This window comes from Maylandia zebra, linkage group LG19 (assembly GCF_041146795.1).
Source record: "Maylandia zebra isolate NMK-2024a linkage group LG19, Mzebra_GT3a, whole genome shotgun sequence".
Classification (NCBI taxonomy): domain Eukaryota; kingdom Metazoa; phylum Chordata; class Actinopteri; order Cichliformes; family Cichlidae; genus Maylandia; species Maylandia zebra.
Genome location: NC_135185.1, coordinates 2,544,036 through 2,688,214, shown reverse-complemented (window position 1 = coordinate 2,688,214; position 144,179 = coordinate 2,544,036). Strand labels below are relative to the sequence as shown.

General features: G+C 43.5%; 1 protein-coding gene, 1 long non-coding RNA gene and 1 pseudogene across 3 annotated transcripts; 2 read left to right on the top strand and 1 right to left on the bottom strand.

Moving 5' to 3' along the window:
* Positions 1-62,560: 62,560 nt before the first annotated feature.
* galcb (galactosylceramidase b) lies at positions 62,561-108,703 on the bottom strand. Of its 2 annotated transcripts, none has more exons than XM_024806289.2 (17): positions 108,513-108,703; positions 108,292-108,360; positions 108,153-108,216; positions 107,714-107,827; positions 107,075-107,214; positions 106,145-106,183; positions 105,831-105,958; positions 76,306-76,461; positions 75,976-76,100; positions 75,464-75,591; positions 75,286-75,375; positions 75,111-75,200; positions 74,878-75,022; positions 74,591-74,771; positions 74,254-74,417; positions 64,099-64,175; positions 62,561-63,464 (listed from the first exon to the last, which is right to left on the bottom strand). In XM_024806289.2, exons 1-17 carry the CDS (start codon positions 108,651-108,653, stop codon positions 63,321-63,323), a joined length of 1,995 nt encoding a protein of 664 aa, XP_024662057.1. In that variant the 5' UTR covers positions 108,654-108,703; the 3' UTR covers positions 62,561-63,320. The 2 variants fall into 2 exon arrangements, with proteins under 2 accessions (XP_024662057.1, XP_024662056.1); XM_024806288.2 differs by lacking the exon at positions 105,831-105,958 and adding an exon at positions 96,988-97,118.
* A 6,236-nt stretch (positions 108,704-114,939) lies between these two features.
* Positions 114,940-122,190, top strand: LOC106674850 (GTPase IMAP family member 8-like; annotated as a pseudogene).
* Positions 122,191-129,905: 7,715 nt separating this feature from the next.
* On the top strand, positions 129,906-130,958 carry LOC101476570 (uncharacterized). The gene is made up of 3 exons (XR_013094454.1): positions 129,906-130,012; positions 130,181-130,244; positions 130,641-130,958. It is a non-coding gene; the product is annotated as an uncharacterized LOC101476570 (long non-coding RNA).
* Positions 130,959-144,179: the final 13,221 nt, after the last annotated feature.

Genomic DNA, 144,179 nt, shown 5'->3' with positions numbered 1-144,179 from the left:
CACTGCCAGTGCTTCCTGTGATGCCATCATCACCACATCAGGGCGTGTGCTACTCGTTTATACCATCCACATTTCACCAGGGCCTGTGTTGCTGACCAATACCATCCATATTTCACCAGGGCCACTGTTGTTGGCTGAGGCCATACACATTAAACCAGGGACAGGGCTTCCTGTGAGGCCATCTTCACCACACCAGGGAGTGTACTGTTGGATGAGGCCATGGACATTACACCAGGGACATTGCTCCCTGTGAGGCCATATTCATCCTGTGCTGCTGGCTGATACCATCCTCATTTCAGCAGGCCCTGCGTTGCTGGCCCATGCCATCCACATTACCCCCGGGCCTGTGGTGATGTCCGAAACCATCCACATTTCCCCAGGGCTTGGGTTGCTGGCTGATGACATCCAGAAAACACAAGGGCCTGTGATACTGGCTGATGCCATCCACATTTAACCAGGGCCACTGTTGTTGGCTTAGGCCATACACTTTACACCAGAGACAGTGCTTCCTGTGAGGCCATCTTCACCCGACCAGGGCCTCTGCTACTCGTTGATGCCATCCACATTACACCTGGGCGTGTGGTGCTGACCTATATCATGCACATTTCACTGGCCCTGGTGGTGTTGGCTAAGGCCATTCACATTACACCAGGGCCTTTGCTACTGGCTTAGGACCTTTACATTACACCAGGGTCTGTGCTCTTTGCTGAGGCCAAGTACATTTCATCAGGGCCTGTATTGTTGGCTGATCCCATCCACAATATACAAAGGCCTGTGCTACTGGCTGATGTCATCCACATCACGCCAGGGCCAGTGTTGTCGGATGAGACCATCCACATTACACCACTGCCAGTGCTTCCTGTGAGGCCATCCTCACCACGCCAGGGCCTGCGTTGCTGGCTGAGACCATCCACATTGCACCAGGGCTAATGCTCCCTGTGAGGCCATCTTCACCACACCAGGGCCTGCGTTGCTTGCTCATGCCATCCACATTACACCGGGGCCCGTGCTATTCGTTGATGCCATCCACATTACGCCAGGGCATGTGGTGCTGTCGGAAACCATCCACAATACACAAGGGCCTGTGGTACTGGCTGATACCATCCACATTTCACCAGATCCTACTTTGCTTGCTGATTCCATCAACATTACACCACGGCCAGTGTTGGTGTTTGATCCCATCCACAATATACAAAGGACTGTGATACTGGCTGATGCCATCCACATTACACCAGGGCAAATGATGTTGGCTAAGGCCATTCACATTACACCAGGGCCAGTGGTGCTGACCAATACCATCCATATTTCACAAGGGACAGTGTTGTTAGATGAGGCCATCCACATTACAACATGACCTGTGCTACTGGCTGAGGACATTTACATTTCACCAGGGCTTATGTTTTGATGGCTGCTGCGATCCACAATACACAATGGCCTGTGCTACTGGCTAAGGCCATTCACATTACACCAGGGCCTGTGGTGCTGTCCGAAACCATCTACATTTCACCAGGGCCAGTGATGTTGGCTGAGGCCATTCACATTACACCAGGGTGTGTGGTGCTGACCAATACCATCGATATTTCAACAGGGACAGTGTTGTTAGATCAGGCCATCCACATTACCCCCGGGCCTGTGGTGATGTCCGAAACCATCCACATTTCCCCAGGGCTTGGGTTGCTGGCTGATGACATCCAGAAAACACAAGGGCCTGTGATACTGGCTGATGCCATCCACATTTAACCAGGGCCACTGTTGTTGGCTTAGGCCATACACTTTACACCAGAGACAGTGCTTCCTGTGAGGCCATCTTCACCCGACCAGGGCCTCTGCTACTCGTTGATGCCATCCACATTACACCTGGGCGTGTGGTGCTGACCTATATCATGCACATTTCACTGGCCCTGGTGGTGTTGGCTAAGGCCATTCACATTACACCAGGGCCTTTGCTACTGGCTTAGGACCTTTACATTACACCAGGGTCTGTGCTCTTTGCTGAGGCCAAGTACATTTCATCAGGGCCTGTATTGTTGGCTGATCCCATCCACAATATACAAAGGCCTGTGCTACTGGCTGATGTCATCCACATCACGCCAGGGCCAGTGTTGTCGGATGAGACCATCCACATTACACCACTGCCAGTGCTTCCTGTGAGGCCATCCTCACCACGCCAGGGCCTGCGTTGCTGGCTGAGACCATCCACATTGCACCAGGGCTAATGCTCCCTGTGAGGCCATCTTCACCACACCAGGGCCTGCGTTGCTTGCTCATGCCATCCACATTACACCGGGGCCCGTGCTATTCGTTGATGCCATCCACATTACGCCAGGGCATGTGGTGCTGTCGGAAACCATCCACAATACACAAGGGCCTGTGGTACTGGCTGATACCATCCACATTTCACCAGATCCTACTTTGCTTGCTGATTCCATCAACATTACACCACGGCCAGTGTTGGTGTTTGATCCCATCCACAATATACAAAGGACTGTGCTACTGGCTGATGCCATCCACATTGCACCAGGGAGAGTGCTTCCTGTAAGGCGATCTTCACCACACAAGGGCCTTTGATGTTGGCTTAGGCCATCCACATCACACCAGGGCCAGTGGTGTTGGCTGAGGACATTCACAAAACACAAAGGCCTGTGCTACTGGCTGATGCCATCCACATTGCACCAGGGCCAGTGCTCCCTGTGAGGCCATCTTCACCACACCAGGGCCTGTGCTTCTGGCTGATGCCATCCACATTACATCAGCGCCACTGCTTCCTGCGAGGCCATCTTCACCACACCAGGGCCTGTACTGCTTTCTGAGGCCATGTAATTTTGACCAGAACCTGCGTTACTAGCTGATGTCATCTACATTGCACCTGGGCCTGTGGTGCTGACCGATATCATGAACATTTCACCAGGGCCAGTGATGTTGGCTAAATCCATTCACATTACACCTGGGTGTGTGGTGCTGGCTGAGGCCATCCTCATTTCACCAGGGCCTGCGTTGCTGGCTAATCACATCCAGAAGTGTATAATCATTTGTAGGTTGAAAGAATGTCTCATCCTAGGAGGTCTGTAACGGCTCTGAGTAGCATGAAGGGGGAGTGCGTTCACTCCCTCTACAGAGTGTTCTGGCATAGATCACACACCTCCTAGGAGAGGTCGTATCTTCTCTTGCTGATATATGGTATAGCAAACACACGTATATCTGTTTAAGTATAAGAGCCTTTTGTTCAGATGGACCCGCTCCTGGCACCAGCGTTTGGGGAGTCTTCACAGGGTCACACCTTGACCTCACACACACACACACACACACACACACACACACACACACACACAGTATTCTTTGTTCACATGTATACCTATGTAAGATGTCATATGTTAATGACCCTATGCATATTCATGTAACCACAATAAAAGGAGTGCTATGGGGAGCCTGGCTGAGAGTCTGACGGAGGCTAGGTGGTGAGACGACACTTGGCCCCAGCCAGATTTCCCTCATGCATGAGTAAACCAGCCTGCTTGTGTCTTGCTTTGCAGTGTAATTATATTGTCTTCAACGTTCCAGCGGATAGGTACAAGCTACAAACCTATCACCAACTACATATCAGCAGGGCCTGTATTGGTGGCTGATCCCATCCACAATATACAAAGGCCTGTGCTACTGGCTGATGCCACCCACATTACATCAGGGCCACTGCTTCCTGTGAGGCCATCTTCACAACACCAGGGCCTTTGTTGCTGGCTGAGGCCATCCTCATTTCACCAGGGCCTGCGGTGCTTCCTCATGCCATCCACATTACACCAGGGCCTGAGCTACTGGCTGAGGCCAACTACATTTCACAAGGGCATGTGATACTGGCTGATGCCATCCACATTACACCAGGGCAAATGATGTTGGCTAAGGCCATTCACATTACACCAGGGCCAGTGGTGCTGACCAATACCATCCATATTTCACAAGGGACAGTGTTGTTAGATGAGGCCATCCACATTACAACATGACCTGTGCTACTGGCTGAGGACATTTACATTTCACCAGGGCCTTAGCTACATGTTGATACCATCCACATTTCACCAGGGCTTATGTTTTGATGGCTGCTGCGATCCACAATACACAATGGCCTGTGCTACTGGCTAAGGCCATTCACATTACACCAGGGCCTGTGGTGCTGTCCGAAACCATCTACATTTCACCAGGGCCAGTGATGTTGGCTGAGGCCATTCACATTACACCAGGGTGTGTGGTGCTGACCAATACCATCGATATTTCAACAGGGACAGTGTTGTTAGATCAGGCCATCCACATTTCACCAGGGCCAGTGCTCCCTGCGAGGCCATCTTCACCACACCAGGGCCTCTGCTGCTCGTTGATGCCATCCACATTACACCTGGGCCTGTGGTGCTGACCGATCTCATGCGCATTTCACCAGGGCCAGTGGTGCTGGCTAAGGCCATTCACATTACACCAGGGTGTGTGGTGCTGACCAAAACCATTCGATATTTCAACAGGGACAGTGTTGTTAGATCAGGCCATCCACATTACACTAGGGCCAGTGCTCCCTGCGAGGCCATCTTCACCACACCAGGGCCTGCATTGCTGGGTCATACCATCCACATTACACCAGGGCCTGTGCTACTGGCTTAGGCCAACTACATTTCACCAGGGCCTGTGGTGTTGGCTTAGGCCATTCACATTACACCAGGGTGTGTGGTGCTGACCAATACCATCGATATTTCAACAGGGACAGTTTTGTTAGATCAGGCCGTTGTTACTGATTCAAATATTGGGGATGGATACAAGAGGAAAAACCACAATAACAACACTGGTCCGGCCGGGTTGAGTCAAACGATGATTTTAATGATCACACGCGTGGGAGATGGACACCGTATGCAGACAGCATCAGATCTCAAAATGGTGGAGCATTGATCAAACTCTTATAACATCTAGTGACCCCCACCTAATCATAAAAGCCTAAACATTCACATGCTTTCTCTCACACAGTGCCTAAGCTACGACCTTGGCTCCCGGTCTATCTGCTCCTGCTGAGATGGGGCAGAAAACTCCAGTATGTTCTGTTCTCTTCTAATCAGACAAATAAGGCGATGACTTTCTGCGAACAGTATTTCTTATAACTCAGCAGTATAATGCATCATAAAACAATATCATTCATTCACAATAAATCAGCAGTCTAATGTAATGCAAATCAGTTTAACAAATGCAATAGTTACCACCTTCTTCTAATTCAGGAGAATAATGCAAACTAAAACTACATAATAATTCACAATCTTTAATTAGGGGTATAACATGGCATAAAATAATCTTATAATCTCACACCATCCACATTACACCAGGGCTAGTGCTCCCTGTGAGGCCATCTTCACTACACCAAGGCCTGCGTTGCTGGCTGAGGCCATCCACGTTGCACCAGGGCCAATGCTCCCTGTGAGACCACCTTCACCACACCAGGGCCTGCGTTGCTGGGTCATACCATCCACATTACACAAGGGCCTGTGCTACTGGCTTAGGCCAACTACATTTCACCAGGGCCTGTGCTACTCGTTGATGCCATCCACATTATACAAGAGCATGTGGTGCTGTCCGAAGCCATCCACAATACACAAGGGCCTGTGATACTTGCTGATGCCACCACATTATACCAGGGCCCGTGGTGTTGGCCGAGAACATTCACATTATTCAATCCACATTGCTGCAGGGCCAGTGCTCACTGTGAGGCCATCTTCACCACACCAGGGCCTGTGCTGCTGGCCAATGCCATCCACATTTCACCAGGGCCAGTGTTGTTGGCTGAGGCCATCCACATTACACCAGGGCCTGTGCTACTCGTTGATACCATCCAAATTTCACCTGGGCCTGTGGTGTTGGCTAAGGCTATTCACATTACACCAGGGTGTGTGGTGCTGACCGATACCGTCCATATTTCACCAGGGACAGTGTTGTTAGATGAGGCCATCCACATTACAACAGCTTCATGCTAAACTTCCTCAGCCTCCTCAGGAAGTAAAGCCGCTGGCGAGCCTGATAGCAGTGTCTGTGTGAAGGGTCCAGGAGAAGTCCTCAGTGATGTTGACTCCAAGGAACTTGAAGCTGCTGACCCTTTCGACCTTGACACCGTTGATGTGGTCGGGCTGGTGTTCTCTGACTGGTCGTTTCCGGTAGTCCACTATCATCTCTCTAGTTTTGCTGATGTTGAGATTCAGGTTATTTTCCAGGCACCACTCGTTCAGCGCCATCACCTCCTCTCTATAGGCCGTCTCATCGTTGTCTGTGATGAGGCCTACGATGGTTGTGTCATCCGCAAACTTGATGATGATGTTGGACTCTTGTTTAGCAACACAGTCGTGTGTGAACAGGGAATATAGGAGGGGGCTAAGCACACAACCCTGTGGCGTACCTGTGTTTAGGATGAGTGATGAGGAGGTGTGCTTACCAACTCTCACCACCTGGGGCCTGTTTGTGAGGAAGTTTAGAATCCATCTGCAGATGGGTGTTCCCAGCCCAAGGTCGACGAGCTTCGTGGCAAGTTTTGAGGGGATGATGGTGTTAAATGCCGAGCAGTAGTCGATGAAGAGCAAATCAAATCAAATCAAATCACTTTTATTGTCACATCACATGTGCAGGTACATTGGTACAGTACATGTGAGTGAAATTCTTGTGTGCGAGCTTCACAAGCAACAGAGTTGTGCAAAATACAATAATGTAAACAAGCAAAATACAAGAATGGCTACATCTGAAACTAATAAATATATGTACAATATATAACAGTATATGCATTCCTGGATGTGTATACTAAATATTTTTCTACGTGTGTGTGTGTGTGTGTGTGTGTGTGTGTGTGTGTGTGTGTGTACACATATTTTACAAATTAAATAGAGTAAACAATAAATAAAATATATAAAAATATACAGAGTTGAGACATGTGCAAAACAGTGGCATTACTGTACAGTATGGATTGCATAATGTTAAAGTTCCAGTAGTGAAGGTGAGGTGTCTATGACGTGGTCAGCAGTCTGATGGCCTGGTGGAAGAAGCTGTCTCTCAGTCTGCTGGTACGGGACCGGATGCTGCAGAACCTCCTTCCTGATGGGAGTAGTCTGAACAGTTTATGGCTGGGGTGACTGGAGTCCTTGATGATCCTCCCCGCTTTCCTCAGGCACTGCTTCCTGTAGATGTCTTGGAGAGAGGGAAGCTCACCTCCAATTATCCGTTCAGAGCACCGCACTACTCGCTGGAGAGCTTTGCAGTTGTAGGCGGTGCTGTTGCCATACCAGGTGGTGATGCATCCAGTGAGGATGCTCTCAATGGCACAGTGATAGAAGGTCCTGAGGATGCGAGGGCTCATGCCAAATCTTTTCAGTCTCCTGAGAAAGAAGAGGTGCTGCTGCGCCTTCTTCACTGTTTTGTTTGTGTGTACTGACCACGTAAGATCCTCAGCCAGATGTACACCAAGGAACCGGAAGCTGCTCACTCTCTCCACAGCAGCGCTATTCTGTCCCCTGCGTGCGTGGTTCTGGTACACGAAGTGACAGATAGCTAAACATATGCCGTAAGCACTGAAAGCGTTGAATGATGAGTCAGGCGTGAAAGTAAAGTTGAGGGCTGTTTACTTGTTTGTCTTCATCAACGTACAACTTACAGTGATTTCCCAGAACTTGTGAAACTACAAAAAATACAAAAAAGAAATATGCTCAATAAAGAATTATGCATTTGCTTCACATGGCGAACAGATCTAGGCATTTATATATACATCTCTCCAAATATGCATAAAATCAATAAAATATACAACACTCACTACTTATAAAGATGAAACACAATTCAAACTTACAAACAATGCTTCTCCATGGCATAACACAGGTGGATGCTTAAGGATTAAACAGGGAGACTTCTGGTACGCCTCATTGTGCAAATCCCAATACTAAAATGGCTTCCTGCATTACCCCACTCATGTGACTCTAAACATCCAATAGGAAACTCTTCCTGTATCACCCCACTCATGTGACTCTAAACATCCAATAGGAATACAAGCCAAACCACATAAAAATTCACTTGACCGCAGTCTCCAAGCTAACCACTAGGAGATGCTAAAATTCTCAATGTGCACATAACATCACACTCCCCGCTTGGTATTGAACACAATACCACTATCAATTTCTTAGCAGTTCAATCAGCTAAAGAAAATAACACATTGACTGTCCATGGTAGATAATCAGATAGACAAAAGTACCACTACTTCGGTTACTGGTCTAAAGAAGGTCTTAATGGTACCTCCTTTCGTGACCTTCAGTTCGAGTTTCCTGACCTTTCCATCGCTGTCTGGGTAAGCCTTGGTGACAAGAGCCATTGGCCACTGATTTCTTTTTACCTGAGGGTCTTTGAGCAACACCAAGTCCCCTTCCTTGACATTGGGCTGACTATTTTGCCACTTGCTTCGATTTTGAAGAGTAGAGAGATATTCTCGCCTCCATCTCTCCCAAAATGTATTCGCCAAGTGCTGAACACATTTCCACTGCTGACGATACATATCTGTAGCTTCAAATGATCCTGGAGGAGCAAGAGGGGTGCAGACCTTCTGTGTCAAGATCATTGCTGGAGTCAGAAGAAACGGTGAATCTGGATCACTTGAGATGGGAGCAAGAGGCCTTGCATTTATTATCGCTCCTACTTCAGCCATAAGGGTCGAAAGCACTTCATGAGTGAGATGCGAGGGACTGATCTGAGAAAGCATAGAGTCAAGAATCCGTCTCGAAACCCCAATCATTCTTTCCCATACTCCTCCCATATGGGAAGAATGAGGTGGGTTGAACAGCCATGTGCATCCTTCCTCACTGAGGTACCTTGAGATATCGGTTTCATCCCGTAGGAGAATTTGAAGTTCTCTGCAAGCCCCCTTAAAGTTTGTGCCACAGTCAGAGCAGATCATCTTCACAGGACCACGCATAGCAAAGAACCGCCGTAGAGCATTAATGAAGCTCGATGTGTCCATTGACTCTATGAGCTCGATATGCACAGCACGAACACTTAAACACGTGAAGAGTACTGCCCACCTTTTAGAGTTTGCGGCACCACCTCGGGTGCGACGGGTGGAGACATTCCAGGGGCCGAAAACATCCAGGCCCACATTTGTAAATGGAGGTTCAGTGCTAAGACGATCAGGTGGAAGATTTGCCATCTTTTGCTCTGCGGGTCTACCACGAAGTCTGTTGCATGTAACACACTTGTGCAGGTTTCTGGAGATACATTTCTTTGCCCCTACAATCCAGATGCCAGCCGTGCGGATAGCTCCCTCAGTAAAAACTCTGCCTTGATGGTGAACCCGCTCATGGTAGTAGTTTACAAGTAGAGTAGCTATGTGGCTGCGGCCAGGAATGATGAGAGGATGCTTTTCATGGGTCTCGATTGAAGCATGCTGGAGCCGCCCACCAACTCTTAAAAGTTTGCTATCATCAAGAATTGGGCTGAGCTTCCTCAGAGGACTGCTTTTGGGAATTACTTCGCCTTTCTCCAAACAAGACACTTCCACTTAGTATGTCTCCTTTTGTACACATCCAATAATGGTATGCCTTGCTTGCGACAGTGTATCCATTTTGTGTGGCTTCAAACAGTGATGCCAACCTTTGCAGTCTTGCCCATTTCTATCCTTCTCAGACCTGAAGGATTGGACGATGTGGATTAGGGAGGCCACAGCTCTGACAAGGGGTTGCCACATGGAAAATCTTTCAAATCGATGCGACCCCATACTCCTATGGGGGTTTGCAACAGTAGTAATGTGGCTTCTGACCTCTGTATCAGAGTCTGGATCAATGAGGTCATAGGGTGTTTCTTTACCTGAGTCTATGTCCCCAGAACGTCTCAGAAAACGTGGACCTGTAAGCCAGTTGGTGATTAAGAGACGAGCTGGATGCACTGACCTGGTGGCAACATCTGCAGGGTTTTCATCAGTGTGGACATATTGCCATTGTTCAGGGCATGAGAACTTCCTTATCCGTTCCACTCTGTTGCTGACATACACATAAAATCTCCTGCTTTCATTGTAAATATACCCCAGCACCACCTTGCTGTCAGTATAGAACTTCAGACTATCAAGACTAATGTCCAGCTCTTTCACAAGCAGCTCAGCAATTTCCACTGCCAGAACAACAGCACCTAATTCCAGCCTGGGAATAGTGTGAAATGGCACGGGGGCCAACTTGGCTTTCCCCATTATGAAACCTACATGACATTTACCTTCCACATCTTCCACTTTGAGATATGCCACAGCCGCTGTGCAGTGGACAGGGACGTAGCAATGTAGGCTCGGGAGATTGCAAACTGTTCCAAATCCTGCAGTGAATCCCTCCAGGTAATCCACTCTGTTGCCTTTTCAGACGGGAGGGGAGCATCCCAGTCACTACCGTCACGAGTGAGCTGCCGCAACAAGAGCTTTCCTTGAATAGTAACGGGAGCTACGAGACCAAGTGGATCAAACAAACTATTGATAGTTGCAAGAACTCCTCTTCGGGTGAATGGCTTCTCGCTCCTGGCAACACGGAATGTAAAAGTGTCATTCACAAGGTCCCAGCTTAATCCAAGACTTCGCTGCAAAGGAGGTGAATCTTTGTCCAGGTCGAGATTTTTCAAGTCTTTTGCATGATCTGTTGATGGGAAAGCCTGCATGACAGTTAGGCAATTGGATGCTATTTTATGAAGTCTCAAGTTGGAGATGGCAAGCATGCCTTGGGCTGCCTTGAGAAGACTGATAGCTGCTGTTGCAGATGGCAGTGACTTGAGTGCATCATCAACGTAGAAGTTCCTGTGTATGAACTCCTTTGCCTCCTCCCCAAACTCGCCCTCTCCATGTAAAGCTGCTCTCCGAAGCCCATAAGTAGCCACAGCTGGAGAGGGGCGGTTGCCAAACACATGGACTCTCATACGATATTCCACAACTTCCTTCGTGATGTCATTGTCTCTAAACCACAGAAATCTGAGGAAGTTCCTGTGGTCTTCCCTGACAACAAAGCTGTGAAACATCTGCTCAATATCTGCTGTGATGGCTACCTGTTCATGCCTAAACCGCATTAGGACTCCCAGTAGAGTGTTATTTAAGTCTGGCCCTGTCAACAGCACATCGTTCAAGGAGATGCCAAGATAAGGAGCGCTTGAATCAAACACAACTCGGATCTGGCCAGGCTTGCGTGGATGATAGACGCCAAAACTGGGAAGGTACCAGCATTCATCTCCATCGTTGAGTGCTGGAGCTGGTTCAGCATGATCTCGATCAAAGATATTCTGCATGAAAGCCAGAAAATGTCTCCTCATCTCAGGTTTCCTTTCTAGAGTTTCGCAGAGACTGGTGAAACGAGTCAGAGCTTGTCCTCTGTTGTTAGGCAGCCGTGGTCTTGGCATGCGAAAGGGAAGGGGAGCTACCCAACTGTTAGCATCATCTATGAACATCTCATTATTCATCAACTGAATGAACCGTTTGTCCTCAATAGATGGGGCAACTTCATTGTCATTCTCTGTTCTTTCGAAGATTTTGTTGCCAAGTAAATGATCATCAGAGTTCTGAAACAGACTGTCCAGAGGATGAAAGTGTGACAGGGTTTGAGAGTTGAGCGGTCTTATGCCTGTCCTTGTTGTAAGCTTCTCTTTCACAACTAGGTGGTTGGGACATGGACTGAAATGAGAGTGACGCCCATTCTCCAGAACGTTAGTCCGGTAGACATTAACTGCTTTCGGCTTGTGAGCTGCACCCAAACAGACGTCTCCAACTACGACCCAGCCAAGGTCCAGTCTTTGGGCATAGGGTGCATTATTGGGCCCGTTGCGTTGGTCTCTCACTTTATGGACTTGTAACACATCCCGACCCAGCAGAAGGAGAATTTGCGCATTTGGATCAAGTTCAGGGATGAGATGAGTGATAGACTTTAGGTGTGGGTGGTGTTTGACTACATCAGGAGTAGGTATCTCCGATCTATCATCTGGGATATGGCTACACTCAATAAGTGTGGGAAGAGGAATGCTGAGATGTCTATCCAATGGCTGAGCAACAAATCCAACTCTTCTTCGGCCAGATAACTCAGTGACTCCCGCACATGTGCGCAGCGTGTAGGGAGAACCGGTACCCTTGAGGCCAAACAGGTCGAAGAATTTGGACCGAGCAAGAGACCTATTGCTCTGGTCATCAAGTACGGCATAGACTTTTATAGATCTTTCTGGTTGTCCTCTAGGATGCACTTTTATGAGACAGATTTTAGAGCAAGAGCGGGAGTTATTGGCAATTCCACACACTTCCGTGCATTTGGAGATTATGTCAGGAGAAGCCGCTTCATCTTCCTCCCCGCCATGCTCATCCTCAGGGTCTTTGACAGCCCATGGAGCTGGTCCTGGATGAAGCGCTGTGAAGTGCTTGTCACTGTTACACTCTTTAGAGCGAATAATTGTTTTGCAGTCTTTAGCAACGTGTTCAGTTGAGGAGCAGCATCTGAAACAAACTCCACTATCTCGCAGGAACGTTTTGCGTTCATCCAGTGTCTTAGCTCGGAAGCCCCTACACCGCTTGAGAGGGTGGGGTTTTTTGTGAATCGGACACTGTCTGTCCACATCCAACTTACTGCTAGCTGACTCTGTGGGCTTGATGGCAGATGTTGATGTAATCTCTGTTTTGCTGGATGAGACGTGGTTCCTGGAATGCGTGTACCTTTTAGGTGAGTTTTCTGGTTTCACTGTCGTCATCCCAAATGAGCTAAATGCAAAACTTGGATCATTACGAGTGCGGGCTTCTTTGCAGACAAAGTCAGTGAAGAATGAGAATGGTGGAAACTGGCCTTGGTTTTGCAGCTTGTACGCACTGCCTTGTGTCATCCATTTTTCTTGAAGGCCATACGGCAGTTTCTCCACTATTGGGTTAATGCCGCGAGAGGTATCCAGATAGGCGAGCCCAGGCAAACAACCTTCTAACTTTGCTGACCCCAACTCCCTTAACAAGTCACCAAGCTCTCTCAGGTTGAGAGGGTCCCTGTTGCTGATCTTAGGAAATCTCTCCAGTTTGTCCAGCAGAGCTTTCTCAATTATTTCAGGAGACCCGTAGTTCTCTCCAAGTCGCATCCACGCCATCCTGAGCCCTGCAGCGGGGTCATTGACATGAACAGCTCTGATTCTCCTGACTTGCTCAGATGATTGAGGACCTAACCATCTAGTGAGAAGGCCGAGCTCTTCATTGCAGGTGAGTTTTAGCCCTTCAATGATGTTCATGAAGGTAGACTTCCAGCCCCAATAATTCTCTGGACGATCATCAAACTTTGTCATCCTGGATGTCACAAGTTCCCGGCGAGCCATGTATACAGCAAAGTCATTAATGCCGGTATGGTTCAGAGCAGAGGGCTGCGCTGCTTGCATTCTAAGAGGATGTGTGTGTGGTTGAGGTTCCTGCAGGGGGGTGACACTACATGGATAAATCCCAGGGTAATTCTGAGCAGATGGATGCTTCATACCATTTTCTTCAAAGGTAGTATGGCTCTTGACACGAGCTGGAGTGGAGCTCAGTCCATCAATGGCTGTACGAATGGGATTCAGTTCGTTGTCCTGGAGTGGTGGAGCATGAGAGAAATCGCGTGGCCGACTGGAGGTGATATGGGACTCAAGGCCGGGCAACGACAGCTGACTAGAGTGCATTCTTGAGTGACACTCAACATAATCATTTGTTCTTTTTTCTGTGGAGTCAGGGGGAATTCCTATGATGTCCGCTGCCCTGAGATCTTGTTTAGAGCCGAGTTCTGCTATGGCTGATTCCAAAACCTCCGCCTCAGCTAAAGCCACTGCAACTTCTTTCTCTTGCTTCAGTGTGGCCAGAGCAGCCTCCATGCGTGCCTCTTCTACTCTCAACTGGGCTTTTTCCACCATGAGTTCAGTTTCTTTTTTGACAAAGGTGGAGCGAGCACGCACTGCTTCAGCTCTTGCACGTGCTTTAGCAGCTGCTAGGCTTGCAGAAGACTTGCAGGAGCTGTTAGAAGAACTAGCAACAGATCTGGTCACATATGACTTCACAGATGTTCCTGGAGAGCTAGTCTTCTGTTGATCTTCTGTATCTGGCTTATTGTCCATGATGACTATTCGGCATGCAAGGTACAACTAAACAGGAAGACTAATGAGCGTTAGCGGTCTCTGCTATCCAGACTTGCTGTATTATCCCTGGTGTGATGCTGTTTTTTCACTGTTCTGTCCCCTGCGTGCGTGGTTCTGGTACACGAAGTGACAGATAGATAAACATATGCCGTAAGCACTGAAAGCGTTGAATGATGAGTCAGGCGTGAAAGTAAAGTTGAGGGCTGTTTACTTGTTTGTCTTCATCAACGTACAACTTACAGTGATTTCCCAGAACTTGTGAAACTACAAAAAATACAAAAAAGAAATATGCTCAATAAAGAATTATGCATTTGCTTCACATGGCGAACAGATCTAGGCATTTATATATACATCTCTCCAAATATGCATAAAATCAATAAAATATACAACACTCACTACTTATAAAGATGAAACACAATTCAAACTTACAAACAATGCTTCTCCATGGCATAACACAGGTGGATGCTTAAGGATTAAACAGGGAGACTTCTGGTACGCCTCATTGTGCAAATCCCAATACTAAAATGGCTTCCTACATTACCCCACTCATGTGACTCTAAACATCCAATAGGAAACTCTTCCTGTATCACCCCACTCATGTGACTCTAAACATCCAATAGGAATACAAGCCAAACCACATAAAAATTCACTTGACCGCAGTCTCCAAGCTAACCACTAGGAGATGCTAAAATTCTCAATGTGCACATAACATCACAAGCGCCGTTGATGGTGATGCAATCATCCTTGCATATGTATTCCCTTTCTCCAGGTGAGTGAGGGTGGTGTGCGTTGCCAGGGCGATGGCATCCTCTGTGGCTCTGTTTGTCCGATAGGCAAACTGAAGAGGGTCCAGTGTGTCAGGGAGGGAGGAGCAGATATGACCTTTGACCAGCCACTCCAGGCACTTCATGATGACGGATGTCAGTGCAACAGGAAGGTAGTCATTCAGACAGGAGACCACTGATTTTTTGGGAACGGGAATAATGGTGGATGCTTTGAGGGACGTGGGGACCACTGACTGCCTCAGGGAGAGGTTGAAGATGTTGGTGAACACCTCTGCCAGCTCGTCTGCACACACTCTGAGTAGCCGGCTTGGGATGCAGTCTGGTCCTGGAGCTTTGTGAGGATTTACCTTTTTAAAGGTCCATCTCACAGCTTCTGTTTTCAGAGTTAGAGTTGCAGCCTCACTGTCCTCCTGAGGGTAGAGGATCTGCTCTCTGTTGTCTGCGTCAAAACGAGCATAGAAGTTGTTAAGCTCGTCTGCAAGAGATGCAGTGGGCTGAACACTGACTGTGTTGACCTTCTTGTAGTCAGTGATGCAGTGCAGTCCATTCCACAGTCGCCTGGTGTCAAAGCTGTGGTAGCTGGACTCCATTTTGTCCCTGTAGTCCTTTCTGGCCTTTTTTATGGACATTCGGAGGTCGCACCTGGCTGCTTTATATGCATCAGCATCCCCGGAGTTAAAGGCAGAGGTCCGCACTTTTAGCTTGGCGCGAACGTCTTTATTTACCCAGGGTTTCTGATTTGGATATATGCGGACAGTGGTTTTTGTGATGGTATCATCCATGCACTTTCCAATATATCCAATGACAGAGTCTGTGAGTTCATTGATGTTGCCATCAGCTGCATCCACAAATATCTGCCAGTCAGTTGTGTCAAAGCAGTCCTGCAGGACCTCCTCAGCCTCACTGTCCCATTGGAAATAACCCTGGAAGCTGGTTTTTCCTGTTTCAGTCTTTGTCTGTATTCCGGCAGCAGCAGTATGGAACAATGGTCTGCCTTACCAAAAGCTGGGCGGGGGAGGGGTTTGTAGCACTCTTTGAATGGAGTGTAACAGTGGTCCAATGTTTGATCACATCTTGTGGGAAAGGAGATGTGCTGATAGTATTTGGGGAGAACCTTCTTCATGTTGGCTCTGTTGATGCAACCACATTTCACCAGGTCCAGTGTTCTTGGATGAGGCCATCCACATTACACCACTGCTAGTGCTTCCTGTGAGGCCATAATCACCACACCAGGGTGTGTGTTGCTGGCTTAGGCCATTCACATTACACCAGGGTGTGTGGTGCTTACCAATACCATCCACATTTCACCAGGGCCACTGTTGTTGGCTGAGGCCATACACATTACACCAGGGACAGTGCTTCCTGTGAGGCCATCTTTCCCCCACCAGGGCCTCTGCTGCTCGTTGATGCCATCCACATTACACCTGGGCCTGTGGTGCTGACGGATATCATGCACATTTCATCAGGGCTTGTGTTGATGGCTGATGCGATCCACAATACACAAGGGCCTGTGCTACTGGCTGAGGACCTTGACATTACACCAGGGCCTTTGGTGCTGGCCAATACCATCCACATTTCATCAGGGCGACTGTTGTCGGATGAGGCCATCCGCATTACAACAGGGACAGTGCTTCCTGTGAAGCCATCATCACCACACCAGGGCCTGTGGTGCTGTATGAGGCCATCAACATTACACCAGGGACTTGTGTTGCTGGCTGATGCGATCTACAATACACCAGGGCCTGTGCTACTGGCTGAGGACATTCACATTACATCACGGCCTGTGATGCCAGCTTCTACCATCAACATTACATCAGGGACAGTGCTTCATGTGAGGCCATCTTCACCCCACCAGGGCCTCTTTTGCTCGTTGATGCCATCCACATTACACCTCGGCCTGTGGTGCTAACCGATATCATGCACATTTCACCAGGGCCAGTGGTGTTGGCTAAGACCATCCACATTACCTGTTCTACTGGCTGAGGACATTTACATTTCACCAGGTACTGTGTTGGTTGCTGATCCCATCCACAATATACAAAGGCCTGTGCTACTGGCTGATGCATTCCACATTACACCAGGGTCAGTGCTCCCTATGAGGCCATATTCACCACACCAGGGCCTGTGCTTCTGGCTGATACCATCCTCATTTCGCCAGGGCCTGCGTTGCTGTCTCATACCATCCACATTACACCAGGGTCAGTGCTCACTTTGAGGCCATATTCACCACACCAGGGCCTGTGCTTCTGGCTGATACCATCCTCATTTCACCAGGGCCCGTGTTGCTGGCTCAAGCCATTCATATTACACCAGTGCATGTGGTGCTGTCCGATACCATCCACATTTCACAAGGTCTTGTGTTGCTGGCTGATGCCATCCACATTTCACCATGGTCTTCGTTGTTGGCTGAGGCCATCCACATTACACCACTGCCAGTGCTTCCTGTTAGGCCATCATCACCACACCAGGGCTTGTGGTGCCGGCTGAGGCCATCCACATTACACCAGGGCCTTGTGATGCTTGCCGATACCAAACACATTTCACAAGGGCCAGTGCTCCCTGTGAGGCCGTCTTCACCACACCAGGGCCTGTACTGCTTTCTGAGGCCATCTACTATTTAACCAGAACGTGCTTTTCTGGCTAATGCCATCCAATTTACACAAGGGCATGTGTTGCTGGCTTAGACCAACTAAATTTCACCACGGCCTGTGCTACTCGTTGATGCCATGCACATTAAACCAGGGCCTTTGGATATGGCCCTTACCATCCACATTTTTACCAGATTCTGTGCTACTTGCTGATTCAATCCACATTGCTGCAGGGCCAGTGCTCACTGTGAGGCCATCTTCACCACACCAGGGCCTGTGCTGCTGGCCATTGCCATCCACATTTCACCAGGGCCAGTGTTGTTGGCTGAGGCCATCCACATTACACCAGGGCCTGTGCTACTCGTTGATACCATCCAAATTTCACCAGGGCTTGTATAGCTGGCTTATGCGATCCACAATACACAAGGGCCTGTGCTACTGGCTGATGCCATCCCCATTTCATCAGAGCCAGTGCTCTCTGTGAGGCCATCTTCACAGCACCATGCCCTGTGCTTCTGGCTGAGGCCATCCACATTTCACCAGGCCCTGTGTTTTATGGTTTAGACCAAGTACATTTCACCAGGGCCATTGTTGCTGGCTGATCCATCCACGTATACATACTGTTACGCCCGAAACAAAGTATATTCCCCAGCACAGGGATATTGAATTCTATAAGATAAAGCCATGAATACGTATATCTGAGTCTTCTATCAAAAGTTACAGCTATTTATATGAAGTGGTACAAAAACGCTTTATTTCGTCAAGACAGTGCATTTCTGACTATTACATGCATTTGAATGGGGAACTCGCCCGAATCAAAGTATAGGTGTTCATTATGTAAATAACTTGAAAATCTTAGCTCAAACAGCTGCAAAACCTGTTTGCCCAGCACGGGGATATTGAATTTTATAAGATAAAGCCATGAATATGTGTGTCTGATTCATCTATCAAAAGTTAGACCTGTCTTCATGAAGTTGTAAACGCATTATTTCGCCAAGACATTGCGTTTCTGACTATTACATGCATTTGAATGGAGTTCTTGCCCGACACAAAGTATAGGTTTTCATTATGGGAATAACTTGAAAATCTTAGCTCAAACAGCTGCAAAACCAGTTTGCCCAGCACAGGGATATTCGAGTGCGCATGCGCCAACCAGCGTGCAGCCTGTTACAGTCGCTCCTGCTTTTCTCTTAGTTTAGCTCTTTTTTCTTACGTATTCTTTTTTTTTCTGACTTGTATTTTCCTCCGTTTTCTATCTCTTACTCAATCATGTGGATTGAGAGAGTTTTTGTTCTTCTGGTGGCCGTGGAACTGTTACTTTTATCAAGGAACGGGACCGCGGCACATCTCCTACACGCACGGACTGTTTACTCCAGAGATCAGCTGATCGCCCTGATGCCGGCCGGCTCGCTGGCCAGGCCCGCAGAAGTACCAGCTGAAATTTGGAGGAAAACACATCGGGGATGCAGAGGTCAAGGACAGAAGAGAAGAAAAAAGGTGACGGTGAGACAGCGGAGGCTCGAAGCGAGGAGGAGGTTTAAACCGTGTCTGCCGTCTATTGTGATGGGAAATGTGCGATCGTTGGCAATTAAAATCGACAAGCTCTCAACACTGGTACGGAGTCAGAGGGAATACCGAGAGTGTAGCCTGATGTGTTTCACCGAATCATGGCTGCACCAGGACATTCCCGATGAGAATGCTTCCGTGGAAGGCTTCCACACTGTTCGGGCGGACAGGGACAGCATCGCTAGCGGTAAGCGTAAAGGAGGTGGGCTTGCTGTTTTAGTTAACAACCGGTGGTGTAACCCTGCCAACATAACAATCAAAGAAAGGATTTGTTGCCCGGACACTGAACTGTGTGCTGTTGGACTCAGGCCGTATTATTTACCCAGGGAATTCTCTCACGTCATCTTGGTGGCTGTCTATGTTCCCCCCTCTGCTAACCCCACAGCTGCATGTGACACTATCCCCTCTGCCATAGCTCGGCTACAGACTCAGCACCCGAGTGCCTTTATTGTGATCTCGGGTGACTTCAACCATGTATCACTGGACAATACACTACCAACATTCAAACAATATGTGGACTGTCCCACCAGGGGAGAGAAAACTTTAGACTTACTGTATGCTAACGTCAAGGATGCATACAGCTCCTCCTCCCTCCCCCCACTTGGTAGGTCAGATCATAACCTGATTCACCTCACCCCCCGCTATGTGCCAATTGTGAGGAGGGAACCTGTGACCACCAGGACTGTTAGGAGGTGGTCAGAGGAGGCAATAGCGGAACTACAGGGCTGTTTCGAGGTGACCGACTGGGAAACACTCTGTGAGCCTCACGCCGAGGACATCAATGGGCTTACTGAGTGTATCACAGACTACATAACTTTCTGCACCGACTCCATTGTTCCAGCTCAGACTGTTCATTGTTACCCAAATAACAAGCCGTGGGTGACTAAGGACATCAAAGCCCTCCTCAACAACAAGAAGAGGGCCTTCAGAGGGGGCAACAAAGAGGAGGTGAGGAAGATCCAGGTGTTACTAAAGGACAAGATCAGAGAGGCTAAGGACAATTACAGGAGGAAGCTGGAGTGGAAACTCCAGCAGAACAGCATGAGAGAGGTGTGGAGGGGCATGAAGACCATCACTGGATTCAGGCCAACCAACAGCATGGGAGCTGAGGGAGGTGAGAATAGAGCCGACGAGTTGAATCTGTTTTTCAATAGATTCGACACCACAGTGTCTGCTCCCACCCCCACAACCTCACCTGCAGTCAGCCTGGAATCCAGAGCCACACCACTGTGCCAGCCTCTCTCTTCACATGTTGCCTCCTGTGAGATTCCTGACACCCCTCCCCCACCCATCACCTTCACTCAATACCAGGTTGAGATGCAAATGAGGAGACTTCACTCAGGCAAGTCTGCTGGACCAGACGGAGTGAGTCCCCTTGTCCTCAAGACCTGTGCCCCCCAGCTGTGTGGAGTCTTTCATAAACTGTTTATGCTGAGTCTGCAGAGGGTCCCGGTGATGTGGAAGACATCATGCCTCGTCCCTGTACCAAAGACGCCTCGTCCCAGTGGCCCCCAGGATTACAGGCCCGTGGCACTGACCTCCCACATCATGAAGACCCTGGAAAGGCTCATCCTGGACCAGCTGCGACCCATAGTAAGACCACATCTGGATCCCCTTCAGTTCGCTTATCAGCCTCGTCTCGGAACAGAGGACGCCATCATCTACCTGCTCAATCGTGTCTACACCCATCTGGACCAGCCGGCGAGCACTGTGAGGGTCATGTTTTTTGACTTTTCCAGTGCTTTCAACACCATCAGGCCGACCCTCCTGGGTGATAAGTTAGCAGCGATGCAGGTGGATGCTTCTCTGGTGTCCTGGATTGTTGATTACCTGACAGGAAGACCACAATATGTACGTCTCCCACAGTGTGTGTCTGACAAGGTGATTAGCAACACAGGGGCACCACAGGGGACTGTCCTCTCCCCCTTCCTCTTCACCCTCTACACCACAGACTTCAGCCACTGCACAGAGACCTGCCATCTTCAGAAGTTTTCTGATGACTCTGCGGTGGTTGGATGCATCAGCAGGGATGATGAGACAGAGTACCGGGCTGTGGTCGACTCCTTTGTCACGTGGTGTGAGCAGAATCATCTGCAGCTCAACGTGGCAAAGACCAAGGAACTGATCGTGGACTTCAGGAAGACCAGGAAACACTTGACCCCTGTTTCAATCCAGGGGGTCAGTGTTGACATTGTGGAGGACTATAAATACCTTGGAGTACACATTGACAATAAACTGGACTGGGCTAAAAACACCACAGCACTTTACAGGAAGGGCCAGAGTCGTCTCTATTTTTTGAGGCGACTGAGGTCCTTCAACATCTGCCAGAAAATGCTGAGGATTTTCTATGAGTCTGTTGTGGCCAGTGCGATCCTCTATGCTGTTGCATGCTGGGGGAGCAGGCTGAGGGTCGCAGATGCCAACAGACTTAATAAACTGATCCGTAAGGCCAGCAATGTTGTGGGGATGGAGCTGGACTCCCTCAAGGTGGTGACGGAGAGGCGGATGCTGTCCAAGATAAAGACAATGTTGGATAACACCTCCCACCCACTTCATGACATGTTGGTCAGTCACAGGAGCTCGTTCAGTGAGAGACTGAGATTACCGAAAAGCACCACTGAACGACACAGGAAATCTTTCCTGCCTGTGGCCATCTCCCTGTACAACGCATCCACTTAACACACTGTTTGCTGCTACAGCTACACATGTTTCTTTTCCAACTATTTATTTATAAGTGACTTATGTATGTATGTATGTATATATATGTATATATTGTACTATTCTTAGTTAGCGTATTGTCTGTCTTGTCTTAATGTTGGTTTAAAATGGAGCACTGTAACAAAAAAAAAAAAAATTTCCCCCAGGGATCAATAAAGTATTCTGATTCTGATTCTGATTCTGATATTATAAGATAAAGCCACGAATATGTATAATTGAGTCTTCTATCAAAAGTTACACCTATTTATATGAAGTTGTACAAAAACGCTTTATTTCGCCAAGACAGTTCGTTTCTGACTATTACATGCATTTGAATGGGGAACTCGCCCGAAAAAAAGGCCTGTGCTACTGGCTGATACCATCTTCATTTCACCAGGGCCTGCGTTGCTGGCTCATGCCATCCACATTTCAAGAGGGCTTGTGTTGCTGGCTGATGACATCCACAAAACACAAGGGCCTGTGATACTGGCTGATGCCATACACATTTCACCAGGGCCACTGTTGTTGGCTTAGGCCATACACTTTACACTAGGGACAGTGCTTCCTTTGAGGCCATCTTCACCACACCAGGGAGTGTGCTTTTGGCTGAGGCCATCCACATTACATCAGGGCCTGTGATGCCGACTTCTACCATCCACATTACACCATGGACAGTGCTTCCTGTGAGGCCATCTTCACCCCACCAGGGCCTCTGCTGCTTGTTGATGCCATCCACATTACGCCTGGGCCTGTGGTGCTGACCGATATCATGCACATTTCACCAGGGCCAGTGGTGTTGGCTAAGGTCATTCACATTACACCAGGGCCTTTGCTACTGGCTTAGGAAATTTACATTACACCAGGGTGTGTGGTCATGGCTGAGGCCAACTACATATCAGCAGGGCCTGTATTGGTGGCTGATCCCATCCACAATATGCAAAGGCCTGTGCTACTGGCTGATGTCACCCACATTACATCATGGCCACTTCTTCCTGTAAGGCCATCTTCACAACACCAGGGCCTTTGTTGCTGGCTCATGCCATCCACATTACACCAGGACCAGTGGTGTTGGCTAAGGCCATTCACATTACACCAGTGCCAGTGGTGTTGACCAATACCATCCATATTTCACAAGGGACAGTGTTGTTAGATGAGGCCATCCACATTACAACATGACCTGTGCAACTGGCTGATGACATTTACATTTCACCAGGGCCTGTGTTGCTGGCTGATGACATCCACAATACACCAGGGCCAGTGATGTTGGCTGAGGACATTCACATTACACCAGGGTGTGTGGTGCTTACCAATACCATCCACGTATGGCTCGCAAGATGGCGCCGGTGTACATGGCTGCTCGTCTGTCGCTGTCAGTTTTGTTTGTTTTTATATTGCTCCTGTCGTGTGTCACTCAAGAAATCGGGTCATTACTGGTGTACGACCGCCAATCGCTTCTGAACGTCCAAAGTTCTGGACAAAATACAGCTCCATTTTCTAACGGAGGTCAGAATTCATGGTGTCCGTTGCTGTCACATATCCCAACTTGCCCATGCCGTGCAGTCATGCTACCTCCCCGGCGAAGACGTCGGGGTAGGCGCAGTGGTCGGCTGGTTAAATTCAAGATCTCTTTAGCACACCATCGCACTACCGTCAAAGGAATACAGAGATTATTTCCTGGAGTTTTTGTGCACCGACGTTTCCTGGACCCCGTGGGTTCCTGCCTCATCCCCGTGGTCTGCCAGGGTGATGCGCCGCTCCTCCGTGACCCCTGTCCCCCTCGGCTCAACGTGCGCCGGGCGAACCTCCGCAATCTGAGGCCGCTGTGTCGGACTCCTTGTGCCGCTGGGGTTTTTACCTCATCCCCGGCTCCTGTCAGGATTGGGCTGGTAAATGCCAGATCGCTGGTGAACAAATCTTTTATTCTGAATGAGTTATTCACCTCCTGGAAACTAGACTTCATGTGTGTCATGGAGACTTGGCTTAATACTGGTGAGTCCAGTACTTTATCTGAACTCTTACCAGCGGGTTGTTGTTATTTTAACACACCAAGGACCTCAGGGAGAGGAGGAGGTACGGCGGTTGTTTTTAAAAAGGATTTTAAATGTAAACAGTGTGTTTTACAGCCCTCGTTTTCCAGCTTTGAGCTCACGTGTTTTGAAGTTAATCGCTCTAACTCTGTGCTCTTTGCTGTTATTTATCGTCCCCCTAAATACAATAAGAATTTCATAAATGACTTTTCAGAATTTCTAGCTGGGATTATGCCCAACTATGATCATTTTCTTATTGTGGGAGATTTTAATATCCATGTCTGTTGCCCTGATAAACCTCTGGTGAAGGAGTTTTTAAGCCTCATTGACTCTTTTAATCTGGTTCAGTCCGTACCTGGTCCCACACATGAACACGGACACACACTAGACCTGGTCTTGTCACACAGTCTACCTGTGTCTAATGTGGAAGTGACTGACACTGCTTTCTCTGACCATATGGCTGTATTATTTGATGTTGTGTTTTCACGCACTACAGCTCAAACCGGTGCTCCTGTTCGCCGCTGTCGGATTATTAACCCTTTCACTGCTGCCCAGTTCTCAACTGCTTTTAACCAGCTGTCTATCCCCGCCGATCGTACTCCCTTGGACACAGAGAACCTCAGCTCCTGGTTTCAATCTTCTTGCCTAACCATTCTGGACTCTGTGGCACCATTAAAAACCAGGAAGCTCAAGGCTAAAACCGATCCTTGGTTTAATGACGCCACTCGGACTGCGAGGAGGGAGTGTCGTAGAGCTGAACGCAGATGGAAGAGGGACAAACTGCAGGTGTCTCTTCAAATCCTAAAGGACTGCTGGCGCCTCTATCAGGATGCAGTCAAAGAGGCTAAAAGAAAATACTTCTCTAAGATCATTTCCTCCAACGGTCACAATCCACGTGTGTTATTTAAATCTATTGACTTAGTCTTAAATGCTCCACAAAGTGACTGTTTGGAGGCCTCTCATAAACTGTCTAATGATTTTATGTGTTTTTTCATTGAGAAGGTTGCAACCACGCGGGCTCTCATTTCTTCTCCTGACTCTGACCCCTCTGTCTTGATCCCTTGCCCTCCCTGCTGTTTTTAACCAGTTTGAGCCTGTGTCTCTTTCTTATTTAGAGGATGTGGTTGGCCACCTGAGGCCCTCTGGTTCCCCAAATGATCCTGTCCCACCAAAATTTTTTAAGGAGATTTTTCCTAGCATAGGCCAGGCTGTTCTTAGTGTTATAAACAGCAGTTTAATATCTGGTGTAGTCCCTGCTAATTTTAAGCATGCGGTAGTACAACCCTTGCTTAAGAAACCTGCCCTGGACCACACTGTATTGGCTAACTACAGACCTATCTCCAAGTTGTCTTTTATGTCTAAAATCTTAGAGAAAATTGTACATTGCCAATTGATGGATTTTTTAAATGAGAATGGTATCCTGGAGGTCTTTCAATCAGGTTTTAAAAACTTGCATAGCGCGGAGTCAGCACTCTTAAAGATTTTTAATGATATCCTCCTTTCCTGTGACTCTGGCAGTCGTGTTGTTCTTGTCCTCCTTGACCTAACAGCTGCCTTTGACACTGTAGACCACAACATTTTACTGTCTCGCTTGCACCATCTTGCAGGCATTTGTGGTACTGCTTTGAAATGGTTTAGGTCTTATCTTTGTGACAGAACTTTTAGTGTTAACTTTTTAGGATATGAGTCTTCCTCTGCCACTTTTCAGTCTGGGGTCCCGCAGGGCTCAATTTTAGGGCCTCTGCTTTTTTCATTATATTTACAGCCCCTGGGAACCATCCTCAGAAGGCATGGAATATCCTTCCACTGCTATGCTGACGACTGTCAGATCTATCTGCCTCTGAAGCAGAACGATGCCTTCTCTATTAAGCCACTTTTAGCATGTCTAGAAGACATTAAATCTTGGATGTCCCTAAACTTTCTAAGATGCAATTCCAGCAAAACTGAGGTCATTCTGTTTGGTCCTAGTGGACCTTGTGAACCCTCAGCTATTGATTTGGGACCCCTGGCAGAGTATTTTAAATCTGTTGTTACAAACCTGGGTTTTAAGATGGACAGTGATTTTAAATTAGATAGTCAAATTAGGGGTACTGTCAAGTCCAGTTTTTATCATCTAAGGCACTTGGCAAAGATAAGACCTATTTTATCCAGGCCGCATCTTGAAACAGTAATCCATGCTTTTATTTCATGTCGTTTAGATTACTGTAATGCACTATATTGTGGAGTTAGTCAGCATCTTCTCTCTCGTCTGCAGCTGGTCCAAAATTCTGCTGCACGACTTTTAACCAGAACTCGTAAAAGAGAGCACATAACTCCCGTCCTGGCTTCACTCCATTGGCTGCCTGTATATCTTAGAGTTCATTTTAAAATTCTCATGTTTTGTGTTTAAATGTTTAAATGGTCTTGCCCCAACTTAGCTCTCTGAGCTTCTGCATCCTTACTCACCCCCCAGGCCTCTCAGGTCAGCTGACAAGCTGCTCCTGGAGGTACCCAGGTCCAAGAGAAAGCTCAGAGGGGACAGGGCCTTCTCTATTGCTGCTCCTAATCTGTGGAACAATCCTCCCCAGCACATTAGAGAGGCCCCTTCACTGTCCACTTTTAAAACACGTCTTAAAAATCATTTTTACTCTTTGGCTTATGACACAGTCTGACCCTGATTTTATTGTTTTAATCTAATGTGCTGATTTTATTGTTTTAAATGTGTGTGTGTGTGTGTGTTTTTTATATATATATATATGTTTTACTTATCTTATATTATTATTACTATTTTTCTCATTTTTTTTTACATGCTCAATGTATCATGTTTGGCATGTCAAGTGTACAGCACTTTGTGTTCAGCTGGTGGCTGATCTGAAAGCGCTTTATAAATAAATTGCTTGCTTGCTTGCACATTTCGCCAGGGCCAATGTTGTTGGCTGAGGCCATCCACATTACACCAGGGCCAGTGCTTCCTGTGAGGCCATCTTCCCCCCACCAGGGCCTCTGCTGCTCGTTGATGCCATCCACATTACACCTGGGCCTGTGGTGCTGACCGATCTCATGCGCATTTCACCAGGGCCAGTGGTGTTGGCTAAGGCCATTAACATTACACCAGGGTGTGTGGTGCTGACCAATACCATCGATATTTCAACAGGGACAGTGTTGTTAGATCAGGCTGCTACTGGCTGATGCATTCCACATTACACCAGGGCCAGTGATCCCTGTGAGGCCATCTTCACCACACCAGGGCCTGCGTTGCTGGCTGAGGCCATCCACATTGCACCAGGGCCAATGCTTCCTGTTAGGCCACATTCACCACACCAGGGCCTGCGTTGCTGGGTCATACCATCCACATTACACCAGGGCCTGTGCTACTGGCTCAGGCCAACTACATTTCACCAGGGCCTGTTCTACTCGTTGATGCCATCCACATTATACAAGGGCATGTGGTGCTGTCCAAAACCATCCACAATACACAAGGGCTTGTGATACTGGCTGATGCCACCACATTTCACCAGGGCCAGTGGTGTTGGCTTAGGCCATTCACATTACACCAGGGCGTGTGGTGCTGACCAATACCATCGATATTTCAACAGGGACAGTTTTGTTAGATCACGCCATTGTTACTGATTCAAATATTAGGGATGGATACAAGAGGAACAACCACAATAACAACACTGGTCCGGCCGGGTTGAGTCAAACGATGATTTTAATGATCACATGCGTGGAAGATGGACACCGTACGCAGACAGCATCAGATCTCAAAATGGTGGAGCATTGATCAAACTCTTATAGCATCTAGTGGCCCCCACCTAATCATAAAAGCCTAAACATTCACATGCTTTCTCTCACACAGTGCCTAAGCTACGACCATGGCTCCCTGTCTATCTGCTCCTGCTGAGATGGGGCAGAAAACTCCAGTATGTTCTGTTCTCTTCTAATCAGACAAATAAGGCGATGACTTTCTGCGAACAGTATTTCTTATACAGTTTTTCTCAGTCGCTTTCGTGCGTTTCTCAGAACACCATTAACATTTGCACAGCAGTTAGTGCATTTCCCAAAACATTTAGTGCAAACTGCAAAACCTAGTGGATAGCCTGCAAAAGCACGTCACATGCACAGAATTGATTATCCATACCTCAAAAGCAAGTATCCATGTCAATGAAACTGTCAGTGCCATCAAAATGAAAAGTCTTGACACCATCTTTATGAACAAGATAGTCAAATGGCATTGTCATGTTTCCACTATGACAGTTTATAATTTCAGTGTTTCCCATTGCAAAAACAATTGGTGACACCTGAAAATGCTGACGACAGCACTATGGCCTACCTGTTGGCCATTCTTGTATTTTGCTCGTTTGTGTTGTTGTGTTTGCACATCTCTGTTGCTTGTGGGGCTCGCACACAAGAATTTCACTCGCATGTGCTGTGCCAGTGTGCCTGCACATGTGATGTGACAATAAAAAGTGATTTGATTTGATTTGATTTGATTTGTACAGCCATCTGAAATGTGCAGTAAAGTCACTGTAGATGTTATGGGAGTCTTGGGAGTAACTGAGACACTGAATACGTACGTTTCACATTTCCATTGTGTAGAAGTGTTTGTAATCCTACAGAATTGTGCAAAAGAAAAATATGCTACAGTCACTTGTGCACTGTAGAATACATGTAAACATAAAATCACCCATTTGGTAGAGCTGTGCACTAATGTGAACAATAAACAGCACATGTAACAGTACAGTAAATCATTCTGGCACATCCAGACGTTCCTGTCTGTCTGGCCACATATTTTCATCTACATCACAACAGATGTTATCCCTCGCAATGCAGCGAGGAAAATATCTCCTGGAGTGGCGAATCCATCCTCTGCAGGACCCTGCTGTGATGTCGTCACATGCTGCATCCATGGCTGCTAGCAGGGCCATTTGCTCATGTGGATTTCATTTTTCTTGAGTACTCTGTCAATTGTTGAAATTGAAACAGATTCAATATTGCCAAATACCGTGTAATTCTCTATGACAGCGCTTTGTATTTCTCTCAGCTTTATTGCATTGTTTGCAATGACCATTGCACAAATGGCTTCTTCTTGCTGTGGGGTAAAAAGGGGCCCTCTTCCGCCTCCGCGAGGTTGTCTTACAATCCTCTGTGGTGCAGAGTAAACTTTTTGTGAAATTGCAAATACAGTACAGTAACATGTGATGTGTCTGAGATGGCACAGTACAGTACAGTGTATTACTGTTTGCATACCTGTTTTCCCTACGGAATGTTTGAATGATTGAACTGACAGTAGTTCTTCCAATATTGGGTTGCACCCTTCGACCAGCCTCCTCCATGGTGAGGCCGTGATTGACAACATGGTCCACAATTGTAGCCCTTATTTCATTAGGAATCCACCTATATCTGCCTCTTCTCCCTCTTCCCCTTCCCCTTCCTCCCCGCATCCTCACCCCTCTTCCACGGTGCTGACCTTCCATTTTGTGTCACAGAAGTGTAGAAATGGTACACACTAGCTCCTGCGCAGTTTATATATGCTTGCCAATTGGGGATTCACAGGATTCATCCATAATTGACAGTGAACAAGTTGTTTGTCATTGGTTACAACTAAACTTTCACACGCCTCCTCATGAGTGACAGCTGTAATTCACCCGAGATCAATTGTTCAATTTCGGAGACATTTCCAGGAACAATGATACAGAAAGGTATAGGATTTGCTTGACAGATGGCCAATATTTGGCATGTGATAACTAGTTCAACAATTTTGTGTGTGATGACTCAAGCAATGGATGTATGACTATTAGTTTTATTGGGAACGACTATTCAGCATCCATAGGTATGATTACTTTTGACTGACATGACATAAGCAAATGGAAATGTCAGAAAGCAGCAGGGAAATGTATGGAAGCAACTGATTCATGTCCAAAATCATTTGCAGTTTGTTCAGAGAGAGGAGAAATTGCTACTATGATGTGCACAAATGACTGAGTGTTGTGGAGGTTGAACTAATAGTTATGAGAATTTCAATTCTGATCTGAGAAACGCACCAAAGCGACTGAGAAAAACTGTAACTCAGCAGTATAATGCATCATAAAACAATATCATTCATTCACAATAAATCAGCAGTCTAACGTAATGCAAATCAGTTTAACAAATGCAATAGTTACCATCTTCTTCTAATTCAGGAGAATAATGCAAACTAAAACTACATAATAATTCACAATCTTTAATTAGGGGTATAACATGGCATAAAATAATATTATAATCTCACACCATCCACATTAACCCAGGGCTAGTGCTCCCTGTGAGGCCACCTTCACCACACCAGGGCCTGCGTTGCTGGGTCATACCATCCACATTACACCAGGGCCTGTGCTACTGGCTTAGGCCAACTACATTTCACCAGGGCCTGTGCTACTCGTTGATGCCATCCGCATTATACAAGGGCATGTGGTGCTGTCCGAAGCCAGGGCCAGTGCTCCCTGTGGGACCATATTGCTGCTGGCTTATACCATCCTCCTTTCACCAGGGCCTGCGTTGCTGGCTGAGGCCAACTACATTTGACCAGGGACTGTGCTACTCGTTGATTGCATCCACATTACACCCGGGCCTGTTTTGCTGTCCGAAACCATCCACATTTCACCAGGGCTTGTGTTGCTGGCTGATGACATTCACAAAACACAAGGGCCTTTGATACTGGCTGATGCCATCCACATTACGCCAGGGCCAGTGGTGTTGGATGAGGCCATCCACATTACACCAGTGCCTGTGCTACTCGTTGATTCCATTCACATTACACCAGGGCCTGTGGTGCTGACCGATATCATGCACATTTCACCAGGGCCAGTGATGTTGGCTGAGGCCATCCGCATTACACCAGAGACAGTGCTTCCTGTGCGGCCATCTTCACCCCACCAGGGCCTCTGCTGCTCGTTGATGCCATCCACATTACACCTGGGCCTGTGGTGCTGACCGATATCATGCACATTTCACCAGGGCCAGTGATGTTGGCTAAGTCCATTCACATTACACCAGGGTGTGTGGTGCTGGCTGAGGCCATCCTCATTTCGTATTGCGTCATATCTCCAGTGTTTCCTCGGAGGGCGCTCTCTGCACCGGGGCTGTTATTGACCGTGGCTGCTGGGTCTCTGGGGTCCTCTCAGCCTGGTTGGGGGGCTCCTTGGCCTCCCTCCTGCTGTGTGCCCAGCCCGGAGGCTGCGGTCTGTGACCGGCTCCCGGTGCAGACGGCTCTCTGTTATAATGTTTCCTCACTTGGCTCATGCGAGCCCAGCCCAATTTTTACTCTTTAAGTGTGCGCGTGTGTGTATGTGTGTGTGGGTGGGGGGATATATGTGTATTGAGAGTGTGGGGAGTGAGTTGGAGGGTGGGGTGGGCTGCTTTTAACTATGTAAAGCACTTTGTGCTACATTTTTTCTGTATGAAAAGTGCTTTATAAATAAAGATTGATTGATTGATTGATTTCACCAGGGCCTGCGTTGCTGGATCATGCCAACCACATTACACCAGGTCATGTGCTACTGGCTAATGCCAACTACATTTCACCAGGGCCTGTGCTACTCGTTGATACCATCCACATTACACCAGGGCCTTTGGTGCTGGTGTTACACTGTTGAAATGATGGGCCAACTCATCTCCCGTGCAACACATTTATTTTTACAGAAAACTGTAAAAACAGAAAAATAAGACAATCAGTTCTCTTTGGCGCGCAGGCCGCACGCTGCCTCTTCGCCACTGACACTACTTCTTCTAGTGTAGCTGACATTACTTTATACAAGTAACTTATACAGTTTCACATTCACATGCACCACCTTTGTAAACTGGTTAAATCACACAAATACATTTTACTATACACATGAACAACATAGTGAACTCATTACAGTTTTATCTTGTTTTTACTACTTTTTAAATCTTTTCATGAACCTGTCTTCTTAACTGTATTTAATAAACTAGATCTCTTTCAAATAAATGTTTTTCTTAACATGTTTCTATAGCATCCACTCTTCATGAACTAAACATAAAGCAATTCACACTTTCTCTTATTGTGCAAAACATATATATTGCAACTTTAACCCAAAAATACACCGCACCGAGCTCACAGAGTTTCGGTACAGTCTAACACTTTAATCGGCACAGAATAACAACTGGACCAACTTGGAAATTAGCTCTTTAGCTTAACATTCACCACACACAAGACATTTATCATTAATCGCCACTGCTGTCTGTCACTTTTATAACATCTGTTTATATTATCAACCACCCAGCTTACCTGTAAAAACAGAAAAATAAGACAATCAGTTCTCTTTGGTGTGCAGGCCGTACGCTGCCTCTTCACCACTGACACTACTTCTTATAGTGTAGCGTCACCTACCGATGCGTACAGGACCGAGTGCCCTCTGCTGGCGGAACTTATACAACAGTAAAACTTACATTGCAGTGGCCTCACTAAAAGAAAATGTCTCTGAGCATCAAATAAAATGGGGGGCTACTATTTTCATGTCTCTGTCTTTAACATAGTGCCACACTGGCCAATACCATCCACATTTCACCAGGGCCAGTGATGTTGGCTGAGGCCATACACATTACACCAGGGCCTCTGAAGCCGGCTTCTACAATCCACATTACACCAGCGACAGTGCTTCCTTTGACGCCATTTTCACCCCACCAGGACCTCTGCTGCTCGTTGATGCCATCCACATTACACCTGGGCCTGTGGTGCTGGCCAATATCATCCACATTACACCAGGGCGACTGTTGTTGGCTGAGGCCATATACATTACACCAGAGACAGTGCTTCCTGTGAGGCCATCTTCACCAAACCAGGGAGTGTGCTTTTGGCTGAGGCCATCCACATTACATCAGGGCCTGTGATGCCGACTTCTACCATCCACATTACACCACGGACATTGCTTCCATCTTCACCAAACCAGGGCCTCTGCTGCTCGTTGATGCCATCCACATTACGCCTGGGCCTGTGGTGCTGACCGATATCATGCACATTTCACCAGGGCCAGTGGTGTTGGCTAAGGTCATTCACATTACACCAGGGCCTTTGCTACTGGCTTAGAAAATTTACATTACACCAGGGTGTGTGGTCATGGCTGAGGCCAACTACATAACAGCAGGGCCTGTATTGGTGGCTGATCCCATCCACAATATACAAAGGCCTGTGCTACTGGCTGATGCCACCCACATTACATCAGGGCCACTGCTTCCTGTGAGGCCATCTTCATAACACCAGGGCCTTTGTTGCTGGCTGAGGCCATCCTCATTTCACCAGGGCCTGCGGTGCTTGCTCATGCCATCCACATTACACCAGGGCCAGTGGTGTTGGCTAAGGCCGTTCACATTACACCAGTACCAGTGGTGTTGGCTAAGGCCATTCACATTACACCAGGGCCAGTGGTGCTGACCAATACCATCCATATTTCAACAGGGACAGTGTTTTTAGATGAGGCCATCCACATTTCACAAGGGCCTGCATTGCTCGCTCATGCCATCCACATAACAACAGGGCCTGTGCTACTGGCTGAGGCCAACTACATTTCACAAGGGCATGTGATACTGGCTGATGCCATCGACATTACACCAGGGCCAGTGGTGTTGGCTAAGGCCATCTTCACCACACCAGGGCCTGCGTTGCTGGCTGAGGCCATCCACATTGCACCAGGGCCAATGCTCCCTGTTAGGCCACCTTCACCACACCAGGGCCTGCGTTGCTGGGTCATACCATCCACATTACACCAGGGCCTGTGCTACTGGCTCAGGCCAACTACATTTCACAAGGGCATGTGATACTGGCTGATGCCATCGACATTACACCAGGGCCAGTGGTGTTGGCTAAGGCCATCTTCACCACACCAGGGCCTGCGTTGCTGGCTGAGGCCATCCACATTGCACCAGGGCCAATGCTCCCTGTTAGGCCACCTTCACCACACCAGGGCCTGCGTTGCTGGGTCATACCATCCACATTACACCAGGGCCTGTGCTACTGGCTTAGGCCAACTACATTTCACCAGGGCCTGTGCTACTCGTTGATGCCATCCACATTATACAAGGGCATGTGGTGCTGTCCAAAACCATCCACAATACACAAGGGCTTGTGATACTGGCTGATGCCACCACATTTCACCAGGGCCAGTGGTGTTGGCTTAGTCCATTCGCATTACACCAGAGTTTGGGGTGCTGACCAATACCATCGATATTTCAACAGGGACAGTTTTGTTAGATCAGGCCATTGTTACTGATTCAAATATTGGGGATGGATACAAGAGGAAAAACCACAATAACAACACTGGTCCGGCGGGTTGAGTCAAACGATGATTTTAATGATCACACGCGTGGGAGATGGACACCGTACGCAGACAGCATCAGATCTCAAAATGGTGGAGCATTGATCAAACTCTTATAGCATCTAGTGGCCCCCATCTAATCATAAAAGCCTAAACATTCACATGCTTTCTCTCACACAGCGCCTAAGCTACGACCTTGGCTCCCTGTTTATCTGCTCCTGCTGAGATGGGGCAGAAAACTCCAGTATGTTCTGTTCTCTTCTAATCAGACAAATAAGGCGAAGACTTTCTGCGAACAGTATTTCTTATAACTCAGCAGTATAATGCATCATAAAACAATATCATTCATTCACAATAAATCAGCAGTCTAATGTAATGCAAATCAGTTTAACAAATGCAATAGTTACCACCTTCTTCTAATTCAGGAGAATAATGCAAACTAAAACTACATAATAATTCACAATCTTTAATTAGGGGTATAACATGGCATAAAATAATATTATAATCTCACACTCCCCCTGATGAGCTCTTTAGAATAGAGAGCTCACCTACACCCTGTAATCCAGTGTGGCCAGGTTCATTTCTTCTCACTCCTGAGGCCCTTTGTCCCCCTGTTTGGCGAACCATATGTGAGATGACCTCTGTCTTTGCACAGTTCAGATGCCAAAAAAACTATTATTACAACAATAGCAGGTACAGATGACACTCCCCAGTTCTTCCACAGCTTTATTTTGGTGCTACCTTATACCCTTCAGACGTACTCAGACTAGAACCTCTGTCCAAGGAGCTTTTAGTCTTTATTTTATTGCTGCAGCCACCAGTGTCGTCCAGTTGGGTGATCTTCTGCTCTTCTTTCTTCAACCTCAGGGGTTAGACAACCCTTCAGTCGTTGCACAGATCAGGGGATTATTCTGCCCCGATTTCAAACAACGACCTGTGTATCCTCGGGTCCTGTTTGTCCTGTGTATCCTGTGTATCCCCCAGAAAAAGGAACAGGAACGTGTCCCCCTTTTGCCCAAGAGCCTCTCGAACCTCGTTGGTCTGGTGTTCCTGGATTTCCGCCAACCCCTTCATGGTTGTGTGTTTATGGGATCCATCCTTTTGAGGTGACTAATCGGACCCCAAACGCCATGACACTTGAACCCATTTGGTGTCTCAGCAGTCACTGTGTCTGTCTCTGCTGCGAAGGATCCTCGTATATCTGTGACCTCGTCTGGTGTCTGTTCCTTTCTCTGTAAGAGACAGAAAACCAAAACACCTCTCTTCCTAGCTCTAATAATCTAATGTTGTTATCTACTGACCTTCTGGTGATTCAGAATTGGTTTAGAATATTCAGAATGTCCCAGGGACTTATTCTAATCATATCCTGTGTGTGTGTAAGCGTGTTTGCATTTAGCCCTCTGCACTCAAGGCATTTCCTACACTTTATCAGTCCGGACCATCACGCCGAACGAAGCTTATGACCTTCAAAAGACCAAGTGCTAACTCATTATAAGCACATTTGCAAGGTGTGTCTGAAAATTATTAAAACCACTCATTTTAACAAAAGACATCAAAAACAAATTAGCCATTTTTAATCCTAACATTTGCCCCCCAAAAATCATGTGTTTGCTTCCGCCTACTGTCCCACGGTTTCCTCTCCAGTGTGATACTCAGCTTCTCATGAACACAGGCATTTTATCTTCTAAACGCTATTCAGTTCATTTCAATAATTAATGCTTAAACATGGAAATAATGATTAATGCTTCTCACTGATTCTCTAAAAAAGTCTGGAAACCTTTTGGGACATTATTAGCCTAAGTTTTACCATACCTAAGTTATTAAAACACAAATGAAGTCATAAAAATGTTCATATAACCCTTGTTTGATGTTAAAACTCAACTTCCTCCCCCTTTTTTGACACATTCCCATGTGTCAAATCAACGGAGCTAGAAAATTGAAAGAAAAGGTTAGTGACCTCATATCTTAGAAAGTATGAGACTTCCTCCTATCCAGTGTCGTCGCTCCAGTCCTGTCATCCTGTGTCAGGGAATGAAATCAATTTAATTGTCATGTTAGATCTGTTCAACCCCTGGCTCCGCCCAGAGCCTGCATCTGCAGAATTGCCAAGAAACAAAACCTGTAATAATATGAACTTCACGTTTATATGAACTTGTTGACTACTTGTGACACAGCAAAGGAAGATTCTCTCCTTCTCGAGGACAGGCACTGACTCCCACTTATCTCATGGAGCCAACTGTCCCTTATGGAGACACAATATTGCAGCTACAAGGTTTTGCAGATTGTTAAGTTGATCTGTGTGTAATGCTCCGAATCAGGTATGTTATATTAAATGAATGTCGTTTAATTAACTGCCACTACTTAAAACTTAGCAAAAGACATAACCGAATAAAAGATCACAAAGAAAAGCATGATATCAGTGTTATGTAAGCGCGTGCGGCCTTCCATGCCCAATGTCACTCCAGTCCATAGATCAGCCAAACATCGCGCTGACTGTAGCTTTTAACCCTTATTAACTTGAGCACAACTCTATCATGAGCAACAAACTGCAATATGTATAAAAATGATCATGGTTACACCTGCAATGAAAGATCATATGATTATCCTGACACCTGTAAATAGAAGATTAACCTGAGGTTATAACAATCACTGGAACACAAATGTTAATATAATGTCAGAAGCTTCAATAAATGATCAATGCAATGCTTGTTATATGATTCTGATGCAATAATAATGCTGATGCTAAAATAACACCCCCTTTTTATCCCGTTTATAAACTTGACACATAAACGTTTATAAATGCCTCTTTTAAATTTTATTTCCCCCTGCTTTTCCCTTACTGACCACAGCAGGGGAATCTTTGTCTTGATTCAGCCATGAATCCAGCTCACCTGATTCATCACTGAGCCCCACCGTGACTGGCATCTAACAGGGTGGAGCTGCATACACTTCCTTTAATGTCTCTATGTTCAATCTGTTAATTAGAGTGCTTAAACATGAAGTAGACTACGTCCACAACAAGTCAATACAGCTGTAAATGTGGCCAATTATCAATGTATTACCAATCAATAACGAAAAATAGCTTTTATTTTATGCATGCTTTCAGTCAACCACTCACCCAGAGGATCTTCAATCCCAGGAAATTCCTTCTCCTCATTTAATGAGTCTGTCCTCCTTCCATGCCCTGGTAACTGGTCCATCCAGAGCCATATGATCTTGAAATATACATACAACAAGCCAAACCACACCTTGGTCACACCAACCCTTTTCCGCCCTGAAGATGTCCAACATGGCGTCGGACATCTTAGTCTGGACTGTCAAAGGTGACTTTAACGCTGACTGTTCCGACAATCCATTTTATAACATTTCCTGGTCAGATTAGCCAATCTCTGCACCAGGGTTTTAATCATTTTGCAATTTTCATTAGTTTTTATTTTTATTTAGTCTTGACTCCAGATTTTCAATTTTACATCCGTTTCTAATTAGTTCTTACCAATTGTTTGCTAGTTTAGTTTAGTTTTTATTTTTTGAAAATCCTTAGTTTCAGTTTAGTCTAGTTTTGATTAGTTTCAGTTTAGTTTTGGTTGTGTTTGCGATAATTAAGTGTAACAAAATCCCAGTTTCATCATATCAGTAATGCTCTTCTGCTTATCCTCGGATATTGAGTAGACCAGGGCGATATGGCCAAAAATATTTATCACGATATATATTTGAAAATTTGCGATAACGATATAACTGACGATATAATTGATGCGAGACAAAATACAACTCCACAACATTACTAGCGCAAAAAGACTCCCTTCCATTTATTTTCACTTAAACAAGAAGCTGGTTTTTATGTACATTAAAGCTTTATAAAAATGTAACAGTGCAAATGGAAATTCCTTGCTGAAAGTTTAACCAAAAGGCATTTCCAGTAGAAATGGGCTGACATATCCCGAGCATAACCATGTATAATATCCACTGAAGTTAAAAAGAGGTGCTTTGCAACATTAAACTGCAGTGTGCAGTACATATTTTTTGGACCATAAGGTGCACGGGATTATAAGGCACATTAAGCGAAACAAAGCAGTCAGATAAATCAAACTTTATTAAACTCATTCTTCTTGCTTCCTCCGCTTCTGTACCATTGATTCATTAATGTTGAATTCTCTGGCAGCTGCTCTATTCCCATGTTGTTGCAGTATATTAATGACTAACCTTGTATTGTGGATGGATTATCTCAGTTGTTCTCCTGACTGAAGTTTGGTCCGTTTACAGCATAGGTGTCAAACTCTGGCCTGCAACCTAATTACATTTGGCCTGTGAAGCCATACCAAATTACTATCAGAGCTGGCCTACTGGTATTATACAGCTAATATATATATTGTTTAAAATTAAGCTTTGCTTGTTCCATATTCAGTTTTTCAGCAAAACGTGTTTGAGTCCATAAGAAAAGATTCATTCTTATATCTGGAGGAATAAATATATTTCAATAAATATTAATGTTAGCCCGCGACTTTGTTCCAGTTTTGAATTTTGGCCCACTGTGTATTTGAGTTTGACACCCCTGGTTTACAGCATCCTGCCATGCGATTGCATTTGTCTCTAACCATGAGGAACCTTCACATTAACTTTTATAAGTGGAAAAGTGTTAGTGTTCGTCCTCCAGCTTCACTGTTTATGTTATGCTAACATAGCGGTGTCGCTAGCGATCACGTAGCACATCATTATATACCAGCTAGCCCTACTTCAGTAACCCTACAAACGTCACTGCTGTTTAGTTTCCTGTCTTCATTTATGTTGGAAGTGATAGCAGAGCTGTACGTTTAATTTTTTTTCAGAAATCTCAGTCAGAACATGCAATATCATGCTTAGGTAACTAGCGAAACTAGCGAGCTAACTTCCGCTAGCTTCCTGCTAACTTCTAACCCTGTTAAATGTAATAACTTTTGTTTTCATGGATGCCTGGAAGTTAAACTTTATAGTTACACCTGGTAAAGCAGCGATGCTGATCGTTTTATTACAGATGAAAGAATTTAGACAGTTTTTAACTCTCAGTGATGCTGCAGTGTTGTTTGACCTGAAGCATACAGAGTTTAGGACCCAGATTACTCCCAGATTTAAGAGCATCTTAGTCTGATAAATATGACAATAACAACGGCCGCTTGCATGTTCTGCAAAAAATGTGCTTTGTTGTGTATCTGACGGACAAACACCAATCCAGTTCCACATCACTGAAGTTGCACCATTTTTACAAACCAATTCTGGTTCATTTGTTTCACTCAACAATCGGCCATGTGCGTATGAAAACAAAGGCACTGCGCATGCGCGTTTTACTCCCATTCTATCGAGATATTTCATTTTCCTATCGTTGCCTAACATTATACCGGTATTACCGTGAACGGTATAATATGGCCCAGCCCTAGTATTGAGACTATTAACTCTTACAGCACCGGGTGTTCCTAATTTTGGTTCAATTGAATTGATAAACTTTGTGAAGGCAATTGACTCACACAGTTATATAGATGTCCCCGTCCTGTTGTCTCGGGATGCATCACGCTGCCTTGCCTGGGGTTAGCTTCTGTTTTCTGGGGATGAGGGTTGAGTGTGCTCCCTTACCTTCTCAAGGTAAGCTAGGTTAGCCTTCTTGTGTGAGCTTTTCAAGTGCATTTTAAGGTTTGTGGGAATTTTCCCATTAGAAATGTCCCTCATAATTTGTCTCTTTCAACTACAACAGACACTTGCTTTATCCAAAACACAGTCATATTCAAATTGGACTCTGGCGCTTTCCCCCGACTTTTCCTGACATGATTCTGCGCGTGGACGGAGCAGCAACACAGACGACTCAACTAATGTACTGCCACCTGCTGGCATAATTAGACAGCAAGCAAAAATCTGGAAACTAAACTTCATTTTCACCCTTAACTATTGTAGGACACGAACACATCAATGAAACGAAACACATTTTGCTGTAAATTCAGTTAATTTTAGTTAGTATTGTGAACACTCATTACAGTTTTAGTTAGTTTTCCTTTTTTGTTTTTATTATATTTCCGTTAACGAAAATGTTTTTTCACTTCTAGTTTTCGTTATTTCATTTGTTTTCGTTAATAATAATAACCTTGCTCTGCACACTGGAATAAACATAATCAACATGATCAACATTTTACTGCATGTTATTTCACCATCTTATCGATTCAAATGCTCCATCCTTATGTGGTTTGCGACATTATGTTTATCCACTCTGTCTCTAAATGTTTGAAGAATTTTCAAGTTTGGGATCAAATTTTGAGAATTTGACCATAAGTGAAAGTTATGGTATTATCACCCCGTTCGGGGCTTACCTTTCCCATTTTTGATGATATTCCTCCCTATTCTTTGCAAGTACCCCCTGTTGGTGGCGAGAAACTGTTGGTGTGGACAAGTGGGTGCTGTAAAAACAAAAGCTCAGGACAGAACAGTTATCAGTCATGTACTTCATACAAAATTAGCATATATCGAATTTCATATTGATCTTCTGAGTGTAATGGTACATTTTAATTTGAATTTATCAAAGCTAAACACAATAATTTTTCTTTATTTTGCTCTTGTTCTTGTGCAGCGCCACCTCTCAGCACATGCCCCTGTCGGTTCTATCCCGCTTTTAAATTGCTGACTATTTCAAGAAAGCACCCAAAAGACGGGGACCAGTGTTTATTATTACATATCTCCATTTTGAGTGTGACAAGTCTATCATTCCCCTGTTATTCATAGACCTCAATAGAGGGTTGGGGTTTTTTTGGGGTTTTTTTTTTTTTTTTTTTACCTCTATAAAAGTTAATTGACTCTTTACAGTGGCCTGCTATGGTTAATAATAACATGCTCAGTCATGAGTGAAATCAAACCTTTTCTTCACTTTAGCATTTAACATTCCCAACAATATAATGCGATACATTAATCGAAACACAGCTACTAAAACACAATTTTCTTAATTTTATTTATAAAGACTGTGTTATGCCTTTCTCAGTGACCCACGTAGAAACGGGACATGCTGACGAAGCTTTCCTCAGTGGCCCAGATAAATGGGATACACTGACGAATCTTCCTTAGTCCCCGAATAAAGTAAAATAAAGCAGAAAGGACACAGGAAGTTGCCTGTTGTCATAAAGTGAGAAGTTGCTCACCAGCAGAAAGGACACAGGAAGTTGCCTGTTGTCATAAAACGAGAAGTTGCTCATTAAAGAGTGAGAAGCTGCTCACCAAAAAAAAAAAAAAGAAAAGATAAAATTGCTAGCAATAATCAAGTAACCTCAGGTATGCCACAGCAAAAATACTAACTTAAATCCTTCAAGCGTAAACCCCTCTGGAAATCACTGAACATGGGTCAGAATAATTCAAAGACCTCAGACAGGTCCGAGGAAAAATCTAAATTAACTGTAAAACCGAAAAAAATAAAATATAAAGTCACAAATAACGGCTCAGTACGACTCCCACTTCCGGATTACAGGTACATATTGTGTCAATGCATTCCTGGAGTAACCGAGTCACAACTCATAGAAGAGTTGTGACTCTTCTATGATCTAGATCCAAAGTATGATAAAGCATCCACAACTGCAGAGTTCTTGTGGGTAAATGATGACAAAATCACCGATTTCTTTAGGAATCTAAAGAGATTCCTGCTAACAATGTCCAGAGACAAAATTGACTTAAATGCAGTAACTATGTGTAAACAAAAGCCTGATGAATCTATCCTAGTATTCATAAAACGCTTTATGCACTGTTGGACCAATGAGGCATGCATGCCTGAGGATGGAAATGATCAGATTTTCATTACTACCTTTTTGAACAATATCCACCCTGAATGCTCTCAGTTGCTAAAAGTGACAGCTACTAATAATCTCTATGAACTGAGTAAAGATGCTTTTTTAAAGCTTGTAAAACTGAAGGCCAGTGCAGAACTTTTCCCTACTACCACGAAAGCTAAAAGTGTTAAAATGATGCTGAATTTTGATGTTGCAGATCCAGAAGAAAGTGAGAAACTAATGTATGCAGGAGTACCACCTGCCCCAGCACAGCAGGGAGGTTTCAGAGGGCGGAAAGATAAGAGTAGAGATGTGTGTTTTTGCTGTGGAAAGATAGGACATTGGTTTAGGGAATGCAAATTTGCAGCTTCCAATAGAGCACGCGAGCCTCAACCACAAAACGCAGGACAAGTTCCTGCCACTAGGCGCCACATCTAGGCAGCAGCCTTATAATCCGCATTTTAACCCACAAGGTAGACAAGCTAGAGGTGCAAATTTAGCTCAGTTTTCCAGCAGCCGCAGACACCCAGAGCATGAATCAGAATGGGAGAGAGTGCGTTACAATTCCCACCATGATCTCTTCCCATCATCTGATAACCCCCGGCTGGACCGCCAATAGGGAGGCCCAGGTGAGGATGAGGGACAGCAGTGTGAAGCACTACACACGATGCTGCATTTGCAACTGTCCCCTAACACAGAGCACTTGCCCATACTAGAGGTAGAAATAGATGGTAAGAAATACCCATTTTTAGTGGATAGTGGAGCCACTAAAAGTTCACTGTCTGGAAAATTCTATAATGGGCCTGTTTCCTCTGTGTGCATCAACACTATGGGAATTAACGGAACTGTAGTGCGATGCCCTAAAACTCATTCTCTAAAGACACGCTGGGGCCCAAAACCAGATGAAATCCCATATCATCCATTCGTAATTATTCCAAACTCGCCTGTGAATCTATTAGGCAGAGATTTAATGGCAAAAATGAATTTGTGTATTTCATTTAACACAAAGGGTGAAATGTTTGCTGACACTGATAACAGCTATGTTTTCTCTGCCCTATGCACCGACATCATGGAGAAGGAACAGCCTCTGTGTCAGCTGGACGCCTCAGCAGAGAATGAACTCAACATCTTTTTGTCCGGTACTCCATGTCACACACTGTGCCAAACACGTGTACAGACACCACTACCAGGTAACCCCATGCCTGGGAGCCACACTTTTGTCTCTCTCACACTGTTCAACAACATGATAACTGCTCACACCAGTGAAGGTCAAACAGTGGTTTTGTCACATAACTCAGACATAGGTTATGACATAACTACACCATGTCGACACATAGATCTAACCTACCCTATCCACTGTACTATTTCTGCAGTTACGTTGCCAGCTGAATACCAGAATATGACATTATGGTCAAAAGTTGAGAATGATGTAGGATTTATTGACTGTACACCTTATCACGCACAGCTGAAATACAACAAGCCAGTATATGTCAAGCAATATCCCATTTCCGCCGAAAAAGCCGCAGCCCTAGATGTCATCATAGGAGATTTATTGACTACAGGAGTAATAAAGCCCACAGTATCTCCATATAACACTCCTGTCAATCCTGTGCCAAAGCCTAACAAACCTGGCGTATGGCGTTTCACACAAGACTTAAGGCAAATTAATGCAGTCATTATGCCTCTGCCACCTCTCGTCCCAGACGTTCCCAGCATATTGACATCCATTCCATCCACAGCTACACATTTTACCGTGGTGGACCTGTGTTCCGCTTTTTTCTCAGTGCCTGTGCATGAAGACACACAGCCGATATTTGCATTCACACATAGAAATAAGCAGTACACCTGGACTCGTCTGCCCCAAGGCATGGTGGATAGCCCTGCTGCTTTCTCAATGGTGGTCCGTGCTACCCTGGACAGCTTCACTCCTCCGGAGGGCTGTACCTTGATACAGTACGTGGTTTGATTGATTGATTGAATCTTTATTTTGAACATGTTGAAAAAGTACAACAAAATAGAATTAAAAGAGACAAATGAACAAAGCAAAACAAAAGGAAAACAAGCAACCACAACTCCAAATAAAGTTCATGTTCAAAAAGGAGCAGGAAGAAGCATAAGCTTATTTAATCCCACCCCTTTTCCACTATATAGTATCAATAGACTACAAAAATACCTCCTTGCAATTACATTATATGTCATGTGTAATTTTTTTTTTGTTTTTTTTAATATATACATATATGTTTCTGTCTATCCATACATACGTATATACACATACGCACATATACACATTTTCACCTCAAGGATACACAACCTACAAATATATATATATATATATACCCATACCAACATACCCGTGCACCCGCACACACATGAAAATATTAGACAAGAACACCCTATCAAATCTCTACCTTTCCCTGTACCCTGTAAAAACCATATCCTTTTTAAACTGCGCCATGCTTGGACATTGCTTCATATCTTTACTTAGTCTGTTCCACAGCTTCACTCCACACACAGAGATGCAAAAACTTTTTAATGTTGTACGGATATGGATGACCTCCTCCTCTGTGCTCCGAGTGAGGAACTATGTCAAACTGCTACACACATGCCTCTCCAGCACCTCCAACAGACTGGCCACAAAGCATCGGCAAAGAAAATGCAGTACTGTCAGACTTCTGTTCAATATTTGGGATTCACACTGTCTCACGGAAAACATTCCATGACTGCAGACAGGGTCAAAGCTGTGACCTCCGTCCCTCGTCCCACTACACAGAAGGAAATGCTGTCCTTCCTAGGCATGGTGAACTATTGCAGACAGTGGATACCAGACTGTTCTTTTCATGACCACATTCTGCGTGACTGTTGTAAAAAAGACAAGCCTCCTCGAATACTGTGGTCCACAGAAATGACTGCCTCTTTCAATGCATTAAAGGGAGCGCTGACCTCCGCCACTCAAAGGTGCTGCCTGTGGTTGTTCAGGGGATGCCGGCCTGCCTGAGGGCAGTAGCAGCTTGCTCTATCATGATAAGGGACTGCGAGAAGCTCACACTCTCACATGACACTATTCTACACACCAATCATCAGGTCACGACCATTCTAGCAAACATAACTACACAACGGTGTGGGACGGAGAGATTTCGCAGGTCTTTCCTCCCCACTGCTGTCAGACTCCATAATAAAGACTTTAACTGATCAAGCACACACATCCATACATATGCAATAATACTAAGTGCAATAATCCTTTCTGTCATCGTTGTATTTTTACTCAGTTGTATATAGTATTTGTATTTGTATTCTATTTTTATCTTATTGTATATTTATTTTATTGTATTCTACTGTATATAGTATTTTATTCTATTCTGTACAGTTGTGTATTGTATTTATTCTTATTGTATTCTAATTTTTGCCTCATAACTTTTGCACTGTCCACTTCCTGCTGTGACAAAACAAATTTCCCACATGTGGGACTAATAAAGGTTATCTTATCTTATCTTATCTTATCTTATCTTAACATATGACCGCACAACGTCGCTCAGGTTATGAAGCTACACTGACCTCAACAGCAAATCTCACTATAAAAGCAAGCAGCACACTCAATTCGCCAGCACACTTACTTATTCGTATGCTGTGTTCCTCTGACCGACAGGATGGTTCAGACGGGCCTGATGTTCACAATTGCATGACACGCATACAAGAATCTACAGCACCACGCCCAGATTTAGAGCAGACACCTATCACTGTTTATGTGGACGGATCCTGTTCAAAACCAAATGACAACTCATTTCTTTGTGGCTATTGGGTGGTGACATTGCCTGACATTATACTAGAGGCTCACTCATTACCATTTCACTCAGGACAAAAAGCAGAGCTTTAATACGCGCCTGTGAGCTACATGTAGATAAGCGGGTGACAATTTATACTGATAGCCGTTATGCGTTTGGTGTGGTACCTGACTTTGGCACATTGTGGAGACAGAGAGGCTTCAGATCTGCTGACGGAAAATCAATTGCTAATTCTTATCTTGTTCAAAGACTTTTGCAGGCTATACAGCTAACATCGGCCGTTGCAGTCGTTAAAACGAAAGGACACAGTACAGCTGACACAGACGAAGCAGCAGGTAATGCCCTAGCAGACGTGACTGCCAAGGCTGCAGCTGCGTCACAGCTCCCACCTCCACAGGAAGTATTATCTGTGCCCCTACAGCTGCCACTTGTTACACTCCCAGACAAGAGCAGGCCTCTGCATCTGATTACACCTATTGGGAGGATAATGACTGTACCTTAGATGACAGAGATGGCCTATACAAAAATCTTGAGGGTTTGATTGCCCTCCCATCTTCCCTACTGCCAGTCCTTGTCCGACATTTTCACGGTGTGAGTCATGTCGGACAAAGAGGGGTAATAGGAGCAATAAAATCAAGATTTGTAATTGAGAAAACATCACACGCAGTAAAATGCATATTAGCAACCTGTCTAACATGTGCACGAACTAATGTAGGGAGACCAAAAGCAAAACATCAGCATTTACCACAACCAGATTTTCCATTTCATACATTACAAATTGATTTTACACATATGCCAGCACAAGGAAGCATCAAGTACTTACTGGTGATAGTGGATCAATTTAGTAAATGGGTAGAAGCTTATCCAACATCAAAAGAAACTGCAGTAGTAGTCTGTCAAAAGTTGTGCAATGAAATAATACCCAGATTCGGAATACCTCACCAAATTAACAGTGATAGAGGACCTTCATTCACATCAGAAGTAATTCAAAAGTGTGCTAAAACTTTAGGAATAGACTGGAAATATCATGTGCCATACCACCCTCAGAGTTCAGGAGTTGTAGAAAGAATGAATAGGACCATAAAAAATCGCCTGACTAAAGCAATGATAGAAACAGGAATGACCTGGGTCAAATTACTTCCTCAAGTCCTCTGCGAGATTAGAATGACTCCATCCGCAGCAACCAAATTATCTCCATTTGAAATAATCATGGGAAGACCATTCCCAACACCATGGTCAGCCTCCAGAGGGGCACCGCTATTGGAAGGGGACATAGACATTGCATTGTCGGACTATGTTCACAACCTGGTAGAAACACTGAATAATAACCATCAGAAAGTTTGTCTCTCTCAGCCTCTCCCTTCCTCAGGAAACCAGGAGACGCGATGTTGGTGAAGTCGCTAAAACCAGGGCCACTCGGGGAGGCCGCGTGTTCCAACCCCCAGACTGTACTGGCAGTGACGAGAACCAGCATCCTCACAGACGGACAACCTCAGTGGATTCATGCCAGCAGGGTTAAGACCAACCCAACCAGACCACCTCAGGTGTCGGATGAAGCAGACGACGACTCAGGCGAGCCAGCGCCGGGAACCAAAACAAATAAACACACACAGGTAGATAACGACTCAGGCGAGCCAGCGCCCGGATCCAATAGAGATTGAAAATGTGACGTCACTCAGGGGTAAAACCGCAAAGAATTCTGGGAACTCGTGGCAAGAGGTACTAGCGCACGCAGGTTTTCAATTGAAATTAGTTACACAGCGATAAAAAGAAACACAAAAAATGGCAAGAAGCTGTTGTATTATTAACTGCAATAGCCGGTCGCATGACAGCCACGGGAAGCTGACAGGTAAAGAGATCGTTTTTTTTATCGGATTACGTCGTTGAAGAGAAATTGTTCGAGCCATGTTTCCGAAGTAACAAAGAGGCGACTGGATTGCAGCCATTCAAAGACCAAATATAACGTCCCAGAACACTCCAGCTCACAGGTTAGTCTGCTCCAAGCATTTACACGAAGGCAAGTCTGCTGTTGTAGTTAATGCGTCATTTTTCTTAACATAATTAGTGATATAGGTTACAAGCAAGTCTGGCACTGAACAGAAATTGTCGCGCCTTTGTTTATTGTGCATAAATAGTGAATTGTCCTGACACAATATTGCGTTTCGCTTCTGTTATTGCCATGGAAGGAGAGTACAAACCACCCTTGGTCCAGAAGCTCTTGGTCAAACAATGATTTTTAATGAATACACACGTGTGGGAAGACAACTCTGTACGCAGACAGCAATTGATCTTCAACTTACTCAAAGCATACACAGATTTTTATACTGTCAGGGCTTAAATTTAATGACGCCCCTTTAACGTCACAGATACATTTTATACATAGATCAGATCAACACCACAATGACTTTTAACCCAATTTGAAAGAACATCATCTTCTATTTTCATAGCCGGCACTTCCTTTCTACCTTTCAGTTCTTCTTTCTTGCCGAGACGACAAGGACGGTTCCTCTTTTACCGAGACACTTTCGCAGTTCCAACCAGACACGACGAACCTCTTTCCTATAAATAATTCTAACTCATGTGTGTGTGTCACGACCTCACTCAGCCTCTATGTCACCTCTCGCACTTCTGACCTTTTACCAGACCAGAGGCTCATCCTTATGTGTTACAACCTAACTGAGACTATGTATATGTCCTCTACTAAATAAATGTTTTAACCAAGAACCTCTACTAAAACCTTAATATAAAATGACCTGATATAAGTGTTTTGTAAGCATGTATTGCAATTCCTTCTATGTTCTAGTTTTCCCTCAGCATGGATCATCTAGACACTCTCACTCTCACTAGTGAAGCTTAAGACCTTTAAAGAACCTGAACATCAACTCAAATAAGCACAGATATGCAATGTGTACAAAATAGCCATAACTGCACCTGAAATACAAATTTAACATCATCATAAACATCTTAAGGCCATCTTAAAGCTATCTGTTACATTGTTAAAGCAATGATCGTCTTAGCCTGCTGCTCAAAATAACTTCCTGCTTTCACTTCTGCAAACTCTCTGCAACTTCCTGTCAGCCTGCCACTTAGTCTTTCTGAAAGACACACACTGTTCAACCCGTGAATGCAATATAAACTCCAGATTATATTATTAATGCAATGGTAATAATGATGATTATTTAACAATAGCAGTAAAATAATTTCCCTGCTCCACAACTGCTACATTTCTGTAATGCGTACCAGAAATTATTTCCACTACTAATTAATTACCGTTGAGCTTAAAGGTCCTATTAATAAACGGTTAACGAATGTGTATTTATGAAGACAATTTGTGAGACTGGTAAACTTATGATGTGTACGATGGTCTTTACTTTCTACACGGTGCATTTCAAGGTCCTGTACCCATCCGTCGGTAAACTGTACCTGGGCTTGTTGCAGTGACCTGAAGTTACTAAACTTCACGAGTGTATGCACTCACTCCAAGAACCGTATAATTATAAATCTGAAAGTTGGGCAGCACGCTAACGTATTTTGTCACTCTGTGTGCTCGTACGGGTCTGACCCTTTCACTGGCTTGATTTTTTTCCTCGTATCTTTTCTTTGACTTTTCATCAAGTCTGTCTTTGTACGGACCGGCATTGTTCTCCTTCGTTTTGTACATACCTTTTTGGGGGGCAAAGAAAAAGCAAGAATTTATTGGAACCGAAGAATGAACGTTTTGCGGTGCTGCAAATGCTTGCATTTGATGCGGTACTTGGATTGTTTTGCCACGAGTTCACGGCATGCAATGCGCGAAAGTCACGTGGTCTGTCAATCTCTATACACACAACGCCTGAAAAAGCCAAGACTCAGAGAGCTCTTTGATCCCCCACCTGAACAACAACAAGGTACTCGAACATCAAGCAGGAACAGAAAGCCTAGAGTACCACACAATGTCTGAGCTGACTCATTCCATCCTGATAATAGAGAAAATGAAATGCCCATTGTCATCACTCGACACTTATACGAGGTCTCTCGAACCTGGGACCAGGCCAGGAGACGACAGAAGAACTGTATGTTTTATATTTTTAGGTTGATTGTTGTATCGATCGCATTAACTTTAGGATTTTTTATTTACTATTTTGTATTGAAAGCTGTAACCATGTTTATATTTCTGCAAGCCACATTTTGCTGACAATACTTCATGCTCCACTTGGCAGGACACCCACCTAGTACAGCTACCTCAATATATTTACAATTAGCACAAATTGACCCTGATGATGTGCCAGATGTCACCAATGATGATCCTGATGTATATATTGAGCATTAGGTTGTGAATTACTCCGTTATCCAAGAAGGGAATGAAGGTTCGTTCAGAATTTTGATATTAAGCTTGCTCGAAGGACCAGTTACATTTATGATTTACTTCACATTTATGATTTGTCTTTATATTATGTTATTACATTTGTGATTTTCCTTTATATTGAGTTGTTATTTTAAATATAATAAAAGAGTGGAACTGTTATGTATTTTAGCACCATGGGAGCATTTACAGGATATTGTTTTATAGTGATATTATACAGGAAAACTGTTACTTAATAAGGCCCATTTACTAGTTGTTTTTCTCTTTCTCTGTGACCCAAGAATTGATGTGTAAGAATCACAGGCTGGTACCTCAAGGTCGAAAATACCACAGAGATCACTCCCTTACTCCCATCCTCCCTTCTTTATCTCTTAGAAAAGGGCTTGTTAAAGGCCAGGTGGTTTGTTTCAAAATTCACTAATGAAAGAACTCTGTATTCTATGTCTAGGAGTGTATTTCGCTGGGATAATCATAAATTGTAGCTGAACTGATAAACTATACGAAGGATACTTCTTTGCTCAGAGGGCAGGAAGACGCTTCCTTATTTGGTCTGTACCGGTTTGAACTGAGAATCTGCTGACACACGAACCTTTTTCCTCTATATAAACTGTTGTATGACAAATAAACTTTGAGTTGGTTTGGGAAGGCAACCTGAAGCAGTCTGTGTTTCCTTGTTCTCCCAAGCTACTCCCGGCGCTGTAACTAACACGCTGAATGGCATATTTGACTATTACTTGAGAAAATATTTGACTGTTACTTGAGAATATTCCTTTGAGTTCTATAGGTCATGGACAATCTTTGCTGATAGGTGCCCACGCCTCGGAGGAAACCCGATCCACGGATGACCCGGGACAGAGTTTTCTTTCACCATCCACTTTACACAAGGGCATGTGTTGCTGGCTTAGACCAACTAAATTTCACCAGGGCCTGTGCTACTCGTTGATGCCATACACATACACACAACCAGGGCCTTTGGTTTTGGCCGTTACCATCCACATTTTTACCAGATTCTTTGCTACTTGCTGATTCAATCCACATTGCTGCAGGGCCAGTGCTCACTGTGAGGTCATCTTCACCACACCAGGGCCTGTGCTGCTGGCCAATGCCATCCACATTTCACCAGGGCCAGTGTTGTTGGCTGAGGCCATCCACATTACACCAGGGCCTGTGCTACTCGTTGATACCATCCAAATTTCACCCGGGCTTGTATTGCTGGCTTATGCGATCCACAATACACAAGGGCCTGTGCTACTGGCTGATGCCATCCACATTTCATCAGAGCCAGTGCTCTCTGTGAGGCCATCTTCACAGCACCATGCCCTGTGCTTCTGGCTGAGGCCATCCACATTTCACCAGGCCCGGTGTTTCATGGTTTAGACCAAGTACCTTTCACCAGGGCCTTTGTTGCTGGCTGATCCATCCACGTATACATACTGTTTCGCCCGAAACAAAGTATATTCCCCAGCACGGAGATATTGAAGTCTATAAGATAAAGTCATAAATATGCATATCCGAGTCTCCTATCAAAAGTTAGACCTGTCTTCATGAAGTTGTAAACGCATTATTTCGCCAAGACAGTGCGTTTCTGACTATTACATGCATTTGAATGGAGTTCTCACACGAAACAAAGTATAGGTTTTCATTATGTGAATAACTTTAAAATCTTAGCTCACACAGCTGCAAAACCTGTTGGCCCAGCACGGGGATATTGAATATTATAAGATAAAGCCAGGAATATGTATATCTGAATCTTCTATCAAAAGTTACAGCTATTTATATGAAGTTGTACAAAAACGCTTTATTTCATCAAGACAGTGCGTTTCTGACTGTTACATGCATTTGAATGGGGAACCCGCCAGAAACAAAGTATAGGTTTTCATTATGTGAATAACTTTAAAATCTTAGCTCAAACAGCTGCAAAACCTGTTTGCTCAGCACGGGGATATTGAATATTATAAGATTAAGCCATACATATGCGTGTCTGAGTCTTCTATCAAAAGTTACAGCTATTTATATGAAGTTGTACAAAAATGCTTTATTTCGTCAAGACAGTGCGTTTCTGACTATTACATGCATTTGAATGAGGAACTCGCCCGAAAGAAAGTACAGGTTTTCATTATGTGAATAACTTGAAAATCTTAGCTCCCACAGCTGCAAAACCTGTTTGCCCAGCACGGGGATATTGAGATAAAGCCATGAATACGTATATCTGAATCTTCTATCAAAAGTTACAGCTATTTATATGAAGTTGTACAAAAACGCTTTATTTCGTCAATACAGTGCGTTTCTGACTATTACATGCATTTGAATGGGGAACTCGCCCGAAACAAAGGCCTGTGCTACTAGATGATACCATCCTCATTTCACCAGGGCCTGCGTTGGTGGCTCATGCCATCCAAATTTCAAGAGGGCTTGTGTTGATGGCTGATGCGATCCACAACACACAAGGGCCTGTGCTACTGGCTGAGGACATTTACATTTCACCAGGGCCTGTGCTCCCTGTGAGGCCATCTTCACCACACCAGGGCCTGTGCTACTGGCTGAGGCCAACTACATTTCACCAGGGTCTGTGCTACTGGCTGAGGCCAACTACATTTCACCAGGGCCTGTGCTACTGGCTGAGGCCAACTACATTTCACCAGGGTCTGTGCTACTCGTTGATGGCATGCACATTACACCAGGGCCTGTGCTGCTGACCAATATCATGCACATTTCACTAGGGACAGTATTGTTAGATGAGAAAATCCAAATTACACCAGGGCCTGTGCTACTGCCTGATGCCATCCACATTACACCAAAGCCACTGCTTCCTGTGAGGCCATCTTCACCACACCAGGGCCTGTACTGCTTTCTGAGGCCATGTAAATTTGACCAGAACCTGCGTTACTAGCTGATGTCATCCACATCACACCAGGGCCTTTGGTGCTGGCCAATACCATCCACATTTCATCAGGGCCAATGTTGTTGTTGGCTGAGGCCATCCAGATTACACCAGGGAGAGTGCTTCCTGTAAGGCAATCTTCACCAACCAAGGGCCTTTGATGTTGGCTGAGGCCATCCGCATTACACCAGGGACAGTTGTACAAAAACGCTTTATTTCGTCAAGACAGTGCGTTTCTGACTATTACATGCATTTTAATGGGGAACTCGCCCGAAACAAAGTATAGGTTTTCATTATGTGAATAACTTTAACATCTTAGCTCAAACAGCTTGGTGCTACCCGTGCTGCTGAACTTGGGGAGCCGCTACAACGAGTCTTCAATCTCAGTCTGCGACTGGGGAGAGTGCCCGCCCTATGGAAGACATCCTGCATCATCCCGGTCCCCAAAAGGAACCGGCCCAATGAGCTGAATGACTTCCGACCGGTGGCACTGACGTCACATCTTATGAAGACTCTAGAGCGGCTCTTCCTCAACCTCCTCCGACCACAGGTACAACATGCCCAGGACCCACTACAGTTTGCATACAAGGCGGGTGTCGGAGTGGAGGATGCCATCCTGTACCTCCTACACAGAGCCCACTCACACCTGGATGGGGGAAAAGGCACGGTCAGGATACTGTTTCTTGACTTTTCCAGTGCCTTTAACACCATCCGGCCCTGTATGCTTCAGGAAAAACTGAACAGGATGGAGGTGGACCCCCGCCTGGTGGCTTGGATCTCCGACTACCTCAACAAGGGCCATAGTACGTCAGGCTGAAGGACATCACGTCTGACACTGTGGTCAGCAGCACAGGAGCAACACAGGGAACCGTGCTGTCCCCTCTTCTCTTCACCCTGTACACCTCTGACTTCTGCTACAACTCTGAATTATGCCACATTCAGAAGTTTGCAGATGACACAGCCATCATGGGGTGTATCTGGGACGATCATGAAGAGAAGTACAGAAGTCTGGTGAGGAACTTTGTCGCATGGAGTCACACAAACCACCTGCAACTCAACACCTCAAAGACTAAGGAACTGGTTGTGGACTTCGGGAGGTCCCGAGAAGGTCCACTGCCGGTTCAGATAGAGGGGGAGGAGGTGGAGGTGGTCAACAAGTACAAGTACCTCGGGCTGTGGGTGGACAATAAACTGGACTGGTCATGCAACACAGAGCACCTGTATAAAAAAGCCCAAAGCCGACTATACTTCCTCAGGAGGCTGAGGTCTTTTAACATCTGCAGGAAGCTCCTGAGGATGTTTTACCAGTCGGTGGTTGCTGGAGTACTTTTCTATGCTGTGGTGTGCTGGGGGAGCAGCACAGCAAAGAAGGACTCATGCAGGCTAGAGAAACTGATCAGGAAGGCTAGCTCTGTGGTCGGCATGAAGCTGGACACTCTGGTGACAGTGGCAGAGAAAAGGACACTAAAAAAACTGCTAGACATTATGAACAATGCTGGGCATCCTCTGCACACGGCCATTAACAACCAGAAGAGTCTTTTCAGTGACAGGTTGCTTCTCCCCAAGACAAGAACTAACAGACTTAAAAACTCCTTTGTCCCACACGCCATCAGACTGTTTAACTCCTCTCTGGAGGGGAGAGGGAGGGGAAACAGGAGGACAAAGGAGGGGGGAACAACTAAGCTGTAGTGCCTCTTCACTTCACTGTGCAATACCTTTTGTGCAATACTTTTGTTAATAGTCAATGGTGCAATAGACCTCAATACTTGAAATGTGCAATTCACTTGTATTTTTATTTTTATTCCTATTTATTCTATTTATCCCCTTCATATATTTTATTTATATATGTCTCTGTATTTATATATGTGTGTGTGTGTGTGTGTGTGTGTGTGTGTGTGTGTGTGTATATATATATATGTATATATATATATATATATAATATTCTGTAACTGTAACTTCTGTCGGTGCTGTGCTTTTGGAAACCGAATTTCCCAGAGGAACCCACCCGACGGATTAATAAAGTTTTATCTTATCTTATCTTATCTTATTCCTTTATTTACTCTAAAATAATAACCAGCGATAATACGAAAATAAACTGGCCCAGTGTTAAATGATGTAATTACAAATTTTATTTTTTTATTTTATTTTTTTCAAATTGCAATATTTATCTACAGCGCGCCTTTAGCGACACGTCAACAGATCTTAAGCAAGGCGATTGGATGGTTTTTACTGCAATGCATCTTGGGAGTCGTAGTAAATGTATCTTTCAACTCACGGTCCTGCAGCGAATTTTTCGACTCGACACGAGGCAGATCCTACCTAAGTAAGTTGTGACAAACTGTGGGTTATTTGCATGTTCACTGAAATATTAATTTCAGTGATATTAAACTGATATTAAACTTGAAATGTTTTCACAGAGCAGTCTGTGTACCAAGAGAACTACTTCTGCAAAAGTTTATTAAATTTTTCTTTTGTGATGTATTCTCATGTGAAAGACACTTGCTTGGCCACACTTGCTTAGCAATTTATCTTTTCTGTAATCAATTCAGTTTTTTTTTTAACCCTATTCACGTAATTAACTCAATATTAATGACTTTAATCTCGTAATTGATTTTTTTTCTAAATATGGTGTAATACTGCCTCGTAATACAAGTTATTTCTTTGGTCATAAATTATTTTTGTAATAATTTAACCAAAACAGACCTGAAATAATCACTACATGTTCCATTTTCATTTGCAGAAATGACAAAGCCAAAAACCAAACCATGCCCTTCCTGTCAGGCTCCAAGCACCTGCAACAGGAAGACATGCAGTGGATGCCTGGGCAGCCTGAACGTAAAGGAGGGATTGGAAAAAAAAAAACAAGAACAGTTTAAAAACAGTAACTGGGCTGCCTCTGTTAAAAAAAACAGAAATGCGAGCAGGGTGGTTAATTCAGCCCAGTTGTCAGTAAGTTTAAAAGTTCTGATGGTTGGTCTGCTAGACAATTCTTTATTAATCACAGTTGTCAATGTTTTCTTGTATATCATGAAGTAAGAAACTAACAAGACATGTATATACACATAAACTATTAATTTATAAAAGAGCATAAATAAAAAAAAGTTATTCACATCAGAATAACATCATCACACTAAAGACATCAAACTAGAAAAAACTTGTTAAAAACTTTTTATTTAAGCTACTTCTGATTTTTAATTTAATCGGCTATTAACTGAGAGACAAAACATTTTAAGATGGATTTTATCATACATTTACAGGTTTGGTCACCATAAATACTTTTTAACTATCTACAACAATAAAACAACAAAGATGTGAAACTTAAAGGTTTGTTATACATCAATTTTCTTACATGAAAGACTGGCTGCATGTTTTTCTTTGTTGTTCTTGCAGGTTTCAAAACTACATGCCCTGGGCTACCAGCCAATTCTGTTTCTTGGACAGTTTGACCGTAAGGGCCTTATAGTAGGGGACGTGATCACTCAGATCGAACCAGCGGAAGGTGCTGCACGTGACATCCTCATGAAGATGAGTCCATTATCTGTAACCAGGTGTCCTTATCAGGTAGCCTATCCTAGCTGTCTTTGGGTGATACTCATAGTACACCCTAGATAAGAAGGCAGATCACCACGGGGTACACAGAAACAAACAAGATGGTGAGGATGAGGATAGTTAACAGTCACCAGCTATTCTATTCTACTCTATTCTGTTCTATTATTCAGCCAAGGTTCAGACCAGTAACCTTCTTGTATGTCTGATCTTATTGTAAAGCACTTTGTGATTTTTATTAGAGATGGCACGATACCACTTTTTTATGTCCGATACCGATACCGATATCATAAATTTGGATATCTGCCGATACCGATATGAATCCGATATAGTGTTTTTTAATCAACAAAACTGTTTTTTAAATATCTTGCTGCATTTTGTATAAGTTCATACTCAAGTTTAAAACAACAACTACACTATAGCTATTCTGTTATACCTGTATGCAAAAAAAAAAATTTTCATAGTTCAGCAATACTGATCAATCTAATAAACTTAAACCTACACCATCCTCCCTATTCTGGTATTTTAAAGAGTACTTAGCATAAATATTAAGCAACCTAACTAATAGGGTTCCAACTCCCAGCAACAACAAAAATAAATAAATAAAAAATAGGGAACCACCCCTCACGCTCCACCTCATGATGCTTAATCGACGTAATCAACCTTAATTTGATGCAGTGTGAAAAAAAAAATGCACAGAAATCAATTATTTTTCAAGAAATATTAAATAGATTCAACATCTTTCTTCAACAAAATTGCAGACTGCACAGATGGTACCTTCCCAAAGGAAAAAGTACTATAGCTTACTAGGGTGTGTGTATATATATATATATATATATATTTATTAGACTTAATAGTTACTATATACAGTAATTGACTTCTATTCATTTTACATCAAATTAAAACTTTGGGTGTCAGATAATTATTTATTAAAAGCTAGACATTTTAAATGAGAATAAGAAAGAAAAGTATGTCTTTGTGCCCCCTTTTCCCTGTTAATGCCCTATCAGCCCCCCTGGCTAAACTTTGCTAGATCCGCCCCTGCACAGTTACCAGCCGTCAGCTACGTAGAAAAGACCCTGGAGTAGAAAGTAATATTAAATAAATTCTAACAACAGCTGATCAAGCTTAAACGTGCTGCTGTTGTTCAGCCGCTGGTTTCCTCTTTCTGGTGCAAAATGGGCCAAAAGCAAACTAGAGACACGGACTCGCGACAGAAAAGCCGATCAGCTGATCGTTAAGCAGTTTCATGATTGAAGTAGCAGCAGGAGAGGCAGTCGCTTGTTAAGCTTAACGCAGGAATGCTTTACAAACATTCAGAGATGGACTTACACACTTGCTTTACTTCTCTCGGGATAACTTTGTCGGAGATGAAATGCCGGGTTGCTAGCGAAGCTCCAAATGCTATCCAGACCACCGACAGGTCCCGCATGCCACAGCCGCTCTATCACGTGATGCATACTGCTCCGACGTGCTAACGTTCTGAGGTGAGTTACGGCGTGTTGCAAGTTTTGTGAGGTGCTTTCGTGATATTTAATGGATCGGATTACATTTTTTAGTTTTCTCCGATATCCGATCCAGTAATTTAGGTCAGTATCGGACCGATACCGATACGTAATATCGGATCGGTCCATCTCTAATTTTTATCTGTGAAATGTGCTATATAAATAAATTTTACTTACTTACTTACTTGCTGTGAGGTGACAGCTGCCCTACATGTCCTGTTGCTAACGTGAAAATAGTGTTATATATGCCTTATTACCTCCCCGTGTGTCGTTCACATCACCAAAGCTAGCCATACTGAACCTCTGGTGTTACCCACCTGAACAATTTTGTGTGTGTGTGTAGTATGGTCTTCACACTCATGTATATACAAATGTAATTTTAAAAATCTTCATGAAAACCAGACCTGATAATTCTCTTCGAGACTTTCTAGTATAACAAATGTTATATAATGTTACCAATATGAACACCAAGATTCTTATATAACTTATATACTTCTTAAGAGGTTACCTGATTACCTCCCTGAGGTAGTTAGCATCATCATTGTACAAAACTCTTAAGTCACAGTACTAGTTTGAAGTGTCAAATGTTATGCACTACAAAGTAGAGCTGGGCGATAGAACGATAACATATGTATTGCGATATAACTTTTTCTCGATAGAAAAATTAAACTATTGCGATAGACCTTGCCGCTCGTCTCCTCTTAAAAAAAGAAAAAAAAGAAAAAAAGAACAGCCAATCCAAATTAAGTAGCACAGAGCCGAACCAATCACAGCCGCAGCGTCACGTCACGTGACTTGTTACGTACAGCACAAGTGCCAAGCCGCACATGTGTATTTGTTTGGGAAGCAGCCACCCACCGTACCGCCCGGGTAATGGAGGAAATGAGTGTGCCGACTAGAAAAGTCAACCGAGCGTGACCGAAGGTTACCGAAGAGAAAACAGATGATGGTTCCAATGCCGGAGAGATTGTCGAACGGAAGAGCCATAGAAGTTCCGTAGTGTGAAGGTATTTCGGCTATTTCAACTCTGACAAAAAACAGTAGCGTTCACTGTAAATTGTGCCGAAAGCAAGTCTGGAAATACAATAGACTGGTGCATGCGCTACGTCCACACGTACAGGTATTTTTGAAAACGCAGATTTTTCTATGCATTTGCACCTTTTGTCCACATGTAAACGGCGTTTTTGGTCACTGAAAACGGAGATTTTTAAAAACTCCGGCCAGGGTGGATATTTTTGAAAACTCCGTTTTTGCATTTACGTGTGGACTAGAAAAACTGAGAAAACACAGCGTCAAAGGTGTGCGCATTTTTTTACGTCACGCTGTGTGCCACGTTATTGTTTCGGTGAAATGAATTTCTACAATACTGTTACTGTTAATTCTACTCTCTGCAGTGTTTAAATGCTTACATATATACAAAGTTACTATCCGTCCACACATACGACTCGGTTCTGCTTCTATGCCCCAGCTTTGTTTACTTTTTCCCACCGAGGCTTCTAGACTTCTGATTGGCCAACATTTCTGCACGGTTAGGAATCTAGCTCCACCTGCTGCTTTGGCATGTTCATAGCAGCGTTTTCCTTCATTTCTGCCTTTATGTGTGGACGGGATTATTTTTTAAAACGAAAACGGAAAATCTCCGTTTTCAAAAATACCCGTGTACGTGTGGACGTAGCCTCAGTCTCTGACTGGAAGCGCTAATTCGTCATTCGGCTTTTGTCAGACTAAAGTAACTGTTAAAACTGTTTGAAAAGCTAAGCTATACAACAAGGAGAGATTGAGAATTTCCTTTTAGTTCTCAGTTTATTTGATATTGACAAAAGTTAGTCAGTTTTGTCTGTTCTTCTGTAAAACAAACTAAGATTTATTTTTAGAATTAATATTTTGTTTCTAAGTGGAATTGACAATTTAGTCTGTTTCGTTTGTTCTATTTTGAAACTTAAACGCTTTAGCGGCTGCCTTTTGTGTAGTTTGCAATATTTGCCTTTATTTATCTGAAAAAGTCTCATGTTCCTTAAGTACATCTACCCTGTTGAACTTATTATGGGAAATAAATATTTAAATAAAAACAAGCTGCTGATTATTTAAAATTTTACTTGTGAGCAACGGCACATTTAAATCTTACAAATATAGTTATTTGGCTTATATCGTGATATATATCGTTATCGCCTGAAATGAAAAAAACATATCGTGATATGAAAAAATCTTATATCGCCCAGCTCTACTACAAAGTCAGGAAAGTAGTGTCAAAAAGTCATTAGCTATCTGGATTTATAGTCACACTCATTAATTTATTAATGTACAATGTAGAAAAGCACTACAGATGTCACACTACCCTAGAGGGCACTTGTACTAAATGATTTGGGTCAGTGAGTGTGTGAGATGACTTATTTGATGCCAATATTTAAAAGTTGTAACTTTAGTAAAAACTTAACTGAAAACATGCAAATCACTACTTATTATGTGTACTGTACATTTATTTCAACCCATTTTAATGAATGTTTAATATTTAACATTTTTCAGCTTCACCTCCTGCTAAAAGTTCTACACTAGCAGCTGGACCATCCTCTGCTGACAGTGTCGATGCTGGATCAGTCCCAGACCCAGAGGCTCTAAACGAGGAATTTATTCTTCAGGCACAACAATAAAACAGGCATCTGTAACCAGAACAGTTACAGATGCCTGTTGCCACCAAGGTGTTACTGCGCCAAGACCAAATCCTCCTCTACCCTGTTGGATGTGACCACATCACAGTGCCGAAGAGCGGATTTCGCCTGTAGCACAGATGTGGCTGTGGTCCACCTCCTCCCCGTTGCTAGGGTGGGAGCAGTGCCTCTCACTATGGGGTCCCGGGAGCCCGTGAGTGACATCTCAAGCCTTACTTTTGCACATTTAATCTCCTCAACCAGGCTAGGGATAGGCAATGACAGTATCCCGTCGCTGTAGAGTCCAACGCTGCTGAGGCATTTGGGAAGTCCGAGCCACTTCTTAATGTAGGAGCTCACTAGCCTCTCTAGTTGATTGGCATGATTGAGTGAGACCTCGTACATTGTCAGCGGCCACAGTAGTCTGGGTAATAACCCAAACTGGAAGCACCAGAGCTTCAGTTTCCCTGGGAGTGCAGTGTTGTTAATCTGCTTGAGGTCATCAGCCAAGATCTGCCTTAGTTGTTCTAGTTGCCACGTATCATTGAGGTCTGCATTATACCACCATCCCAGGCTCTTTATGGGCTTCTCTAAGACTGCTGGAATTGGTTCTCCACTGATATAGAATTGCTAGGCTGTCAGTTTTCCTTTTATGATGGAGATACTGCAAGATTTACTTGGCTTAAACTCCATTTTTGCCCATTCTATGTTTTCCTGGAGCTTCTGTAGCAATCGCCTAGTACATGGTTTTGTTGTTGTAATGATGGTCATGTCATCTATGTAGGCCCTAATGGGTAGAAGACGAAGGCCACTCTTGAGTCTCTCACATCCCACTACCCACTGGGATACCTGCATAACCAACTCCATTGCCATGATAAATGCCAGAGGGGAAATTGTGCAGTCTGCCATAACTCCAATTTCCAGGTGCTGCCAAGGAAATTGGAGTTATTAGTTGTTATTAGTTATTAGTGATGTGTGAATGATGAGCAATACCTTTGTAGAAAGGCAATTTATAAAGTTCGTCCATTTACTAGTATAAAGGGCAGATCTGCCAGATGCAATGTGGTACGTGCTGACCAACCCACTCAATATGCTGTCTACGTCTGAATATAGGTTTGAAACCTTATACCTTAAATTCCCCACCCCAAATAAAAAATAAAACTTCGTTTACGCCCATGGAGCTTAACCTAAACCTAAATCCTTGACTTTAATCCCACGATTTTTAACAGCTTCTGAGCTTTCTTAATATTATTATACATTTTAGTGGGGAACGCTGCCTTGTTTATTGTTGTGTCATGGAGCCTTATGCAAACTGCAAGAAAACAGAGGCAACTGTTGCTACTTTTTTTCCATCTTGTTCTGTGTGTGTAAGGTTCTTCAATGAAAATAGCTGCAGAGTAACTTGAAAGCTCTACTTTGGAGCTTGGAAGCCTGACACCGGACCAGCATGGAACAATGGAACTGTGAGAAGAGCTTGATGATTGGACTTTTCAACAACCCCAATCATGGTGCAAAGAAAGAACACAGATGTCATGAACAGCATGGAGTAGAGTGAGTGTTTAAAAAAACAAACACAAAAACAACACAAAAACAAAACATGTGATCACCTTTGGTAAGCCTGCTTAAATTCTCATATTCATGGGATGCAACAGTGTTATAAGAGTTTCTGAAATTAAGATTTCCATATCCTTTGGCCATGGTACTCAGAAGTTTACATTAGTTTGGACAATCTAGGACTGGAAAAATGAGTAAGACAAACACCTAGACCAGTAGTTTTCCCTGTCCTTCTCCACAGAATTTGTATATCTAATCCTAACCTGGAGATTCTACTGACTAAACCAAATCCCAGCGTTATTCCACTTTTGACAACTAGGGTATTCAAAGCACAGGGAATAAATCAGGATTGGACCCTAAATTTAGCTGATTTTAATGAATGTAAATTAAAATGTAGTGCTTGTGTTGCCATCTTAGGTTATCCTGGTGACTGTGCAGTTAGCTATATGGGAGTAGGGAGCAGACATGATTAATGGGGAGTCACGGATTACACTACACTTTCTATTTGATTTATTCAAAGCAGTTAAGACAATATAAAGTCAAACTATAAAATCATTTACAATCACATCAAACAAAGTTCCAGGATTCAGTGCCATATGATATATTTTTTTCCTCCACATACACTGTATATAAAAAGATGGAGATGGAGGAAACCACCAAGACATTAAGTATTATTTCCGAGAAGCGTGGTGTGTTGAAACTTAGCTGTTTTGAAAACAGATGCAACAAATGAGGGGTGGAGCCCATTGAGGGAACTGAGGGATGCTCCTATGGTAGTGACAAGCCAACTACACGGCTAACACCAAATACTAATATGGTCATTTGATTCTAACACCAGGCTATAAGGCACATCCTGTACAAGTGTGATGGATTCTGATGTGCTACAAACACACGATTCACTACAAGTTATGCCCCAAAACAATTCCAGCCTTATCTTGAAGTCTTGGCATCTCTTCAAAGAAAGGTCTTAAACCAGTGTTTTGTTGGCTGTGAGCTGTAGAAAGACATTAATTTCTGTTCAGGACTGAGGTTTGATATGACAGGATCATTCCAACAAAAAAAAAAAAACACAGTGATGCATAATTACATGGTAATTAAATACTATAACCCATTTCTGTCAATACATCGCCCAAAATTTTACACACAACATTATTATGCTTGAAGCTATCGGCTGTAAAGTACTAATCAAGTCCATAAATGAATCAGGACATTCAGCATAGTGTAAATCATGATTTAAAGTTAATTCATCACTCAGCCACCAAAGCAAAGTTATCAAACTGGGCCAGTTCAAATGAGCGTGTTCCTATGGCAGCCCAGCCAGCCTTTGGGGTCAGTATCACAGCATTCTTCCACAGAGGGTATCCATTCAGTGACCCTGATGCATACTGTCCCTACAGTAAAGAGAAAAACATCTTTACATTTTCAAATCCGTGCAAAAAGATAGACTTTTCATAGGTTAATTCGTAAATTAATGTGGCTGTGACAAGACAGGCATATTGCTGAAATGTTCAGTTACAGTGTGTCAACACAATAACCTACACCAGAAAGGACTGTTCCTGCACAGCTACCAGCAAGCAGGACTGATTACTGCCCCAGTTAACTGTGTCGTCAAGGTTATAATCCTTCACTTTTATTTTGTCTTCATATATGATCACAAACTGTTTACCTTGCCTTTTTTCAGAACAACCTCAAGTGTGACGTCTGTTATTTCTTGATTTTGACATACTGTATTAACACACCTACAAATCTACAAATCACCTAAAAAACAAACAAACCTCCATATAAAATCCAAGTAGGAAAAAGGCAGATTTTTTGCTCTGTCTTGCTAATACATCATCTTAAATCTCTCATGTGATTTAGATGCTGACTCAAAATACTATTGATAATGAGAGTAGCTAATCTGAGTTGATCTAATCTCCACGTCCTAACATGGTTTATTGGATTACAAACTCCTTTAATCATCATAACAGTGGAAGAAGTGAGAGTATAAAGAAACATTAGAAATAGTAAAAAGTGTCTACTTACTTTTACAGTGAGTGACAAGGTGTACCAGCTATGTACCTCAGTACCAGACTGTCCCTCTGCAAGTACAGTCTCGCCAACTGTTGACAAAAGAACAGTGATGAGAGGCACAGAAACAACAAACTGTCCAACTATGGAAATTATGGAGAAACTGTCTACGAAATAAAAGACTATAAGTGATGATTTTGGTTTTCAGTTTGGAGTTAAGTGTGATGAACCAATTCAATTCTATTTTATTTATACAGTGCCAAATCTTAACAGCAGTGGCCTCAAGTTTCTTTGTCAGTACTGTCAGTACTCTTGCTGCAGGATTTTGGATCATCTGAAGGCTTTTCGGGGAGTTTTTAGGACATCCTGATAATAATGAATTACAGTATAGTATGCCTTCTAATGACACTTCCTAAAGAAAGCAGGCATAATGTACATACAATTAGCCTAAGCATAGAGCCCTGTGGAACTCCATAATTAACCTTACTGTATGAAGACGACGACTCCTTAACAGGAAAAATTGGAGTCTACAGGGAGTGCAGAATTATTAGGCAAATGAGTATTTTGTCCACATCATCCTCTTCATGCATGTTGTCTTACTCCAAGCTGTATAGGCTCGAAAGCCTGCTACCAATTAAGCATATTAGGTGATGTGCATCTCTGTAATGAGAAGGGGTGTGGTCTAATGACATCAACACCCTATATCAGGTGTGCATAATTATTAGGCAACGTCCTTTCCTTTGGCAAAATGGGTCAAAAGAAGGACTTGACAGGCTCAGAAAAGTCAAAAATAGTGAGATATCTTGCAGAGGGATGCAGCAGTCTCAAAATTGCAAAGCTTCTGAAGCGTGATCATTGAACAATCAAGCGTTTCATTCAAAATAGTCACCAGGGTCGCAAGAAGCGTGTGGAAAAACCAAGGCGCAAAATAACTGCCCATGAACTGAGAAAAGTCAAGCGCGCAGCTGCCAAGATGCCACTTGCCACCAGTTTGGCCATATTTCAGAGCTGCAACATCACTGGAGTGCCCAAAAGCACAAGGTGTGCAATACTCAGAGACATGGCCAAGGTAAGAAAGGCTGAAAGACGACCACCACTGAACAAGACACACAAGCTGAAACGTCAAGACTGGGCCAAGAAATATCTCAAGACTGGTTTTTCTAAGGTTTTATAGACTGATGAAATGAGAGTGAGTCTTGATGGGCCAGATGGATGGGCCCGTGGCTGGATTGGTAAAGGGCAGAGAGCTCTAGCAAGACGCCAGCAAGGTGGAGGTGGAGTACTGGTTTGGGCTGGTATCATCAAAGATGAGCTTGTGGGGCCTTTTCGGGTTAAGGATGGAGTCGAGCTTCCAGTTTCTGGAAGACACCTTCTTCAAGCAGTGGTACAGGAAGAAGTCTGCATCCTTCAAGAAAAACATGATTTTCATGCAGGACAATGCTCCATCACACGCGTCCAAGTACTCCACAGCGTGGCTGGCAAGAAAGGGTATAAAAGAAGAAAAACTAATGACATGGCCTCCTTGTTCACCTGATCTGAACCCCATTGAGAACCTGTGGTCCATCATCAAATGTGAGATTTACAAGGAGGGAAAACAGTACACCTCTCTGAACAGTGTCTGGGAGGCTGTGGTTGCTGCTGCACGCAATGTTGATGGTGAACAGATCAAAACACTGACAGAATCCATGGATGGCAGGCTTTTGAGTGTCCTTGCAAAGAAAGGTGGCTATATTGGTCGCTGATTTGTTTTTGTTTTGTTTTTGAATGTCAGAAATGTATATTTGGGAATGTGGAGATGTTATATTGGTTTCACTGGTAAAAAGAAATAATTGAAATAGGTATATATTTGTTTTTTGTTAAGTTGCCTAATAATTATGCACAGTAATCGTCACCTGCACACACAGATATCCCCCTGAAATAGCTAAAAATAAAAACAAACTAAAAACTACTTCCAAAAACATTCAGCTTTGATATTAATGAGTTTTTTGGGTTCATTGAGAACATGGTTGTTGTTCAAAAATAAAATTATTCCTCAAAAATACAACTTGCCTAATAATGCTGCACTCCCTGTATTAGATGAATGTAATTCAAACCACTGCAGTGCAGTCAGCCATGGAGCTACTCCAGCGCTCGATTAATAAACAGCTAACAACGCACCCGGACTGCGCTGTGACCATGGCAGGAGATTTTAACCATGCAAACCTGAAATCTGTCCTGCCTGGATTCTTTAAAAACTTGAGCTTCCCAACAAGCGAAAACAACACACTTGACCAGGTCTACACCAACATCCCAGATGCTTACAAAGCCACCCCACTGCCTCATCTTGGACTCTCAGACCATCTCTCTCTGTCCCTGATCCCTCCCTTTAAACCTCTAATTCAAAGACAAAAACCATCTGTAAAAACAGTACGAGAGTAGACCATGGAAGCCACCACGGCCCTACAAAACTGTTTTGATAACATGAATTGGAGTGCATTTGCAGAAGGATCAGACTTGGGGGGCCACACATCTGCTGTACTCTCATTCATCAACTTCTGTAGCGAGAGTGTAACAACAACAAAGACTGTTAAAGTGTTCCCGAACCAGAAGCCATGGCTCAACAGTGAGGTGCGAGCCCTACTAAGAACATGGGACAGTGCCTTCAAATCAGGAGACCAACAAAGAGGCACGCCAATCTCTGCTTAAACGCATAAAAGAAGCCAAGCGGAAATACAAACAGTGCATCAAGGAACACTTTAACACAAACAATTCCAGAAACATGTGGCAGGGGATCAAGACACTCACTGGCTACAAGGACAGTCGCACACAAACTCCCCGGACATCACCTTACCTGACACCCTAAACCAGTTTTTTGCCCGCTTTGACCAACAAAACAGGGACACCAACACCCATCCTGCTGTTTCAGAGAGGGACGACATGCTTTAACTGCTCTAATAGAATATTATGGGCAATAGTGATGTGTCGTTCGCGAACGAAATGGCTCTTAGAGTCGACTCTTTGAAGTGAACGACGCGAGCCGGCTCCTTATCGCGAGCCGTGGGGTTGTTTTTCTTTCTCTCACCCTCTCTCTCTCTCGCACCTTTTTTCCGCTTCACTCCGCATGCGAGGCTTGTACTTTGTGCTGGGAAGAGGGGGGAGGGGCGGTAGTTACACTTGCAGTAGCACAGGAACAGAGCGGGAGAGAAAGAGAGCCAGGGACAATAACGTCACATTAGAAAGGTATAGTAATCATCCACAACTATTTTCAGTTGCGGATGATAACGGATTCAGAAAGCTTATTCATGCAGGCCCATATGACAGAATATGCAAGCTCTTTTTGTTTTTATATTTTAATTTATATTTAATTGTGTTGTGGTTTGCAGTGTTTTGTGTTGTTTCACTTTAAAATTGTTTAAAAGGAAAAAGCTGAAAATTTAAATTGTTAAAAGTTTAAAATGTAAATAGTTGGTTTTTGTATTATATGATTTCAAAGGAGCTTGCAAAGAAAAGCGTCTGGACTTCTTTAAGTTGCTTGAAGACGTTTCACCTCTCATCCGAGAAGCTTCTTCAGTTCTAAGGTCAAATGGTGGAGAGTCCCAGATATAAACCTAGTGGGAGTAACCCCCCACAGAGGGACAAAAGGACCCCCTGATGATTCTCTATTCGCCTGAGCCAAGGTGTGAAACTGGGTGTGGGTCCCAATCAGCCAGAGTTTCGGGTGTGTTCATTGTGAAACCTGGCCCCACCTTATCATGCGAATTCCTGAGGTCAGATGGCCCAGGATGTGAGTGGGCGTTAAGGCGTCTGGGAAGGGATCTCAAAACTGGATTATAGATGGCAGAGAGTTGGTGTCGTAAACCCCCGCCTTTGTTCAAAGATGGTCGCTCACAGTGGACATAGATGGCTTCTTTCACTCCTCTTTCAAACCATCTGTCCTCTCTGTCCAAAATGTGAACATTGGCATCCTCGAAAGAGTGTCCTTTATCCTTAAGATGCAGAGGGACTGCTGAGTCTTGTCCTGTGGAGGTGGCTCTTCTGTGTTGTGCCATGTGCTTGTGAAGTGGCTGTTTGGTCTCTCCAATGTAGAGGTCTGAGCATTCCTCGCTGCACTGTACAGCATACACCACATTGTTAAGTTTGTGTTTTGGCGTTTTGTCTCCACCATTTGACCTTAGAACTGAAGAAGCTTCTCGGATGAGAGGTGAAACGTCTTCAAGCAACTTAAAGAAGTCCAGACGCTTTTCTTTGCAAGCTCCTTTGACTACGATGACCTGGATGACTGAGAACCTTCACAGACATATTACAGTGGGGCAAAAAAGTATTTAGTCAGCCACCGATTGTGCAAGTTCCCCCACCTAAAATGATGACAGAGGTCAGTAATTTGCACCAGAGGTACACTTCAACTGTGAGAGACAGAATGTGAAAAAAAAAAAATCCATGAATTCACATGGTAGGATTTGTAAAGAATTTATTCGTAAATTAGGGTGGAAAATAAGTATTTGGTCACCTCAAACAAGGAAAATCTCTGGCTCTCACAGACCTGTAACGTCGTCTGTAAGAAGCTTTTCTGTCCCCCACTCGTTACCTGTATGAATGGCACCTGTTTGAACTCATCATCTGTATAAAAGACACCTGTCCACAGCCTCAAACAGTCAGACTCCAAACTCCGCCATGGCCAAGACCAAAGAGCTTTCGAAGGACACCAGGAAAAGTATTGTAGACCTGCACCAGACTGGGAAGAGTGAATCTACAATAGGCAAGCAGCTTGGTGTGAAAAAAATCAACTGTGGGAGCAATCGTCAGAAAATGGAAGACATACAAGACCACTGATAATCTCCCTCGATCTGGGGCTCCACGCAAGATCTCATCCCGTGGGGTCAAAATGATCATGAGAACGGTGAGCAAAGATCCCAGAACCACACGGGGGAACCTGGTGAATGACCTGCAGAGAGCTGGGACCAAAGTAACAAAGGTCACCATCAGTAACACACTACAACGGCAGGGAATCAAATCCCGCAGTGCCAGACGTGTACCGCTGCTGAAGCCAGTGCATGTCCAGGCCCGTCTGAAGTTTGCCAGAGAGCACATGGATGATACAGCAGAGGATTGGGAGAATGTCATGTGGTCAGATGAAACCAAAGTAGAACTTTTTTGGTATAAACTCAACTCGTCGTGTTTGGAGGAAGAAGAATACTGAGTTGCATCCCAAGAACACCATTCCTACTGTGAAGCATGGGGGTGGAAACATCATGCTATGGGGCTGTTTTTCTGCCAAGGGGACAGGAAGACTGATCCGTGTTAAGGACAGAATGAATGGGGCCATGTATCGTGAGATTTTGAGCCAAAACCTCCTTCCATCAGTGAGAACTTTGAAGATGAAACGAGGCTGGGTCTTCCAACATGACAATGATCCAAAACACACCGCCCAGGCAACAAAGGAGTGGCTCTGTAAAAAGAAGCATTTGAAAGTCCTGGAGTGGCCTAGCCAGTCTCCAGACCTCAACCCCATAGAAAATCTGTGGCGGGAGTTGAAAGTCCGTGTTGCTCGGCAACAGCCCCAAAACATCACTGCTCTCGAGAAGATCTGCATGGAGGAATGGGCCAAAATACCAGCTACTGTGTGTGCAAACCTGGTAAAGACCTATAGTAAACGTTTGACCTCTGTTATTGCCAACAAAGGTTATGTTACAAAGTATTGAGTTGTATTTTTCTTATTGACCAAATACTTATTTTCCACCCTGATTTACGAATAAATTCTTTACAAATCCTACCATGTGGATTCATGGATTTTTTTTTCACATTCTGTCTCTCACAGTTGAAGTGTACCTCTGGTGAAAATTACTGACCTCTGTCATCATTTTAGGTGGGGGAACTTGCACAATCGGTGGCTGACTAAATACTTTTTTGCCCCACTGTATATGATTTATTTATTACATTTTATGTGGAGTGAATAAATAAAGTATATTTATGGTGGCCCTTAGAGACAAAGCACGTACAAACTCCAAAACATGTAAAAATTCCAAAACACATAAAAACCCAGAAGCATGTACAAACTCAGAATCACGTACAAACTCCAAAACACGTAAAAACCCAGAAGCATGTACAAACTCTGAAGCACATACAAAAGACAACAGAAGTGCTCCAGGATGCTAGGGCGCAGTGTTGAGCTTTTGTTACCTAGTGGCTACACAAGCCAGGAAGTATCAACAATCGGATTTGGTGTGTGGTAGTAAGTCAAGTCAAGTCAAGTTGGCTTTATTGTCACTTCAACCATATACAGTTAGTACACAGTGAAGCGAAACAACGTTCCTCCAGGACCAAGGTGCTACATGCAACATAAATTTACAACATAAATTAACAGAAAACACTAAACTAGCTAACTAAGAGGCCTAGTTAGCTGGCTAGCAGAGACAAGACAGACTGACCTAACATTGACTAACAAAGACTTCACGCCCCAAGGACCTCAACAGCTACAGGCCGGTGGCTCTGACATCCCACCTGATGAAGACCCTGGAGCGGTTGGTCCTGGCTCAGCTTCGGCGCCTAACAAGCTCATCACTGGACCCACTTCAGTTTGCCTACCAGCCTGGCATTGGAGCGGATGATGCCGTCATTCACCTCCTACATCGTTCCCTCGCTCACCTGGAGACCGCTGGAAGCACTGTGAGAATCATGTTCTTTGATTTCTCCAGTGCCTTCAACACTATTCTTCCCTCGGTTCTGAAGGACAAGCTGGAGAACTCTGGAGTGGACCATCACCTCACTACCTGGATTTTGGACTACCTCACCGACCGACCACAGTATGTGAGGACTCAGGGCTGTGTGTCGGACAGGGTCGTCTGCAGTACGGGGGCCCCACAGGGAACGGTTCTGGCTCCGTTCCTCTTCACCATCTACACTGCAGACTTCTCCCACAATTCCACCCAGTGCTTCCTGCAGAAGTTCTCTGATGACTCTGCAATAGTCGGCCTCATCACTGATGGGGACGACAAGGAGTACAGAGGACTGACTCAAGACTTTGTGGACTGGTGCCAGCTGAACTACCTCCAGATCAACGCCAGTAAAACCAAGGAGCTGGTGGTAGACTTCCGCAGGCACAAGCATTCTCCACTGCAACCACTGAACATCCAGGGTATGGACATAGAGGCTGTGGACAGCTACAGGTACCTTGGTGTTCATCTGAACAACAGACTGGACTGGACTCATAACTCAGACGCCCTCTACAGGAAAGGGCAGAGCAGGTTGTACCTGCTGCGGAGACTCAGGTCGTTTGGGGTGGAGGGCCCACTCCTGAAGACCTTCTATGACTCTGTGGTGGCTTCTGCTATCTTTTATGGTGTGGTCTGCTGGGGCGGCAGCATCTCTGCTGGGGACAGGAAGAGACTGAACAGGGTGATCCGAAGGGCCAGCTCTGTTCTAGGATGCCCTCTGGACCCAGTGAAGGTGGTGAGTGACAGGAGAATGGCGGCTAAGCTGTCATCCCTGTTGGACAACGTCTCCCACCCCATGCAGCAGACTGTGACAGCACTGAGCAGCTCCTTCAGTGGGAGACTGCGGCACCCACGGTGTGGGACGGAGAGATTTCGCAGGTCTTTCCTCCCCACTGCTGTCAGACTCCACAACAAAGACTTTAACTGAACAAACACACACATCCACACATGTGCAATAACACTAAGTGCAATAATCTTTTCTGGCATCGTTGTATTTTTACTCAGTTGTATATAGCATTCGTATTCTATTTTTATCTTATTGTATATTTTTATTCTATTTTATTCTACTGTATATAGTATATTATTTTATTCTATTCTGTACAGCTGTGTACTGTATTTATTCTTATTGTATTCTAATTTTTGCGTCATAACTTTTGCACTGTCCACTTCCTGCTGTGACAAAACAAATTTCCCACGTGTGGGACTAATAAAGGTTATCTTATCTTATCTTATCTTAAATTACAACATAAATTAACAAAAACTAACTATCTAACTATCTAAGGAAGACTTTTTTTTTCTTGTTAACAGACAGCAGACAACAAAGTGCACGTGTAAATGTGCAAACAAGAGCAACAAAGTGACAGTGTGACAAAAAAACACAACGTAACATAATAATAAGGTTTTGTGATGATGAGTTGAGGTAGAGGAGGAACAGTAAACATTCCTTAGTGTAGCAGCAAAAATTAGGAAGTAAAGAAGTTAGTGCAAAAAGTCCAGTAATAGGTTGGTGTGTACGATAGTTTGGTGGTGTAGGTCAGTGTGTTTGCACTTGTGTTGATTAGTCAGGGCAGTCTCAATGTTTTGAGGTAGTTGAGTTAAGCTGAGTGATAATGTGTGTGTGTGTGTGTGTGTGTGTGTGTGTGTGTGTGTGTGTGTGTGTGTTTATCAGTCCAGTCCCTTTTTGCTGAGGAGACGGATGGCTTGTGGAAAAAAGCTGTTGCACAGTCTGGATGTGTGTGCCCGAATGCTTCGGTACCTTTTTCCAGATGGCAGGAGTGTGAAGAGTGTGTGAGAGGGGTGTGTCCGATCAGCCACAATGCTGGTGCCTTTGCGAATGCAGCGTGTGGTGTAGATGTCCTCAATAGAGGGGAGAGAGACACCGATGATCTTCTCTGCTGTTCCCACTATCCGCTGTAGGGTCTTGCAGTTCGATATGGCACAGTTCCCAAACCAGACAGTGATGCAGCCGCTCAGGATGCTCTCGATAGTTCCTCTATAGAAGGTGGTCAGGATCGGTGGTGGAAGCCGAGCCTTTCTCAGTCTTCTCAGAAAGAAGAGACGCTGTTGGGCTTTCTTGTGCAGGGAGCTGGTGTTGAGGGACCAGCCAAGGTCCTTCTCCATGTGGACGCCCAGGAATTTGGTGCTGTCGACGATCTCCACAGAGGAGCCGTTGATGCTCAGCAGCCACATGCGCCGTGTGTCGCCACTGTCCTTGAAGTGGTTGTGGATTCTCTGGGCGTGTGCGCGCTTCGCCTCTCTGATGGCCCGAGAAAGTTCGGCCCTAGCTCTTCTAAGCGCCACTCCGATAATGAAAACAGTGGTGAATTCCCGTGGTAAATAAAAAGGTCTGCATCTAACAGTCACAAACTCCACCAGCGATGAGCAATAACTAGAAACTAGCACAGAGTTCTTGGACCATTTCGCGTTGATGTAAACACACAAGCCGCCACCGCGAGTCTTACCACACAGAGCTGCATTTCTGTCGGCGCAAAACGAGGCCAGCCCGTTTAGCTGAAACAGGTAAATGAACTTTTTTTAAAAAAAAATATTTGAATATATGTAAGTGCTTGTCTATAAATACACAAACAATACACATATGCTTTCAATTGTGTAATTTAAGTGATCTAGGTAGCTCTGTTTTGGAAGTTCAGTTAACGCTAGAAATGTGTTTTGGAGTTTGTATATGCTTTAGAGTTTGCACGTGCTTTGTCTCTAGGGGCCACCGCATATATTTATATTTAAACATATATAAATAAAACCACTTTTTTACATTAGTAATTCCTTTTGCGCATAATTTTATATTATTGTTGATAATAAATTAATTAAAGCAACAAACCAACCTGAAGAGCCGGTTCTTTTTAGTGAGCCGAGCCGAAAGAGCCGGATCTCTAAAAAGAGCCGGAAATCCCATCACTAATGGGCAACAGTATGGAACGCTGTACTGAGATGATGTGCAACCTTAACTAATGCTGTTTCAGTACTTTGATAAGTTGTGAAACTTGACTGAAACTATTCTAATTTTATATTTGTGTTATGTCTTATGTTTTTATGATTATGTAAACTGCATGCTTTTATGTTACTTTTATTATTCTGCTGTGTACAGTGTCCTTGAGTGTTCTGAAAGGCGCCTTTTAAATAAAATGTATTATTATCATTTTTAATAAGAATCAATCCGCTGTAGATGATCAGTTACTTGTTTTAGGACTATTCTTTCAAAAATTTGAGAAAGAGTTGACAAATCTAATATTAATGTTAGGCCAATTTTCAAAAGGTTGAAGACTGGCCTAGAACTAGCTAAGACAGCGGGATCAAGTGATTGCTTTGTAAGTAATGGTTTAACTAGTGGAACATCAAAACCCTGTGGTACACAGCCCATTAATAAAGACAGATTGATCATTTTTTAAGACTCAATCATTAACTAATGGTAGGACATCTTTGATCATTCTTATAGAAGGTTGGAGCAGAGACAGATTGTACTGACCAAGATCATTGGTAACTTTGTAGGTGCCATCAGCAAACACCCAGAAGAAGACTCCTTTAGCACTGCGGATTGACTGTCCCCCTTTATCCACTCTGGCTGCTATGAACACACCACCAGCATTCATCTTCTCCATGAAGACGTCACATGTCACTGTCAGGCTCTGCCTGTATAAAATAACAATGTAACAGGGTGGAGAAAAAAATATATATATTTTGTGTGTCTGTGTGTGTCTGCCTACCTCCTCAGCCACAGACACCCCATGAATTACTTTAGTTGGGTTAGTGATAGTAGTGACTAACCCAACTAAGGTAATCATAGTAGTCACAGGACTACTCACCAGTAATAGTCTCCGATGACACTAATGGTCTGATCAGCATCCGTTGCCCATGTGATGGGCCTTTCTGTTAGAACCTGTCTTAAGGTGAAAACGTGAGGTCCAGGATCAGTCAGGTTAATGTAGTACTCAAACACTCCTGTCTGATCAGCAAAGTATGGAGCTTCTGAAAAAGGTGGGCTTCCTATACATACACAGAAGCAGATTTAAAATAAAGGTCACATTTTATGTCATTTTAATGGACGTTAAAAATTCGGTGAGTTTTGGGTTCATGCACATGGTTAACTTACGAACATCAAAGTCATCCTTGTACACTTTAGGAAAGCGAGCTGAGGGAGGTGGGTCGGGATAGCTGCCTTTGCTTCCTGTGCTAACAGTGGTCAGTGTGTAAACCTCGTCTTCAGCCAGATTCAGGGTAAACGAGCCATCTACAAGCTAATGTCATATAAAGACAGTGTTACAGTTGACAAACTGGTGCCCACATATCACTGAGGTGCATCTTTCTTCAGAGTGTAAACAGCACCTTCAGGGGTTTTAGTTTCTCAAAAAAGGAGGGCTTGTTCGTCTTAAAGTCAAACTGTGACCGCCACACTTGGAGCTCTTTAATGGATGCCTAAGAAGAAATAAATAATCTTGAACATGAGAGATGTACAAGTCAGAAACTCTAAGCAAGATTCAAGAAGATAACATGAACTTACAATAGACCCCTTTAGCCAGAAAGTTGCATTTTGGGATGTTACATTAAAGGGAGGTAGTGGAGGTCTTATGCACACTGAATGATTGTGAGTCTATAAAGGAAACAAAAAGCTTTGTTAAAAGGAGCATTCATGTGTGTGTGTGTGTGTGTGTGTGTGTGTGTGTGTGTAACTAACTTACCATTGTTTCTATGACAACAGTGAGATTTCCCTTCCCATCAGTCAAGGCAATATAGCTTCCACCTTGTGCCAGATGTCCAACAGTCTGCAGGTAGGTCCATCCTGGCTGGGTGAACTGTGTGGTGTGGGCTGCAAGGAAAACATTTGAAAACAAAGGGTTACAAAACAATCACTAGCCAGACCTAACAACTACCAAACTAATTCACTTCTAAAAAAAAATCAGATTGCTTTCATGCCAAAACTTTCGCCAACCCATCAAATCTGTCTCACAAGTGAGATGTCTTCTATGCAGTCTACCCCATCAGTATGCAACATACAGTCAACACTAAAAATGCAGTGACATAATGAATTATATTTACTCAGAACCTTAAGGGTTGGTGTCATGATTTCTGGATTTAAAAGTACACTGCTGACCTTTATGACCACTGACCACTCTCTAATAACTTTGCTATTATGAGAAATGTTATGTTGATCTGAAACACATTTTCAAACTATCTGTCTCTGTATGCAGACCCGTGATCCAAATTGGAGACTCGACCACATAGTTGCCACTCCAGGGCTCCTCAGCTGTCATGAGCCCATCCCTGCCGAATGGGAGATCCTCATAATAACTGGCCACCAGATTCCAGGAGATGGTGCTGGAGGAAGGATCACAGTCATATTAACCACATTGTTCAACATTAAGGCTTAACAGTCTGTCCAAAGCATGTATTCACCAAGTTTACACTTTATTCTAACTAAAAATAAACTTACCATCAAATTGATTAAAATTCAATAAATTTAAAAACATTCTGTGTAATGTTTAATATTTTTACTGGCATGTACTGCTTGTTTTTAACTTACGCTGTCATTTGTCCATTGACATAGTTCTGGTTGAGGATACGAGCCCAACAACCTCCTCCCACCTCATTGTTAAAGGTGCTGTAGTCCTCTGACGACCACAGCTTCTTCTGTGTCTTCAGGGCCTCTGTTATTGTGGTGGTACCCGGGTAGTGAGCCCTGATCACCACATACAAAAGTCAAGTCAAGTCAAAATTAATTTCTATAGCACATTTGAAAGACTAGTGTACTGCAATGCGGGCAGAACAAGGAACAAGTAGTACAGTTACAATTAAAATTACATTGCATGGTGTAGTGCAGGACACTTGCCATCCCCAAGTTGAACAGGTGTGTTTTAAGCATGATTTGAACGACTGAGTTGATTCCAATTTACGGATATCAACTGGGAGATTATTCCAGAGTCTAGGGGCGGTAATGTCAAAGGCATGGTCACCTCTGTTTGTTTTTTTTTTCCTTTCTTTATTCAAATCAGGCAACAAAGTATATATCTCATTTACATTGACATCGGTTTTTTTTTCCCCTTCTCCCTTCCCCTCCCCTCTTTTTCCCCCTTCCCTCCCTTCCTCTCCCCATCCTTTTTACATAAAATATAATTACCATTATATAAACAATCATATCTATGTCTATACATACACATTTATTATCCTAAATAAGTATATTCAAAGGAGGGAGAGAGGGAAAAAACAAAAACAAACAAACCAACAAACCAACAAACCAAAACAAACGAACCCCCCCCCCCCCCAAAAAAAACAAACAAACAAACAAACAAAAAAAACAACAACAAAAAAACAACAACACCTGCGTAGACCCATATATATATAATCTTGGGGCAGATATGGGAGGAGGCCATACCTCCCAGTTTTACTTATTAAAGTAATCTATAAAGGGTTGCCAAATTAGGTAAAACTGTTTAACATTATCTCTTAATGAAAATTAAATTTTCTCCAACTGTAAATGATACACTGTGTCTCTTAATAAAGCAGAATGAGTTGGGGGGGCTTTATTTTTCCAATTTAGAAGTATAAGGCGTCTTGCAAGCAATGTTATAAAACTCAGAGCACGAATTTGTTTATTATTTAAGTTTTTAACTGTAGCTACAGCAAATAGTGCCATTACTGGGTCTGGGGGGAGCTGTTTTTTAAAAATATCAGACAAAGTTTTAAATATTTTAGACCAGTAGGTAGCGATATTAGGACATGTCCAAAACATATGTGACAATGAGGCAGAATTCTGGCCACATCGATCACATCTTGAGTCAGCCCCAGGAAACATCCTTGAAACCTTCAATTTAGACAGATGGAGCCTATGCAAGACCTTAAATTGTAGTAGTCTGTGCCTGCAGCAGACAGAAGTGGAGTGAACCAGTTCTTGTGCCTTAGTCCATTGATCTTTAGTGATGTTAGTAGCCAGTTCTTCACTCCAAGCATATCTCAAGTGGTCCAATGTAGTTGTACTGTCTATTTGCAAAAGTTGGTTGTAGATCCTAGAAATAGCTCCTTTCTTTAGCGGGTTCATTAAGAATAGATCATCTGAAACTAGCTTTTGTGGTTCATTGGGAAAGGATGGAAACGTTTCTTTAAAAAAATGACGTATTTGTAAATACTTGAAAAAATCTCTGTTTTCTATGGAAAATCTTTGCTGAAGTTGTTGAAACGAAGGAAAAAGATTATCAATAAACAGATCCTTGATTGTGTGTATCCCTTTGGAACTCCATAGCTGGAATGTTGATCCTGAGAGCAATGTGTATGCTTGATTATGAATTAATGGTGTAAAGATTGAACATTGACGCCAATGAAAATGCTTTCTAATTTGAGACCAAATTTTTAGTGAGTCAGACACTACCGGATTTTTACATTTATGCTTACCCAGATCTGAGTTTGAATGAACCAAAGATTTAAGAGTATTGGAGAAAAAAGTCATACTTTCCATCCGTTCCCAATCAGGTCTATGTTCCCCGCCCCAGAATGACATACAACGTATATTACAGGCCCAATAATAAAACTGAAAACAAGGCAACCCCATTCCTCCTGTAATCTTGGATCTTTGGAGAAATATCTTTCTTATTCTGGGTGTCTTTTTGTTCCAGATAAACTGAGAGATTAACTGGTCTATTTTCTTAAAAAAAAATTTGTGATCAATATTGGGATACATTGAAACAAAAATAACAATTTGGGTAAAGTGCTCATCCTAATGATATTTACTCGGCCAGCAAGCGAGATGGGCAGTTTAGACAGTCTTTCCAAGTTCTGTTCAGTTTGATGGTATAAATTAACAAAATTATGTTTAAAAAGGCCAGAGAATTCACGGGTTACAGTTATTCCAAGATATTTGAAGGTATTTGAGATTGTAAAAGGAAACGAGATCAATGTAGCGCTATCTAATTTTTCTAAAGAACTAATCGGAAACAATATGCTTTTTGTTAAGTTGATTTTGTATCCAGAAATTTTCCCAAATTCAGTTAAAACTGTCATAATTTTTGGCAATGATTTAGTAGGGTCAGTGATATATAGCAAAAAAATCATCTGCATAGAGAGACCTTATGTTCTACACCAAATCTCCTTATTCCTTTATAATCTTTTGTAGAGCGTAATTGAATGGCAAGAGGTTCTATGACAAGTGCAAATAGCAATGGGGACAAAGGGCACCCTTGTCTTGTAGAGCGGTGGAGGAGGAAAGGACTAGAAGATATATTACTTGTATTAACCGAGGCCTTAGGTTTTGTGTAAAGCAGCTTAACAAAGGAGATATAATTAGGGCCTATGCCATACTTTGATAGGGTCGAGAAGAGGAAATCCCACTCAAGTAAGAAAGGCTGAAAGACGACCACCACTGAACAAGACACACAAGCTGAAACGTCAAGACTGGGCCAAGAAATATCTCAAGACTGGTTTTTCTAAGGTTTTATAGACTGATGAAATGAGAGTGAGTCTTGATGGGCCAGATGGATGGGCCCGTGGCTGGATTGGTAAAGGGCAGAGAGCTCCAGTCCGACTCAGACGCCAGCAAGGTGGAGGTGGAGTACTGGTTTGGGCTGGTATCATCATAGATGAGCTTGTGGGGCCTTTTCGGGTTGAGGATGGAGTCAAGCTCAACTCCCAGTCCTACTGCCAGTCTCTGGAAGACACCTTCTTCAAGCAGTGGTACAGGAAGAAGTCTGCATCCTTCAAGAAAAACATGATTTTCATGCAGGACAATGCTCCATCACACGCGTCCAAGTACTCCACAGTGTGGCTGGCAAGAAAGGGTATAAAAGAAGAAAAACTAATGACATGGCCACCTTGTTCACCTGATCTGAACCCCATTGAGAACCTGTGGTCCATCATCAAATGTGAGATTTACAAGGAGGGAAAACAGTACACCTCTCTGAACAGTGTCTGGGAGGCTGTGGTTGCTGCTGCACGCAATGTTGATGGTGAACAGATCAAAACACTGACAGAATCCATGGATGGCAGGCTTTTGAGTGTCCTTGCAAAGAAAGGTGGCTATATTGGTCGCTGATTTGTTTTTGTTTTGTTTTTGAATGTCAGAAATGTATATTTGGGAATGTGGAGATGTTATATTGGTTTCACTGGTAAAAATAAATAATTGAAATGGGTATATATTTGTTTTTTGTTAAGTTGCCTAATAATTATGCACAGTAATAGTCACCTGCACACACAGATATCCCCCTAAAATAGCTAAAACTAAAAACAAACTAAAAACTACTTCCAAAAACATTCAGCTTTGATATTAATGAGTTTTTTGGGTTCATTGAGAACATGGTTGTTGTTCAATAATAAAATTATTCCTCAAAAATACAACTTGCCTAATAATTCTGCACTCCCTGTATATAATATTGAATAGCCTTCTAATATTAAAAGATAACTGTCTATTTTTTACAAATCCCGTTTGGTCCTCCGACACAACTGTTGGGAGAACTATCTCTAATCGCATAGCCAGAATTTTTGCCAATATTTTATTATCTACGTTCAATAGACTTATTGGTCTGTACGAACCAGGTTCCAAAGGATCCTTACCAGGCTTGTGGATTAGAGAGATAGTGCTATCATACATGGTTGAAGGTAAGCATCCTTTAGTTAGAGCATAGTTATATACCTCCAAAAGAACGGGTGAAATTTGTTCACTAAAGGTCTTATAGAATTCAGCACTATACCCATCTGGACCGGGACTTTTCGAGCACTGCATACTTTGAATAGCCTGATTTATCTCCCTTAATGTTATTGGTTGTTCTAACAATAGTTTGTGTTCTATATTGATAGATGAAACTTGAATAGAATCGAAAAAACTTTCGATTATGTTTGGATCTTTTTTTAAGTCTGAAGAGTAAAGTGCTTTATAATATTCTCGGAATACATCATTAATTCTCTTTGGGTCAGTTGTTAATTGCCCTGCACTAGTTCTTATTTCTGTAATCAGTCTTGAAGCTGCAACTTCTTTAATTTGCCTTGCTAGTAAACTACCTGTTTTTTCCCCGTGTTCATAGTATTTATGTCGAAGTTGTGTAAGTAATCTTATCGTGTCATTTGTATAAAGCAATTTAAGTTCTGTCTGCAATGGGACCTTTTTATAAAGTTTCGATGAAGGAGAGATAGCATATTCCTTGTCTATTTCTAAAAGTTCCATTGTTATGTTTAACTCTCTTTCTTTTCGTTGCTTATTCCTATAGCTACTCAATGAGATAATTTGGCCTCTCAAGTAGGCTTTTAATGTGTCCCATAGTATGGATCTCGTAACTTCAAGTGTGCCATTTATTGAAATAAATAGCTTGATTTGATCCTTTATTTCATTTACTAAGATATTATCTAACAGCAAACCATTATTAAATCTCCATTTTGGTGCAGTAGGTCTATCTCCTATTGCTAGTTGTAGCAATACTGGACTATGGTCAGATAAAACTATTGCCTTATAGTCACAACTTTGGATCTGTGTAAGAAATCTATAATCTATTAAGAAAAAGTCTATTCTAGAATAAGTATGATGAACAGAAGAGAAAAATGAAAATTGCTTAGAGTTAGGGGAAATAGCTCTAAATGGATCTATCAGTTTATATGTCTTCATAAATTCTTGAATAGTTTTCACAAATTTTGATTTAAATACTGATCTTTGTGATGATCTATCAAGACTAGAATAGAATCCAAAACGAAATTAAAATCGCCACCAATTATCAGTTTATGGGTGTCCATATTAGGTAAAGAGGATATAAATGATTTAATAAAACCTGCATCCTCAACATTAGGGGCATAAATATTTGCTAGTGTAACCTGATTGTTATAAAGTTTTCCTGTAACTATGATGTAACGTCCACGAGGGTCCAATAATACTTTTGACGCTATGAAGGGAATCCGTTTTTTGATAATAATGGCTGCACCTCTATTCTTAGCTGTAAAGTTAGAATGAAACACCTGCCCAATCCATCTGCTACATAGCTTCTGATGATCCTGATTTCTCAAATGGGTTTCCTGCAAATATCCTATACAGTATTTGTCCCCAGTTTTTTAAGGTGTGCTAGAATATTGCCCCGCTTAACAGCACTATTGAGTCCTTTACAATTCCATGACACAAAATTTACTAGGTTTTTATAATTATCAATAACCATTATTTAACTTATAAATAAAGATTTGCAACCCAATTAAACCCTTTCCCCCCTCCTTTTTTAATAAAATGGCCTCCAAACAAAATACAAACAAAAGTGCAGGTGAGAACCCAAACAAAAAACCCCACAAAAACAGTCCCTACTTCCTCTCTGCTCCTCCCTGACCAAAGCACTCCAACAGAGCTTGGACAGAGAGGGGACTCCATACAACAAAAGTATTTAAGTCTCAACTCAGAGAGAGATATGAGCATCTGACTTACCACTAAGCTCCTAAAGAATTATATTATTCATATCCAGTTTAATTTTGATAAAGCACACTCACAGTAATAATAATATCAATAATAATAATAAAATTAATAAATAAAGGGGGGAAAAAAGTAGTTCAGGCTCTGCCATTACCCTTAATTCCTATTATGATGGTTTACATACAAGAAGAGATTACATTGGTAAGAGAATAAACATCATCTTATAACTTAAATTACCTTAATATTAATCAATTTAAATATTAACTATGAATTTTCTTGCGAACACATTCTAATTCATTCTCCTTCTATAAACTTATTCATTCTCTCAAAACAGAACAAAGAAAGGAAGAAGATGTAAAAATATCCTCAACAGCATAATAATATATTTCACCTGAATAAGAGTTTATCAACTCAGTCAGTGAGTGTGACCATCCAGTAATGTCTTTCTCGATCAGCTGGCCAGCGCCTCCCATTCAGTTTCATCTTCCGATGTGATCAGCTTGTTGGACAAGATAAATTTCTCAGCTGCTTGTGCGTCGGTAAACGTGTATCTGGAGCCGTTTGCCGTAATCACCAATTTGGCTGGATAATACAGGCTGTATTGGATGCCAGCGCTGCGGAGTTTCTGCTTCAGTTGATTGAAGGTTGCTCGCATCCGCCCAACCTCAGGACTTATATCGGGGAAAATATAAACTGGAGACCCGTTGAAGCATAAGTTTCCTTTATTACGAAACAGTCTCAGGATCTTCTCCTTGTCTGTGAAGTAGTGCAATCGGATAATAATGGGCCTCGGTCGCTCCCCGCTGCGTGGTTTGGGGCTTCTGTGAGCTCGATCAATAACAATAGGGGAGTCAAAGTTGTCTGCTCCGAGGACCTCCGCCAGAAACTTTGCGGCAAAATCGGTGATGTTATTCGCTTCTGCGCCTTCTGCAACACCAACTACTCTGATATTCTGTCTGCGACTTCTATCTTCTAAGTTAGTGCATTTCTCTTGTAGCTTCTGATGGTCTGCCTTTAGAGACATATAGGACTTTTCCAGTGTTGTCAGCCTGTCAGTCGTGTCACTCAGGGACTTCTCCATCTCTTTCTGTGTGCTCGCTGCCTCTGCTTGCATAGTGAACAGCTGTTCAACTTTTCCCATGAGTTCGTCTCGGGTGGTTTTAATATCTGCTTTAGCTTCTTCTTGCAACACAGATATATCACTGCTGATTCCTTTGTGTATACTAGCCAACTGGATTTTAATGCTGTCCAAACTGTCTTCATACGGTTTCAGTCCTGCACGTATTTCTGGTCGCAGCGTACCCACAGATATAGGCGCTTCCTCCCCCGTCTCCACGTTAGCATTAGCTTTAGCTTTAGTTGCTTCGCCATATTCCCCGCTCGAGATGGTCGAATCGATGTCTATGGTCTTTTGTGTGTATTTTCTGGTCTTCTTAGTATCCATTTTAGCGTGGCTTCTGCTAACCAAGAATTAAGTATGCATATGCAATATTTAAAAATAATAAGCGGAGCTGAACGCACCCACTACTTCACTCCATGCGGCCAGAAGCGAAAGTCCCTCTGGTTTTTAAACAAGACCTCGGCTGCATTACGAGCAGTTGGCTGGAGGATCTTAGTGCTCTCTTTGGGTTGTACAGATCAAGGAGATCACTTAGGTAGCTAGGGGCCAGGTTATTTAGAATTTTGAAAGTGAGCAGAAGGATTTTGAAATCAATGCGATATTTGACAGGAAGCCAGTGTAAGTTAGCGAGGGTAGGGGTGATGTGCTCATGCCTTCTAGTGCCAGTTAAGAGGCATGCTGCCACATTTTGGACTAATTACAGGCGCTGAAGGAGGGAGAGTTGGAGGCCCAAGTAAAGAGAGTTGCAATAGTCCCATCTGGACATACAAAAGGTCAAACTTGGTGATCACAGTTCAGATTTCTGTATTCAAGCTGTTCCCATACAGCAAAAAAACAAAAAACAAAAGTAGCTACAAAAGGAGTTAAAGCTGAGTATCAAACAGTCACAGATTGTAAAGCCTGTATTTTATAGCTTGTGAAGCAAACAGTTATGTCTATTTGTCAGGGTTATATAGCGGATTGTCATTTATGCTTAGAAATATCTACTCATTTATGCTTAGAGTTTTATAATCAATGTCGTGTTGGTAGAGGTTTGATCCTTAGTAGTCTGTGGAGACACTTACACAACGCACAGGCAAGGTACTCTTTGTGTGTATGTAGACGTCATATGTTAATGAACCTATGTATATTCATGTAACCACAATAAAAGAAGTGCTATGGCTGAGAGTCTGACGGAGGTCAAGTGGGTGGAACGACACTTGGCTCCAGGCAGGCCTCCCTCATGCATGAGTAACACAGAGAACTTTGCCTACTTGTGTCTTGCTTTTGCTGTGTAGTAAGTTGTCCTTAACGTTCAAGCGAATAGGTTTATGCTACAAACCTATCACTATTACTTCTGTTCCTTGAAGGAGAGGAACGAGGTACAACACATAAGTATGGGATATCATGCCCTCACGTGTCCTGTCTGAGGAAACCTTTATTCATGCCTTTAAGTCAGATGACCCGTGATGACATGCGTATAGCGCCGCCTGCACATATAACCGCTGTCATCACAGACATCCCTCAGTTCGATAGCCGCTCTTCACCGAGCCAAACTGCTCAGTGGGGCCACCTTGTGTTGTACCGAGTGAATCAACTGAAAGGGAACACACAGTTATGTCTATAACTTCTGTTCCCTGAAGGAGAGGAGCGAGGTACAACACATAAGTATGGAAGATATATACACACCCTGCAGAGCAGCCACTGAACTGGAATTGGACCACCACCACCTTAGTGTGCAGTAGACCCAGCAGAAAGGACAGTGCGAGCCACCAAAGGGGCTTTAATGTCGAACCAATAAAACCACACAAAAGTGTGTGGTGATGCCCAACTAGCTGCTGCACAAATATCAGCTATAGGCACCCCAAAAGAGCCCATGAAGTTGCCATCCCCCTGGTGGAACCTCTGGCTGGACTAGCGAAACAGATGAACAGCTGGTTACATAAACGCATATTCTGAGTATGCTCAATGTAGGTACGTAGCGCACGCACAGGACAATGAGAATGTAGCCCTCTCTGCTCCTCAGATACAAAAGGAGGGGAGCAAAAGCTCAGCAAATCAAACTCCATTGAGCTATAAGATGCTGGCATGATCTTGGGAAAAAAGGCAGCATCTGAACGCAATACACAGACATGTGTTTGGTGAAGCCAAAGTGAGAAGTAATGCATCTTATATGAGAGAAATTTCATATCCAAAGTCTCAATGTGTTCAAAGTGTTGGCCACAAAGGGCCTCCAGCACCAAAGATAAGACCCAAGCAGGGACACTGGGCAGAAGCATGGGTCTCAGCCGGTGAACCCCTTTCAGAAAACGTAAGGCAAGGGGAGATGCATCTGATGTCATCCCGTCAAAGCCAATATGACAAGCAGATATAGCTGCTAAATAAACCTTATTTGTTGAAAATGAAAGGCCCTTATCTAGCAGCTCCTGCAGGAATGTCAAAACAACCACAATAGAGCACTGAAATGGGAGAGTATGGCAATCCTGGCACCATTGCTCAAAGCTCCATTTGTAAGCATACAAGCCTCTAGTGGATGAGGCCCTAATGCTCTGAATTGTCGCTATCACACTTATTGGCAGACCCTTAGCAATCAAGTTTGACCTCTCAGCAGGTAAGCATAAAGCCGCCACAGATCCGAGCGTGGATGAACCACTTCTCCTCGCACCTTGAGAGAGGAGGTCCCCGCGGAGAGGAAGCTGCCAAGGACTCGCTGCTAGCAGGCTGATTATTTCTGCATACCACAACCTTGTGGGCCACCAAAGGGCCACTAGAATCAGAGAGAGCGACTGCTGATGCACTCTCTCCAGAACTGGAGATGTCATTTTCACTGGGAGAAATGCACAAGGGAGCACGTCTGGCCATTGGTGTGCTAACGTGTCCATGCCCAACGGTGCATCGTGGTTGATTATGGAGAAAAACATGTGGAAGTGAGTATTTACCCTGGAGGCAAAAAGATCTACTTGTGCCTTGCCTAACAGATCCTAAATCTGAGCCACTATCAAAGGGTGCAACCTCCATTCCCTCACCAGAGGACCCCCCGCTAGAGAGAAGGTCTGGCCCCAAGTTCAGGTAACCCAGAACATGGATGGCTCTTAGAGACAGAAAATGAACACTGCACCATAACAGCAGAGCGAGGCAGCTTCAACAGTTGAGAGGAGCGTATTCCTCCATGCCTGTTTATGTAAGAGACTACTGTTGAATTGTCCGTCCTGACTAGGACATGTTGGCCCTCCAGGACTGGACGGAAATGTTTGAGAGCTAAGAACACTGCTAACAGCTCTAAGTGGTTGATGTGCAGCTCGCACCGGGCTGGGGACCAGATCCCTCTCACTGATGCACCGCACAGCGCTCCCTACCCCCTTAGGGAAGCATCTGTGGACACCACCTAGCAAAACAACACCCTCCCAGTCCAAGAGCCCTGATGCAACAGCCTGGGCTTCCTCCAGGGACGGAGAGCTAGCATGCCTCCTCCCGAGGTGACACGATGCCCACAGGCAATGAGAGAGAATCCAGCACTGAAACACTCATCTTTAAAAGTCCAAGCGGCACTACGGCGATCATAGATGCCATCATGCCCAACAAACCTAATATCATCTGGAAATGCAGTCTGCGTCCCAGCTGAACCTGAATGAGGAAGCGATGCTCTGACAAACGTGAGCGGCTGGAAAGCAAGCATATTTCTAAACCGAGGAAATAAATCTGCTGACTCGGGATTAGCGAGCTCTGAAAGTTCACAGAGAAACCCAGTGTGTGAATGTGTCACAAAACCAGTGACAACTGAGTCTCCACCTGCTCTCTGGAGCAAGCTACGAGAGTTCAGTCGTCTAGGTAGGCTAAGATGCGGATGCCTCTCTCTCGGAGGGGTGCTAGCGCCACCTCGGCACATTTTGCAAAGGTGCAAGGAGCAAGCAAGAACCCAAAAGGCAGCACCAAGTATTTGTAGGCTACGCCCTCGAATGCAAACCTCAGAAACTGCCTGTAGTTCGGGTGTATAGTCATATGAAAATAAGCATCTGTTAGATCGATTGTTGCAAACCAATCTCCCGGACCAACTGCATTCAAGAGCTGTCTGAGTGTTAGCATCTTGACCTTGTACATTCGTAGATACATGTTCAAGACTCACAGGTTGTGGATGGGATGAAGCCCTCCCCCCCTTTTTTTTGAACAAACTAACGGCTGTACTTGTATTGCTCTTTTCTGCAATAGCACCTTTATTTTCTTCCTGCTGCTTTGATGCTGACTGTCTTGTTTACGACTCTGCGGAAATGAGGCAGCTCGTCTAGAGTCACCATGGGCCTCTTGGCTGCATTTATGATCAGCGCTCTCCTTGTTCGGCCTGTGAGTTTAGGTGGACGGCCTTGTCTTGGTAGGTTTACAGTTGTGCCATACTCCTTCCATTTCTGAATGATCGCTTGAACGGTGCTCCGTGGGATGTTCAAGGCTTGGGAAATCTTTTTGTAGCCTAAGCCTGCTTTAAATTTCTCAAGAACTTTATCCCTGACCTGTCTGGTGTGTTCTTTGGACTTCATGGTGTTGTTGCGCCCAATATTCTCTTAGACAACCTCTAAGGCCATCACAGAGCAGCTGTATTTGTACTGACATTAGATTACACACAGGTGCACTCTATTTAGTCATTAGCACTCATCAGGCAATGTCTATGTGCAACTGACTGCACTCAGACCAAAGGGGGCTGAATAAATTACGCACATCCCACTTTGCAGTTATTTATTTGTAAAAAATGTTTGGAATCATGTATGATTTTCGTTCCACTTCTCAAGTGTACACCACTTTGTATTGGTCTTTCATATGGAATTCCAATAAAATTGATTCATGTTTGTGGCTGTAATGTGACAAAATGTGGAAAAGTTCAAGGGGGCCAAATACTTTTGCAAGCCACTGTAGGAGGGCTGAGGCTTCCTCCTGGGCGTCGGGTCCCGCCGGGGGTCCAAGGGTTGTCCTTTGCTCCAGGCTGACTGGTGCGGAGCTCAGGGTGGAGGATGTGCTCCCGCTGGCGGCACACCCACTGCAGCAGTGGGCGCCGGTCTTTTGCCAGTTGGCAGAGGAGTGGCGGGCCTGTGCGAGGTAGCTGTGGGTTTGGGTTTCGCCTGACGTTTGGGGATGATGTCGCGCAAAGCTTCTGTCTGCTTCTTCCTCAGATTGAATCTAGTGAATGTCCGAATAACTTAGCCGCAGACACTGGTTAGTCCAGATATACAGCCCTGTCCCTATCCGGGACGCCAGAGAAGGTCAGTCACAGGTGCCTCTGCGCTACTACTGTCGAAGCCATCCCTCTGCCCAGGGAGAGCACTGCACAGCGGGACGCATGGATGATGTAATCCGTGGCAACTCTGACCTCGTTAAGAAGAGGTGCCAGCAGGCTTGTCATCAGGAACCAGAGATGGAGACTAACACCAACAGCGGCAGTTAAGTTAAGTTCAAGTCAGCAGACAACGGACCTAACTAGCAGCAGATAGCTAGCCCAACTCAGCAGAGGTGTTCTCAGCGAGGGGAAGAGCGTAAGAACTGAGAGACATCTGTGATGATAGGGGTTATATGTGCAGGTGGGGCTGTGTGCATGTCAACACAGGTCATCTGCCTTGAAGGAGTGAATAAAGGTTTCTTCGGCAGGATGTGCGAGGGCTATCCCATACTTATGTGTACTGAGTGAATAGACTGAAAGGGAACTGATTTATTTACCAGAGGGGAAAACAAGAGAAACAGAAAAGAATTATAATATTATTGAAATTGGATGATACGGTTACAAAAATCATATATTTTTTAAAATTCCATTTAATCCTTGACTCCTTTCTCAGTTTTTGTTTTGGAAAGAAGAAATAGTTTTTCTTTGTCGCTATCACATTTTTAAACTGCATTTGGTTACAATTTGAAAAACAAAGCTTGGAACAATCAAGTTATTGTTTGGTGTGTCACTGGATTACTTTAATGTTGAAACAATATTTTAAACCTGAGGATTCTAAGATAAGCTCTGAATCCTCTGCACTGCTGTCCCATTGATGCTGTGTAATTCTGTGCTTGTTGCACAGCATTACATAGCATTACATAGCTTCTATGATTTAAGCATGCAGCATTCCTAAGAAAGGTAAAATTGTTTCTTAGACATCTGGCTGCAGAGCTCCACTAACTGTGAGTTTAGAGAGCCTGAAATATTACCTAGATGAACCTGAACAGACAATCTGTGGAGTGGACAGAAGAGAAGGATGTGACAGGGTTTCTTTAATAGTCTAAGGAGCTTGGAAAGAAAAGGGTTTGGACATCTTTAGTAAGTAGCTCATTGGTCTGAACATGCTGTGTAAATCTTATATTATATTACATTACACAGCAAGCTCGTAGCACACCTAGCTTGCAGCAGCTAAGTTGTTTATGCTTTGTGGTTATCTCTGTGCAGGTAACCACTGGATTAACTTTAGTTATATCTGTTTTAGATCCATCAGTCTGGTCTCTGGGCCTGGACTTGCAGACCACAGGGAAACATCACACATCTATTAGCTGTCTGACAAATATTTGCACAATTTCCTTGAAATTCTTTAAATTTTTGTTTAATAAGTTTATATATTTGTTTATTTTAAATCTTAAAAGTGTTCAGAAAGGTGCGAGCAAGAACAATATTAAAAAGCTGTTTCTGCTCTGTACTTCCCTGGTTATTAGTAAAATTACTGATCACTGTTTTGATGAACAGTGAACACATGCTCTGATCAAATATTGATTAACTTTTTACAATTGTGGAAGAAGTACCTATCCTAAATCCAGGATGCCATCCAGGCCAAGGTAATCCCATCCAGAGTAAGCATCTAGTTAGATACCATTTTTCTGATACTAGAAGCAAAAACAAATTAGAGGTCATCAAGGTCAGTATGAGACATCTTTATGAGCTTCTTAAGACATTACTACAGTCTAACTAATTGGTGTGTGTGATCTGGCTCCATGGATAGATAAAGCTGGGTGTCATCTGCATGGCAGTGAAAATGTATGCTGTCTTTTTTTTTGTTTTGCCTGTCCCGTTTGGTTCTTTTGCCATCAGAATTATTGTCTAAAGGCCAAGAAAGATGCCCAACGGATTTACTTTACCAAATTGAACATCCCAGCCTTTGCCGTAATGGTTTATTTGATTCACCTTTTATTGTTTATTTTATTTATTTTTTTATTTACACTTGCTAGATACGGGACAGACTTGAATGAGGAAAAGAAAAGGGAGAAAGGAAGAGGGGGGGGAAAAAACAGCGGAGAAGACAGACGGGGATAAAGGGCAAAAAAACCAAAAAATTAAATAAGCAGACAAAAAAAAAAATACATACAATACAATAACCTAGATCACCTGAGAAAGAAAAAAGAAAAACAGCAGAAGAAAAGGAGAGCAATACAATAAACAACATCACGATGATATATGGGAATATGACAGTAAATACTAAATATTAAACATTATTGTGCAGCACGTAATATCAACAGCGCACAGTGTGCTTTGAGGTAGGAGCCAAAAAGGGTGTAGCTTGTGTGTGTGATCACCCGTGTGTACACCTGTGAGCATGGACGCGCTTGTTTTTAAAAGGTTCCTTCATGTAATGATCTGCTAGAGGAGGTGTGTGTGTGTGTGTGGGGGGGGGGGCACAGCCCCGTCCACCAGGGCATGAAGCAGGTATGGAGGAGATCAAAACTCCAGACATCCAGAGGCCCTCAGAACACAAGAGACCAAGGAAGACCAACACAGGGGCAGCTGCGCCACTATCCCAGAAAGAGCTGAGGAGAGCCCCAGATGAGGGGTCACTCAGCAGCCGCGGAGCAGAAGCCAGGAGGGGGGGGTTGCAGTGACGTGCCCGTGAGCTCCGCCGGCAGCCAGCTGTGCCAGAGTGACCGAGCCCCAGGCCGAGAGGCCGAGGGCACCCAACCCCCGAAGTGGCCAAAGCGAGCCCCAGGCTCCAGGCCCCGACAAGCAGCCACCAAGGAGTGAGCCGGTGTGTACCCGGGCGCCCATCCCCGGACACAAAGAACCACCAAAGCACCGATGTCTGAGGGCGTCTGCCACTGGCAGGGGAAGTGGTGGGGGGAGATAGGCCTCCATACCTTAGAGGGCCTGAGATGTCCCCAGAGAGGTGGCGTCTGATACCCAACCTGACATATAGACACAGACATACAGGCACACACAGATACAAACATCCATTCCCACCCTTATGCTCTCATATGCAATTACTCAACACTCACCCAACGTGGAGACAGACATAGAGAGACACTGTACACACAATCACACTCCCCAAGCGTACTCTAAGAACCGGGTCTAGGTACCTTTGCCCCTGGAGGGGGAAACTGCACCCAGACCCAGGTGGTGTTACCCTTTTCCCTGAAGTGGGGAAAAGCAGACCGCCCCGACTCCGCAGCAGCAGGGAGGCCCCACACTCCAGACCCCAGTCGGACGGCCAACTCCTCCTCCTGGCCCCCCGCTCCAGCAGGTCGCAGAGAACGGGGGTGAGAGAAGACTCCAAACCTCCCTCCACCCGCTCATATGTAGTGCTGATGCATGTGTGTTCTAAGGTGCATTTAAAACCCAGGAGGGCATGGAGCTACCTGCCAGAGAGCAGCAGGTAAGCGCATAGCCCCTCCTGATAGCCCTCAGTGTCTACGTGTATTTAAAATTGAGAGGTGGGCAATGACGCCAGGGGTGAGGTGTACACCCTGATGGTCTTTTGGAGTCCGTGTAGCGTGCCCACCCCCAAGATCCTATATGTATGTGTTATGAGAGTGTGAATAATGTGAATGTCTAAGTTGTGAGATAAAATTGAGGCACAAGAAGCCAGAAGGGGACAGAGGGGGGGGCCCTGCATGTGTGGGTGGTTACCAGGTCAGTAACCCACGTCCGTCAGCACAGACCCTCCCTTAGCCCCGCTGCATGCAGCCACAAGGAAACCGTCACCTAAGAGCCCCTAATAGGCCATGACCGCTACCCCGGGTTGAGCCCCCCAAGGAAGATGCTACTGGGGAACCCCCCGACGCCCTAAGCCTGTCCCTACCCCCACACCAATCACTACAGCGAAGGTGGGACCAAACTATGACCCCCCACCCCCACTAGGTGATGGAGCTAATCAAAGGAGCCCAGAGCAATTGATCTGATGTGGTGGTAGAGGCTGTATCGAGACTAATGTAATCTAATAGATAATTTCTATATTGGTTAGAATTAAGATTATTTTTGTTTTTTCCAGTTCATGAGGACTGTTTTCTTGGCTATGCATACGGCAGTGAAAACCATATGGGCTATATTCTTATCTGTAGTGACATTATCTAAGCTGCCCAACAAACACACTAAAGGGGAAGTTGGAATGTTACATTCCAGACACTTTGGCTATGTTCACACTGCAGGCGAAAGCGCATCAAATCCGATTTTTTTGACCCTATGCGACCCATATCCGATCATGGTATGACAGTGTGACCGGCACAAATCCGATATTTTCAAATCCGATCTGGGTCACTTTCGTATGTGGTACTGAATCCGATACATATCCGATGTTTCAGAAAGCGACTGCTGTGTAAATGGTCAAGTCGCATTAAATCCGTTTTTTACGTCACTGACACAAGACAGACGCCAATTATCACCGCCGGAGAAGCGCTCGATAAGACATCGCGAACGCATTTTATTGTAGTGTGAACGAGCAGACAAAAAAAATCAGATTTGATCAAAAAATCGGAATTGAGCATTAAGACTTGCGGTGTGAACGTAGCCTTTGATAAGTCTTCACATATCTCGCGCCAAAACTTCTGAACTGGTGGTATGCTATGCCTTCTAATGATACTGCCATAGGGATATCAAGAACCCAGTGGAACTCCATAATTAAATTTAGCGTGTGAAAAGGACTCTCCATTTCCTGACGTGTTCGGGTCAAATCAGACCGATTTACAAATTTAAAAACTCCTAAATATTGTGTTTTACATCCAATTGCCTAAAGGCCTTATGACATCCTCCACACTATGCACTTGAACATATTAAAGTGATGAGCACTTCTTTCGTTGAATTTTGAGTGTTTTAATCAATTTTGTTACATCTGTGGTGTTCAAAAGTGACCGTCATAGAAAATGAATGGGAATCCATCATCATTTATTTATATAGCACTTTAAAAAGTGCTGTACAATACAAATATAAATATAGTAATAAAATAACAGAAATCAGACATAGCATCAAAATTAATAAAAATGTCAGTTACCCACAGAGTTAAAGGCCAGGGAATAAAAATAGTTTTTTAATAAGGACTTAAAAACTGTCACTGATGTAGCCCGTCTAATATGGAGAGGAAGGTTGTTCCAAAGCATCGGCGCTGCAAAAGAGAACACTCTGTCTCCTCTAAGTTTCAGCCGTGACTTTGGGACCAAAAGCAACAACTGCTCAGCTAGAGCTGGGCGATAGAACGATAACGATATGTATCGCGATATAACTTTTACTCGATAGAGAAATTAAGCTATCGCGATAGACCTCGCCACTCTTGTCCTCTTAAAAAAAAAAAAAAAAAAAAAAAAAAAGGTCAGCCGATCCAAATTCAGTAGCGCAGAGCCGAACCAATCACAGCCGCAGCGTCACGTCGTGTGACTTGTTACGTACAGCACAAGTGCCAAGCCGCACGTGTGTTTGTTTGGGAAGCAGCCAGCGGGTAATGGAGGAAATGAGTGTGCCGACTAGAAAAATCAACCGAGCGTGACCGAAGAGAAAACAGATGATGGTTCCAACGCCGGAGAGATTGTCGAACGGAAGAGCCATAGAAGTTCCGTAGTGTGAAGGTATTTCGGCTATTTCAAGTCTGACAAAAAACAGAGTAGCGTGCACTGTAAATTGTGCCGAAAGCAAGTCTGGAAATACAATAAACTGGTGCATGCGTCACACTGTGCGCCACGTTATTGTTTCGGTGAAATGAATTTCTACAATACTGTTAATTCTACTCTCTGCAGTGTTTAAATGCTTACATATACACACAGTTACTGTCCCTCCACACTTACGACTCGGTTCTGCTTCTATGCCCCAGCTTTGTTTACTTTTTCCCACCGAGGCTTCTAGACTTCTGATTGGCCAACATTTCTGCACGGTTAGGAATCTAGCTCCACCTGCTGCTTTGGCATGTTCATAGCAGCGTTTTCCTTCATTTCTGCCTTTATGTGTGGACGGGATTATTTTTTAAAACGAAAACGGAAAATCTCCGTTTTCAAAAATACCCGTGTACGTGTGGACGTAGCCTCAGTCTCTGACTGGAAGCGCTAATTCGTCATTCGGCTTTTGTCAGACTAAAGTAACTGTTAAAACTGTTTGAAAAGCTAAGCTATACAACAAGGAGAGATTGAGAATTTCCTTTTAGTTCTCAGTTTATTTGATATTGACAAAAGTTAGTCAGTTTTGTCTGTTCTTCTGTAAAACAAACTAAGATTTATTTTTAGAATTAATACTTTGTTTCTAAGTGGAATTGACAATTTAGTCTGTTTCATTTGTTCTATTTTGAAACTTAAACGCTTTAGCGGCTGCCTTTTGTGTAGTTTGCAATATTTGCCTTTATTTATCTGAAAAAGTCTCATGTTCCTTAAGTACATCTACCCTGTTGAACTTATTATGGGAAATAAATATTTAAAAACAAGCTGCTGATTATTTCACATTTTACTTGTGAGCAATGGCACATTTAAATCTTACAAATATAGTTATTTGGCTTATATCGTGATAGATATCGTTATCGCCTGAAATGAAAAAAACATATCGTGATATGAAAAAATCTCATATCGCCCAGCTCTATGCTCAGCTGATCAAAGAGAACGAATGAGAACTTGGGGCTTCAACAAGTCAGACAAATAAACAGGTGCCAGACCATTTAGAGATTTAAAAACCAATAAAAGGACTTTAAAACAGATCCTAAATTCAATTGGAAGCCAATGTAGAGAGGCCAAAATCGGAGTGATGTGGTCAAATTTCCTTTTGCCAGTTAAAAATCGTGCCGCAGCATTTTGCACTAGTTGCAAGCGTGACAAAGTGCCCTGCCCAACCCCTATTAAAAGTGTGGAAATAAAAGAAATTATTTTACTGCTACAATATATTCTTTATCATTAACATTGCATTGATAATATAACCTACAGCATTGATATAGCATCAAGATGTTTATTAAAGATACTGGCATTGGATTAACCTTTTATTACAGGTGCAGCCATAATCACTTTATACACACATTGCATATTTGTGCTCATTCAGAGATGATGCTCAGTCTATTAAAGGTTTCAAGCTTTGTGAAGCGCTATGTCTTCACAATATATTGTGTAGGTGACTTGGAGCAATAGAAGGATAAACAGCATTCATGCTTACAGACATATGATTTAAACATAGGCCAGGCCGAAGGCCTGGTATTCATTTAGCTTCTAACTGCATTTTAGTTTGCTTAGTGACAGATGACAGAAGATGAGTCAAGAAGAGGACAAGCCCAGAGGGACCGTCTGTGTCTGAACCTAATTGCCTTGTATGGAAGATGTGACTTCTTTGTCTAATTTTAGCGGTTTAAGATTGACCATTTACTGAAACTGATGCATATTATGTTAATTTGTGACGCAGAAGGGGTTGAACCCTGACATGAATAAAACCATTCTGAATTGAGCTGTTCGGTGAAGATCGATGCTGGTGTTGCTGTATACATCTTCCCACGCGTGTACTCAATAAATCATTGTTTGACTGCACTCTTCTGGGCCTCTGTTGGTTTGTTCCATTGCTCAATATTTTCGAATTCGGGACAAAAGAGAATTGCAATAATCTAAATGTGAGGTAATAAAGGCATGAATAACACTTTCCAAGTCACGCTTGGAAAGAAAGGGCTTAACCTTCATTAAACGTCTGAGGTGATAGAATGCTGATTTTACCACCCCGTTTACGTGGTCATGAAAGGTAAGTGATCAACAGTATCAAACGCTGCACTGAGGTTTAGCACAATAAGCACAAAGATGAGTCCACTGTCAGAGGCCATAAGAAGATCATTTGTAACCTTCACCAAAGCTGTTTCTGTGCTGTGATGGGCTCTGAAACGTGGATGAAATCCGTCTTAGAAGGTATTAAATGCTGCACTTTGTTTAAACGCAAAAGAAAGAATAACAAACGACTCTGTGCTATACTGCCATTAGAAAAAAGCATGTTGTTTTTACTGCTAGTAGTTTACATAATAATAATAATAATAATAACCAACAACAACAACTTATAAACTTATAAAGTGCTTTCAGACAAAGTGCTATACAGCTATTTGAAAATAAAGAGATAAATAAATAAAAGTGATGCATAGCAATACAAGTTAAAAACACAAATTAACAAGTTAAAAACATAATAAAAGTTAAAAACGATAAAAAAAACAAAAAACAAAACTAAAAGGCAAAGAATTAAGACATGTAGGATAGGGTGAACAAGTGGGTCTTCAACTTAGCTTTGAAAACCTCCACAGAGCATGCCTGCCTAATATCTTGAGGAAGGTTGTTCCACAAAAATGGGGCATGAAAAGAAAAATCATGTTCCCCGATAGTTTTTTTTTTCTGGCTCTAGGAACCTTTAAAACGGCAGAATCCTGGGATCGGAGAGTACGAGATGGAACATAAGGGTGCAAAAGATCAGAAAGGTATGAAGGTGCCAAACCATTTAAAGCCTTGTAGGTGGTTCATTTTTAAGCAGCAACCATCAGCTGGCTGAAGTTTTAGCTGCTGAGGATAGAGAACATAAGCTACGTATACAAACTATTGACAGAGGAGGATCCTACCCTATCACGTCTACAGCTGTGCTCAGCTCAGGGTCTAGCAGCAGAGAGAAGGCAATGGGCTCCCACAGGTTGTCACTGGCTATGATCTTGACCCTCTCCAGACCACTCTTATCCAGAGTGTATCGCAGCAGCTGGTGCAGACAGTCACAGTCATAGAAGGAGATTGACAGCAGAGAAGACGGATTCACAGCTAGCACAATTCAGAATTTGTCTATACAATGTTTGCTGCTTTCCACATAAAACTTTTATATCCAGAACTAGTTTCTCAAGAAACTGGTGGCATTAAAGATGCTTTTGTAGAGACTTGATGCAATAGGAGGGATAAACTACTGACTACAGTTAACATTTCAGTGATTCTGTCCATGTTTGGGACAATTTATTATAAATCAAGCAATCAAGGCTTTATTCACCACATGCAGGGTGCCCTGCAGTGAAATGGGACGCCCCCCCCCCCCGACCATACACACACAACACAGACATCACATGGGGAAACAGGTCCGAGATCGGTAGCGTTACAGAAAAACATTGAAATATACACTACAATGGGAAAGTACAAAAGGAAAAAAAGAGACCTCTACTCATGCTGGGCTCCGGGAAGGACAGCATGAGAACAAGAAACAAAAAAACTCCTCTGCACAAAAAAGCACATAAATGTCCACAGCACAACATTATGTAACACGTGACAAGCCACAGGGATGGGTAGGGGGTGAGGAGTAATCCGAAGCAAACACAGCAGCCATCCTGCCCAGCGCTACCATTCCAGCGCGGGCTCAGACCCGCCGTGTTCCCCAGGAGGGAACAACCATCGAAGGCGTTTGGAAAGGGAGGGGTGATGAGTGTGTGCATATCAGTGTATGTGTATGCATGTCCATAGTTCAGCTGAGACAGTGTCCTTCGCCTGCCAGGCTAAGTAAACAGTCTTCCAGCCAACCCAGGTGGCCTAGCATGGAATGGGAAGGAACAGTCTAAACACAGTCGTTATCAGGGAGTTTTTGTTCGGCTCCAGCCTTGAGCCCACAGCTGGCGCCGAAGGGATAGCCGCAATAAATGGTGATTTTTCTTTTATGCGAGCAACTCATGAGAATTTCAAAGCTGCTCTTTAACACACACTGGTCTCTCAATCTCCTGTTGGAGAGCCGCGAGCCTCTCCATGATGTTATCAAACTTGCGCTCCGTGGTCTTGTCATTCTTGTGCTCTGATAGCCGATTCTGAGAACTCACGACTAGGGATGGTTACCGGTATCCGGTGCCATGATGGCACCGGTTCTGACATAAACGGTAGTAACCAGACCGAAAAGCAGCGCACATTTCGGTGCTTTATTTCGGTGCTTTTTTTTTCCCTGAGCTGTGATACACTTTAGATTCTAGCCAATCATTTTACGTTTCCGAGGATAGTAGGCGGGCCCAGGTACGTACGTTCTTTTAGAGCAGAGCTACAGATTAAAAATGCCCAAGGCGAAGCGGTCAAAAGTCTGGCTGTACTTCACAGCAAAATATGCAAACTCAGCAGCCTGCAAGTGCTTTAAGCTGATACTGTGATACTGTCAAAGGAAGTAACACCTCATATCCGATGAAACACCTGGCGACGCATAGCGGGTTTTTTTAAAAGCCGAGAAATGCACCGTATTTGATAGCTTGCTGCGAGACCTCACACCGTGCACATCTACTGCGGGTGTGGCGCCTGTTATCGGACCCGGAGTTAGCAACATCCCCCAAAAACTCGAAGAGGAGAGTCCTGGCCCCTAGCCCTGCCAGTGTAGCAGAAATGATGACGGATGATGATGCAGCAGCAGCCGTTCTTCTCTGTGTGAGTAGCTTAATGTTGTTCGTGTGTAATTTACGTTGAGTAGGCTGACCTAATGCAGTAAAGTGAACTAGCAAACACCATCATAGCTACATGCGGCTGTCTTCTTGTTTGATGGCAGATACTCCCTTCACCCTGGCCAAAAAGGCTAAAATGACTATAGAAAAAGTGGAAAACAGTTAAACATGAGAGGTTTTTGGACAAAGTTTGTGTTTTTTTCCATTGATTAAGCACTGCTTCCATCCAAGAGCGATACCATATATGCCCCATAGCTGCAGAAAAGGCTAACATTGTTATCTTTTTACAAAAAACAAAAACAGCTGAACATGAGAGGTTTTTCGACCAATTTTGTGTTCTCGATTCTTTAAGCACCGGTTTGAGCACCGTTTAAGCACCAGCACCGTTTCAAAAGTACCAGTTTGGCACCGGTATCGGATAAAACCTAAACGATACCCATCCCTACTCACGACTGCAGTGAGCTGCTCCACGATGTAATCCAACTTTCCCTCAGAGATGTTATTCTGAGTGATCTTCTCCTTGATGTAATCCAATATATGCTCAGAGGTAGAGCTGGGCAATAGAACGATAACGATATGTATCGCGATATAACTTTTTCTCGATAGAAAAATTAAAATATCGCGATAGACCTCGCCGCTCTTGTCCTCTTACAAAAAAAGAACAGCCAATCCAAATTAAGTAGCACAGAGCCGAACCAATCACAGCCGCAGCGTCACGTCACGTCACATGTGTATTTGTTTGGGAAGCAGCCAGCCACCGTACCGCCCGGGTAATGGAGGAAATGAGTGTGCCGACTAGAAAAATCAACCAAGCGTGACACACACATACGACTCGGTTCTGCTTCTATGCCCCAGCTTTGTTTACTTTTTCCCACCGAGGCTTCTAGACTTCTGATTGGCCAACATTTCTGCACGGTTAGGAATCTAGCGCCACCTGCTGCTTTGGCATGTTCATAGCAGCGTTTTCCTTCATTTCTGCCTTTATGTGTGGACGGGATTATTTTTTAAAACGAAAAATCTCCGTTTTCAAAAATACCCGTGTACGTGTGGACGTAGCCTCAGTCTCTGACTGGAAGCGCTAATTCGTCATTCGGCTTTTGTCAGACTAAAGTAACTGTTAAAACTGTTTGAAAAGCTCAGCTATACAACAAGGAGAGATTGAGAATTTCCTTTTAGTTCTCAGTTTATTTGATATTGACAAAAGTTAGTCAGTGTTGTCTGTTCTTCTGTAAAACAAACTAAGATTTATTTTTAGAATTAATATTTTGTTTCTAAGTGGAATTGACAATTTAGTAGTCTGTTTCGTTTGTTCTATTTTGAAACTTAAACGCTTTAGCGGCTGCCTTTTATGGAACGCCAGGACTGGCATAATGAATTAATTAAATACACCATTAAATAATTAATTAAATGTGACAATAATTAATAAAATTGGAATTAATTAATTAAATAAATAGTTATGACACATGTGATTAATTAATTATTGACACATTTGATTAATTAATTATTGACACATTTAATTAATTAATTATTGACACATTTAATTAATTATTGACACATTTAATTAATTATTTAATGATATATTTATTTATTTCATTTTGGCAGTCCTGGCGCCTGGCTCTCATCTTGAAATAATTTTATCTGTCAGCCTCACCCATCAAACTCAGGGGGCGGGGTTAACGCTGATCGAGTCAAAACCATTGCTTTGGCCTGGTGGCCATTGTTTCTAGCACACAACAACCGGCATGTGGAAGCTAACAGAACTGAACTTTGAAAAACCCTGTTTGTGTGTCACCAAATACCGTTTTAATATTTTTGTAGCCGAGCATGTAGTGGTTTAATCTTCATGTGTCTGGTCGGTTTGTCAAGATACAGCCTCTTTGCAAAAGTGTTTCGATGATTTCGGAGATGTCTGCCCAGTCTCACGGCAAAGCGTGGGATAGACCCGCTTGCCTCGCAAGCAATCCCACCGACAAAGCGCAGGCCCCGGTACACAGCTGTAATAACCCCCGCTGACTTCTTTTACTGAGGTTATATTTATCTGTGTTTTATTTCCTGATGTTCTTATGTGTCCTACGTGTTTCAGTCGCCAATTCTGAATTATAACTAACATTAAAAACATGTTTAAGGAGGAGAAAGTGCAAATAAATCTGTTTAACATCTGATCTTTGGGTTTTTGTTCAGTAATCAGCGTCATCTGTGTATAAACGCATAAAAGAGATAACGTTGGTGTTTCCGTCATGTAGTAACTGCTGGCTTTAACTGTACAAAGGTTGTTCGACACTATGAAACACATACAGACTTCATGATGTTCGGCTAATATTTTTATTGTGAATATTAATCATGAGGGTAAACGGCCCTGTACACCACGGAGCGAGGTCAGCATATCCACGATATCCTCAGCTCCATGAGTTAACACAAAGTTTCCCAGCTGACTATCTAACTGCCAACTATTCCAGAGACGTGAAAATATACAGCATAAAGAAAAGTGTAAGAGACTCAGCAGCAGATTAGAATAACATTTATACATTTAATAAATCACCAAATGAATCCAAGAAACGAGCAAACCTGTTCCGACAATTTGAGTTTGTATTCCCTCAGCTGCAGACTCGCTGCTGTTTAAATGTTTGAAAAGGAAGATTAGATATTAAAAAATGTCAAACATAGACTCAGTCTGCCTTCACATTTGATATGAGGCCAGCACGTATAGTGGCTGTGTCCTGTTTTAAGATCATACATGTAAAATTGTTGTCTGACCTCCGTCGATCCAGCCGCTCAGAGTCCGTGGTTACCATGGTTACTGCATAAGCAGCTATAATGTTAACAGCTGGCACTGAGGAAGCTTACCGGCAGCATGGGTGTTTATGTTTTTCATTGCAAAAGAACCGTCTGAATGGTTAACTGAAGTTAACTTGGATAAATTATAGTTAAGGAGTATCACAGATAACGCCTACGTGAGCTGTGCGACTGTTCACCACTACACTGAAATCAGCAGGCTATTACTGAAATACACGTGCTATATCATAAACTATGATATAAATAGGGAGGTCCTATTAACATGTTTAGTTTTAAAGGACACCTTCCTGCCTTTAGTCTCCTTCATGAGCAGTATTAGTTTTCTTCTAACATCCAGAAGTCTGCACGATGTGTTTCATAGTTTGTAACAAGCCTTTGACAGGTAAACATAACATGACCGAAAAAGCAAAAAAATGGTTCATTTATGTTTGATGTGTGTTTATTCCTCCCTAAATATTGTCGGTGAAGTTTGCCATGCACGTCAGATTTTCCTGCGCATTTTTATACCTCTGCCAACAGAGAGAAAGAAAAAAAAATCTCATTCTAACAGACAGCTGGTGCTTAGAATACAGTTGAATAACTATTAAAAAACAGATGATATAATATTTCTGTCCATGTTGCAGACTTCATGATGAACATGCTGTTGCAAACTCTGCTCCTCTCGGTGGAAATGCGCCTTCTCTTTCCTCTTTGTATAAAAACGTTATAAAAGTCAGTTTAATCTCAAAATTCACTGTTAAATCCAAAACACACCAGATAAAGAAAAGCGAATAGTTCAGTCTAACACATGTGCCAGTGAACCATTAAACGTCTGTGAAACTATGCAGTTATGAAACGTAACTTTAACCTCAGCCAAACCGATTTGCTCAGTTGTAAATAAAACAGCGAAGTAAACGTGACCCGACAGACAGAACCTGAGTGAATGAAGTCCAGCGTTTAACCACTGAGAGCTAAAACTCAGCTGAGGTTTGAAAGCTGTGTGCCGGTGATTGGACATCAGCCGCTGATGAAGCTGTTCACCTATAAAGTCCTCTGTAAGGAAACAAGCTCCAGCAGCTCGGGAAAAATACTATATTTACTTATCTTGTGCAGAAAAATGCGCTGACATTGCTTTATATCGAGCACCGGCTGCCCAGTTAAACTGTGACTATCACCAGGTAACGTAGGCGTGTTTCTTGAATTAGCAGCAGGTGTTAAACAGCTGACAGATGAGGAGGAGGATGCATGCAGGTAAACTGAGGGTCTGTTGAGCTGATCGCTGGTTTCGTGAGAAAAATGTCAGCTCGTTCTTTATGTTACAGAAGCACAGAGACACAAAACCAGGCGGAAAGAGACGATTGTTCGGTGAAAATGAGAATCTGCGAATGCAACATGTGGAACACGGAGAGTGGAATATGTAAACAAACCGGTTAACGTAACCCCCTGGGTGCACTCTGCATGCTAATTGTTAGCAGAGCTAGTTAAATCTCTGAAAACATCTGAGCACTTTTGCAAACATGTTCTATGTTGACAACCTGACCAGACATACGGCGCGACATTCGCGGCTAAAACACTGTTAAAAGTGTAGTTGGTGACAGAAAAACGGGGTATTTTAAAACTACACCACCACTGCTGCCTGTGATTTGATCTGCATTCTGGGATACCTGGCTTCCCCAAGTCTACACAAGCAATCGATTATCTAGGATCGACCTGTTTTGACTTACTTTGCACGGCAACCAATCAAATGTTAGAGAAGCTGCATGGGCAGCGTTAACCCCGCCCCCTGAGTTTGATGGGTGAGGCTGACAGATAAAATTATTTCAAGATGAGAGCCAGGCACCAGGACTGCCAAAATGAAATAAATAAATATATCATTAAATAATTAATTAAATGTGTCAATAATTAATTAATTACATGTGTCATAACTATTTATTTAATTAATTAATTAATTCCAATTTTAATTAATTATTGTCACATTTAATTAATTATTTAATGGTGTATTTAATTAATTCATTATGGCAGTCCTGGCGTTCCATAGCCTTTTGTGTAGTTTGCAATATTTGCCTTTATTTATCTGAAAAAGTCTCATGTTCCTTAAGTACATCTACCCTGTTGAACTTATTATGGGAAATAAATATTTAAATAAAAACAAGCTGCTGATTATTTCACACTTTACTTGTGAGCAACGGCACATTTAAATCTTACAAATATAGTTATTTGGCTTATATCATGATAGATATCGTTATCGCCTGAAATGAAAAAAAACATATCGTGATGTGAAAAAATCTTATATTGCCCAGCTCTACTCAGAGGTCTTATTCTGAGTATTCACGGCAGCTGTAAGCTTCTCCAAGATCTTAACCATGCTGCATTCAGTGAGCTCTTTCTGAGAAGTCGCGCCTCGTCCCACCGTTTCAATCCCAGTGGGCAGCCTTGGAGGGGTTTGAACAGCCGGTTCCGCTTTCTTAATTCTCCGATAAGCCAGGGCCAAGCCAGCTCCGATCAGCAAGAACCCTGTTATCATGGTTCCGAATAGGTAGATATCTTCAGCGTCCTCGATCGACAGTCCCGCCAAGCACACGATCCTCCATGTCTGCCACCCGTCCATCGTGTATCCGGCAGGGAAAGTACCTCCAGGGCACTCGGGCTCTCCCAAGCCCAGACTTCTCGTTGAGAAAAGGGTGTCAATAGCATTCAGAGACCAGTTGATCAAATCCATAATTCTATTTTAGGTTTTAGAGAACGACAGTGACAGACTGTTCCAGGGAAACTAATGCACACGAGACAAGACAAGGGCACAAGAGGCTAAGCAGGGAAGATAAGGGGAAGGAGGAGAGGAGAAAAGTGCAACTGCCTTCGCCGAGAGCCAAAAGAGAAGAGAAGATATTATAAGTGATCATTGAGGTTATGGCTCCCAGTCCTTCATATAATGTTTGATATATTTTGGTGCTCTCTGATGCTACAATGTTACTGTAAAGTCTTGAACCTTTCCTTTTTTTTCTTTATATTACACTAGGAAACGGAACATAGATGCATTCACTCCAGCTGTCTCTTCACCAGGCCAGCTATCACAGTCATGTGTCCAGGAAAGGGAATTTGAGGGGGGCAGGGATTGAGGCTGGTGATCAGCTTCATCTGCTTTTACACTAACTCTTGATATTTGGTATGGTTACCTTTATTCCTTAACAAGCTGCCTCTGTCAGTGCGCCCCAGGGTGGCTGTGGCTACAATGTAGCTGCCATCACCAGTGTGTGAATGTGTGCGTGAATGGGTGGATGACTGGATATGTAAAGCGCTTTGGGGTCCTTAGGGACTAGTAAAGTGCTATATAAATACAGGCCATTTACCATTTACAGGCCATTTGTTCTGTTCTGTCAAGATGATCCTACACTGCTTCAGTAATGTTAATGGGTCAGTCCATGACTGACAGTGTTTCACTATGTGTTTGTAGTGGGGTGTGGTGTGTGGGGCAGTGTGGATGCAACTGCGTGGCATCCGCAATCACGCCTACTGAGTTAAAACCAATAAATCAATAAAATGGCTCAAAACTGTGATCTATGGACTGTTTCTTTTCACTGGAAATAAGAGGCTGAACCCAACTCTTGAAAAACAACTTGTTGTCCTGGTGGCATCCTATCACGGCATCACACTGGAATTCACTGAGCTCCTGAGAGCGACCCCTTCTGTTACAAATGTTTGTAGAAGCAGTCTGCATGCCTAGGTGCTTGATTGTATAAGTGTGTGGCACAACTGTAGTCATTCGTTTTTTCCTACAGTAGCACATCAACATGCTGTCACCCAGGAGAGACAGATGCAAATTAGACTCCAAATTCAATAAAAAAAATTTCTCAGCACTTATGATTACTTTCTGTATTGGGTCAATATTCATATTTAAAAACATTTTTTTAATGCAGCTTTAAAACCACCTAAGAAATGTGGCAGATCTGAAATTTTTTTTTCAGCAGCAACACACCTACACATGATTCAGCTCCGACTTTATCTTTCAAGTCCAGCAAAATAACAGCCACAAACATTCAGCTGGGTACTTGTGGAAGAAGAGTGTGCTTTAACAGAGACGCACCCAAACTCAGTGGACATTTCGGATTTACGCAATCAGTTGTCAAGCACCAAATAGCCTTCAAGTAAACTTATAGCACATGGTAAAAGTTCTGCTTTTACTGTGCCATCTGGTCCAATGATTTACGCAGTGGGAGCATTTCATTTCAAACTTCTTGAGACTCTGTACTTACCCAATCACATCAACAGAATTATTAAGATATGGGTCAAGGATCATAGAATTAGCGACGCTCCAATCGCCGTCTGCTGCGATGATGCCAACACCAATTAGACCAACTTTATCCAGCATGTTCCGGAGCACCTTTGGCGACAAAGACATGCTCTCAGTGGAACTCGGCTAGAGCTTTAAAATCATCCCAAACACCGTCACACTGCATCTCTCAGTAGGACAACTCAATGTTAGTGGCTGTTTTTCTACTTCAATTTACACTGCAGGCTACTCATTATGACAAAAGTACAATGAAAGATAACAGTAAGTTATGTTTACCTTAATGTACTTGATGTCAAAGCTTCGCTCATTCCAGATCTAAATGGATGAAAGAGAATTTTAGTTTGCAAACAAACTTTTGCAGGCTCAATTTCCTGCAAATCCATCAATCCAGTATCACGTGGTAAAGCTTTTATATTCCAGGCAGGCCTTCAGTACTAAGCAACTAATAAATGTCATCTGTCACATTTTACAACAAAGTCAGGTTTTGATATGTTCCCACTTACCATGTTAAAGTCACACTTTAGTGGACAGAAACCCTTCATTTTCTAACAGGGCTAATTCCATGCAACAACAGCCGCACAGGATTAAGACAACATGAATGAATCAAAGCCATGTAAGTTACTGTAGAGAGCAATAAGTAACATTTAACATTAACAGAACTACTTTTTTCCTCCCTGTGTTTGTGGGCTGGCTTTCACTTGGTCACATTGACCAGATTCACATCTGCTACTAGAGGTCCATCTTTGTTCCAATTCCTGGTTTATATTTGATGAAATACAGAAGTTGGTAACAGGACTTACATTAGAGAATTTACTGTCACTAGGTGGCTGCAAATAACTGCTTAGTGTTTAGAAGTTTTGACCATTACTACTTTTGGTTATTAAAATCCTGAGAATGCCAGAGATACTGAGAGATAATGCAAGCAGTCAGATGTTCAAACAGTTTAACCAGAGCTCAAAAATGAATGTGTGTGTTTGAAATGTAACAAAGAATTATAATTAATAGCTATATTAATTAATTATAATCCTGTTATGAAAGGAAAGTTCAAAACATGCCAAAAGCCACCAAGCTGCAAAGCACTCACTTTTTGAGGAAGCAGCCTTTGTAAGGACCACAAAAGCAATGTGTTGAAGTAGAGATGATTATTGCATGAATTTTGTGGGTTTGTGCAGAGCTGCATTCTAATCTGAGAAGTGGTATACACACCCCAACATACTGAATGTCTAGGTCATGGTACTGCTTGGCACCAAGGATCCAGTTCACCACATATGTTGCAGTGACATCCGGGTAGTCATAGGGCCAGTTCTTGCCACGGCCCACCCAACCGGGAAACGCCCAGGGCAAACCTATATGAAAACAAGCAGACACACAAGAAAAGACAATGATTCTTTTTGTGTTACATTTAATATAAATTTCACTATCTGGTCACATTTCCAATCACCCCCACCATCTATCCAACAAACTGAGCAGACTTGTTAAAGTTTTCAATAATATCAATAATATTATTGTATTATTTACATTCCATATAAAATAACTGCATGCATTGAATTGTAACCTTTATATCAAAACTACTTTATTCAAATTTTTAAAAAAAAATAAATGAAAAAAAAAAAAAAATCTCCGGATAGAAGTAAATGGGTGGAAAGTTCTGGCAGAAATTCCATGAGGTTTGCCAGTAATACCAAATGTGTTCATGCCAAGAAAAGCAGGAGTGGTCATTTGTAACAACACATGTAGATTCTAAATCTCAGTTTCCTACTATGACATTTTCCCTCTGATGTCTACTGGTTTTGGTTTACTGCTGTCAAGTTATCAGACAGAAAAGGAAACAATGTTCCTTCTTACCTATGAGTGTGATATTTGGGTTCCTCTTCTTGGCCTCTTTCATAAGCCACCACTCGTAGCCTCTGTAGTAGTTCTCATCATTTTCATAGCGCATGTGAGACGGCTCTGTTCCATCTGATCAAATCAGAGGTTCAATAATACCAAAAAAATGGAGAGAGTCAGTTTATTCTTGAAGTTATACTATGATCCAAAGTGTCTATCACGACCCCAGCACCAAAATATGTGGTAATTATAGCCAATATCCTATCCATACAAGACTTTAAGATCCATATGAAGCAGATGTCACAAGTGTTTCCTTGTTAAGAAGGAATTTATGTCATTCTGCTGGACTTTAGCTGTGTGTCATAATGCATTTCAGACCTGGCAGCAGAGAAATGGAAATGTAACAAGTAACAAATTAGAAACTGTCAGAAATGTAGTGTGACTAAATGTACTTTACCAGTAGTTTGCGCATCTCCTCCGATCTCCACCTTCAGAATGTGCAAAGAAGCTCCAAAGTTTGGCTGAAAATAGGAACACAGAGCAGTGAGTTCCCGTGCTTAAAACTGAACTGTGTGAATGAGTTGCTTCTGTCGTACCTTAAACAGGAAGTCTAGTATCTGGCTGCGGTACGGCTCCGCATAACTCACCAGTAACCGAGACGTCGCCTACATTAAGGCACACGTAGAAATGTTATGTTAGTAAAATAATAAGCTAATCAGAGAAACAGAAACATGCAGGCAGGCATGCATAGATCAGATTGTTCCTGTGGAGGCAGTGTTGTACAAGGAAGTACTCTAGTAAAATACACTAAACTCACCCCTCCGCCGCTTAAACCTCCAATTCCATCAAAAACCCTTCCCAGACCCCCGTCATCGCTCAGGACATAATTCTGAGCAGAGCACAAAGCCAAAGCCAAGAGGAGAACGGACACTAATAACGCCGACTCTCTGCAGTCCATCCTGAGCGCTAGCTGACAAGACGCTGTACGCGCGCGCACATTCTCTATCACATGACAGCGCAGCTGAGCGGCCACGTGATGTTGAAACCCGTCACACCGGTACTTACTTTTAAACGTTTATTTCGTTCTACGAACGTCCGCAATTTAAAAAAAAAAAATCTTCAAACAGTGTTCGCAATGATTTTTTTAAGGGTACACACGACCCACCCTTAAAATCCGGGGAAAAACGGTGAGGCATTTGTCTGCTGCATTAGAAGAGTTTTTTTTGTTTTGTTTTTTTTATTGACGCAAAAACAAGAATTAATATATAACAACATGGCTCCTGCAAGATTCCTTTGGAGCAGGTGATTACAAGAAATTAGCTTTCAGTTTTTTAAAAAAAGGAAGAGAAAATAAAGGGGTAAATTTGGGCTTACTAACTAAATCACATTCTTCAGTTGTGTTCAAAGGTTTCACTGCATCTTTTGTTTTCATAAAATAAGGGCTTTAAAGTATGAAATAAAAATTTTACAAAAGCCAGCTTTGTATGTTTAGATCTGTGTATTTAAAATGTACAAAGAGTGATTATAGCATTCACCAGAAAGTCATCTTTGCTATTGTGCATAATGAGTCCATAAACAATATCCCTTTTAGTGAAGTCTTCTAAATGAGAGAACTTGTAAAGTAATGGGTTATTAAATATATTTATTGTGAAACAAATTAAAGCAAGTCTAATTGAAAAACAAGACTGAAATGAGGAAAAACCATCAAATGACATATTCATTGTTAAAAAATAAAAATAACACGATTTGTGTCACGGACCCGGCTCTGTCTATTTTGAGATGGGTTATTAAATTCATATACACATATACACTGATTAGGAAGTTATAACAATCTCAACTGTGTGATGTCTCTTTAAGACAACCCAAGTTAATGTTTAGTGATGTCACAAGTATGTGCTACTGCCCTCTGTAGAGTGTGGGAGAAACGTGCTTACACATGGACACATGGACTGAGATGGACCTCGTTTTTTCAGCTCCCAAACTCAAAGTAATGTTACAGGTTGTATGAACATTGCTTGCTCCATGTAAGACAGCAGCGGTTGGTGAAGAGTGTGTTTATTAAAAGACGAACACTGTGGAATTTCCAGTACCAGTGTGGTCATGAGTGTCCTGCTGAGTGTTTCTGCGGCCTCCTCTCAACCACTTAATACAACCCACGTTACAAATTAGTAATGTTTATCCATGTTTATAACACAAATTACCCAGTGGTCACTGTTGTCATGTTTCGCTGTGTGGCAGGCAGGAGAAAGGACCTACATACAGGAATCGAACATGGAAATGTAACTTAAAATGGTAGCTTTATTGCTGGGAAAAACACTCCATTAAATAAACACATGAAAAGCAAACCAACACCCTGAACATGGAAACTAGGAATTAACACTGGAAAACTAGGAACTTGCTCAGGAACTTGCTGAAGCAAAAGTAGTTCGGCGAGGCCATGAAACTCAGGTCTGACTCAAAGCGATTCTAGCAAACCATCAGACAATTCAGAAGGGGAATATAGTGCATTATTTACACAGTGGATAGTGGCAGTTGGGGTAATACTGATTATAACTGGGGATATAGACAGGCGGTGGAAGGAATACTTTGAGGACCTCCTTAATACCACTGACAAAGAAGAGTCTGGGGACAGCTCATTTTCTTTTCCTTTCAGGAATCAACTTAGCTGTGTGTAGCTTCTGGCTGAGCTTGCTGCTGTGTCCTGCTGATCTATGTCAGGGCAGGACCAGGCCCACACAAGGAATACTTTATTCAAACTTGTCAGCTTCATTTTCTCATGCTGGGGATTTTTTCTTATTTGATCAATACTTGATTGTAATCTAAATCTAAGAAACCCACTGAACTGAAAGAAATCCACTTGTGAATATCTTTACAGTTTAATATTGGAACAAGCTGTCATACAAGAACAGAAACATGCTTCATTAGAATTCTTTGAATCCGAACTGTTTCCAAAAGGGTTTGTATAAAATTACAAAAAGGTCTGAACACCCCCTCAGACCCTCTGCCAGGGTTATACTTATTGCTTTCCAATTACCATAAGCATTATTTATTTTTAGGTTCAGAATTTCTAACAGTAGTTATTATGGTCCGTGAAAAACATGTCTTTTCTTTTTAAACTAAGCCTCCTGATAATGATGCTAATTAAAGTACTAATGTAGTAGCAGCTGTCTGATTTTACAAAGAAAGATAAACCTATACTATGGGAAAAATATGAAGCGACTAAATGGGTTGCTTGATAGGACCAGATTTTAAAATCCCTAAAATAATTAGCACAAGTCTTGAATGGGTTGGGGGGGGGGGGGGGGGGGGGGGAGGTAGCATAACATAAGCAGCATGGAAAGTGATAGCAAAACAGCATCTGCAGACTGTTCAAGTTTCTTTGAAGTAGGGATGGGTATTGAAAACCGGTTCTTGTTGAGAACCGGTTCCCACTGTTTCAATTCCTTGGAATTGTTTGCCATTTTTGCAAACAATTTCCTTATCGATTCCAGTCACCCCGAATGATGTCACTACGTTGCAGAGCGTCATTTACAGTACCTGGCAGGAAACATGGCAAACGCTAAAAAGTTTGGTCATACTTTACGAGAACAACAGGGCAACTTGCAATACTTGCATAGTAGATATTTAATTTAAAGGAGGAAACACTACAAATACAGAACCGGAGACAAAGGGCAGCCCTGGCGGAGCCCATCACCCACCGGGAACGAGTCCGACTTATTGCCGGCAATGCGAACCAAGCTCTTGCAACGGTTGTATAGGGATCGAATGGCCCGTAGCAATGGGCCAGACACCCCATATTCCCGCAACACCTCCCACAGGACACCCCGAGGGACACGGTCGAATGCCTTCTCCAAGTCCACAAAACACATGTAGACTGGTTGGGCAAACTCCCATGCACCCTCAAGTATCCTGCAGAGGATAAAGAGCTGGTCCAGCGTTCCGCCAGGGCTGCCCTTTGTCTCCGGTTCTGTTCATAATTTTTATGGACAGGATTTCTAGGCGCAGCCAAGTGGCGGAGGGCTTTCGCTTTGGTGGCCTCAGAATCTCATCTCTGATTTTTGCAGATGATGTGGTTCTGTTGGCTTCATCGGGTGAGGGCCTCCAGCTCGCACTGGAGCGGTTCGCAGCCGAGTGTGAAGCAGCGGGAATGAGGATCAGCACCTCCAAATCTGAGGCCATGGTTCTCAGCCGGAAAAGGGTGGAGTGCCCACTCCGGGTCGGGGATGAGTTCCTGCCCCAAGTGGAGGAGTTCAAGTATCTCGGGGTCTTGTTCGCGAGTGATGGGAGAAGGGAGCCGGAGATCGACAGACGGATTGGGGCTGCAGCTGCAGTAATGCGGACGCTGCACCGGTCCGTCGTGGTGAAGAGGGAGCTGAGTGTAAAAGCGAAGCTCTCAATTTACCGGTCGATCTACGTCCCTACCCTCACCTATGGCCACGAGCTGTGGGTAGTGACCGAAAGAACGAGATCGCGGATACAAGCGGCAGAAATGAGCTTCCTCCGAAGGGTGGCTGGCCTCTCCCTTAGAGATAGGGTGAGAAGTTCGGCCATCCGGGAGGGGCTCAGAGTAGAGCAGCTGCTGCTCCACATCGAAAGGAGCCAGCTGAGGTGGTTCGGGCATCTGACAAGGATGCCCCCTGGGCGCCTCCTGGGTGAGGTGTTCCAGGCATGTCCCACCGGGAGGAGGCCCCGGGGCAGACCCAGGACACGCTGGAGAGATTATATCTCTCGGCTGGCCTGGGAACGCCTTGGTATTCCCCCGGATAAGCTGGAGGAGGTGGCTGGGGAGAGGGAGGTCTGGGCCTCTTTGCTTAGGCTGCTGCCCCCGCGACCCGGCCCCGGACAAAGCAGATGAAAATGGATGGATGGATGGAACACTACAAATATGCAAAAGCATTTGCTCACAAAACACGCGATGACCTTAAATGAATGTCGTGATTTTAATTCCACTCCAGACTCATGAATCTCAACCCAGCAGCAGCGGTAACGTTTGTACGTCCTCTCCCGTTAATGCAGCAGGTAAATAATCAACTAACAGTGCATATTATGTTAGTGTGATCTGCCTTATTACAAAACCTGCCATTACTGTGTGCTGCATTTAGGTGACCATGATGAGAGAGACAGACAGAGTCTGGCTGGCGCTCGCTGGCAGTTGTCGCTGCAGTCTACCGGTAGCGTCTACTTTCAGGCCAGGATAGACGAATGTCACCGAGCAGTGACTCAGTTTGTGGTAAAAGGCTTGCACCCATTTGCCACAGCAGATGCCCTCAAATTTTCGGTAAGGGAATGTGTTTAATTGTAGGCAGGGACATTACTGGATATTCTTGTGTAATTGTTACAGAATAATTTATGTTTTACTTTGTTATTGCTACAGAAGAATATTTATTTTATTATTTTACATTTACAATTTTTTTCCCCGGGGACCCTGTGAAACCCCATTGAAGAGCCATAGGCTAGATCTCTTAATATCTCACTGTTGGGTTTATAAGGCCATGCTACTCCTAAATTTCTATCTTGTTCAAAGGGAAGATATAAAACAAAGTTCTAAGCTAATCGGCCTTAGTGTTCTCCTTTTTTTTTTAAAAGAATCAATAAGAGAATCGATAAAGAATTGAATCGTTAAACAGAATCGAAAATGGAATCGGAATCGTGAAAATCTTATCAATACCCATCCCTACTTTTAAGTCTTCTTTATTTTCTAGCATTGCCTTTCAACAAATGTTTCACAAAACATAAGAACCTGACAGTCAAAATCTCACCTGCTTTATACAGAATTCCATTCACATCTGAACCTCATTAATCTCTACCATCGAGAATATAGGGTAGGCTAAATAACACAGTCTAGACAAAGAAACAGGAATAAAATCATTTTTCCACTTAACAAACTCATTTACCCAACTAAACGGTGTGAAAAGTCAATCTCTTCACTTAATCTGACTCGTGAGGTTATTTTAAATGAAATAAACAATTTTACACAAAAGAAACAGCCCTTCATTTGGTTACACCCAATTGATATGATCAGTGACATCATATCCTATAAAATCAGGAAGTACTGGGGCGGCCATTCCCATATACCTGTTTCACATATAGGACCTGCACCAAGGAACACACAATGGTAAGTATAACCAAACTACATAAACAAATGAAAGATTCAAATCAACTAATGATGAAGTGACATTTCGCTTTAAGAACATTTGCAGAGATGTAATGAATAAATGGTAAATGGCCTGTATTTGTATAGCGCTTTATTTAGTCCCTAAGGACCCCAAAGTGCTTTACACTACATTCAGTCATCCACCCATTCACACACACATTCACACACTGGTGATGGCAAGCTACATTGTAGCCACAGCTGCCCTGGGGCGCACTGACAGAGGCGAGGCTGCCGGACACTGGCGCCACTGGGCCCTCTGACCACCACCAGTAGGCAACAGGTGAAGTGTCTTGCCCAAGGACACAATGACTGAGACTGTCGGAGCAGGAGCTCGAACTGGCGACCTTCCGATTACAAGACGAACTGCCAACTCTTGAGCCACGATCGCCTCAATATATAGACAATGCTACCACAAACAGACCCGGGATAGTATGTAGAGCCAAGGTTACATGTGCAGTGTCTACATTAAAGCTAGAGATGTGCTGATTGATACTGAAATATCGATTCCTCCGATACCAGTCATTTATGTTGTAGAATCGATTCTCACATTAAAATATTGATATTTTAGTAATTTAGGGTAAATTTGTAGTTTATCATTAACAGGACTTACTTACTTAGACTTAGATCCTCCCATGCCTTATGTGGCATATCGGGTGGCAAACGAACGCCACCAGGTTCGATCTTGTGTGCGGGCTTCAGCTTCTTCCAATGATATGTTCGATGTCTTTAGGTCTTGATGGACCTTCACCAGGTGTTGCGGGGATGTCCTCGTGGTCTTTTAATGCCCAGGGGTTGCCAGCACATCGCTGTTTTTGGAATCCATGCATCATCCATGCGGAGGATATGGCCGGCCAGTCGGAGTCTTTGGCATGCAACGATGTTGTGAAGTTTGACTGTGCCACTCCTTCGCAGGACCTCCTCGTTGGTGATGTGGTCGGTGTAGCGGATCTTCAGAATCCGGCGAAGACATCGCTGCTGGAAGACGTCGAGCTTGGTGTTGATGCAGGCCGATACCTTCCAAGTCTCGCTGGCATAAATGGCAGTTGGGATCACGATCGAATTAAGCACGCGGAGTTTGATCTTGAGGGAGATGGTCGGGGAGAACCAGATCTTGTTCATCCTCCGAAATACCGCAGCTGCCTTTCCAGTGTGGCACTTGACATCCACCTCCGCGTTGCCGTCATGGGAAATCGCGCTACCGAGGTAGGTTCTCCACTTCTTCTAGCAGCTGTGTCCCGATGTAGATCCCCCGTCGTGGGTCCATGGAGCTGACGTGCATGAGCTTCGACTTTTCAGAGCTGATCCTCAGGCCAGTTCCATTAATGGGAACACAATGGAAAGAAACTATATCATTCGGATTGTCTACATAGGAAGGAACTACTTCCTCTTCCGCCTTTCATAGTCATGTGCGAAATACGGATGTATAAATGTGTTGCAGCCCCTTGGCATGCACACTCACAACAATGGCTGCGCATAAATGGAGTCATGTGCGGACGTATTTTACATCCACAAACAGCCGAGGCGTGGTTTGCGATACATGTGGCAAAAAAGTAAGGTGTTGTGGCAGCTCCACTAACCTTGTCAAACACCTCAGAGTAAATCATATCACAGAATATGATGAGCATATGTTGAGGCAAATTGAAGAGGAGGAGAGGAGAGGGACAGGACAGGTGCTGCTAGGGCGAGACAGACGTCTTTCACGGAGTCCTTTAGTGCCGCAGGCAGGCAACGTGTTCAAATAGCGCACAACTTCAGTTTTTTTATTTCTATATGATGAATTCTGCATTATTAAGTGATAAGAACAATTAATCGAATGTCCTGTAATCATTATGACTCTATAATTTGAGATACAATAAAAGATGCAATAAATAAAATACGTTTTTGTACAAAGTATCAGTATCGGATCAGTATCGTCGATACCACCCTGAATTTTACTTGGTGTCGGATCGGAAAGGAAATCAGTGGTATCGCACATCACTAATTAAAGCATTATGATTGACTATAAGATAACAGAACACAAAATAACAATATATGCAAGTGACAAATGGCATTCAGTCCAGCCACTTTGTCACAGGATCAGTGAAGCAAGTTTTCTTTAACTGACCTTAGGTGTTTTCAGTAATGTAATTCTTCAGTTAGTTGAAGACTAATGTAAACCACCATTTGTCACGAATACGAAACATCATCAGTTGTGCACCCCCAACTCATTGGGTGTTTCAGCTGTTTATCACAATACACCCTCATTTACAGAGTATTTTCCAAAAGGTCTTTGGGATCATCAAGATGTTTTCTTCCAGACACATTCTTTTGGTGGAGTCATGAACACTGACTTCAACTGAGGCAAATGTTCTGGGGTCTTTTGTGACTTCTTGGATGAGTGATCACTGCACTCTTGGTCAGCTGGACACCCCTGGGAAGCTTCACCATGGTTCCATGTTTTCGCCATTTCTGGAAAGGGGAGCAATCACTTTTCACACAGGGCTTGAGCACTCTGATTGAATACTAGAGAAGCCTTTTTCCCATGAAATCTGTTTAAATCCCCCAAAACATTTCTTTAGAATCTTTTTGTTTATTTTGGCATTATCAAAGACAAGAGATAAGCATTCAAATCCAATATTAACTGAAACTGAGAATCTCTGAGCTGTTTCACCTGTTGGATGTCAGAATTTCCTTATCAGTTCTCTTATTGATTCTTATTAGGTTCTCACTGGTTCAGCTTTAAGAGTTACCACCATCTCTAAGCAGCATATAAAAGATGTTTTTTGCATTTTGCATGTGCATGCCACCCTGAACAACAAAGCACTGTATGATGAACAGTGTGTTTCTGTCCAACAGGGTACAAAGGTGCCATGGATTCAGATGAAAGGAGGATTGTTCTTGTGGGGAAGACGGGAGTGGGGAAGAGTGCAGCAGGAAACACAATCCTGGGGAGAGAGGCCTTTGAATCAGAACTGTCACCATCCTGTCTGACATCTGAATGCCATAAAGCAAAGGGGAATGTTGACGGTCGAAAGGTAGCTGTCAATGATACTCCAGGCCTTTTTGACACGAATTTCACTCAAGAAGAAGTATTGAATAGGATCAAGATGTGCATCTCTCTGTCTGCCCCTGGTCCTCATGCCTTCCTTGTGGTTCTTCAGCTGGGCAGGTTCACTCAGGAAGAGAAAGATACTGTTCAGATGATCCAGACCACCTTTGGTGAAGATGGAGCAAAATACACAATGGTGTTATTTACACATGGAGACCAGTTAAAGAAGCAAACCATTGAAAACTTTATTTCAGAAAGTCCTGATCTCATAGCCATCATTCGAAAGTGTGGTAACAGATACCATGTCTTCAACAATGAAATCAAAGATCCCAAACAAATCTCTCAGCTCCTGGACAAAATTGACAAGATGACTGTGGTTAATGGTGGAGGTTACTATACCAATGCAATGTTCATGAAAGCAGAGGCAGCCATAGAAAAGGAGAAAGAGCGACTCCTGAAGGAGATGGAAGCACAGAAGCAGAGAGAGCTTGATAAACTGAGAGCCAAATATGGAGGAAGGGCCACCAGAGAGAAGTGCAAGGTGCAGATGAGATATCATTATGAAGCCAGAGCCAGAGCTGAAAAATCAAATGACTTCACTTCAGCACCAGCAATAGCTGTTGCAGCAGCCTGTGGTGCTGCCATTGGAGGTGTGCTTGGAATTGCAGGCGGTCCGATAGGTTTGGCAGTTGGAATTGCTGCTGGAGCAGCTGTTGGAGCTACAGTTGGTGCTTTAGCAGTGAGAGTCTCAGATTGCTGCCACATACAATGAAGATTTTGGAGGATTAAATTATTCCCCAGGAAAATTTTGGCAGTTTTGGTCAACTGCATCTCAAGAAACATTTTTGCACAAATAAAGAATACGACTTTCCTAATCACTTTTTAATACTTAGAGAAATAATTTGAACATGTACAAGTGAGAGATACTCAACTGTTAATAACTTCACTATTATTTGTAAATGATTATAATCACTAATGGGGTGGCTGTAGCTCAGGTGGCAGAGCAGGTCAGCCACTAATCAGAAGGTCGGTGGTTCGATCCCAGGCTGCATCCTGGCTGCATGCCAAATATCCTTGGGCAAGATACTAACCCCGTGTTTGCCTACTGGTGGTGGTCAGAGGGCCCGGTGGCGCCTGTGTCCGGCAGCCTCGCCTCTGTCAGTGCGCCCCAGGGCAGCTGTGGCTACAATGTAGCTTGCTATCGCCAGTGTGTGAATGTGTGTGTGAATGGGTGGATGACTGAATGTAGTGTAAAGCACTTTGGGGTCCTATGGACTAGAAAAGCGCTATACAAATGCAGGCATTTACTAATGGAATATCAGTATCTATATAAATTCTGTTCTGGGAATATTTTGTATTTTTTTTGTCAGACTGGATTGAAAAAGTGTCATTCTAAGCAGTGTTGGTCAAGTTACTTGAAAAAAGTAATCGGATTACGCGTTACTGCCCATCTCTGATTCTAAGCTTGTTCAAGCACAAACATGAAACCAGCCAGTCATGCTGGTACGATATTCCACAACCTTGGACATGTGAGCTCTAGGAGAGATGTAGCTATCTATGTGAAATCTCTATACCAGCGGTCCCCAACCCCCGGGCCACGGACTGGTACAAGTCCGTGAGTCATTTGGTACCGGGCCGCGAGAGTTGAGACTTGGGTGTGAAATGTATGGTTTTCAGGGTTTTTATCGGTTTTTAGCGTAATTTTGTTATCGTTTTTTTCATTAACTCGGTTTTCCTGGGTCTTTTCACATGTGTTATGAATAAATCTTCTTTTTTCGAGACCGGTACTAGTTTTATTTTGTTTGTATTTATCCGCAACTCCCTAAAGGCCGGTCCGTGAAAATATTGTCGGGCACAAATCGGTCCGTGGCGCAAAAAAGGTTGGGGACCGCTGCTCTATACTATTCTCTCTAATATTCTGGGGATTTTGCCTTGCTGTTGATCAACAATGGACTTGCACATTCAACTCAAAGTTCTTGATTAATTCTAATTAATTATTTTGATGCTGGTGTTTGAAATGGAAGAAACTCATTTATTTTGAAATATGTGTCACCATTTAAATGACCTGAACCCAATTCAAAAATGTTCAGTGTTCATCTTTTGGACATGGATATACTGATATATGGTTGTTGTGTTTTGGCTATCGGTGATTGCCTTAGAGCAGGGGTCTAGTAAGGAAAAAAGATTTGCACTCACTTTTGCAGTTTTGTGTTATACAATATTTAAAATTTAAAAAACCCACTATATTTTCATAAATATTTGTCAGTGTATTTTTTGTTTTGTTTTTTTGTACTTCTCGAACACTTGAGTGGCCCTCCAATGAGATGACAGTGCTAGCAGTGGCCCCCAGCTCATTTGAGTTTCAGACCCCTGCCCTAGAGTGACTGTCTGCTCAACGTGGTATATAGGTGTATAGACATGTTTGTCTGGCAGTCTCTCTAAGGACTTCAACAGTAAAATCAAGGCTTGAACCTCACACAGACCTTTGAAGGGTTGTAAACACACACGTTATCCTGTATATATCGTACTTACTATTGTTTGAGTACTTGCGATTATTTTATTGTACTTTTTATATTTTACATTTATATTTATTATTTATCTTGCACCAAGGGAGTGGCACTCCAATTTCATTGTACTCTGTACAATGACAATAAAGGCTATTCTATTCTATTCTATTCTATACACACACAAATGTTTTAAAGAAATTGTAAGTCAGCATGTTCTTGTAGGGTGAAAACAAAACCTTTTAAATTAAGTTGCTTACATTGTGTCATTAGGGTTTTTGTATTTAAAGTTTCTTTTTTTCCATCTGGGTGTTCCAAATAGGTAAAAATACGATTTAAAAAAAGGGTCAGTAACGTAACCCTAGATTTGTTGTGGGTGGCCTGGTAGATAGAGGTTAAAATAAAAATGCTTATTTGCTAATGAGGGTCGGCACCAATTTATGCACTCATATTTTATTAGTTTATGGAGATTGTTTTTTCAGTCTCTTAGAATTGGGTGCTTGACAGTCTAGAAAGGCCAGCTTTTATCTTACACTGTGATGGTGAGCAAATAACTTGTACACTGTACAATCTACACTAAAGTTCAATATTTTATACAATGACGGCAGAAAAAGAAAAAAAACTGAAAAAGAAAAAAGATGTTCCTATGTTTTATGTCTGCAGGTTCTAGGAAGCAGAAGAAGAGTGATGAACTACGAATTATTTTGGTGGGAAAAACAGGAGGAGGGAAGAGTGCAACAGGAAACATCATCTTAGGAAGAAAAGATTTTCAGTCTGAACTAGAGATGGCACGATACCACTTTTTTATGTCCGATACCGATACCGATATCATAAATTTGGATATCTGCCGATACCGATATGAATCCGATATAGTGTTTTTTAATCAACAAAACTGTTTTTTTTTTTATATCTTGCTGCATTTTGTATAAGTTCATAACTCAAGTTTAAAACAACAACTACACTAAAGCTATTCTGTTATACCTGTATGCAAAACAAAATATTTCATAGTTCAGCAATACTGATCAATCTAATAAACTTAAACCTACACCATCCTCCCTATTCTGGTATTTTAAAGAGTACTTAGCGTAAATATTAAGCAACCTAACTAATAGGGTTCCAACTCCCAGCAACAACAAAAATAAATAAATAAAAAATAGGGAACCACCCCTCACGCTCCACCTCATGATGCTTAATCGACGTAATCAACCTTAATTTGATGCAGTGTGAAAAAAAAATGCACAGAAATCAATTATTTTTCAAGAAATATTAAATAGATTCAACATCTTTCTTCAACAAAATTGCAGACTGCACAGATGGTACCTTCCCAAAGGAAAAAGTACTATATCTTACTAGGGTATATATATTAGACTTAATAGTCACTATATACAGTAATTGACTTCTATTCCTTTTACATCAAATTAAAACTTTGGGTGTCAGATAATTATTTATTAAAAGCTCGACATTTTAAATGAGAATAAGAAAGAAAAGTATGTCTTTGTGCCCCATTTTCCCTGTTAATGCCCTATCGGCCCCCCTGGCTAAACTTTGCTAGATCCGCCCCTGCACAGTTACCAGCCGTCAGCTACGTAGAAAAAGATCCTCGAGTAGAAAGTAACATTAAATAAATTCTAACAACAGCTTATCAAGCTTAAACGTGTTGCTGTTGTTTATCCGCTGGTTTCCTCTTTCTGGTGCAAAGTGGGCCAAAACCAAACAAGAGAGACGGACTCACGACAGAAAAGCCGATCAGCTGATCATTTAAGCAGTTTCACGATTGAAGTAGCAGCAAGAAGAGGCAGTCGCTTGTTAAGCTTAACGCAGGAATGCTTTACAAACATTCAGAGATGGACTTACACACTTGCTTTACTTCTCTCGGGGATAACTTTGTCGGAGATGAAATGCCGGGTTGCTAGCGAAGCTCCAAATGCTATCCAGACCACCGACAGATCCCGCATGCCACAGCCGCTCTATCACGTGATGCATACTGCTTCGACGTGCTAACGTTCTGAGGTGAGTTACGGCGTGTTGCAAGTTTTGTGAGGTGCTTTCGTGATATTTAATGGATCGTATTACATTTTTTATTTTTCTCCGATATCCGATCCAGTAATTTAGGTCAGTATCGGACCGATACGTAATATCGGATCGGTCCATCTCTAGTCTGAACTGTCCCCACCCTCTTGGACATCTGAGTGCAAGAGAGCTCAGGGAGATGTGGAAAGTCGAAAGGTGACCATCATTGACACTCCTGGGGTATTTGACAATAATGTGACTGAAGAAGAAGTGTTAAAAAAAATTAAAATATCTATTTCTCTGTCTGCTTCTGGCCCTCATGCCTTCCTGATGGTCCTAAAGCTTGGTAGGTTCACACAAGAAGAGGAAGACACTGTGAAGATGATTCAAAGTACTTTTGGTAAAGAGGCAGCCAAATACTCGCTAGTTCTGTTCACACATGGAGACAAACTAAAGAAACAAACTACTGAAAATTTCATCTCAAAAAATTTATGACTTCAAGAGCTCATTGAGGGTGTCTATGGCAGATATCATGTCTTCAATAACGAAGTGGAAGACCCAGAACAAATCAGGCAGCTTCTAGAGAAAATTAACAGAATGACTGTGGAGAATTGTGGGGGTCACTACACAGTAAACATGTTGAAAAAGGCAAAGAAGGCCTCAAAGAAAGAGAAACAGACTTGCAAAGGAACGAAAGGATGAAGAGCAACAGAGAAAGAACAACCTAAAGGCTGAAGTCAAAAGAGAAATGAATTTAACAGGACAGTCAGTGAAGCATGCAACATGTCTGTTGCAATAAGAAATTCTAACTTCATAGAAGCAAAAAACTATTGCCTAGTTTAATGTATTACTTTTATAATATTGCTTTTTGGCTGTAGACTATGTTGTTAACTTGTTTTAGTCAGAGCCAACTTTGCTTAACAAAGCATTATCTACATTGCCAAAAGTATTAGCTCATCTGCTTTACCACGCATATAAATGTGAGTGACATTTTATTTTTAATTCATTAAAATGTGATTTAATATGTAGGTTTAATCTGATGTTAGCCCACCCTTTGCAGCTACAACAGGATTAGTTCTTCTGGAAAGACTTTCCACAAGGTTTAGGAGTGTGTTTATTGGAATTTTTGACCAGAAGCGCACTTTTCACAATCTTCCTCACCAAACTCACTGTTACGTCCCCTGGCTAGTCTAGGGGGTTGAAGGGACGAACATAAATGTGGATAGAGACGGAGGAGCCAAGATGGTAAATTTAAAAGGTTTATTTAATACTGGTGATGGGACGTAGGTTCAGACCGAGGTGTAACGTCAGGGAGAGCCAAGGCCAACATAACAAACAAAACATCCCTGACGTAGAAATAAAAGAAACTTACCTAACTCCAAAGAAACAAAAGATACAACCTATAACCATAACCTACCTAACAACACATAAACAGGAGAAAACAGGGTGTCAAAACAAAAGGCAGCTCTCCCCTACAAGCAGTCTGAACATGAAACAATAATGCTCACACAAAATACAAAGGCATGCAAGCCTGCACCAGTATGGCAACCAAAATGGCCGGAGGGCCCAGAAGCACAGCTCCACAGGCCTTAAATAGTGCTCTGCTGATTACCAATCAGCCGGACTCTGCACAGCATCCAATCAGGACAGAGGAGGTGGAGCCTGGACAAAACAAAGGGTTAATAGGGAGAAGAGACATCCTCCTGGGGGATGTAACACCCCCACCCAGAAAAACAAACGTATACGTTTGTTAACCTTACACCATCACATTCTTGAGAGGGCATCGGCCACAATATTTTCACATCCTCTTTTATGCTTTATTTCAATGTTGTAGTTTTGTGAAATTAAAGCCCACCTCATCAGTCGCTGATTGTTGTTATACATACGAGAGAGGAACACGAGAGGATTGTGATCAGTGAAGACCTCTACAGGTTGGGAAGTAGATCCCACATACACGTCAAAATGCTGAAGAGCCAGAAGCATGGCCAGAGTCTCCTTTTCAATTGTCGAGTACCGCCTTTGATGAGTATCGAACTTCTTGCCAAAGAAGCAGACAGGATGACTCACTCCTTGTCCATCATCCTGAAGAAGAACAGCTCCAGCCCCCACCTCACTGGCATCCACTTCAAGCTTGAAAGGTTTAGAAAAGTCTGGAGCGACAAGAACAGGTGAACTCGACAGAAGACCTTTTGCACATTCAAAAGCATGTTGATACTCAGGACTCCAAATGAATGGTACCTTCGGGCTGCACAGGTTTGTCAGTGGTGTTACGACTTCAGAAAAATTCCTACAGAAACACCTGTAGTAACCAACCATCCCCAGAAATCTGCGCAGCTCACGGCGTGTTGTTGGCACAGGAAAGTTAAGAATGGCATTAACCTTTGCACTGATAGGGCGAACCTTGCCCTGCCCAACTTCCTTTCCAAGGTAGGTCACTGTAGCCTTACCAAACTCGCATTTAGCCAAGTTGAGGGTCAAGGAAGCATCAGCTAAACGCTTGAACACAGTGGTTAAGGTGTCAACATGCTCTGACCAGCTGGAAGAATAGATGACCACATCATCAAGATAAACATTACAGTTTGCCACACCAGATAATACAGTTGACATTAACCTCTGAAAGGTAGCAGGAGCATTTCTCATTCCAAATGCCATAACTGTATATTGTAAAAAGTGATCAGGTGTTACGAAAGCTGAGATTTCTGATGCTCTTTCTGTCAGAGGTACTTGCCAATAACCTTTAAGAAGGTCAAGCTTACTCACATAAGCAGCAGATCCGACGCTGTCAATACAGTCCTCAACACGGGGCAGTGGGAAGGAATCAGGTACTGTTACTGCATTTACCTTGCGGAAATCTGTGCAAAAGCGAGGTGTTCCATCTGATTTTGGCGTAACCAGGCACGGAGAACTCCATGGACTATAGTTTGGGATAGCCAATCCATGCTTCAGAAGGTAGTCTACTTCTGTGTTCATCATTTCCCTTTTTGCCATATTCACACGGTAAGCATGCTGCTTAATAGGCATGGCATTCCCAACATCAATGTCGTGCTCTATTACAGTAGTACGGGAAGGCATGTCCCCAAAGAGTGTTAAATGAATGGTGACGAGCCTTTCAATGTCCAACTGTTGCTCACGGGTCAAGTGAGACAGATATATAGACAACTGGGACAGTACCTCAGAATTAAGCATTCTGGCATTCTGGTAGCTGGCATCACAAAGTTTGAGCCCGTCTTCATCTAAACTTGACCTCAATCCTGAGGAAGAGTTCAACAAGAGAGGTTCTGGAGATGAGATTGGCTCGGACGGAGATGCCACAGACTTATCTGCAGGACCACAGAGAGAGTCAGCTCTAGAATGAAAAGATTTGAGCATATTGAGATGGCACAAGCGTGTTTTACGCTTCCTGTCTGGGGTTTTAATCACATAGTCAGTGTCATTTACTTTCTTATCCACCTGGTATGGTCCACAGAAGCGGGCAGACAATGCAGAGCTAGCAGTTGGTAGAAGAACCAAAACCTTGTCACCTGGATTGAAAGATCGAGGAACGGCTTTCTTATCATACCAACTCTTCATCTTCCCCTGAGCAGAGGAGAGGGCTTCTGCAGCTGCCAACCTGGCCTTATGGAGGCGCTCTCTGAACTGTGAAACATAATCCAGAACATTAGTTTTCACAACATGGTCTGTTGACAAGAACTGTTCTTTCAACAACTTCAAAGGTCCCCGGACAGAATGACCAAACACTAGTTCATTTGGGCTAAACCCAAGGGACTCTTGCTTAGCTTCGCGCATGGCAAACACCATCAGAGGTACTCCCTCATCCCACTCTTTTGCAGTATCCAAGCAGTATTTCTGCAATGTTGCCTTGAGTGTCTGATGCCAGCGCTCCAATGCTCCTTGAGACTCAGGATGGTATGCACTTGACACAACATGCTTAATCCCCAGAGTCTGCATGACCTGCTTGAAAAGTTTAGACAGAAAGTTAGTTCCTTGGTCTGTCTGGACTACTTTTGGTAAACCAAAAGTAGTGAAGAACTTTGTCAAAACTTTAATCACCAAAGGTGCAGTTATTCTTCTGAGTGGGACAGCTTCTGGAAAACGAGTCGAAGTACACATTGCAGTCAGTAAAAACTGATTACCATTCTTTGTCTTGGGCAATGGACCAACACAGTCCACAATGACACGTTCAAAAGGTTCACCAAGTACTGCTATAGGAACTGTCTGGTTTGGCTTTCCTGCAATCTGACATGTTTTACAAGTGCGGCAAAACTCAACTATATCAGCCTTCAATCCTGGCCAAAAGAAATGGTTGAGTATCTTGTTGTACGTTTTTGTAACTCCCAAATGACCAGACAGAGGGTGCTCATGTGCAAGGGAGACTACGTAGTGACGATACTCAAGAGGCACAACAATCTGATAAGTAGTGCTCCAGTCACAGTCATCAGAACAGCTTTCCTCTACGTCTGCTGTTAGACTTGGGTGGGCAGTCCACTTGCGCATCAAGACCCCATCTTCCAAGAAATAAGAAGCCTTTTTATTTCCTGTTTCAGAAAGAAAAGTAAAGCATTTAGTCAATGAGGGATCAGACTTCTGAGCAGCAACAAGGCTTTCACGTGTGACTGGCAAGTCTAACTGTGGAAGATGTAGATCCTTCCACTTCTCAGTAGTATCCTTTGAACCACTTTTAAGATCAATCAGGGTTTGCAAATCATCTGTAGCCAGAGCCTGAGCCAACGAAGAGTCTGACAAATCAATTTCTGCAGCTTTACGTCTTGCTTGAGCCCTGGTGAGAACACAAGCAGGAAAAACAGATGGGAAACATGTTGCTAGGTCGTTGCTCTTCAAGTTTGATTCTGGATCATTTGTTACTTCGGGAACAGGTTGCACTTTTCCACCAGCAATATCATTTCCCAAAATGAACTGCACCCCTTTTATGGGAAGTGAGGGGCGTACTGCCACAGAGAAGATGCCATTAACCAACTTTGACTTGATGTGTACATAATGCAAAGGAGCTTCGACATAGCCCATTTCGACTCCTTGAATCAGAATACTACCATGACAAGAGGAATGGTCACTCAGGGGTAATACATCAGATAAAATCACAGATCTTGACCCTCCCGTATCTCTGAGTATTCGAATGGGTTTTTCATCCTCAGGCTTCCCAGTCAATGACACAGTGCCATCTAAGAGGAAGGGTTTGAAGCAGGGATCAACTCCTTCACTTTGGTCCCTTCTCTCAGCACGGATGGTTTTAATTAAGCCTACTCCTTTTGGTGACTGGTTCTTGCGCTTCAAAGCGGGACATTCAACAACAACATGACCAAGTTTATGACAATAGAAACATTCCCTTTCAGTCCTTGGAGCAAAAGTCTGTCGTGGGCTTGAAGGATCCTTTCGTGGGGGAGGTTCTCTGGTGGTAACTTCACGTTTCTGCACAAAAACAGTTTTATGAGTCAGCACAAATTCATCAGCTATCACAGCTGCTTCTTTCAAAGTGGAAACCTTCTGTTCATTAAGGTGTACAACAATGCGTTCTGGCAGGCCATTTTTGAACTCTTCCAGCAGTATCAGTTCACGTAAGGAGTTGTAGTCAGGAACTTTACTTGCTGTTATCCATCTATCAAAAAGAGTAGCTTTTTCACGAGCAAACTCTACAAAAGTCTGATTTGCTGTTCTTGTGTGATTGCGAAAGCGTTGCCTATACGCTTCGGGAACAAGCAGCAAGGATAGCAGACTTCACTACATCATATTTCAAACTTTCTTCCAAAGACAAAGCAGAACAGACTTCTTGTGCTTTGCCTACCAATTTGCACTGAAGAAGCAATGGCCAAACTTCTCTCGGCCAGTGCAATGAGGCAGCCACACGTTCAAACACATTGAAATATGTATCAACTTCTGATTCACGAAATGGAGGTACCAACACAATGTTTTTACTCACATTGAAACCACCTGGGTTTACAGGGGAGGAGGTTGTTTCACCAACAGATGAATTTGCAGAACTAGGTTGAGTAGTAGTACTTCTTGAAGTCTGTGCCTGTAACTCCAACTGACGCAGTCTGACCTCCCTTTCAATCTGCAACTCCAGCTCCAACTTTTTCAGCTTTAACACCTTTTCTGTCTCTGCTTCCAACCTGCGAAGTTCCAACTCTGCCTGACGAGCTTGGGCTTTATCCTGAGCCTCAAATTGTAATTTAGCCAAACGTACCTTGAGTAATACTTCTTGTCTTGAACGAGGAGAAGATGGAGTAGCAAAAGAAGGTGAGCCATTAGTGCTTAAATTTTCCACCGTTTGTTGCTCCACAGCAGCAGGGTTTTGCCCTTCGTCCTTTAACACAGCAGGCTTCACTCCTTCATTAGGGGTCCTGTCAAGAGGAACTGGCAAACGAGGTGATTTAGAAACAGGAAGCAGGCCTTCTTCCACAAGTTTGTTTGAAACAGCAGTTTTCAAGTCCTCTTTCACCATTTGCCTTGATACATTTAACTCAAAGTGTGCTGCTATAGCAAACAAATCACGTTTTCTACACGCATTTAGCTCCTCCCAAGAAGGATTACTCAAAAATGCACTCAAAGCAAAAACACCAGTTGCCATACTAACTACCTCTGCCAAATACACCAGCAGAAACAAACAACTCCAAACCTTCACCATCCACAAATGGATTAACCAGGACTTTTATCCCGGACGAGCCCCCAATTTATGTTACGTCCCCTGGCTAGTCTAGGGGGTTGAAGGGACGAAAATGTGGATAGAGAAGGAGGAGCCAAGATGGTAAATTTAAAAGGTTTATTTAATACTGGTGATGGGACGTAGGTTCAGACCGAGGTGTAACGTCAGGGAGAGCCAAGGCCAACATAACAAACAAAACATCCCTGACGTAGAAATAAAAGAAACTTACCTAACTCCAAAGAAACAAAAGATACAACCTATAACCACAACCTACCTAACAACACATAAACAGGAGAAAACAGGGTGTCAAAACAAAAGGCAGCTCTCCCCTACAAGCAGTCTGAACATGAAACAATAATGCTCACACAAAATACAAAGGCATGCAAGCCTGCACCAGTATGGCAACCAAAATGGCTGGAGGGCCCAGAAGCACAGCTCCACAGGCCTTAAATAGTGCTCTGCTGATTACCAATCAGCCGGACTCTGCACAGCATCCAATCAGGACAGAGGAGGTGGAGCCTGGACAAAACAAAGGGTTAATAGGGAGAAGAGACATCCTCCTGGGGGATGTAACACTCACTTATTCATGTCTTTATGCACTGTAAAATGTAATATTGTGTTTAATTAAAAATATTAAATAAGCTGAACTCAATTTTTATCAATTTGTTATTAGAACTCAATTTAAATAAGTTACAAGTACTTTTTATGCAAAACGCTGATAAACTCAATTTATTTGAGTTGTCTTAACTTAGAAAAACTAAATAAGCTGGAAGTTTTGCTTCTCAGTGCGGAAGGATGAAAGATGTGTTTTGAAAATGCCACGTCACTACCGTCCTCCTCCCTCTTGGATCAGTCCGCATGTTCATGGTGCCAGCATTTGTTATGGAATATGTTGAGCAAACCTGGAGAAGCGTCAGCTCAAGAGATTATTGTCATTGCTGTGAATCTTTACCTGATACACTGACTTGGTAAGTAAATGTTTACTCTTATTCAAACTGATTTTGTGGCTTCTCTTAGTTTAGCAGCAAGTTTATAATCTTGCTAGCTAGTTAGTGTTAGCCTAGCGTTGCTGTTGCCGCTGGGCTCATGTTACTTAAAAATTAACACACCCTTAAAAACCTTACATAAAACTATGTCGGTGAAATTTTCTGTTGATTGTTTGAAATAAAAAAGTGAGATAAGAGCCCAGACAAAATTCTTCGGGAGGTGCAGCCATTAGGGGTGTGGTGTGGGGGGTATTTTCAATCCATAGCCATAACTAACTAACTAACTAACTAATTATATATATCATGTTTAACCTGAGTAGCAAAAGACCGCAGGGGGTTGAAAACAATAAGCCAGGAGTTAGCTGTGCTCATGGACTCTATCAAGCCTTAACCTCCCGGTCAGCTATCGCGCTGGTGGATAACAGAGCTCTCCGAAAACGTGGAAGCACTTTTGCAAATATGTGATATTTTGATAAATTAAGTAGATATTTGAGCATTACACAGCTACATTCTCACCTGAAAATATCTTAAAAGGTTATTTTGTGACCCAGAAAGGGTAGTCTGGGGAAAAGGAGGATGGCATTTGTCGGCTGCGGTTGTCGGAGCCTGTGCGTACTTATTTTTCTGAGTCACAAAATCAACTTTCAAGATATTTTCAGGCGAGAATGTAGCTGTGTAAAGTTCAAATATCTGCTCGATTTATCAAGACATCACATATTTGCAAAAATGCTCAGACGTTTTCGGAGACGTCCATTTTTTTCATGCTTTGTGGCAGCTTTTGAACATCTGTGGCATCTATTAATGTCAAATCTAGCCTTTATTTAACAACATAAGCAAACTCCATGTTACAATGATTGCACAGCCATTAAGGATCAAATCAGTTTCTGAAAAATGTTCTGTTTTTTCTCCCTCTGCTTGCTTCTTACTGTCTTTGAGGCTCGGGACCAGTACTCCTGCTGTTGGACAGAAAGACATCAGTAAGTATTCTGGTTTTCCAATATATTAGCAACTGTCAGTGACATTTATAATAATCAGGCTGAACTTTAATCATACTTTAGATCAGCCTGTTTTACTTATTGTTTTATTTGTGCTTTGGTTTGGGGAAGTTGTTTCTTTACTGATCTTTTCCTGTCTTCTGTTATTAGACTTGAGATATGACTGCGCGATGCTGTTGCTGGTGACTCCAGTTAATTCTACAAGACATGCTGTGTAAGTAAACAAACAACAACAGTTTGGTCTGCATTTCTTGAAAGATCACATCCCCCAAACTTAGTTTAGAGGGTCTACACTGTATATAGTGAAGTCTGCAAGTTTTCTAACAACAAAATTTGTTTTGTGCCCAAATCATTTTGCACATCATTAGAATGAAAGTTATTGGCCATGTTTGCATAGCCCTTTTTAAAATGATGCTTTCATGACATTATTGTGTGTTGGGTGGTGGTCAGGGCTATCCAGACTGACAATTGGGACACTGAATGTCACCTCTCCGGTGGGGAGGGAGCCTGAGATTGTCTAAATTTGAGTCTGTTTATACCAAATGCAGAAAAAATGTTTTAAGAAAGCAATTAAGTTCATGTTCCAAAAAATACGATTGTTTGCTTGCAGGACAACAGGAGAGATGAGTCCTCCATCACAGATGGTGTGGTCAGTGAAGATGGTCGCCTGCAGGTTCAAGCTCATTGCATCTCCAACCCACATCCAGTGACACTGTACTTAAGGGAAGTTAAAGACTTTCTTCTGCACCTACATTTGGATCACCTCGATCCATGATAGTCATTCAGGCAGTAATGCCTGGACTGGAAACAAGCCATCCTTAAAATATTACAACATTCCAGCTCATGTGTTGGAATGCAAAACAAATGTGTTGTTTAAATCAGAGACTGCACTTGTGACAGAACAACAAATATTTTATTTTGATTATATAAGTAATGTAAGTACAAAACAAACTTGTGGTAGGCCTAAACTTATTTTCAGAATAATTACATCTGAGACTTTGTTTCATTGTAAGATTACAACAGTGATGGCAATATAATTGTTTGTTGTTCAGCAGAACAGTGTCCAGTATGTTGGCTTTTATACTTTGTTCTGTTTGAAAATAAAAGTTGGGCTGATTTTAACATCGTTACAAAAAGTGTTGTTAATTATTTTTAATCATATTCTGGTTACCACAAATTGTTTTTTCATTTAGTTGAACTTGAAATGTTTGTCAGTAGGTAAACAATTAGTATTGTACAGTCAGTATCAAGTTATTCTTAATACTGTAGACTTGCACTGTATAAGTTGTCCTAACAGTCATCTTAAGTAAGCTTTACTTAGTTTTGTTCAGGCAACGAGTTTCCTTAATTTTTTTTGAGTTCTGCGAACTAACAAGGCTGTATAGTGTACTCAAAATGAGTAAGTTGCCCTAACTTGGTCATCTTACGTAAACTTGATCCAATTTTCTTGAGTTCTGGGAACAAATGAGCTTGTACAGAGTACTCAAAATAAATAAGTTGTTCTAATTTAGTCATTTTTAGCTAAGCTTTACTCAATTTTTTTGAGGCAACGAGTTTCCTCAATTTTTTTGAGTTCTGGGAACTAATTAGATTTTACAGTGTGGACCTTGCTTTGTGCACTGGTAAAGAGGCAAACTACAAACTGTTTACACAATGCTTGGAGCATAAAATTGTCCAAAATGTCTTCGTATGTTGAAGCTTTAAAAGCTTCTTTCACTGGAACTAACTCCTGAAAAATAACTCTACACATAACTCCCCAACAATAAAACTACACTTGGCACTGTGCAGTCAGACAAGTACCATTTTCCTGGCAATGACCAAACCTAGACTCGTCCTTTGGATTGCCAGACACAGAAGTGTGATCGTGACTGTAGAGAACACATCTCCACTCCTCTAGAGCAGCGGTCCCCAACCTTTTTTTGCGCCACGGACCGGTTTATGCCCGACAATATTTTCATGGACCGGCCTTTAAGGTGTCGCGGATAAATACAACAAAATAAAACTAGTACCGGTAGAAGATTTATTCATAACACACGTGAAAAGACCCAGGAAAACCAAGTAAACGATAAAAACGATAACAAAATAACTCTGAAAACCGATAAAAACCCTGAAAACTATATATTTCACACCTGAGCCTCAACTCTCGCGGCCCGGTACCAAACGACCGGGGGTTGGGGACCGCTGCTCTAGAGTACAGTGGTGGCATGCTTTAGACCACGGATGCAGGTATGGTATGGATGCAGCTGCTGCCAAGGAAATCCATTGCTTGAGGCTCTCTACACACTGTTCTTGAGCTAATCTGAAGGCCACATGGAGTTTGGAAGTCTGTAGCAATTGATTCTGCAGAAAGTTGGTGACTTATGTGCACTAGACCCCCACTTTGTGATCTGTTTGTTATAATATTATATACTATATATATTAATGTTATAAAATTTGTTATAATATTACTACCTAGGGCTGCCACGATTAGTCGACTAGTCACGATTACGTCGACTATCAAAATTGTCGACGACTGATTTAATAGTCGACGCGTCGTTTGAAGCTTTGTAAGATCACAAAAGACGCAAGAATAAGTAGTAGGATTTAAGAGTGTAATAACGGACTGAAACAGAAGATGGCAGCACTGCATGTACAAGGATGCCAGCTGCTGTTAAACCCTGAAGAAGAAGAAGCAGCTGTGTCACAGAATTCATAGCGCGGCCCTGCTCAGTTTCCAACAATGGCGGCAGCTAGTTAGTTTTATTATTACTCTTATTATTCTTTCTGGGTCACAAAATAAACTTTTAACATATTTTCAGGCGAGAATGTAGCTGTGTAAACCTCAAATATCTGCTCAGTTTATCAAGACACCACATATTTTCAAAAGCGCTCTGACGTTTTCGGAGACGTCTGTTACCCACTAGCTGGATAGCTAGCCGGGGGCAAGGCTCACTAGAGCCCGTGAGAACACCGGACTCCCAACAAATCGTTTTCAAACCCACCGCCGTCTTTCGCTACTCAGGTTAAATATATATAAGTCAATTAGATAACTTAAAAATGTTATTGTTTGGCTTTTTTTTGTATTTTATTTGTTCCTGAGTAAATCGGTTTGTCTGAGATTAAAGTTATAGTTTTTACACAGATGGATAAACGTCAAGCAGACAACTGATTATCAGAAGTGTGAGATGCTGGAGAATATACTCCGGTGTCCTGTTATATTTTAGATAGCAAGGAGTTTATTAAACTTCACCGAAACAATCTGCAAATTTCATTAAAATTTAATAAACTATCATCTTGTCTTTATTTTTAGTTAGCACAGACCTTACACACTTAAAGCTGTAAGCTAATGATAGTTATATAAGAGCAGATGCATGCTTGTGCAGTAAGCTGTACGTTTTAGGTCCAATGGATGCATGATCTGATTAGTCAACTAATCGCAAAAATAATCGGTGACTAGTCGACTATCAAAATAATCGTTTGTGGCAGCCCTATTACTAACACATGACTGTGGAATATTTAGTTGTCATGGTCCGGGTGAGTGCTGGGATTTTCCACTGGAGCGTGGTCACCACCCCTGGGCGGAGTCACCCTGCACTTGCATTACCACACACCTGCGAGCAACTGAGCTGCCGGCATTTAAGACCAGCATTCACCACTACTTGCTGCCAAGTGATCTGCTAACCTCAGTTAGTGTCATCCGTCACAGGTCTTGTTAAATTTTAGAGGTCGTTATTCTGCCCTCATTAGGGTGGTTTCTAGCTTGACAGATAGCTAACAGGGCCACAATAAACATCCGGGAGTCCGGAAATCCCATAGACGGGCTAACGTGTTAGCATTGCGGCCATTTCTCACACAAAACTCTAAACTGCTACACATAACTATCGCGGGAAAGCTTACACAACATATAGCAACTACTTACAGGCATGTGCTCTCTCAGGCTCAGCAAGAAAAAGTGAACAAAAAGTGGAACTGCTTGAAGAAGGTGTCTTCCAGAAACTGGCAGTAGGACTGGGAGTTGAGTTTTACTCCATCCTCAACCCGAAAAGGCCCCACAAGCTCATCTTTGATGATACCAGCCCAAACCAGTACTCCACCTCCACCTTGCTGGCGTCTGAGGCGGACTGGAGCTCTCTGCCCTTTACCAATCCAGCCACGGGCCCATCCATCTGGCCCATCAAGACTCACTCTCATTTCATCAGTCCATAAAACCTTAGAAAAATCAGTCACAGAGATATTTCTTGGCCCAGTCTTGACGTTTCAGCTTGTGTGTCTTGTTCAGTGGTGGTCGTCTTTCAGCCTTTCTTACCTTGGCCATGTCTCTGAGTATTGCACACCTTGTGCTTTTGGGCACTCCAGTGATGTTGCAGCTCTGAAATATGGCCAAACTGGTGGCAAGTGGCATCTTGGCAGCTGCACGCTTGACTTTTCTCAGTTCATGGGCAGTTATTTTGCGCCTTGGTTTTTCCACACGCTTCTTGAGACCCTGTTGACTATTTTGAATGAAAACGCTTGATTATTCGATGATCACGCTTCAGAAGCTTTGCAGTTTTGAGACTGCTGCATCCCTCTGCAAGATATCTCACTATTTTTGACTTTTCTGTGCCTGTCAAGTCCTTCTTTTGACCCATTTTGCCAAAGGAAAGGACGTTGCCTAATAATTATGCACACCTGATATAGGGTGTTGATGTCATTAGACCACACCCCTTCTCATTACAGAGATGCACATCACCTAATATGCTTAATTGGTAGTAGGCTTTCGAGCCTATACAGCTTGGAGTAAGACAACATGCATGAAGAGGATGATGTGAGACAAAATACTCATTTGCCTAATAATTCTGCACTCCCTGCACTGTTGTTGCCTGTGTATGCTCATCTACCTTTGTCGAATCTCCCTCCAGAGTCTTAGCACAGGATCTGACTTTCTGGATGAGCTTCGCTATGCCACATACAAGTGTCTTCCAGCTGGAAAAGCTCTCAAACCTGTGTGAACCAAGCAGTCTTTCAGAAGCTTTCGTAGAAAAGGTTGCAATCAGTGGACGCACATCTGCATTCTTTTCTGGTTCTACAAGCTCAAAGAACTGTGGTGGAGTAAGTGTAACTCCCTTTTCATTTTCAAGAACATCGGCCCAGAAAACCAGTTTGTATCTCTCAACAGTGCAGCTGGAACTGGTCTTGTACCAGGATTGTGTTCCGAACTGAGAAAGTGCCACTGTTCAGGCTGCGAAGACTTCCGGATGCGTGCTACTCTGTTTGCAACATACACATAAAACCTTGGGTTGGCGTTGTAGATGTAGCCCAGCACAACTCTGGAGTTGGTGTAAAACTTCACTTTGTGGATTTCGACATCTAGCTCATCCCTCAAGATATCAGCCAGCTCAACTGATAGTACGGCTCTAGACAGGGCACAGTATAGGAATTTAGATTTCCCTATGCAGAATCCTACAAGACAGTGTCCTTCATCATCAACTGTCCTGAGGTAGGCATCTGCCAGAGATGGCCATGGTGGACGCGTCACAAAAGACACATAACTCCCTGTGCTGTGCGGAAAGCAGGGGAAACAGGTAGATACTGCCTTGGTATGTGAAGTTGCTCGAGTGCCTTCAGTGAGTCTCTCCAAGACTACCCCTTTTTCAGCAGGTATTGGGGTGTCCCAATCGCAATACTCCATGCATAGCTCTCTGACTATAGCCTTGCCCTGAACTACTATTGGAGTTGCAAACCCCAACGGGTCAAATATGCTGTTAACTGTGGAGAGAATACCTCTACGGTTAAAGGGCTTCTCTTCCTGGGAGACAAGAAAGGTAAAGCTGTCGGTTTGAAGGTGGCAGTTGAGACCCAAGCTTCTCTGCATAGGCAACAGATCCACACCTAGCTCTAGGTCATTCAGCTCTTTAGCACATTCCTCAGGTGGAAACGCCTCCACTACTATGTTGTGGTTGGAAGCTATCTTATGTAGCCGTATGTTGGAATCAGCTAACATTTCCTTGGTTTCCTTCAGGACTTGGATGGCGTTCTCATTGGTGGAGAAGGAAGCAAGACCATCGTCCACGTAAAAGTTCTTTAGAACAAACTCTTTTGCCTCTGCACTGTGTTCTTCCTGTCCTTGCAGAGCTGCTCTTCTCAAGCCGTATATGGCAACAGCGCGAGAGGGGCTGTTGCCGAATACGTGCACGGTCATCCTATACTCCGTGATGCGCTTGGTGGGGTCATTGTCCTCAAACCAGAGGAAATATAGGAAGTCCCGGTGATCATGGCAGACTTTGAAACAATAGAACATCTGTTCTATGTCGGCTGCCACCACTACAGGTTCCTTGCGGAAGTGAATGAGGACTCCTAAAAGTGTGCAGCAAGAGTACTGACAGGGACTAGAAAGAGAGAGCATATTTCTCCTGTTTTGGCTTCCCTTCATTGGCTTCCTGTTAAGTCCAGAATTGAATTCAAAATCCTGCTCCTCACATACAAGGTCTTAAATAATCAGGCCCCATCTTATCTTAATGACCTTGTAGTACCATATCACCCTATTAGAGCACTTCGCTCTCACACTGCAGGCCTACTTGTTGTTCCTAGAGTGTTTAAAAGTAGAATGGGAGGGAGAGCCTTCAGTTTTCAGGCCCCTTTTCTGTGGAACCAGCTTCCAGTTTGGATTCAGGAGACAGACACTATCTCTACTTTTAAGATTAATCTTAAAACTTTCCATTTTGCTAAAGCATATAGTTAGGGCTGGACCAGGTGACCCTGAATCCTCCCTTAGTTATGCTGCAATAGACGTAGGCTGCCGGGGGATTCCCATGATGCATTGAGTTTTTCCTTTCCAGTCACCTTTCTCACTCACTATGTATTAATAGACCTCTCTGCATTGAATCATATCTGTTATTAACCTCTGTCTCTCTTCCACAGCATGTCTTTATCCTGTCTTCCTTCTCTCACCCCAACCGGTCGCAGCAGATGGCCCCGCCCCTCCCTGAGCCTGGTTCTGCCGGAGGTTTCTTCCTGTTAAAAGGGAGTTTTTCCTTCCCACTGTTGCCAAAGTGCTTGCTCATAGGGGGTCATAGGGGGTCATATGATTGTTGGGTTTTTCTCTGTATCTATGAAGCGCCTTGAGGCGACTTTTGTTGTGATTTGGCGCTATATAAATAAAATTGAATTGAATTGAATTTAATTGAATAGCTTGCTCGAACCATACCTGAACGTCTGTACTCTATTTACAGTGACTCTGACCCTTGCCCCGGACCCAGTTTGACTCTCCCTCCAGCCCAATCCCTGGAACAGCTGTTTCCACTGACCAACGACCAGATTGCTTACTTAGCCCAGGCTGCTTAAAACCCCTTTGGTTTAATTGTGGCATTTAGCACTTGTTAAACTCACATTCCAGTTTCCTGATTGTGAACACTTACTGAGAAAATAAACGTTGTCACTGAAACTACTTACGTGCTGTTCGGCGCCCAGCATTTGGGTCCTTTCCCTTTTGAGGCGGCCTCGGCCTCCGTCTCCATCTTTATTCTGACCTTAGCGCCAGTTTGTTCTTCTACCCATTATTCCCTGCAGTATTTCCGAGTCCAAAGCGCTATGTTTTTTCACTCAGTAACAGGTGTGATTGAAAATGTAGTGAATTACAATACTTTTTCAAAAACATACTTAAGGAAAAGTACAATTACAGATTTTAAAAACTACTTTAAAATGTACAAATACACAAAAATAATACTCAATTACAGTAACACAAATAAATGTAATTCATTACTTTCCACCTTTGGTGCCAGTTCCTTGTCTCATGTGCTTTGTGTTCAGTGGCTCCTCCTTGAATCGCTACCTTATCGTGGTGGAGGGGTTTGTGTGTCCCAGGGATCCCAGGGGCTATGTTGTCTGGGGGCTTTTGCCCCCTGGTAGGGTCTCCCATGGCAAACTGGTCCTGGGTGAGGGACCAGACAAAGAGCGATTCAGAAGACCCCCATGAAAAGAATATCGAGGGAACAGTTTACCCTGCCCGGGATAGGGTTACCGGGGCCCCGCCCTGGAGCCAGGCCCGGGGAGGGTGCCCGAGGGCGAGCGTCTGGTGGCCGGGCCTTAGTCCATGGGGCCCGGCCGGGCACAGCCCGAAGAGGAGACATGGGCCCATCCTCCCGCAGGCCCACCACCCGCAGGAGGCGCCATAGGGGTCGGGTGCATTGTGAGCCGGGTGGCGGCCAGGAGCGGAGGCCCTGGCGGACCGACCCCCGGCTGCCAAGACTGGCAATAGGGACATGGAATGTCACCTCTCTGGTGGGGAAGGAGCCTGAGTTGGTGCGTGAGGTTGAGAGGTACCGGCTAGATATAGTTGGGCTCACCTCTACGCATTGTCTGGGCTCTGGAACCAGTCTCCTGGAGAGGGGCTGGACTCTGTCTCAGTCTGGAGTTGCCCCTGGTGAGAGGCGGCGGGCTGGGGTGGGTATTCTTATATCCCCTCGGCTTGCTGCCGGTACGTTGGGGTTTTTCCCGGTGGACGAGAGGGTTTGTTCCCTGCGCCTTAGGGTCGGGGAACGGGTCCTGACTGTCATCTGCGCTTATGCGCCGAGTGGCAGTTCGGAGTACCCAGCCTTCTTAGAGTCCCTGGGGGGGGTGCTGGAAGGTGCTCCACCTGGAGACTCTGTTGTCCTGCTGGGAGACTTCAATGCTCACGTGGGTAACGACAGCGAGACCTGGAGGGGCGTGATTGGGAGGAACGGCCTCCCTGATCTGAACCCGAGCGGTGCTTTGTTATTGGACTTCTGTGCTAATCACAGTCTGGCCATAACGAACACCCTGTTCGAACATAAGAGTGTCCATAAGTGCACGTGGCACCAGGATGCTCTAGGCCGTAGGTCGATGATCGATTTTGTAATCGTATCACCAGACCTGCGACCATATGTTCTGGACACTCGGGTAAAGAGAGGGGCTGAGCTGTCAACTGATCACCACCTGGTGGTGAGTTGGATCAGGTGGCGGGGGAGGACGCTGGACAGACCTGGTGCACCTAAACGCGTAGTGAGGGTGTGCTGGGAACGTCTAGCAGAGGCCCCAGTCCGCGAGATCTTCAACGCACACCTCCGGCAGAGCTTCAACAGCATCCCGAGGGAGACTGGGGACATTGAGTCCGAATGGACCATGTTCAGCGTCTCCATTGCCGAAGCTGCTGCATTGAGCTGCGGCCGCAAGGTGGTTGGTGCCTGCCGTGGTGGTAATCCCCGAACCAAATGGTGGACACCAGAGGTGAAGGGAGCCACCAGGCTGAAGAAGGAGGCCTATCGGGCTTGGTTAGCCTGTGGGACTCCGGAGGCAGCCGACAGGTATCGACAGGCCAAGCGGAATGCGGCTCGGGCAGTGGCTGAAGCAAAAACTCGGGTGTGGGAGGAGTTCGGAGAGGCCATGGAAAAAGACTTTCGGACTGCCTCGAAGAGATTCTGGCAAACCGTCAGGCGTCTCAGGAGGGGAAAGCGGTGCTCTACCTGCACTGTGTATAGTGCTGGCGGAGCGCTGTTGACGTCGACTGAGAAAATTGTCGGGCGGTGGAAGGAATACTTCGAGGACCTCCTTAATCCCACTGACACGTCTTCCGGGGAGGAAGCAGAGTCTGGGGATGAGGGGTGTGACCCACCGATTTCCGGGGGCGAGGTCACTGAGGCAGTTAAACAACTCCTTGGTGGCAGAGCCCCTGGTGTCGATGAGGTCCGCCCCGAGTTCCTGAAGGCTCTGGACGTTGTAGGGCTGTCTTGGTTGACACGTCTCTGCAATGTTGCGTGGAGATCAGGGGCAGTACCTGTGGACTGGCAGACCGGGGTGGTGGTCCCCATCTTCAAGAAGGGGGACCGGAGGGTGTGTTCCAACTACAGGGGGATCACACTCCTCAGCCTCCCCGGGAAAGTCTATGCCAGGGTGCTGGAGAGGAGGGTTCGTCCGTTAGTCGAACCTCGGATACAGGAGGAACAATGCGGTTTTCGTCCTGGTCGCGGAACACTGGACCAGCTCTTTGTCCTCTCGAGGATACTTGAGGGTGCATGGGAGTTTGCCCAACCAGTCTACATGTGTTTTGTGGACCTGGAGAAGGCATTCGACCGTGTCCCTCGGGGCGTCCTGTGGGAGGTGTTGCGCGAGTATGGGGTGTCTGGCCCATTGCTACGGGCCATTCAATCCCTATACAACCGTTGCAAGAGCTTGGTTCGCATTGCCGGCAATAAGTCGGACTCGTTCCCGGTGGGTGATGGGCTCCGCCAGGGCTGCCCTTTGTCTCCGGTTCTGTTCATAATTTTTATGGACAGGATTTCTAGGCGCAGCCAAGTGGCGGAGGGCTTTCGCTTTGGTGGCCTCAGAATCTCATCTCTGATTTTTGCGGATGATGTGGTTCTGTTGGCTTCATCGGGTGAGGGCCTCCAGCTCGCACTGGAGCGGTTCGCAGCCGAGTGTAACGCAGCGGGAATGAGGATCAGCACCTCCAAATCTGAGGCCATGGTTCTCAGCCGGAAAAGGGTGGAGTGCCCACTCCGGGTCGGGGATGAGTTCCTGCCCCAAGTGGAGGAGTTCAAGTATCTCGGGGTCTTGTTCGCGAGTGATGGGAGAAGGGAGCTGGAGATCGACAGACGGATTGGGGCTGCGGCTGCAGTAATGCGGACGCTGCACCGGTCCGTCGTGGTGAAGAGGGAGCTGAGTGTAAAAGCGAAGCTCTCAATTTACCGGTCGATCTACGTCCCTACCCTCACCTATGGCCACGAGCTGTGGGTAGTGACCGAAAGAACGAGATCGCGGATACAAGCGGCGGAAATGAGCTTCCTCCGAAGGGTGGCTGGCCTCTCCCTTAGAGATAGGGTGAGAAGTTCGGCCATCCGGGAGGGGCTTAGAGTAGAGCAGCTGCTGCTCCACATCGAAAGGAGCCAGCTGAGGTGGTTCGGGCATCTGGCAAGGATGCCCCCTGGGCGCCTCCTGGGCGAGGTGTTCCAGGCATGTCCCACCGGGAGGAGGCCCCGGGGCAGACCCAGGACACGCTGGAGAGATTATATCTCTCGGCTGGCCTGGGAACGCCTTGGTATTCCCCCGGACAAGCTGGAGGAGGTGGCTGGGGAGAGGGAGGTCTGGACCTCTTTGCTTAGGCTGCTACCCCCGCGACCCGATCTCGGATAAGCGGATGAAGATGGATGGATGGATGGATGGATGGCTTCTCCTGTCTCATTATACTTAATTTGTTGCTTTCCTTGTCATCCCTCTGTGTAAAAATTGTTTCAGACTTCCCTTGTCCCTTTGTCCAAGTCTCTGCTCCCCTCCTCTCATTTCTTTAAGGTTTTCAGGTTTCTTAGTACTTTTCCAGTTTAGGTAATTTTTGTGTTCTTGTGATCGTGGCTCAAGGAGTTAGCAGTTCGTCTTCTAACTGGAAGGTTGCCGGTTCGAGCCACGGCTCGGACAGTCTCGGTCGTTGTGTCCTTGGGCAAGACACTTCACCTACTGGTGATGGCCAGAGGGGCCGATGGCACGATATGGCAGCCTCGCTTCTGTCAGTCTGCCCGAGGCAGCTGTGGCTACAACTGTGGCTTGCCTCCACCAGTGTGTGAATGTGAGAGTGAATGAATAGTGGAATTGTACAGTGCTTTGAGGGTCTAGAAAAGCGCTATATAAATGCAATCCATTATTATTATCAACACTCAATAAAAGGCTCACTTTTGTTTTCAAGTTCCCCATTTCCATGCATTGTCTGTGCCTGGGTCTGCACCTTGCCTCACATGATCTGCACCCGCAGATCATTGACAGAGGACGGTAAAGTAAATGTGGTTTTTAAGAATAACACCAAATAGTAATAAATAATGTCTTTGTACATATAGCAGTTCTTACATTTTACTGTTTCTAGTATTGTAGGTGGGGCAGATCTGCTGTGGTGGGCTATACCACAGCAGAGTCACAGTAGAGTCACTAATCTCTTCCTACCCCTACTGCCACTCTAGTTTTGTCAGCATCAGTGTGGAGAGAGAGGACCCAAATGCAGAACTTGCTGGCTGAGGATGTGGATAGTGTTTATTATAAGGACTGGATGGACAGAACATAAGCTGACTGAACTGAACCGGGAAACACACATACGGATTAGACAATAACAAGACAGGAACAGAGGGAGACACAGAGGACTACATGCTTATTTATTATATAGGCTATACAGTACATAACATCAAAATTCAAATTTGTTATGTAACTGAAATGTTGAATCTTTTGGTCTAAAGCTACTGTACTTTTCGGACCATGAAGCGCACTCAGCGACCCAGAGGGGCCGATGGCGCGATATGGCAGCCTCGCTTCTGTCAGTCTGCCCCAGGGCAGCTGTGGCTACAACTGTAGCTGCCTCCACCAGTGTGTGAATGTGAGAGTGAATGAATAGTGGAATTGTAAAGCGCTTTATAAATGCAATCCATTATTATTATTATTGTTATAAGGCGCTCTGTCGATGAATGGGTCTGTTTTCTGCTTTGCTCAATGCGCCTTATAAGGCGCACCAGATTATAAGGCGCACTGACGATTTTTGAGAAAATTAAAGGATTTTGGGTGTGCCTTATAGCCCAAAAAATATGGTAATAACAAAGTTACAGACTATGTTCATATGAAAGAATAGTATACTTTCCTGTCTGTCTTTACTGTGTATAATTCCTACATTTGATGTATTTTAACCATATATAATACATACTCCAGAGTGTAACACCTGAAGTGGCTTTGATTTTGCCAACCCATCTGATTTCCATTCTACCCTCACACCATGCTAAGACAATTTCCCTTCATCTACGACTCATTGTAAGGTCTTTCCTTTACAATATAAAATGCCATTAGATGACTTTTGCTGTGATTTAAATAAAAATATATACATTAGCATTGAACTGAACTAAAAAATTGATTTATTTGCCTGTTTAATTTGCATGTCTCCTCTGGAGCATCAGGGCCTTACTTTCCCTTGTATTTATCATGACTCATAGAGAATCCAGCATGTTTATCATCAGTTACTGTTTATACAGACTTCTCTGTGTGTTTTTGCAGTAATGAATACTATGATTAATATTTTGATGTATGCTTTATTGTTATATATAAGTCTGGTGAGAAATTAATGAAAATTGCAATTTAAAACTTGAACAATTTTTACTTAATTTTATTTTCAAATGTGCACTATAATGCAAATACACACTCTTGACCGGCATCTGTAAATCGCAATCCCATATTTTATATCCTTACTGGAAACATTACAGAGGAGAGTGTTGTATCTGCTTACTTATATTGCTCATGTTGCGAGAACATTAATCTAGTTACGCATCAATGTTGTTGGTACATCCATCTGCAAGAAACAACCTCCATACCATAAATCAATACATTTTTTAATTAACTTGGTTTAAGAGAGAAAAAGGTTAGTCTGTAAAAAAAATAAATAAATAGGTCAATGAAATGCCCTATGATTTAATGGAAATATAACTCTGTGTGTGTGTGTGTGTGTGTGTGTGTGTGTGTGTGTGTGTGTGTGTGTGTGTGTGTGTGTGTGTGTGTTGGGCGGGGGGGGGGGGGGGGGGCTACACAGACTCTGCCTGACTCATTGACTTTGTCACAATTTATTATGTGCCATTTTTCTTCAAGCTGTGTCACGTTTACGGTATCTGCCACAGTGGTGACTGGGCAGCCTTAAAGAGTATTATCAGGAGAATAGTTTGCATATATTACAGGGTTAAGTGCAAACCAATCTGCTTTATCCAAACACAGCAATCCAAACAGAGCGCTGTGCCTTGGAGACTGATGAGTAACACACTCAACTGGGGCCCCAGCAAACCCTATACTCCCCTTTCTACCTTCCCATCACACATTGGGCTCACACTGATTGGCTCTGATTAGTTGTATAAAACACAGCTCTGACTTTTTGATTATATTACACATGGTCACGCATGGGTTGGTGCCCTGTGCTGCAGATAGCAGATCCTCAGCAGTACAATTGCCAGTACTCCAGATTACTGCAAGGACGAATGGGGGGCGGGGGGGGGGGGGGGAGAGAGAGAGCTCATGGCTGTGATTGTAATTACTTCAGAAAACATATAACACTCTTTGGGATAGCCTCTGATGTTGATGACACAACTGTATTATATGCATTCTTGCCTATGGTTTGCAGCATTTGAGTCCCACAGCAGGTCCAGAGCAGCCCTAAACCCTTTTGCAGGTTACT

Coding starts and splice junctions, on each gene's coding strand:
- galcb (XM_024806288.2), bottom strand. CDS start 108,653: ATGGACTGCAGAGAGTCGGCGTTATTAGTGTCCGTTCTCCTCTTGGCT. Junction 97,119..106,144: donor TTGACATCAAGTACATTAAG/GTAAACATAACT, acceptor TGTCTGCACCAG/CTGCTGCGATACACTCTGGA. Junction 76,462..96,987: donor ACAGCTGTAGACGTGATAGG/GTAGGATCCTCC, acceptor TGTGGTGATCAG/GGCTCACTACCCGGGTACCA.